At 51.4% G+C, this 142,377-nt stretch overlaps 2 protein-coding genes across 8 annotated transcripts in view; one reads left to right on the forward strand and one right to left on the reverse strand.

Annotated features, from left to right (window-relative positions):
* Nucleotides 1-3,864: 3,864 nt before the first annotated feature.
* EPN2 (epsin 2) lies at nucleotides 3,865-89,968 on the reverse strand. 7 transcript variants are annotated; one of them, XM_060647137.3, is made up of 11 exons: nucleotides 89,456-89,619; nucleotides 48,860-49,624; nucleotides 46,886-47,056; nucleotides 27,906-28,018; nucleotides 25,736-25,828; nucleotides 24,597-24,771; nucleotides 11,575-11,748; nucleotides 10,916-11,002; nucleotides 8,656-8,871; nucleotides 6,668-6,705; nucleotides 3,865-6,406 (listed from the first exon to the last, which is right to left on the reverse strand). In XM_060647137.3, the coding sequence occupies exons 2-11, from the start codon at nucleotides 49,452-49,454 to the stop codon at nucleotides 6,188-6,190; spliced, it is 1,881 nt and encodes a 626-aa protein (XP_060503120.3). In that variant the 5' UTR covers nucleotides 49,455-49,624; nucleotides 89,456-89,619; the 3' UTR covers nucleotides 3,865-6,187. The 7 variants fall into 7 exon arrangements, with proteins under 7 accessions (XP_060503120.3, XP_060503117.2, XP_060503119.2 ...); XM_060647134.3 differs by adding an exon at nucleotides 54,908-55,123 and having other exon boundaries at nucleotides 6,292-6,705; XM_060647136.3 differs by lacking the exon at nucleotides 89,456-89,619 and adding an exon at nucleotides 89,950-89,968 and having other exon boundaries at nucleotides 6,292-6,705.
* A 51,784-nt stretch (nucleotides 89,969-141,752) lies between these two features.
* The window catches only part of GRAP (GRB2 related adaptor protein), a 25,790-nt gene continuing 25,165 nt past the window's right edge, over nucleotides 141,753-142,377 (forward strand). The window contains exon 1 of the mRNA XM_060647131.3: nucleotides 141,753-141,944. Coding sequence (XP_060503114.1) covers nucleotides 141,867-141,944 — 78 coding nt within the window. The 5' untranslated portion in view covers nucleotides 141,753-141,866. The remainder of the gene's footprint in view (nucleotides 141,945-142,377) is intronic.

A 142,377-nucleotide genomic window follows, 5' to 3' on the forward strand; every position in this document is an offset into this window, starting at 1 on the left:
CTTAAGTTTATTTTGAGAGAGAGAGAGAGCAATCACAAGTGGGGAAGGGGCAGAGAGAGAGAGAAATTCCCATCAGGCTCCATCCTACCAGAGCAAAGCCCGACGTTGGGCCCCATCCCTTGACGGTGTGGTCACAACCTGAGCCGAAATCAAGAGTTGGGACGCTCAACCGACTGAGCCACCCAGGCGCCCCTCCAGCTAATCGTGACAACTTCACCACCTACGCAGATGACCCTTCCCGCGACTTGGCCTCTTCCTCAGCCTCCTCCCTTGCCGTGACCTTGGCCTTGCCCCTCAGCAGCCGCCCATCCCACCACCTGTTTCTTGTTACCAGTGCCTCCAAGAGAGCCACCCAGGCTTCCCCCTCCCAGCCCACTCCCTCCCCACCTTGTGGTTCCTTTCCTGCGGTCCCCCCTCAACAGTCCATTGCATCCGGGTCCTCCAAGCTGCCCACCACCCCCTTCGTGCCGGCCATCAGCCCCTCCTCTCCTTTCCTCCCTGCCCAGTTTAGAACTCACAGTTGTCTGGGAATGAGAACTGGTGCAGCCGCTCTGGAAAACAGTATGGAGGTTCCTCAAGAAACTAAAAACAGAACTACCCTAGGACCCAGCAACTGTACTTCTAGGCATTTCTCCACGGGATACAGCTGTGCTGTTTCGAAGGGACACATGCACCCCCATGTTTCTAGCAGCGCTATCGACAATAGGCAAAGTATGGAAAGAGCCCAGATGTCAATGGATGAATGGATAAAGAAGATGTGGTCTATATTTACAATGGAGTATTACTCGGCAATCAAAAAGAATGACATCTTGCCATTTGCAACTACGTGGGTGGAACTGGAGGGTATTGTGCTAAGTGAAATGAGTCAGAGAAAGACAAATATCGTATGACTTCACTCATACGAGGACTTTAAGAGACAAAACAGATGAACGTAAGGGAAGGGAAGCAAAAATAATACAAAAACAGGAAGGGGGACAAAACAGAAGAGACTCATAAATATGGAGAACAAACGGAGGGTTACGGGAGGGGTGGTGGGAGGGGGGATGGGCTCAATGGGGGAGGGGCGCTAAGGAATCTACTCCTGAAATCGTTGCGCTAGATGCGAACTGATTTGGATGTAAGTTAAAGAAAAAAAAAAAAAAAAAGTCACAGTTGTCACTACAGGCACGTTCATCCGATGCCCTCAACTGCTGTGCCCGTGTCCCCTCCCGTGTCCTCACCCGGCCATCCTGGGCCCTACGAAAGCTAGCCCTGGGCCCGCGCGGTGCTGCGGGGCCGGGGCATGGTCACAGAGGCCAGGCCAGGACTGCCAGGCTCGGTCCGCGGCCAGGGATGCCTCGTGGCTGCAGGCGGACCCCGCTCTCCCCAGCCAGCTCTGCCGGCATCTCAGAGAAAACTCCTCCACGTCTTTGTCCCTCTTCCAGCCTCCAGGAGCCCTCACTCTCAGCTGCAGGGCTCACGAGGAGAAGGAAATGATCCAAGACGGCGCCTGGGTGGCTCAGTCAGAGCATGGGACTCCTCATCTCGGGGTTTGTGAGTTCGAGCTCCACGTGGCTCTTGGCTTGCGAACAGCTGCACCCAGCGAAACCCGGGCCCTCCACATGCCTCTCCTCTCTCCTCCTCACCTTCCTGCAGCTCTGAGGGGCCGAACCCCTCCCATCAGGCCCAGCGTGCCAGCACCGATGACGTAGCGTGCTTCACCCTCCTCTCGTCCTCTTCCATTTTGCAGTTAAAAAAATTTTTTTAATGTTTATTTTTGAGAGAGAGAGAGAGCATGAGCAGGGGAGGGGCAGAGAGAGAGGGAGACACAGAATCCGAAGCAGGCTCCAGAGTCCGAGCTGTCAGCACAGAGCCCGACGCGGGGCTCGAACTCACGAGCTGTGAGATCGTGACCTGAGCTGAAGTCAGATGCTCAACCGACTGAGCCACCCAGGTGCCTCTGTTTTGCAGTTTTTTAATTTATCAACATTTTCTTATTAACATGTTTAAACATGGAAAAAGCTGGAATGTCCCAGTGAATGGCCGGCTGCATATTAGCCGCCTAGACTCCTGTCGCCATCTCCCCACCCTTGCGTTTGCCTTCCCCCTTCCATCCGTCCAAGTTTTAGTGCAAAATAGACCTCAGACATCACTACACCTCCTTCTGCAACATGTCAGCACGCCTCTCCTTAACTAGGGTTCGGTACTTGTTTTTCAGGTGCCATTTCTTTTGAGGGGACATTTACGTGCAATGAAATGCAGAAATCTTAATTTTCACGCACGCGCTGAGTTTCCACCAATGCGTACCCTTCATCCTCCTTGTCAAGGTGTAGAATGTGACCATCTCCTCAGAAAGCTGCCTCGTGCCTCTTCCCAGTCAGGAGGATGCTAGAAACTTCAGAAGCTGAGGGTATTCTGTGCCTGGGAACTGGGGAAGCAGGGTGGAGATCTGTGACCATCCACACAAAGAACAGTCAAAGGGGATGGCCCCGAGGTCACCCCTCACTGTTCCCTCTGTCCTCCACCGTGAGAAAGCTGTGTGCTCACTAGAACATCTCCTTTTTCTCCTCGGCTCACAAGAAGACTGCGTTTTCCCAGGGCCCCGTGGTACACAGGTGGGTCCCTGTGAGTTGTTCTGGCCAAAGAAACGTAGGTTTGAAAGATGTTCGTTCACCACTCATAGGCCCGACCCATTTCAAACCTCCCTTGAGCGATCCTTGCACTTGGAAAGCTAGCACAGTGAAGCGGTGAGCTCAGGAAAGCTGAATGACAGAAACGGCGAATCCAGAACTTTGGGGGCATGGAGAGGTTGGAAAAGGAATTGGTTTCTAGAAGCCGATGGGACTTGGGGGAACAGATAAGAAACAGACGGGAAGAGGGAAGAAACAAAACTGGTTGGGACACTAAAGTCCTAGTAAAACTTCTCATCGGGACAAGTAGCCTCCCGGGAAGTATCAGGTTTAAGGGGTGACGCTCCTCCCGTTATCCCAAATGGCCTCAACAGGGGCTGCAGGAAGTCAGAACAATATGAGGGTAAGACAGCAAGGAAATAGGGCAGAATTCTGTGTGTGCTTGTTCTCTACTGCCGTGTAACAAATTACCCCCACATACGCTCTCTGGTGGTTCTGTGTGCGACCCTAGGATGCTGCCCTCGGGGGTAGGGGTACACTCTACGTGCAAAAGGATGAAATCTGCATTTGGCGGCCACAAGGCCTGCTGTGACAGAGACCAGCCGCATTAACCCAACTCACATCCCGTCCCCCAGGGCACAAAGGAAGCCTGCATTCCCCCCTTTCCCTGCTCCTAGCTGGAGCCCTGGGGCCGGTGCTGGCGAGGGTTCGGGGAGAAGCCACCGCCAGACTTGGCCCTCGTGAAACCTCACACTCCTCGCTCTGCTCGCTCACTGCCTTCCCCGCAGACCTCAGGGCCACGTGTGTCGAAGGTGGCGGTGTCGCGAGAAGGAGCAGCTGGGGTCCCCGATCACTGCTTGGAGAGCCGCCCGACCAACCAGGCACTGGACTCCGTAAGAAGTAAGCGGGTTGTCATGCCACGGACAGGTGGCTTTCGACGCGGCGTAACCCAGGGCACCCTGGCAGAGGGGCGCTCCCAGCTGCTCTGGACTCAGGCAAACCCTCCCCAGGGTCCCTGCTGAGTCCTGCTCCCGGAGCGGACGCCAGGCCAGGTCTTCGGCCGAGAGGTGCGTGTGCAGGGCTGCCCCGGGGCAGAGCTTGGGGCGAGGGGCCCTCACGGGAGGGAAGCCAAGCCGCATGCCCACCACGGGGCATGCACCTCGCCACCGTTCCCCCTGCTCCTGCCCACCCCTCTCCTGCGTGGCGGGACTGACGTGCAGAGGGGGGTGAGGGAAGGACACAGCCAGAAACCGCATCATGATACAAATGATAAATTATATTTGTACAGTAAATAAGTATCAATAGTCAACACAAGTTCAAAACCAGCCACCGGCCCCTGGGACTGAGAAAAGGGCTGGGTGACACCCCTACCACGGTGCCCATCGGGAGGGGGCGTGAGGGCATGTGTGTTACACGTGTGGCAGCGGCCGGTGGCTTCATGATCAGTGCAGCAGGCAACAGGGACGAGGCGCCTGGGACGGGCCTGGGCCGGGAGGCGGGGAGGGACGGGGGTCTCCTGGGGCCTCGGTGGCCCAGTGGCTACCATGTGGGGGCCTCAAAGTCACGTCAGGAAGGGGTCTTGACTGACCAAGAATCACTGGCCAAGTAGTCAGGTTTGGTCTGCTGGCCTGTGACGGGGTCCGGGCTCGCACCATACGAGTGAAAGCACCTCCCTGGGGAAGCGGCCTGCAGAGGCCCCTCCCCCAGGTCGGAAGAGGCCAGACGCCGCCGGGGCCCGTGGTCCAGCCCCCGGGCCTCCGGCTCTGGCCGAGGTGTGGCCGGTTAGGAGCTCCGGCGGTGGCTCCTGGGGCCGGAGGACGGCCTCTCAGAGCAGCAGGGTGAGCTTGTAAAAATAGCAAACAGGAGTGGCCTGAGAAGGCAATTCTGACTCCGCCCGCTCGCCACCGGGCATCTTACGGCTCTCAGGGCGGTGCTCAGGGTCACATCTCCTCCTGGAACCAGCGAGGAGGCGGAGGATGGCCGGGGGCGGGGTCCGCTGCCCTTGGGGTCGGGGTCGAAAAGTCCAGGGCGGAAAGGAAGACCGGAACGCCCGCCAGGCAGGCTGACCAGACGCAGGATTGGGGGGTTGGGGGGGGGGGGGGTCCCTTCCCTGGGGAGAAGCACATCCTTTCTGGTCTTTATTTCATGACTTCATACTTTTCTTACAGTGGTGGGGGGCGGGGGGAAGCAGGAGGGGGGGGGTGAGATTAGTGCATGTTTGTTAAAAGTCTATTGTGTGAGAAGGACTTTTTTTTCCCCCTCCTCTCCAAAATAAGAGATGATTACTTTTAAGTCTGCAGTGTGTGTGTCTGGGGTTCGCAGCCGGGTGGGTCAGGGCCAGCCCCGGTCCCTCACCCCTCTGGGCCCGGAGGCTGTCCCCAGGGAGCCACGGGCACCCCCAGACACCCGCCATCTCCACGCCGTCCCCATCTTCACCCTGAGTGCGGATTAAGACAGAGGAGATCACAGACACAAGGTTCAAGACGCCTCTTCCGTTTCAGATTTCCACTGCCAACGGAAGTCCTTTGTCGATCTGCGCGTGCCTTCAGTTACAAAAGGGAATTAGCCGATACAAACTGGTGAGTCACATTCATACATTGGATTTTTTTTTTTTTCTTTAACTTTCTTGACGGTGGTGTATGGGTAAGAAAAATAGCCTCTCTCAGGATCTAGCCCAAAAGGCTACAAATCAATCAGTTTGGGAAGTCACCAAAAAAAGGGAGTGAAAGAAAGGAAAAGGCAACTGGAGGCTGGGATGTTGTCGTTGTTGCTGTTGTACGTTTTGTTTTTTTTAAATAAACATCATCTTTTATGTGTAATCAAATTCCCATATTTTTCCCTATAAAGAATCTGCTTTAGTTTTTCCATAAGGCATTTTTTTTGTCTCTTCCTATTTAAATTTTCTTAGAGTTAAAACCATAAATAAGAGCATTTAAACCACTAACATGACACGTGCCAATATCTTAATTGAGCCAGACCTGGTAAATTCTATCAAAACTAGACAGTTAAATAAGAACCACGTTATAAAAATATTAGCCAAAAAAAGACTATTAGATAATTCTGCAAACTCAAATATGAAACTGTACTAAACAAAATATGTGCAAACGTATACAAGCATAGAGCCACGTGGCGGGGTTATGCTCAGATTAGTTTAAAGCTTGCTCTAGTGGATTTAATTCGAGTTGTTCCACGGTGGTGGTGGTTACTTTGAACTCACACACGAGTCAAAGGAAAATAAAATATGCACAACCACGTCCCCAAAAGGTGAGCGTCTCATGGAGCTGGTGCTTCATTCCGTCCACACCTGGGACTGCCTGGGTCCTGCTAGGGCTGGAGGTCAGGGGCAAAGACACGGTGGCTGTCCCAAGGCCCGGGCCAGGCAGCGTCCCAGAGGCCCTCGGGCTGAGGTTCAGGGCAAGGGTGACACGGACAATTCCCGCCCCCTCGTCCAAGGCCCCAGAGAGCTGGCCAATCTCCACAGGAGCCGGGACCTCACGCTCGGGGTGGGGGGTGGGGGGGACGCGGGGAGGCGACCGGGCAGGGTCGGGCTACAGGCCAGGGACGGGCGAGCGGCGGCCTCAGAAGGCGCGGAGACCCGCGTGCCAGGTCTGACGTCTAGCAGGCCGGCCGCCGCTCGAGTCTGAGGATCGGGGCCGTAGAGGCAACCCTTTTATCAGGAAGCCGGAAGTGGAAAGCCCTAACACCCACCCCCCCCTTCTGCAATCGAGTCCCTGCTGGGCGTCCTCAGGCACAGGTGCTCTGGGCATTCGCTCTGTGGTGGGTCCCAGGCCCGGGCACTAGAGGAGGAAAGGGTTGGTTGTGCCGGCGGCCTGAGCTGCCGACGGGGGGATGCCCACACTGCCCCCCATGTTCATCGTGGCGGGGCCCAGTGGCATCAGGGAGGAACCGCTGCCCCCCAGGGCTGGGTGCGGGGCTGTGGAGGTCATGGAGGCCACAGCCACGGGCTCCACCCCCGGGCTCGACCCAAAGGACGTGCTGGTCCCCAGGACTGGGCTCCCCCGCAGCTGGTTCAGCGTCAGCGGCTGGGGCTGGTTCACCTGGAAGGGGTTGACAGGGGCCGAGGCTGCAGCTGCACCTGAGGAGAGAGCAGGAGGGACAGCGGCCCTCGTCAGGACAACATCCATCCCCAGGTCCAAGGGCCGGAAGCTGGCGGCCACCGGGAGCACGTGCTCTCCGCAGTCCACCCCTCTGGGAACAGCCCTTCCCGGCGCCCGCTGTTTCGCACACGCTATTCTGCACGCGCACACGCATCTGCCGGCTGGGTCTCCGGTGTCCGCGTGAGGAGACCGAGGCTGTGAGAGGCCAAGGGACTCATCCAGAGTCCCAAAGCCTGAATGGGGCAGTGCCAGCAACGTGCCCAGCTCGTGGGGCTCCCTCACGACGAACAGCCGGCACTGCTCCCATGTTCCGCGTGCCACGCTCCGTGACCACGGGGGGCTGGGAATGAGGAGGGCAGAGGGGGAGCTGGGAACTGCTGCTGGAGGGTGGCAGTCTCCATGCTGGGCCCTGGGACCCAAGGGCTGGCATGATAAAGGCTCTGAGAAGCCCCGCAGTCAAGAAGTGCATGCAGCCATGTCTTACCCAGCATGTCCAGAATTTATCATACGTCATAAAACCTTTCCCCAGCTTTCAGCAAAAATGTCCGTTGATGTTCTGCCAAAAACGCGAGAGCTGCCAGCACTGAGTCTCCAAAGCAGCCCAGCCCCAGAGCACGAAGGCTGCCTGCTGAGGGCACCCCCACAGGTCACCACCAGGAGACGCTGCCCTGCCCGCTCTCTGCCCCACCCTGGGGAGACACACGCCCTGCTGAGGGCACAGCCAGCGTCCCCGCACCAGCCCCTGGTAACCCTGCAGATCAGCCCTGCTGGAGCAGGGCCACCTTAGAGGTAGCAGAAGCCCCTGAGGAGGGATGGCGGGGCGCCGCCGGGTGACTGGTGGGGGGAGGGATGGCGGGCCACCGGGGGGAGGGGGGGGAAGGCCAGCCTGGCTTAGACACTGGGTTCTCATCCTGCACAGGGAGCAAGGAGCAACCACGTCCTTGCCCATCACAGGGTTGGGCAGGACCAGGCCCTCCACACACCCCACTTCTGCCCCAGGGTCCCCACCCTCAACTCTTCTAAGGCCTGGGGTCCCTCTTTTCTGCAGGGTTCTATGAGGGGCCGTGGCCCAGGGCTTCAGATCTGTCTTGCGGTGCGCTTCAGACTGAACGCCCTGAATGTGATAACATCCCGGCCCTTGGGGCTCCCAAGGCCTTGCTGGGAAATCTCGGGGGCGTCGGTCCCCGGAGGGAGAGGGTTATCTGGGCTGGGTGCCGAGAAGGACTGTGATCTCCCACTGGAGGGAGGGCGCTCCGGGCAGGGAAAGCAGAGGGGCTCGGGGCAGCTGAGGGTGTGAGTGCAGGGGCAGAGAAGGCAGGGCCAAGCCGGCCACAGCAGCCCTGGACGCTAAAGCAAGGGCTGGGGGCTTGTCCACACGGAGCCTTTGAGGGTGGAGAGCGGGCCTTTAGAAGGAGCCTGCCGGCAGGGAGGACGCACACAGGGATGGGAAGGTGGGGTTCCGAGCCCTGGAAAGGCAGAATCCAGCCCCTCGTGGGGCTGAAGTGAGGGTCCATGGGTCCCTGGAAAGTGGCCCCCAGAGAGTGGAAAGCTGGGCAGCAAACTCCGGCCCCTCCTCACCCCACCACTGCCCTCGCAAGGCCAGGAGGCGGTGCTTGCCGGAGGGTCTCCCTGGCCAAGGGCACCGCGTCAGGGACAGCTTCCGCTCAGGGGTCTCGGTCTACCTGAGGAGAGGGGCTGTCTTCCAGCCCCCACCCCACCACTGCACACTGGCGTTCACACCCCTGCCCGCTGAAGCCCAGCAATTGCGGCCATGCCTCTGAGCATCTGGCACCACCGTGTGGGACACGGCAGGAAGTGCCCCCCGAGGGATGGAGGAGAGGTCAGGGCCCGAGGCCTGCCCCAAACCCGTTCTCAGGAAGGGCGGACGACCGGCTGGGGGGGGGGGGGGGGCCGGGAGGTGCGCATACCTGGTGCCAGGAACGGGTTGAGGGACTGGGCCGGCGGGGCTGGCCTGGTCACCAGCGAGTCCAGGTTCACCAGGGCCGCGTTGGGGCCCAGGAAGGACTCTGGGGTTTTCCGGGAGCTGCTGGGCTTGCTCGAGGCGGCGGTCAGGGGCTGAGACTCAAAGGGGTCGGGGCTTGTAGTTCCGTTGTTTTGGGATGGTGGAGAGGCCACCGCCTCAGCTGCAAGATAGGGACACACGCGGGCACGGTGAGAGCGGAGGGTGGGGCCCCGAGACGCCAACCCCAGGAGAGTCCCAAGCGAGACACAGGCATTCCGGGGGGCACCCCGCGTGCCACGCAGAAGACGGGATGTTCGGTGCAGGGCCGTTTCCAACAGACCCGACCGGGGACAGTCGGCCACAGGGGCAGCTCCCAGGACCCCCGGTTCACGTAACCAAACCCAGAGCGCAGGGACAGAAGACGCGATGATGAGGGAAGAGCCGTATCACAACGTTACGTGAAGACAAGCAGGTGACAAGACAACGCAGACAGCATGATTACCCCCCCCCCCAAAATACCGGGGTGCTCCTTCAGGTTGCTGGCTGGGCACGAGCAGCTTACTTTTTGGTGTGTGTTCACTGTCCATTTTCTACAATGAACGTGAATTTCTTGATGGAGAAGAAAGCAAATTATTTTCAAAAATTCAGCCAACAGAGGGTGTACTGAGACAGGCTGGTGGGAACGCAGTGTGCTTGGCCAAGATGCAACGCGGCAATGGGGTTAAGGGTTCTTAAAAATGGTCATACTCTCCACTCGGTAATCCCATTTCTAGGAATCCAGTCTTGGGAAATAATGCGAAATGTGAACAGGGATGTAAGCACCAGGCTGTTCACAGCAGCATTATTTACTTGAGCGAAACCTGGAATCAACCTAAAATGTCCTCCCAAAAGTTACAGATCAAATAAATTACCGCTGAGCAACGCAAGGAGAATATTACACAGCGATGGAATAGTTGCTGAAGTCTTTTTTTTTTTTTTTTTATGTCCTGAGAAAAATGTTTCCATTTTTCAATCCGTTGTTCTTCTGTAAAGGAGGAGAGGGGGGAGGACCCAACTCCATCGGACAGTATGAGCTGAACAAAAAAGACCGTATACACAGAGCCCAGAAAACATACACAGCGGCTGGGGTGGGTGGAAGGATTACAGATGATTTTCATTTCCTTCCACAAACTTTCCCAAATTTTCTGCAGTGGAAATAGCTTTAGAATTGGGGGTACCTATTTTGCAAGTCCACGGAACGATGTCCACACAAAGAAGCCACACCGCCTTCTCGCTGAGGCACGCGTGGGTGGGCCAGGACAGTTAGGTTGTAAGTTGGCCCGCAGAGGACACGCATGGCATTTTGTTTTTTTAACGCAGCGAAAGAAAGACCCCAAGAAGCAGCACGTTCTATGTGGCCTCTGGTCCCCTGAGCTGAGAGGGGGCCCGAGGGGTGACCCGGGGCACCAGGCTGCTCGTACCTTAGACCAGGGCCAGCCAGGCCTGTAGCTGTAGCTGGGGGAAGGGGTGGGAGGAGGTGGGAGGGAGGAAGGGGGTGGGGGTGGGGGGCAAATGGAGAACGGGGAGGGCACGGGGAGAAGCTGAGAGAGGAAAGAGAAAGGAGAGAAGTTGCTCTATGTAGCTGGGAGGCGTGGCCGGAGACGGACAGAGACAGCCTGGCTCTGTCCCTGGCCTCTGGCCTCGGCCCCCTCCCCCTGGTCAGGTCTCTCTGTACCCTACCTGCCCTGATGCCCCGCCAGCCCCGGGGGCACTGGGCCTGGGCCTCTGACAGGCACTGGGTGGGAGCCACAACGGGGGTGACGAAGTCGGGCAGAGACACCGTGTCCAGGCCCAGAGCTCAGGCTGTCTGCAAAAGGGGCAGCTTGGGGAGTGGGGACTCGGGAGGAAAGTAGACAGTCATAGCGGCTCAGGCTGGACAGCGGGGGGCCCATGCTGGGCTGGGGCTCGTGCAGGCAGCCTCTGGGGTTTGGGGGCAGGGCCGAGGCAGAGAGGTGAATGAGACAGGAAACCCAGGCCCGACACCAGGACGGGGTGAAAGAAAAACCCAACCGCATGACTTTTCACTGCCAATGTGTGAATTCCTGCAATCGGCCACTTACAGCTCCCGAGACCAAAACACAACAAAATGCAGGAAATTGATAGGTCTTGAAAGCCGATTATTTCTGCAACAACTGGGCTGGTCAAAGGCACAGACGTTATGGAAACGACTACCATCTTTCACATACCTGTTCTTTTTGAAGTTCGGAGGTTGTCAAATTCAGAAAAGTCATCTTTAATTGTACCATTCAAATTACTGAAGAGATCAAAGGCCCCTGGGTGAACATAAGAGGCCGGTGACTGTGGGCACGTCAACATGACCCCGCGATTCTGCCGTCCAGTCTACAACCCAGGGGTGTGCTGGGAGCAGGAGGGGAGAGGTCTACCCCATCGCACGGGGCTCAGGGTCACCTGGTGGTCTGGGAGGGGGCCAGGCCGAGGATCCTGGCCTCCCAGGACACGGTGTGGGGGCGCCTGCCTGCGACTGCTCCCGCCTGCCCCAACCCCAGACTGAAGGAGGCGCTAACGTGGGTGGAGGTACTTGGGAGCTAGGTTTCGAGACTTGGATAGAGCCTGTAGGAAGCTACTGGAAGGAGCGCCCAGAGGGTAGCCTGCCCAGACCCCCTCGGGAAGCTCCCTCTGGACAGAGGCACGGTGCCCAGGAGACCTGTGAGCTCACCCTTCACGGTGGGCTTGTGGCATCGGGAGACTGGGGACAAAGACTGCAGGTGATGGGGTAGCAGCAGCAAATGTAGGCAAACCCACAGATCCCACGCCACAGAGCCAGAAGAGGGGAAGGCATGGGGCCCAAAGGGGCCCTCGGAGCCTGGGCAGAGGGAGGTCTCACCAGTGGCCGAAACAGGCTTGGCGGCCGAGGCTGCGGCCCAGGCGTCGGCTGTTTTCCCAGCACTGGGGGCCTGCTGCTGTGGGGCTGCCCAGGGGTCCGAGCCCTTGGAGACGGAGGGTATGCTGGCTCCGGTGGGCACTCCCCACGGGTCGACGGGGGCAGCTGGCTTGGCACCTGTGGAAAGGCAGGGTAGGCTCAGATACATCCTCGGAGAGCACTGGGCGGCTGGGGAGAGAAAGGAGAGGACGCTGGGCCCCATGTCAAGACAGGCAGTCACCCAAAGGGTGCTGTCCCACGCCAGCAAAGCTGGACAGAGCTGAAGGCCAGGGCCGACAGCCATCAGGGGTGCCCACCCCGGGGAGTGCACTGGGCCTGGCCTGCTGAGAAGGGACCAGACAGGAAACCGCGGAGAACCTTTCCAAAGTCCCCGCCATACACGGTCTCGCGAGGAGCCTCCCGAGCTAAGTTCGAGCACGTCTCCCCGGAGTCCACAGGCTTCCTCCAAGGAACAAGCCCTGCCCATCTGCTGCTCCAGCCACAGGCCCTGGCAGCATCCCGTCCCCACTTGCTTTGAGTGGTTTCTGCTTTTGACAGACGGTGAATAAAACAGAGGTGTATGTGAAAAGGAATCAGAAGCAAATGCCTATGTACCTAGGCAATAAAATGTTTTCAAACCGTCAGTGGCAAATCAACTTAGTGGGTCACAACCAGTTTTCAAAAGAGTAAAAGAGAATGCACCTAATATAAGGGGTTGATCCTGTTGTACCAGTCCTTCACCTCGGTCACACACAGATACGGGGTGTTTCTCACGCGTAAGCACGGACACACAACCTGCACCTGTAGCTTCTGATGGAGTCACAACAATGTTTAAAAGCCACAGCTTGGCTGTCAGCCTGGGTGGCCCAATCGGTTAAGTGTCTGGCATCATCAGCTCAGGTCATGATCTCGGGGTCTGTGAGTTCGAGCCCCGCATTAGGCTCTGTGCTGACAACTCGGAGCCTAGAGTCAGCTTCCGATCCTGTCTCTGTCTCTGTCTCTGCCCCTCCCCCGCTTGTGCTCTGTCTCTCCCTCAAAAACAAACATGCGAAAAAGTAAAAACAAACTAAAAGCCACTGCTGCCTTTCAGGGAGAAGTGCCCCCCGCAATGGTGGCCCCACCCCAATCCTCATCAATTTCGTGTTAGCCCTTCCTTCGACTTCCCCTCTACCCATAGAGGCAGCCTTACACAACCTATCGATCAGCTGTGCCTTTCTTACCTATATATAAATGTACACATCCTGTACGGCCTGCTCTATTCACGCACGCCACATTTGGGAGATTTCACCTGCGTTGACGCGCAGTGGAAACGTGTTCCTTTTTATGGTTGTATAATATTCCGCTCCGTGGCGGGGCGGGGGGTGCCCACATGTGATTGGTCCGCTGAAGGCACTGGCTAGGTTTTGCTTTGGTTCTCATCCCCAAGTGCGCTCATACGTGTGAGGCCCTCGGTCGAAGCTCCTTCCCCTTCACCGAGTGATGCCCGTGTGGCCTCCACAGTCATGCCTTATGCTGTGTGGGTGCAAGTCCTGGTGCTCTGGGAACTGCCCCATAATCTCATTAATGTTCCCTGCATTAATGTTCATAATGTTCCATTAATGTTACCTCCCAATTTGTGGCTTTTCTTTTCACTCTCCTTAAGGTATCTTTTTTTTTTTTTTTTTAAATGTTTATTTTTGACAGAGAGAGAGGCAGAGAATGAGCAGGGGAGGGGCAGAGAGAGAGGGAGACACAGAATCTGAAGCAGGCTCCAGGCTCCGAGCTGTCAGCACAGAGCCTGACGTGGGGCTCGAAATCATGGACCGCGAGATCGTGTCCTGAGCAGAAGTCAGACACTCAACCGACTGAGCCACCCAGGCGCCCCCTTAAGGTATCTTTTGATGAACAGAGATGTTCTGAAGTTTAATGGGGAGAAACCTATCGGTATTTTCTTTTGTAATTTGTGCTTTTTGTGATGACTAGGAAAGCCTTCCCTACACCTCAAAGGTCTTTTTTTTCTATGTACACATTTCCTTTTTATTCTGTGTGCACATCTCTTGCAAGTGACGATGGCCTAATTCTTCCCAGCCTTCATCCTTTTTCTTTCCTTTTACCGCCTCACTGTGCTGGTTGGGACCACCAGCGTCAACATAAAGCACGAGTGTGGGCAGCCAGTGTCCCTGTCTTGCTCTTACGGGATCAATTTTCAACGTTTTACATTAAATGGTAGCACTTACCATTTATAGGTTTCTTTCCTTCTAGAAGCCCTTAATCAGGCTCTGGAAGCTCCTCATTGTTCCAAGTTTGCTAAGACTTTCACAGTGAATGGCTGATGAATTTTATCAGTTTTAAAATTAAGATGATAGCATGATTTTCCCCTTCTCGTCTGTGATTTGGTACACGTATGTATACGTTTTCTAAGGACGGGGTCCTTGCAAACTTTCTCCTGATGTACTCTATCATTTTTTATATTTTTCATGTTGGTTTAGCAACTATCTGCTTTTTGCATCTGTATTCCTGAGCGGGAGTGGCCTGACAGGTCTGTTCTCACACTGTATGTCCTGTCTGCTTTTGATGCTAAGGTTATGCTAGTCTCATAAAATAGCAGGGTACTCCCTATTTTCCTACCCTCTGAAGGAGTTTGTATAAAGGTGGAATTGTTTCCAGAGTGGTGTTACAATCTGCCAGGAAAGCCCTCCGGGTGGATTGTGGGGTGGGGAGGATTTTTAAGTCCTGACTCGATGCCTTTAATGATGATATAGCACTACCCCTATTTACAGATTTCCTACTGATCTCCGGTCAGCTCTGCTAAGTTTTCCTTCTAAATTTATCCACTTTAAGTTTTCAGATTGAAAGCACAGAGCTGATCAAACAGCCTCTGACTCCGTGTGAAACCTTGGCAGTGTGGGCAGTTATGTCCCCCTGTTTCATTCCTAATAACGCCTGCGTCTTTCCTCCTTATTTAAAAAAAATTTTTTTTTAAGTTTATTTCTTTAGAGAGAGTGAGCTTGAGCATGGGAGGGTGTCAGAGAGAGAGAGAGAGAGAGAGAGAGAGAGAGAGAGAGAATGGGAATCCCAAGCAGGTGCGCATTGTCAGCATAGAGTCCAGTGTGGGGTTTGAACCCACAAACCACAGATCATGACCTAAGCCGAAATCAAGAGTCAGACGCTTAACTGACTGAGCCACCCAGGCGCCCCTCCTCCTTATTTTTTAAAATTATTCTTGCCAGAGATCTGTTTTATTTGTTGCTCTTTTCGGTCAGCGATGACTGTCCCGTGTGTTTGTTTTCTAATGCACTCATTTCTGTTCTTATCCTTACTTCATTTCTTCCACTTTCGGTGTCACGTTATTCTGTAAACAGTGAAAGCTACCAGTTCCCCCCTCACTATTGCTTTAGTGGCCCCACAAATTCTGGGATAAAAATATTTACCTTACTAGTTGGTTTTAAGTGTTTTGATTCTCATTAGAATTTCTTCTTTGACTCAAGAATTCAGAGGAGTTTTTCAAATGTCAAGCATATGGAGTTTCTCTAGTCTTCCTTTTGTTGCTGAGGATGTTGTAGTCAGAATGTGTGTTCTAGGTGATCCCGGTTTCCAGAAATGTGCTGAGGCAGGCCTTTTTTTTTTTTTTTTTTTTTTTTTTTTGCCTAGCACAGGATCAAGTCTTTGCTAAGTATTCTGAAGGGGACTGAAAATAATGCGTGTGCTCCTGTCACTGAGAACAACAAATCCGCAGGCTTATGAACTGTGCCGCTCAAATCCTGTTACATTTTTACTACTTTTTGTGAAATGATATGAAATATACATATTGGTCTCTGCACCCTCGGCTCCTGGTCCCGAATTCCTGAAACCCTTGGGATCTCTTAAGTGACCACAGCACTGGGAGAATCTCTTGCTCAGCTGAGGCGACTCTGGCCGGGTTCCTTGGAGGGCTCCTGGCTGGAGCCAGAATAACCAGAAAGACCAAGTCACGATGGGAAGCTGGGACATTTCTGCGGCCTGCAAATGTCACTATTTCACCTTTGCTCCTAAGGAATACCTTCAATGAATCCAGAATTCCGGAGGGTAACAGATGTTTCGCTGGTGTCTCAAAATGTATTTTACCATCATTCTGGCAAGAAAGAGGTTTCCCTAGGAAGGGAATTCAAGGTTGATGGTGTTTCTTCCAGCGCACCTAAGACCTTATTCCACTGCTTGCCAGCAATGGCCATCCTCGTTGAGAAGTCAGCCGTCCGCTTGACTGCCGTCTCTTTTCAGTGGTGCAAATGCTCCCTTGGGTTTATTTAAGACGTTCTCTTCCTTAGGGGCGCCCGGGCGGCTCAGTCAGTTGAATGTCCGACTCTCGATTTCAGCTCAGGTCATGAGCTCACGGTTCGGGGGTTCAAGCCCCGTGTTGGACTCCATACTGAGTGGGGAGCCTGCTTGGGATTCTCCCCCACTCTCTGCCCTCCACCACCGGCGTTCTCTCTCTCTCTCTCTCTCTCTCTCTCTCAAAAATAAAACAATGAAACATTAAAATAAAAACTAAAAGATGTTCCCTTCCTGTGGTGTTCTCCAGTCTCCTGCCAATGTGCCCAGGTGGGGATTTCTTTTACTTTATCCTGCTTACGATTCACTAGGCTTCCTGGATCTGAGAAGTAGCACCTTGCCACAAACTTAAAAACCATCAATCATTATCTTTTCAAGCATAAACTCTTCTGGAACTCCAAAGAGATGTGTGTTAGATGTCCTCATTCTGCCTGTGCTTCCCCAGCCACACTGACCTCCCCAGCCCCCCCAGACACACAATAGGGCACGTAAACCGCCTGCTGCCTCTGGGCCTTCGAGTCCCTCCGCCTCTCCCCTCCCCGCTTGCCCTCACTAACTCCTCTGGAATCACTCAGCTTTCCTTTAGAGCACCTATCGTTTAGCACCATAACTACTCCTTTGCCTAAGAGTCTCCCTGGGCTGTGACCCCCGTCACGCTCCTCCCCCCTGCAGGTGTGCGGGTGGCTCCTGCGACAATCTGGCAGAGCTCTGAGGTTCAGAGAGGGCAGCAGGAAGGGTGGTGACTGCCAGTGTCAGAGAAGACCAGGGAATGTCCCCCAGGCCTCCAGAGGACTCGCCTCTGGAGCCCAGAGGACTCGCCTCCCTGGGCCCCATTCCCAGGCCCCTCTTAACAGCCCCAGCAGCAGCGTGCATGGCTGGGCACGGGCCAAGGCAGACGGACCTGCAAGGTTCACTCCCACCACCACTTGGACACCCGAGCCTGTCAACTCCTGTGTGGACCTGGGACCTCTCCTGCTGCTTCCCCCAAACCCACACCCTCCAGAGGCCTCCAGAAACACCCACCTGCCTCCAGAAGCTGCTCTGACCTTTCCTTCCAGGTCTTCCCAGAAGCACACACAGAGCCACCTCCCTGTGACTGTGACAGCTCTCCCCAGGCCCACTTCTGCCAAACGTGACGAGGCGCTTAGCAGGACACTGGTCCTGGCTGGGATCACAGTGGGGATGGGTCCTTGCTCTGTCCCCAACACAGCACCTCACGGGGCCTTGGTTCTCCACCTTGACTAGAGGGGGCCATGTGGTAGAAAGTGTCAGGGAGAGACTGACAGACTGCTCCGGCTCCCTGTGAGCAAGGGAATCTTTTTTTTTTTTTTTAATTTTTTTAATGTTTATTTATTTTTGAGAGACAGAGCACAAGTGGGGAGGGACAGAGAGAGAGGGAGACACAGAATCCGAAGCAGGCTCCAGGCTCTGAGCTGTCGGCACAGAGCCCGATGTGGGGCTCGAACTCACAAACCGTGAGATCATGACCTGAGTCGAAGTCGGACACTTAATGGACTGAGCCACCCAGGAGCCCCAGAGCACGGGAATCTTGACACCCTTTCTTCAGCCTCCCCTTGCTCACCAGCAACCACGAGAACTGCACTTGATCTTAGCCAAAAGGCCGAGAAGCGATTGCAACCACGAGAACTGAACGAGCTCGTCAGGAGACCGGTCTACACCCCCCAGCTCACCTGCGCCAGGAGGACACGGACCGGGAGGCTCACGCTCCTGCCCCTGCAGACCTGACCACCTCGGGCACTGTGTGTGAGAGCTGCTGCCCGTTCCAGCCACTCGCCTCCATCAGGAGACCCCTGGCCACTTTCCAGCACTCCTGCCCTGTTTCCCTGAAGGATACCCTGACTTCCTTGGGAGAATTACCCACCCCCCCCCCCATCCCCGCTTACTCCCAGTCCCAGTCCGAGGCGGATTGACCTTGCTGTGGCAACCGGGGAGGGTTTCCACCAGCTGACGTGAACCTGCAAAGTACCCCGGTCCCAAGCCCCCCACTCCCAAACCCCTGGATGGCAGAGGAGCTACAGAGAAATCCTCCCTATCCCTTGGGCTGTGGACTGAGAACATGAGGTAGCCCCCAAGGCGGCAGGACCCGGGGCTTCTGAGGCCGGAGGCCAGAGGGGAAGGGCCCACAGGCTCGGGCTGCGCAAAGAAGTCCGGGTCTTGGTGATAATGTCTGAGCCACGGTGTCCAGCTGGTGTGAAGACAGAGCCACCCATCTCTACCGGAGCTGTCTGCAAGGTCATCTCCCGCCGCTGTGTGTCTGGAGGGGTGGGAGGTGCTTGCTGAGAAGGCCCGACCCCTACCCTGCAGCCTCCACAACACCTCATCCCTCAGCCACCCACTCTAAGCCCAGCCCCTCACCCCTCACAAGGAACTCACCCCTGCGCTAGCTCACGTGACAATGCGCCTCCCCAGCTGGAGCGCGTGTTCCACAGAACAGCGGCCGGGTCTACCTGGCCCACGCCGCTCCTGCCCCGCGCTCAGAACTGAGCCTCACGCGCAAAAGATGCTCGACAACTAATTGGGGGCTGGAGGGAAGCGGCGAAGGATCAAGGGAGCTATAGAACCCCGGGGCCAGAAGGGACTTTGCAGTTTCCACACTAACTCCCTCCGGTGAGGCATCTTTGAACACTGGAGTTCAGTGACCACTTCTGGACAATTCGGGGTGTTAGAAACACACACAGATAAGAGCTGCCCCTAAGCTCTGACGCGCTGCGCAGAGTTTTCAAACGCCTTAGATTTGGCAAGACTTCACTGGCCGTGCGGCTCAGGGGCCACCAGAGAAGTGGTTTTCAGGTGTTGTTGTCCTTAGGAACCTCGAGGGATGTGAGTAAAACACTAACACTGCCTCTTCCCTTCACACGCACAGACTCTTGGGAGCGCCTGGGCGTCTGGATTCTTAGAAGCTTAGAAGTGACTAGAATAGGCAGCCAGGATGTGTGAGAGCCACCGAGCTCCTGGAGCACTCAGGTGCCTGGCCAAGCCTTCTCGGAAGCAGAGGCCCACCATCTGAGCGCCAGCCAGACACACAGCCTGAATGGACAAACGCCGGGCGGGGACGAGCCTCGCCTCCCACACACAGGCGCTCCTTGGAGTCACCTCGCTCTGAGCACATTTGGTCAGCATTCACCAGGCCCGGGTCCAGGTCCCGCCTCTGAGAAGAAACAAGAACACACCTACTGCAACCAGCATGGCTGGCACGGGCAGTCGGTGACCACGGGATCGGGGCAGGCAGTGCTGTGGACAGGTGACATCTTTCCACGCAGCATATGTGAGCCGCGTATCCAAGAATACACAGGAGTTTGCGAGGCGGACAACTGGACACGATGTAAAAAGGAAGGATCAGGCATTCACGGGAACCCAGGCGGCCCCCACAAAGAGACAATTCTTGGGGTGCTCCGCCACCCCTCCAGCCCTGGGCCCCGGGCCTTCCCCTCCTGGCCTCACACGGGCAAGCCCCTCGGCAACTGCACACCTACCACGCAGGTGCAAAATCAGGCTTTGCTCCTCCATCCAGACCCTAGCTCGGGCAACGAGGGTCGAAACACCAGTTTTCCCTCAAACTGATAAACGGGCAACGGTAAGAGTGAAAACAAAGTGCTTCAATGTCTCCGGAGGAGCTCCTTTTGCACGAACACGGTTAACGTGAGGCTATAAACACCGCGCGCATTCTAATGCCCTCTCCGTGAGCTGGCACCACACTGAGCCCTGTCATCCTGGGCTCACAGGCAAGGCTTCCCACACGGGGCCCCCCCCCGCTGCTGTGCAACTCTACCCTAACGTTGTTCGAGAGCCTCTTATGATCCCCAGTTATTTCCCACGTGCCCTGCGTCCCCTTTAGAATACGCTGAAACAGCACGGCCAAGAACTTTAAAACCCAGCACGCACGATGCTGAAAATCCACAAGCTCCGGTCCAGAAAGAGCTCCCTGCCCCCGCACCGCCGTGCACGCAGACAAAGAACGGTCACAGCCTAGAGAGCTTTGGGCGTGGGATGAAAGATGCCCTCGGTTCAATCCCTGGCCAGTCATCCAGATGACCACGGATGAGCCGCTTAGCCATGGCGGGCTCCTGGCTTTCCAGTCTGCGAGTGGTGCTTGGGGACCTATGTGTGTACCAGGCACCGTGCTGACTTTTGGAGTCACAGGAGGCTACACGCGGTGGCACCTCGCTTTCCTCAAACCTACCTGGGGGACAGAAAACGTGCCCTCTGCTTTCCCATGGGTGCCGACAGCCCACATAAGCTAGCCTGGCGGGGCAGACCCCCCTTTACGCCTGCTGACAGCGCGGCCCCTGGGGACCGGTGCTCCGTCTTCCTCCTCCATGAATGGACAGTAGATTCGCTGCAAGGCTCCTCTGTGCTCTGTCCTCCGTGTAGTCGACGGGGCCCGGGCCACACCACAAACCCAATAAATAAATGCTTGTTGAAAGCACGAGTGAATGAGAGCAAAGGAGGATGGAACTCGGGGTAGAAAGATCAAGCGGCTTCCGCCTCCCGCTCTGTGGGCCCATTCATAGGGAGCAAGTGTCCCTGGGCCCCTCCCCCGCCGGCCTGGCTCATCCGAGGCCTCGCATAGGAATATTCATGTGCGGGGGGGGGGCGGGGTGGGGGGCAGTCACATTGTGGGGGTCACAGAACTGAGTGGCGGGGATCGTCAGGAAACCAGCAGCACCACCTGCTGCCACTGGGGCGGAAGACGGCCTCTGTCCTGGCCCGGGCAGTGAGCGGGCCTGAGCCAGCCAAGGCCTTCTGAATCACCAGGCTGTCTGCCCTTCTCATCCCAGGTGGCTGCTTTGTGTGTCTGGAACAGAGGAGGAAGTGCCCCGCTGACCCGGCGGGCTCCGACCGCCCTCCTCTCAGCCCTCAGCATTTCCTCCCAAGGCCGCTTGGCCAAGCCGCCCCCAGTGCTGCTTGGAGAGAACCGGGAATGGCAGGGCTTTGCTATGAAACAGTGTTCCTTTCATCCGGGGGCGAGGGCGACTACCAGCGCTTGGGTAGGAACTCTCTACATCTTTCAAATTTATGAATGTGTTTCCGGGCAATGGGGTGGCCCAGAAAACACACACTAGCGGATTCTGCCTGAGGCTAATCGGCAAGTCTGACACCGTGTCTTGCTCTGGAGCGGCTCTCGGAAGAGGGAAGCAGAGAGGGGCTGTATCCATGCTCCGGTGCATGGAGGGGCTGGTGTGAGGCCATCTCCTGCAGGGCTGTTGGAAGCGGAGCTTCAGAGCTGCACAACCCACCTCCGGGGACAGCCGGGGGCTGTGTCACGGTGCCACAGCCCTGCACTGTCCCACGGGAGCCGTGCAGTGCAGAGTTTCTGATGCCTGGAAATACCACACAGTGCAGATGGAAATACCTATATACATGTGTAAGGCCGGATATACAATATGGCCTCACCTATGTGAAAACATAAGAGCCAGAAAAAGACAGGAAGCAGATAAGCTAACATTCTAACACTGGTTATCTCCATGCTACGGTCTGAGGTGACTTTTCCGGGACACGCACGGCCACAGAAGGCTTCTGCAGCAGCCCAAGATGGCATATGGCGATTCCAGGAAAGGATTAGGTGCCACATGCACTGAACCTGCCCCTAACTTGCCGTGTGACACCAGAGGAAGGAGGAGCCTCTCTGGGCTTTGAAGTCCCCTTTTCTCCCCAAGTCACTGGTTAAAATGCCAAGTGCGTCAGAACCAAGGACAGGGCCCTGGGTTGGGCGAAGGGCAAGAAAATGGCCGACTAGCAGTCCGCAGACCACACTGGCCACCAGCAGATATATCTGATCAGCCCCAAATCATGTTCTCACTTTAAAATTCCTTGTCGGGGCGCCTGGGTGGCTCGGTCGGTTAAGCGTCCGACTTCGGCTCAGGTCATGACCTCGCGGTCCGTGAGTTCGAGCCCCGCATCAGGCTCTGTGCTGACAGCTCAGAGCCTGGAGCCTGTTTCAGATTCTGTGTCTCCCTCTCTCTGACCCTCCCCCGTTCATGCTCTGTCTCTCTCTGTCTCAAAAATAAATAAACGTTAAAAAAAAAAATTTTAAATTCCTTGTCCACATTTAAAAATTAACAGATTTCAGGGCGACTGGGTGGCTCAGTCGGTTCGGCGTCCAACTTCGGCTCAGGTTGTGATCTCGTGGTTTTTGGGTTTGAGCCCCGCATCGGGCTTGCTGCCAGCAGTGTGGAACCTGCTTCAGACCTTCTGTCCCCCTCTGCCCGTCCCCCGCTTGTGCGCTCTCTCAGAAATGAGCAAAAATGAACAGATTTCAAAAATTTAGGTTTCCATCTTCTCTTTAAAAAACTGGATTCTAGTAGCCAAAAAAGTGGAAACAACCCAAGTGTCCATCGAGTGCTAAGTGATTAAACAAAATGCGGTGGAACTATAAATGGAATGTTCTTCAGCCGTTATAAGGAACGGAGTGAGGACACGTGCCACTACTACAGCGATGAACTCTGAAAACATCACGCCGAGTGACACGAAGCAGTCACAAAGGCCACACGCTGTTTGATTCCATTACACGTAAGAAATATCCAGAACGGGAAGATCCAGAGACAGAACGCAGTAGACTGGTGGTTGCCAGGGGCTGGAGGGAGGGGTCACGGAGGGTGACTGCTTAATGGGAATGGGGTCACTTTCTGGGGTGATGGGAATGTCCTGGGATTAGTAGTGATGGTGGCACCACACCGTGAATGGCTAACAACTGCTGAAGTGCCCACTTTAAAACACCCTATGAGGTCAAGTCCCTGGCTCGATCAAGACACCCAGCTCCAGGGCACAGGGCTATCCCCCAGCCAAAGGAAGGGAGGGGCAAACTCGTTCATTGAAAATTCATAAATTCTGTGTCTCCTGACCTGGTGACACATACCCCTAGTAAGTCAAAGAGCAAAAAAAAAAAAAAAAAAGTAGACAGAAGTAGTCTCCCTCCCAACCCCCAAGCCCCACCCCCACCACTCCCCATCAGCCACAGACTCAGCAGAATTCAATCTTGTTAAACGCACCCGGCTCCTAGCGTGCCGGTTTTCCTTTCTGGGCACTAGAAAACGTCCTGTCTGTTTAATGATCCATTACGCAACTCCAAAAGGGATTGATAGTGTTTCCTGAAGAACATCCTACCCATAACTCAAGGTGGCCATCACGTTACAGAGGAACTATTTCTCAAATTTAAAAAATAAAGTCAAAGCCACTGTCTGGAAGGGGCCCAAGTGGGCATTTCCAGGAGAGCTGCCTTCGCCATCCCTGTGTATGCTCAGTAACACTTTAGCCCACAAGCTCCCCGGGGGCGCAGCGCGCAGGCCATGGGCCATGAGAACTGCCAAACTCCTGGCAACCGTGGTCCTGGCTTTCGGTGACCGAGATCCTGTAGGCCATTTGGCCTGCAGTTTGCCCCAAGGCCCAGAGGGCTCCTGCCAAAGGAAATGTGGGGACCTGCCCGGGTCCCCTGAGGCCAACGGCGTTGCCAAAGGACATCTGGGGCTGATACTGCCTTCTGGACAAGGCTGCCAGGCCCTGAGGGCCCTGACCCCATGCCCTTGCTCCCCACTGCCTGTAACCTGCACCCACTACACCACTGCACGCTCTGGGCCTCTCAAAAGCCACGCCTTCTGCTAGGCACACCCTTGCCTCTTCACAGCCTGGCCACCTCCTGTGTTTCCCTGAAGGTTCCTCCGAGATACCTGTCTCATGCCTGCCCGACTCCTGAGCTAAGCCCTGTCCCAGGATGCTCTTAAAGACCCACCACCAAGGCCCAGCCCACCAGCTGGTGTACCTCTGCCATGCTGGAACCCTCATCTTGCCCCCACCTGCTCAGGACCTTGAAGGCAAGACCACTACCTGTTTGCATCTGGGTCCCTGAGTAGCAGGAAAGAGCCTGGCGTTCGGTACACTTCGGCAAACGTCCAGGGAACCGAGCCGAACACAAAAGATGGTTCCAGCTGGGGGAAACAGAGACCCCAAAGAGACACACGCAAGTTGCCACAAAACCTACCGCCGGAAGTTCCCAGACAGATCAGCCATGGCCGGCAGGGCTCAGAGCACCGAGTGGGGGGAACCTCCCGGAGCAGCAGGCTGGGTTGGAAGCCATTACAAAGGCTTCAGGCCAGGCCCTGTGTCCAGCCATCAGGAAACCCACAGGCCCAAGATCTCTCCCCAGATTAAAGCATCTGCGCCACACTCGTGTTTCAAATCTCCTATCACAGACTCTCCGACATTTGGCATTAAAAAGAACTTTAAAATATTCACTTAGCCTAGTAAACTATTGCTTTATGTAACAGGTAGGAAGAATTACAGCAAACACATCCTCTTTTCATTAGCAACCACAGCAAGCACATCATAATTTCCAGTTATGTATTAGTTTCTTAACCTGGGGTGCTGGGTGCAATTCTGAGGCTCAGAGAGTTGACACACGTCCCAGAAAGGGGACCAGCCATTTCTACTGCGTGTGGGAAGCAGAGGAAGTCAGCTTTCCCTCTACCAAAGCAGAAAACCATTCAAAACAGAAAGCCCTGTGTTGCAGTCCTCGGGAGGACTTTACTGGACATTACGGTTGAGGACTGGAGAAGCCCCAACCCGCCACCAAAGGCCTGCCTCACTCCCACCTCCAGAAGGGGGGAGAGAGCAAGAGGCTGTGCCCTATTGCCCTTCACACATCCAACAGGAAGGCACGGGAGACGAAGGGGGCAGGTATTTACCGAACGATGGCCAGGGGTCTGAAGAGCTGGCTGGGGCTGCCGGCCCGCCCCAGGGGTTCGTCTGGTTGGCTGAGGCTGACCGGCCCCAAGGCTCTGCTTTCTGGGCAGCAGGGCCCGAGCTGGGGAGGGCGTCCATTAAATCCAACAGAGTGGTCTGCTGTGGGTGGGAGCCATGCTTTGAGACAAAGAGAAGGGGACAGGTTTTACTTGGCTACAGTCACAGCAAATATCCACGTGTTAACCATAAATACTGTCTGCCTCCTAGGAAGAGAAGCCCTCTGGGAGGTGCCAAGAGGAAACTGAGCTGCCCACCCCGCCCACCTCCTCACAAAACCAAGTCTCAGTGCGGCCCAGGCTCCACCCACACCAAGCTATATACTTTGTGCCCAATGCCCCGCCCACCTTCAAAGGCCCTCAGGGCTTTCCAGAAGGACTCGAGCTTTTGCCCAGACTGCAGCCTCCCTCCTGAACGCTGTCCCCACCACCAACCCACCGTGCTGCCCCCAGCTGCCAGCCATCATCCAGGGCCCTCCTTCCTGGGGGGCGGCCCCGCCCACCCGCTCGCATGCCCCCCGCCCCAGCTACTGCCAGGGACCCCGTGGTGCTGTACCACAGGAGATCACTGGAACCGCCGGCCCTGTGTCTTCTGACTGGATGAGCCTGACGGGAGCAGACCCGCGTCCTAGTCACCTTAAGCTCCTAGCAGGCAGCCTGGCGCAGAGTAAGGCTGATGACGGCAGTGGAGACCGGCACTAGTGAGGGCTTACCCTGTGCCAGGAATTTGTTCCAAAGCACTTGACGCTTGGCTTATGTAAGGGCCGCCAAGACCGCCTGGCTATTATCGTGCTCGTTTACACGGGAGGAAAGGGAGGCCCTGGTCAACAGAAGCCCCTCGCCCATGCCCGTCTCCTCTGGGGCCGGTCTCAGAAGAGCCTTGGGAGTAATGTCTGGGGCGGATGTGTTTTCTAGTACGTCCTCGGCTCACTCATGCTCAGCACGGGCCCGAGGAGTATTTGTTGAGCCAAGGGAGAAAAGAGCACCTTCTGAGAAGGCAGGGTACTCTGCACGCTAGGTTTGGGACATTCCCCCAGCGACTACGGGACCGTCTCAAACGTTTACCTTCCCCGTGAAGCGCTTACCTCTTTCTTTTTGGGAACTTTAACTGTGTCTCTTCGGCTCTCTTCTAGGGCCATCTGTAATCTGAGGTCATCACCCCGCCGGAGGCGCTCTTCCTGTAGAGGACAATGGGACTTGGAGCTGACCGTGACTGTAATAACATCACGGTAGAGAACAAAGCAGCGCTGGCCAGGAACAGGATGCGCAAAACTGTAGTACGCATTATTTCAAAGGAAGATTGGAAAAGGACTCGTGAAACACAGTCTTCTATCCCGAAGGTACAGCCCACAGGGCTCCGCCCCACCTACTTCGTGTGGCTTCCCTGATTTTGGGGTCCCAGCAGGGAGACGGGCGCAGGCACAGCCAAGTGAGGGAAAGGGAACACTTTTTCTCAAAATGAAAATGGCTTTATAACTGTAATTATAGAAGCAACACGTCTCCATATAAAATACAAAAGTCTGACAGCCCAGAAAGGAATTAGAAAAGAGGATGAAAATCACTTATTGCACCTCGCACAGCATATGCTTACAGAAAATGGCTGTATGTTTATTTCTATGATTTCAAACAGAAATGATTCATTATACAGCTGAGCCTCCAACAACATGCGCATTAGGGGCACCAACCCCCGCCCCTGCACAGTCAAAAATCAACATATATATCTGACTCCTCAAAAATTTAACTACTCTACGCACACTCTCTCTCAAAAACAGTAAACTTAAAAAAATTTTAACTACTAATAGCCAACTGTTGACTGGAACATAGTCACTTAATGCATATTCTGTATATGTATCATATGCTGTGTTACTATAATACAGCTAGAGAAGATAAAACGTTATTAAGAAAATAAGAGGCAGTATCTTTACACTATTTATTGGAAAGAATCCACACATAAGTGGACCAGCACAGTCCAAACCTGTGTTGCTCAAAGGTCACCTGTATTTAATTTATATTTATCTTTTTATTAAAAAAATTTTTTTTAATGTTTATTTTTGAGAGAGTGGGGGGTGGGGGGTGCAGAGAGAGAGGGAGACACAGAATCCGAAGTAGGCTCTAGGCTCTGAGCTCCAGGATCCGAAGCAGGGTCCAGCACAGAGCCCAATGCACGGCTTGAACCACAAGCCATGAGATCATGACCTGAGCCGAAGGTGGACGCTTAACCGACTGAGCTACCCAGGAGCCCTTAATTTATATTTATTTAAGGTGAAGTCACCCTATGCAAAAGACTGGGTTGTCCTAGGCTTTTGCATAATAATGAAATAAAAAAATCGTTATATTTCATTTATATTAAATGTGATAAATCACAGAGATGAGTTCTTTACTAAAATGGGCTCCGACTGTCCATCTGTCCCTGTATTCCTACACCTTCTTCCCGGGCTGTCAGTGACAGAGCCAGGCATCCACAGGGACAGATTTAATGGCTGTGTTTTTCCTGCTGTGAACAGAGGGACCGAGCAAAGCTGTCCACTACTGCTGGACTTTAGGTTTCCAGTTACAGCGACACAAGTCAGGCTGGGACAGCCACCGCCGCACTCCCGTCGCACTCCCTAATATCTGTCCCTACACATCACCTCTGGGCGAGACGGAGCCTCGCGCTACCTGACTCAGTCTACCCTCCCTAACCCAAGGTCAGCAGGGACGGACCTCATCACTGGGGCCCACGGGATGGCTGCTCTGAAAGGTCATTTCCATCACGTCTTTCCCTCCTTCTCCGTGTTAAAGTAATGCATATTAGAGAAAAACAGGAACTGAAAAAAATTAAAACTGCACACACTTCCGTCATCTAAACGCAATGAGCACTCTATTACCTGCAGCTCTTCTCGCCTTTTCGGCGCTCAGATGCTTTCGATCCATCTCACCAAACCTCCCTCCCAAGGGGCTAAGCCCCACTGCGCACCCACAGGCCTTTCGCTGAGGGGCTGTGGACGCCCAGAGGCCATGACACTTGCTGTGTGTGCGAAAGTGTTTCTGGGGCGCACTTCCGATCACTCCATCCCTTGGCAACAAGAGGCTTCCCTACCTGGAACAGCACAGGCCCCCCTTCCTGACAGGGGACGGTGGGCGGCAAGAACACGGTCCTGGCACCTCGAAGCCCCATCTCAGGAAACACACCCGAAACACCGAGGGCAGGGCCTGCTCCGCGCCCCGCCCGGCCCCCGCCCCCGCCGCGCAACCCGCCCCCGTCCAGGCACCCACCTGCTCCGCTACCTCTCTGCTCATGGCAAGTGCCAGCTGTAGCTGCAACTCTTCTTCTCCACTTGTCTGGGGCCGGGCCTGCTCCAGCTCAGAGGACACCCTCGGGGAGGTGGCTGCAGGGGAAAGGCAGAGTCACTACCGGCAAGGGACAGGCTCACGATCAACAGCCACCGGGTCGAACCACACCCCGTCCCCACCTCACACCCGCAGGGTCGGCCGTGCACGGAAGGGTTGTGACTATTGCAAGGTTAAAATCTAGTAACATCAAACACAGACTCTCAATTACAGGAGCCACGTGGCCCCAGTCAAGGAAAGAGGCCTTCAGGCGCCAGCCCCATGGTCAGGCCTCGCCAGGATTAGAACCTCAGTCTTCGCTTCCAGGCTGCCCTCCTTCAGAGAGAGAAACTAAGTTGTTTGCTTGTTTGTTGGTTGGTTTGTTTTGAGAAGATGAAAAGTATTGTTCTTGAAAAGCTGGATCAAAGACTGTCACTCAAACAAGCACAGGGCTATCTGTGGACCAAGAACTTCACTTGAGACTCCTCAACATTGAAGAATCTCACTGTGCATCTCATGGGGGTAAAGACCATGGGAAATGAAGCCAAATGTTTCTGCGGCAACCCTGAAAAATTGGGTTTTCTAAGTAAAACGGAGCACCGACTTGGGAAAAACACATTTTTGCTGTCAGCAGTTAGCTAGTGTAAACACTTGAAAGCAGCTCCTGGAAAGACAGTTCTTACTGAAGGGATGGGATGTGGACTCCTAGCGGATGCAGTGAGCCTCCAGGAAAGGAGTCTTGACGCATTCACACACTTAAACCAGGCTGGGCCTCCCCGTATGGAAAACGACACGGCCATCAGATGTTCTGTGCATCGGGGAGTGTAGAGTTCTCCAGAAACAGGGCATAAAGCTTGGGTGCACGTGCCCGCCTCTGCCTCTGCCTCGAGAGAAGGTCCACAGCTTCTCCGAAACCCTCAAAGCCGAGCCCCACTGCCTGAAAGGTCTGGAACCACACTCCATCCTCCCTCTGGGCCTTTGTGCATGCCATGCCCTCCTGGCATGTCCTCGGCAAGTCCTCAGTTCTCGGAGCTCGGCTCCCCTGCCCTGGTCCTCCCGGACTGCCCTCCCGGCTGGGGCTGGGTCAGCACTCCCCTCTAGTCTGCAGTTTGGTGGATTATGCCAGAAGGTACGCTCCTTGAGGAGGGTCCAGGCCTGTCTTCTCACCAGCACATCCATCCTCAAAGGTTGGCAGAGCACCTGGCAAACACCCACTGGATAGATGGATGCGTGGAAGCATGCACAGATGGACAGACGGACAGATGGAGAATTCAATCTCATGGCGGACGGGTAGCTGTTTGAAAATGCTCTAATCGTGTATCAGTTTTCTTCCTTTTTTCATTATGTCCGTTCCAGCAAGCCCCACCATCAGGGCCCACGCACCCAACGCTGCTTCTGCCTAAAATCCCAATGTAAACTTGCTCCTTAGGACCTGCCTCTTTGGGAGAAAGTAAAAGGTCAGGAATGATTCCTGACAGATGAGGTTTCTAGTTGGCTCGGCTCTGGCCACCATGAATAAAAACAGGAAGAAGAGGGCTAGACACAGAGTCACGGACGTGATCACAGAAGAACCAGGCAAGGTTGCAAGGGCAGGAGGCTGCAAAAGGCAATGCTCTGTCACACAATTTTGTAAAAGCGCACAAAACACGCGGCAGTAAGGGTTCATTTCTGAAGGGAACAATTCTGTGTTGTGAAGCAGTGTGTCTGCTATGATTTACTGTCAACCAGAAGAACAGCCCCCACCCCCCAACAAAAAATAAAGAAATAAAAGGAAAAAGAAACAAATCAGGTTGAATCCCAGCCTAGTAAATCACAGTTGCATTTTCCAAAGTGTTTGTTTTAAAAATAAAGCTAGAAGGTAACAAAATGGAACGTCCAGTCCATCTTAATAATCTGATTTATTAATAATATACCAAATAAAAGCATATATATATATATATATATATATATATATATATATTTTTTTTTTTTTTTTTTTTTTTTATGGTGGTGGTGCTCTTGTTCCCAAACCTCACCTATGCCAATAACAGGGCTCAGGTTTGGGCTTTCCTGTACTCTAGAAGCAAAGATGTCACCATCCAGACTGCTGGATACAAACGAAGCCGCACGGTTTTGGGGAACGGCTCTGGAAGATTCTGCTCGACAGAATGTGTGTGGCTCTCCCATGCTTAACCACTCAGGCCTGCCTGTTCCCAGCCTCTTTCCGGGAATCTCTGAAGCTTGCTTCACAGAACTCTGTTCATAACAAACACAGCACACTCGATGTCCTTCATTCACTACCAAATGGAAATGGGGAGTCGATAAAGAAGACCTGTATCCCACCCCACACCCCAAAAAAGTGCTAAGCGCTCTGAAAAATGAGCCCCGTCCTGGCAGGGAATGCTGCTACTTGGCCGCACGGCCACAGCGCCCGAGTCAGCCCGGCCAGGGACGAATGGGAAGGGGCCCTGAACAGGGACCTTCGAGAGAAATGAGGCCTCCCTTGTCCTCTGAGCCTTTCAGCACATCTGCAAGGCCAGACTGGCTTCCAATGCAAATGTACATGTGAGTGCCTACCACGACTGACTGTTAGAATAACACACAGCCGGCACGTAGGGAAATGGCTTACCACATCAATGTGGAAATTAAAGACAAAGGGTATTCCCCTAAACGCTGTGGTTTTTATGAACGGATGTACAGCTCTCAGTTCTGCAGATGGCAGAATTCACAGCCGCCAGCCCCAAGTATCAGCTGAGCTGCACACAGCGGCCTCCGCTGTGAGGGAGGATTCCAACGGAGACATTCTGCCTTAGTGACAGCATCCCCGCCCCACAAAGGGCCTCTTGTACCCGCGCACGTGACCGTGAACACAGATGTGCTTGTGAGATGAGCCCGGACGGACCCTCCTGACCACCTGAGCCTGGCCCTGCTCGGCGGCTCTGGAGGTCCGCGGTTCCCAGAGACCTCTGGAAAACGCAAGTGCCCGAGAGACGCTTTCTCAGCCCGCCACCTTCTGGAGGGACGAACAGGGGCCGTTAGTGGAGGCTGACCACTGATGGAGCATCAAGGGCGCAGCATCATGGCCCTGCTCCCGGGTCCCACCTGGAAGAGTTCAAAGTCCTCGCTCGCTGGGGCCAAGAATTATAAACAGGGCTAGGCCTCGACTTGATCCTCTCGGGCCTATTATGCCGGCTGAGAAAGCCAAGGGGAAAGGCTGAAGAGGAAGCCTATACAGCCAACTTTTCCTTCAAGATACAGGCTAAGAGGAAGACCAAGAAACACCTCCCACTGCAGGCGGACGAGAGTCTCTGGCAGTCACTCCCCACCCCCCCACGGCTCCGGGGGGCACCAGGCCCAGTGTGGGTGCCCACGCCCTGGGCTTCAGGAAGGATCTGGGTTCCCAAATGTGCTCCTAAAGCAAAGGCTGGCAGAGTTTCTAACACAGAGGCTTCGGCTGGCCGGCCTTGGACCATTTTGAAAGCAGAAACCGAAGCAGTCCAGGTAATAGGAAAACAGGAAATCACTTCTCAGGCCGTGTCACGATTTTCCTAGAAAGTACTTGAGCACGCCTGCAATCGCATCGATGAAAGGGAAGCCACTGTGGGACACGACCTTACCAGGAAAACAGCTCTGCGTGCCGACCAGCGTGACTTCTGGTAAAACTCTCTGGTACGTGAGCCTCACGCAAGGTGACGGCCTGTCTCCACGTGTCTCCCATTGATGCTGGGCAACACAAGGCACGTCGGACAACCTGGGAAGAATCGAAGGGCACCAGGCCTCAGGGGCCCGAGAAGATCCCATCTGGGTCTGAGCACCGCCCCCACCGTTATAATCCTGTGCCTGTTAGCTGGCAGGGAAACCAGGGTTCAAAATCCTGTCCCCACCACCAACTGGCAGTGAGACCACGTGCCAACGGCCTGACCTCTCTGGGCTTCTGTATCCACATCTGTGAGATAGAGGCCAGCGGGGCTTGTGGGAAGGGTCAGGAGCGCCCAACACACAGCTGGCTCTCCCGTGAGAATGCGCCCGGCCCCCAGGTCACTGCTCTCTGCTCCACCCCAAGGCCACCAGACTCCCTAGGGGCTGGAGCTGCCTGGCACTCACACGGAAGCCGTAAGTGGGTATCCCGTTGGACCCTGGTCCCTCCCAGGCTTCCAGGGGAGCAGGACTGGGGCCATGGTCCTTTGAGGGAGGAGCTAGGGAACAGCCTTCCAGCTTCCGCCCTCCAGTGACCGGTGCCCCAGGCCAGTGAAGTTCCTCCCTCATCACTGAACTGCAGGCAAGTGCTTACTGGATCTTTCTCAATGTGGTGACATCTTCCTGTGGTTCCACGGGCCACTTCCTGAATCAGCAATGAAACCGAGGCCACCCCCACTCAGTAGCCTGGCCTGAGCTGAGGCTTCTAAACCTGTTCCCCACAGAAGACCCCCCCCCCCCCAGGGTCTTCCTCTCATCTCCTCACAGGGAGGAGCAAGAAACATTACTTTAGGTCAAATGAGATGAATTATGAGAAAATAAGTTCAGATTACCCCAGGCAACATTAAAACAGAAAAAATATAGATACATGGTTAGAAAAGCCAAAAAAAGGAAAAAAGGGGTGGGGGGGGTGGGACACCTGGGTGGCTCAGTCAGTAGTTAATCATCCGACTTCCGCTCAGGCCATGATCTCACGGCTCATGAGTTCAAGCCCCGCGCCGGGCTCCCTGCTGATAGCTCAGAGCCCGGAACCTGCTTCAGATTCTGTGTCTCCCTCTCTCTCTGCCCCTCCCCCACTCTCTCTCTGTCAAAAGTAAATAAGACATTAAAAAAATTTTTTTTTTTTTTTTTTAAAGTACAAGATGAGAAGAGAAACCAAGTATGACAGTCAGGTCACTCTCAGGGCAAAGCGGGGGGCGGGGGGGGGGGGAGGCTGTGACTTCGTGACAGAGGGATAAGCCATAGCGCCCCACACACACACCCGCCATGCTGTGGGCACCCTCTGCCTGTCACATGACATCACCCACCTCCCATGAAAGTTTGGGCAAAATCTTGGATTTGATTCCAATCTAGACTTGAAATTGATCCCCAGTTCACAGAATGACAGGGCGAGGACTGAGCCAAACACCGCCTAATGCAGTGCAGGGACAGACCCAGACCTAAGGAGTGCTCTAGGGGACAAGTGGCCCAGGCGCTTGGTGTATTCAGGTTAGGGAAAAAAGGGAAATCTGCTGCGATCAGACAGACAGAAGGGACAGGACAATCAGATGCAACATACGGTCCTGGGACGGTCTCAGTTTAGACACATCAGCTGCAAGACACTCTGGGCGCAAGTGACAAAAGCTGAGTGTGGGTGGTACGGGTGCTGCTGTTTTCGGGAGGTGCGGCCAGGGCGCCGTGGCTCACTCTTCAGGAACAGACGCGTACAGAATATTTACGGGTGGAATGTGATGATGCCTGTGACTATTTTTAAACAGTTCATCATAAAAGGAAGTGGGAGCCACGCCTCTCATCCTGCCCCCATTCCGCTCCTCGGAGGAAACAGCTGTTGACATTTTCTTGTGATTCCACCCAGAAAAACGTTTCATGTGCGGATGAATGTGCACATTCATGTGTGGATGTGCGTGGGTGTGCTTTTCTGGCATTTACGTGCAGGGAAGCACATCCATTCCTGAGGTGTGCGCCTCACCTGGGCCGAGTGTTTTCCACATGAGACGCAGCCCGGCGTGGAGGGCGGGGCTCCGATCTGGGCTCTGCCTGCCACTTCTCAGCAGGTGACCTTGGCCTAGGTCGCTAACCCTCTGGGCCCCCGTTTCTCATCTGCAAAATGGAGACAGAGTCCCTGCCTCCTAGAGTAGTTGTGAGAATTCAGTGAGCTCATCTGTGAAGAGCACTGAGACGCTGAGACCAGGGCCTGGCGTGCAGTGCTCGTGTGACTCTTACTAGTATCTCAGCGAAGCCTCAGTCCAACTCGCAGACCCGGGCGGAGGCTGAGAGGTCACCCAGCCGGTGAGGTGAGAGAGACAAAGTGTGGTCCTTAAGGCCTTGTTCTTGGTTATCACTGTTTCCACAGAGGAGGTAGCTGGGGCCCAGAGAGGCTAAATGGCTTGGTCACGGACACCAGAACTCAAAGCCACACCGCAGGGCCGAATGCCATGCTCGCTCCAGCACCCTGAAGGGGCTCCGGGACTCTGTCTTTACACTCAATGTCTACCATGCCCTGCACCCCTCCAGGTAGGAGCAAAGTCCCCGATCTCCCGGAGCTTGTGTGCCAGTAAGGAATAAAGAAGGCAGGGTGGGGCGCCATCGGTTAAGCGTCCCACTCTTGATCTTAGCTCAGGTCTTGATCTCAGGGTTGTGAGTTCAAGCCCAGCATTGGGCTCCCATGGCTCTGCAACAGGCAGGAAGCTTATTTTTGAAAGAAAGGAAGGAAGGGAGGGAGCAGGGGGCGGGGGAATCCCAGGCAGAGGAGAGCTTGCTCTGTGTGTTCAAAGGTCAGGGAAGGCCTTTCTGAGATGCTGGAGCAGAGGCCTGGGTGGTGGAAGGAGGTCAGACAGAGGGTAAGTGGGAGCTTCACTCACTGGGTGGAGGGCACTGGCTGTGAGGCTGGTGAAGGCAGAGGGTGTCCAAAGGGCCACGAGGGAAGAGCCAAGGTGGTTCTTGGGGTCCTTAGAGGGGCTCTGGCATCTAAGTGGAGCCATGATGCAGTGTGACTGGTCTCTGGGAGCAATAGTGGTAGCTTTGCCAGAGGTAAGACGTGGCTGGATTCAGTATTCACTCAACTGAGATTCTATTATACTTGAAGAGGCTCCTGGACCATCCAGCCTGAGGCCACAGGAGAGAATCTGTGGCCCTGGCCAGCCTGGCTGACACCTTGCATCCGAAGCAGTGCTTGCGATCACTCAGAGTGCCTTTTTCTGCCAGGGTGCTGTGGGCAGAACTGGGTCCCTCAAGAAGACACGGGGACGTCCTGACCATCAGCCCCTCGGATCATGACCTTATTTGGAAACAGGGTCACTGCAGATGTAATTAAGGGAAGACGAGGTCATGCTGAAGCAGGGTGGGCACTAAATCCAACATGGCCGGTGTCCTGACAAGACCAAGGGGAAGAGCCCCAGGCACAGACACAGGAAGGGAGGCCACGTAGGACGAGGGGGGACAGGGACTGGAGCGCTTCAGCTGCTGGCCGCCACCAGAAGCTAGGAAGAAGCAAGGAAGGACTCTCCCCTACAGGTTTCAGACGGAGTGTGGGCCTGGCGATGCCTTGATTTTGGACCTGGGGCCTCCTGAAGGACAGACGACCCCTTTCCGTTGTTCTAAGCTGCCTGGGTTGGGGCGCTCGCTTGCAGCAGCTGTGGGAAGCCACCGGGTCAAAGCTTTACCCATGCACAGCTTCAGCGTCTTCCCACCGCCTCCCTGCACACAGCGACATGGGCATCCTCGTCCTGCAGGCAAGGAAGCACCGCCTCCCAGCTCCAGGACAGACTCTTCACTCCCCGGGGCTGCTCACGAGCCCATCTCCTCCCAGGCACCCCAGCTTGCCAGCCTCCACTCAGTTCCTAGAATCCTTCAGCTCCTCCCTGTTTTTGTGCCCATCCCGCTGTTCCGCAAGGGGGAAAGAGAGGCCCCCTCAGCCAAAGTGTCAGCTCCAGCGGCACCTTCTCAAGCACGTCTTCCTCGATCAGGCCAGTAGGATGCTCCTCGGGGCAGGCGTCCTTGCTGGCCTGATTCCCGCCACCCCTGGCGCCTAGAGCAGGGCACCTCGTGGCTTTCGTCTGCCCCTTTGTAATCAGTGCTTATGCACGCGGCACCGCTGACCTGCGTGCAGTCGGGCCATCTCCTCGAACTGATGTGGCCGAAGACTCCACGGGGGCAGGGGCCACGTCGGCTTCCTGACAGGCACAGAGCAGGAGTTCAAACACCTGTTGGCTCATTTTCAAGTTCAGTTCCCATGTCATTCGCTCCTTACCACCAGCCTCAGCTACTGGTGCTGCCCACCTCAGTTTGGGACAGGGATAGGGAAGCCGAAGCCCAGGGAGGAAGGGGGCAGAGCCCGAACGGTGGTCCCGGTCCTCCCCCGAAGGGCTGGAGAGTGGGGGGGGGGGGGGGGGGGGGAGCAGAGACAAAAGGCAGTCCTTTTGTTTGCACGATTCAGAGCCCATGCTCTGCGTGGAATAAAAGAGCAAGTCTGTGCTGTTCTCTTTGGGCCACAGGTGAAACCTTCTCCATTTCAAGATCACCGGCTTGTGAGGTGTGGTAGGGAGGGCTCATCCACAGCATTAAGCAACGTTTTCTCATTACTGTTTTCCCAGGGGCCCCCATCGTTCCTGCCTCGGCACCCCCGGCTTTGTCCCCGGTGAAAGTCGCTCTCTGGGTGGGGCACGGGAGGTGCCCACAGCTCTCCAGGCAGGACCTCAGGAGGGAGGGGCCGGGGCTCGGCAGCCCATCTGGCCCCGTGGAGATGAGTGAACGCTGGCACCCAAACTTGTGAGCAGGCCCAGGGTGAGGCATGAACTTCAGCGGAGATGGAATGTCATTTAAAATCCAATCATAAGTTTGAATTCAAATAAAGAAGTTAAATGCCTATAGCAGTTTCTTAGAGTAATACTTAGAAACTGGGAACTCACTTCTAAAATGAGTATTCTGGGGGCGCGTGGGTGGCTCAGTCGGTTGAGCATCCAACCCGTGATTTCAGCTCAGGTCGTGACAGCACGGTTCGTGAGTTCGAGCCCCGCTTCAGGCCCTGTGCTGACAGTGTGGAGCCTGCCTGGGATTCTCTTCCTCTCTCTCTGCCCCTCCCCCACTTGCACACACTCGTTCCCAAAATAAACAGACGTTAAAGATAAATAAATAAATGTTTAGAACAAACACATAAAATGAGTATTCTGATAGTAACTTCCATCTGTTAGTAACAATCTTTACAAAAAAATTATAGTACCCCTTTTGGGTTCCGTGGCTATCAACCGAGCACTGTCTCCACAGCTGGGGGCCCGGCAAGGGGACACAACCTGTTTGGAAAGCATCTGCCACGTTTCCGGAGACAGAATGATGTCCACACGCTTCTCCATTAATGCCACTTCTGGGAACTCCACACCGAAGGCCACACTGAACCTAAGGAATCCTTTGAAAAGCAAGTCTTCTGCACAAAGAAGTTTACCACAGCATTATTTACACTGGTGAGAAGCTGAAAACAACTCTGATCATAACAATCCACTTATGGCACGCCTCCTTTGTGTAAGGCCGTATGTGCACAGCATATATTAGCATACGTAATTTACGCCATAATCCAGGAGAGACTACCCTTATCCCTAGTTTACCAATTAAAAGACTTACACTGGCCAGAGTGAAGTAGCCTGCCCAAGGCTTTAAAACTAGCAGCAATCACAGGTCATGATCTCAAGGTTCAGGAGTTGGAATCCCAAATCAGGCTCCGCCCTTGGGATTCACTCTCCCTCCCTCTCTCTGCCCCTCCTGCTTGCTCCCTCTTTCTCAAAATAAATAAAATAAAAAAAGAAAGAAAGAAACTAAGAGTAACTTTGTGGCGACATGGAAAATGCACATAGAAAGTTAGGTGAAAAGATCAGACCGCTTAACTGTATTATTTCTCGTGGGAATGCAGCCTAAGGAGTCAGCTGAAGGGCAACCCTCTGTAGCCACTGCACAGGGATCCCCGAGGCCTGCGCTGACAGCCCCGCCCCTCCCTCCCCCCCTCCCCCCCGCTAGCTCGCCCCATTACACCACACACAGCATTGGAACAGCTAGATGGCCACGAAGCTCTGAAACCGCCTGCCCAGGCCCCTTCCAGGCCCTATACTAGGTGCCCCATAGATGTGTCTGCCTCTCCTACACCGGAAGCCCAAGAGGGACAAGGCTTCGGCTGCTATATGGGCCCCTCACCACTCAGCGCCGGCCCTGGCCCACAGGACTTACGAAATGAGCAAGCGAACAAACTTAATGCTTTGAAAACTGTGTTCTGCAAATGTCATGTGGTTATGAATGACGCTTGTATACCGGGCTATTATCTGCAGAACACAAAACGCTAGATTTGTCCTGTTTTCGCGGAGCGGTCTTCAGACCTGCGGTCCAGATATGTCAGCACAGCCGCCTTTGGGGGATGTGGGTCTTGATCTGGCCTGCAATTCCTTTCCCGATTAGGAACCTGTTTGCTTTGCCCACAGGAAGATGGTCATAACAAAACCGCACAACCGGGGGGCTCGAAGCCTCCGTGCTCACGGTCCAGGGAGTGGGACCCTGGCACTGAAAATGGCCGGGCTGTCTGGCGTTAGCCAGAAGAGTTAACGCAGGTCCAGCATCGGGCGGGATGAGCGAGGAAGCTCCACCCAGTGGAATGTTGCGTGCAGCTGGTAGAATGTTCACAGGGTGGGAGGAAGGGAGACAGCGCTTCTGTTACAATGTTATGAGACAAAACCCAGAGACACAAACTTGCATTTACCATGTATGCACTCGTGGAACAAAAAATGTTGAGGAAAAAGTCCGAAAGGAAATGTACCAACGTGTAAAGGAAGGCTGTGTCTTTCTGTAATAAGATTAGGGGATATTTGTCTTCTTCGTGTTGCACTTTCTACACGAACACGAATGGACACGTTACTTTTATAACGAAATGGCCACAGGTCCTCAGCTCAGGTCCACCCTGCGCTTACCAGTTCGTACTGGAGAAGTGGGCCACCAGGGATCTGGGCTGAAGGGTGCAGGTTATTCCCCACAGCTGGACTAAGCTGTCGGCAGGAGGAGACTAACTCATTCGGCACCATCAATTTCCAGCTGCTGAAAGTTCTGCCTGCCGACTGTAACTTTCTGAAAGGGCACCGCTACTGGGCATCGGCTGGAGAGAGGGGACAACAGAAGGCTTCTGCTGAACAAAAGCTGACCCGGAATGGACCACTGGAGGCGCAGTGCCCGGCCCTGGGCGCACGCTGTGAAGCCTGGGCCCAGCCCAGAGGTTCTGACTTCACTGGTCAGACGTGCAGCCCAGGCTTTGGGATGTTTTGGAACATTTAAAAGTTTCTCGGCAGCCGGCCTGAGGGCAAGTGGCTTAGAGGAAAAAAAAAAAAAGGCAGCCAGCAAGACGAGGAACAGCTTTTTATTAATAGACAAAACCCAGCATCTATGAATTACACTGTTGCTAACTAAACTCAACCTTAAAGCACCAAGAAACTGCACAGATATGTAAAGTGTCTCTTTATTTCTGGAAAAGCCTATAAAATATATTTCCAAGAGACTAATGCTTATGCCTGGGGCAGAACACCAAGAGAGATGAGCATAACACAGAAATACCAAGAAAGGATGGATGGACGGGTGGATGGATGGATGGATGGACGGAAGGATGGATAGGAGGAAGGTAGGAAGGAAGGAACAAACGATGGAAGGAAAAGAAAAGAAAAGAAAAGAAAAGAAAGGAAAAGAAAAGAAAAGAGAAAGAAGAGAGGAAGGGAGGAAAGGAAAGAGAGAGAAAGGAAGGGAGGGAGGGAGGGAGGAAGACAGATTAAGGTTTATTTAGCATCTGTTCATTCAGTAAGTGTTTACTGAACACCTTCCCCCGGGTCAGGCACTGTGCACTGAGCACAGACCAGGCTTCTGCTCTCGGAGTGTGTTTTAGTGCAGGGAGACAGAAAGAAAATGAAATAAATGATAACTCAAATAGTAAAAAGTACTGTGAACACAATAAAAGAGAGGAACATGATATACAGGGGTTATAAGTAAATCATACAGTCTCTTTCGCCATACCAAAAAAAAAAAAAAAAAATCTATCTTTACACCTTCCTTCTTATTTTTACTTAAGTTTTAAATGCCCTCTTGAAGTGGACTATTTGAAGCCAGCCACTATGGAACTGGGCAGCCATGACCCAGGCACTGTCACAGCTGTGTAACTGTTGTCGACCTTGACTTAAAGCTCCTTTTCCCTGTTTCATACTCCACTTACTATGAGCTTATAAACAACACTGTTTACCTATACTACAAAGTCTGCTTTAAAGACAAACAGAGGGGTGCCTGGATGGCCCAGTCGGGTAAGCACCTGACTCTTGGTTTTGGCTCAGGTCATGATCTCACAGTTTTGTGGATTTAAGCCCTGCGTCGGGATCTGTGCTGACAGCGTGGAGCCAGCCTGCGATTCTCTCTCCCTCTCTCTGCTCCTGCTGTCTGTCTGTCTGTCTCTCTCTCTCTCCAAATAAATAAATTAAAAAAAACATTTTTTTAAAAGACAAACGGACAGATACAAATTTTGTATTCAAAATTCAACTTTCTATGGCACAAGACAACACTGGTCCTTAGCTGATAATCCCCAATCAGCAATTCGGATGGCTGTGTTTCAATGTTACACTCTCTGACAATCACAGGAACTCCTTAAAATCTGGGTCCCCGTTATGTAACAGTTGAAATAGGTACCCCTGCTTTTAAAAGCCATAATAGAAGGGGGCACCTGGATGGCTCAGTTGGTTGGGCGTCCAACTTCGGCTCGGGTCCTGATCTCACGGCTCGTGGGTTTGGGACCTGCATTGGGCTCTGTGCTGACAGCTCAGGGCCTGGAGCCTGCTTCAGATTCTGTGTCTCCCTCTCTCTCTGCCCCTCCCCAGCTCACACTGTGTCTCTCCCTGTCTCTCAAAAATAAATAAATGTTAAAAAAAAAAAAAACACTTTTTTTTAAACCATAAAAGAAAAAAGCATTACATGGGATGAGCCATACGATCTTATGATTGGAACAAGTGCAGCTGTATGTTCGTTCGTCTACTCGGTGGAACCCCAGCTTTACTACTTATGACACAGTGGGTTCCGCTCAGGCCATCTCGGTGTCCTTACTGAGGAGCACCCGCCCACCTCCTCAGGCAGGTCGAAGCGGCAGATGGACCAGTCACGGGGAAAGCAGACGGGTGGGAAGTTCACCCTGCGGCTGTCTCTCGCAACGGCCCGCTCGGGGGACAGCCTCACCCGGCACATTCAGACCCACTTGGGACCCAGCCCCTGTGGCAAGCAGCAGCATCTCCGGGGTCGTGTGTCAGCAACACGGCCGCCCCCGTGGGTCTGCCGACGTTACTGACCAGCCTCCTCTGAGATTCTACCTCCACCTGAAGGGATTAACTCCAGAGCACGCTAAGGCTGCCAGCCTGGCACCGGCCTCTGCCGTGGGGCTTCCTGCCTGCCTGCCTGCCTGCCTAAGATCAGGGGTCCCGTGACTTACAGGGCATATTCGCCCCAGCAAAAGGGAAGTCCCGTGGATCCCATCTCCCACCAGATTCCTAGTCCATCCCTCTTGAAAAACACTCTGCCGCTGAGGGCTGGGACCCCTGAGGGCCGGGAACTTTCTTCACCGGGTGACTGGCCCTGGCCTCCCCGACACTGGGGAATTACCTGGCTGGCAGCCAGCAATCGCCTCTCGGCCCTTGCACGTCCCCCCCACCCCGTGCCTGGGCAGCACCACTCAGTCCTGCACCTCAGAGCTCCCCTCCCCCTCCCCCCCCCTCAGGGGGCCTGGGCTGACCCAGGCTCCTTCCGAGTCCACACCCCCCGAGGGCTTCTGAGGGGCATGCTGGCTGGGTTTGTAGCTTTTTAAAAACAATAACGTATTATTATTATTATATATTCGCACATCTTCAAGTTTTCAGAAACAGACCTGTGTAGGACTCCTCCCTTCCTCAGATGCCTAACCCTTATTAAAATGTCCTCTTGTGCGCATGCACGTGTTTACCTGCTCCCGCTCGGCTCCCATAGTCTGGCTGGCAGGGCAGGGGCCGCAGGGGCTCTGGTTCACCCCTGAGGCTCCCTGCTGTGGAGAACCAGCTTCCCTGGAGAGTTCTGGGAAGGCCCGTGCCCCTGGGCTCCTCCCAAACACGCATGCTTTCAGATTCTCCCTAATGGGCTTAAGAATGGCTGAGCACCGTGGAGGGAGATAACCACACGGACCCTCCAGTCCCGGGGACACCTCAAGCTCCCCCGGATTCACACCAGGCCAGCGGGGTAGGGCTCAGGACAGACTCGGGTGATCCGGCCGTGGGGATGCAGTCAGGATCAAGTGCTCCCCGTGAAGGCCTGTGCAGGCTGCTCTTAGGCCCCGCTCCCCCCGCTGCACGGTGGGTACCTGGCCTCCCTGGACGTCATCCGGATCCTAGACTCTTGTCCAGAAACTAAAGGGAAATCGCCCTCTTTGGTGCTGGCGGCTGAGAAGTTCAAAGCCGATTTTGGATCCGTCTCCAGCACTTATGTGTGACTCTGGCCTTATTTTATTTTCCTTTTGCCCCTATTTAATCCTCTGGTATCGAATGTGTTTTGTAAGCCAACTCCAATCCTTTCTAGACCGAAGCAGAGCAAATAAATGGAATGCTCATAATCTCTGGTAATCACTTGGTGAGTCGCTGTCCACAGGGTCTGGGGGGCGCAGCCCTGCCGTGAGGAGCTCCCAGCCCAAAAGAAGGGCCGGCCTGAGGCAAGCCCCGAAGCTCTCCTGGGAGCAGAGCCCAGCCACATCGCAGGGGGGCTGCTCCACCAGATCCAAGCGTCCAAGGGGTCACCAAGACAGTGGACCCATCGGGTCAGCCCGAGACCTGGCCCCATTTGGCGCGTGCGAACACAGAACTGCCCACTCTGGTTCTGATGCATCCGAGGGAATCAGAGGGCAACAAGCATTTCTACTCTGCTTCCTTCCTTCTTCCTTCCTTTGTCTAAGGACCGGAACGCTGGATGGGCCTGGGTGGCTCCGTTGGTTAAGTGTCCCGACTGCTGATTTCAGCTCAGGTCATGATCTCACGGTTCGTGAGCCTGCTTGGGATTCTCTCCCTCTCTTTCTGCCCCTCCCCAGCTTGTGTGCATGCTCTCTTTCAAAAGAGATTTACTTTAAAATTAATAAGAAAAGAAAAGAAAAGAAAAGAAAAGAAAAGAAAAGAAAAGAAAAGAAAAGAAAAGAAAAATGGGAATGCTGGTGGTTGGCCTCGCACCCAGAAACGCAAGGTACCAAACACAGGACGCCCTCATGCCGCAGCAAGGCAAGCGTGGCCCGGGCTCTGGGGGTGTACGGGCTGGGCGTTCCTTCCTTCCCTCACCAGCCTCCATCCACAGGACAGATGAGCGAGGTGGCAGGTCCTGCCCTGAGTTTGGGTGTGCCTGCTGGAGGACAGTGGCAGTCTTACATTCAGGTCTCCACCCGGACTCACGGGACGATTCCCCCCGCACTACCCCCCCCCCCCGCCACGCCACCTTTCATGTGGTTTCCCAACCACCCCAAGAACTTCTGCAGTTTCTCCCCTGCCTGCTGAAGGGTGGAGGGTGGACAGAGCGGGGGTGGGGGGGGGGGGTGAGGGAGGGTAACAACAGGCAGGTGGCTCACCCCTGCTCCGCCCAAGCCAGCTGCCCTGTCTGGGTGCTCTCTGGCAAACCCCAACCTCTCAGCCTGGAAAGGCTCCCCTGGGCCCCACAGCCTCCCCTGCACACGGCAGTCCTGAGCACTGGCTACGTGCCAAAATCACATACACGGCCAAAGCGCGCCAGCCCAGGGCCCAGCCTTGGGCGGGGAGGGCAGCGGGGCACCAGGGATGACCACAATTGTGAAGGAAACATGAATGCCAGGTGAGGCCAAAGAGCTGAAGCCATTGGCAGCCCGAATTCTCCCCCAAGCCCTCGGCTTCTCAGACCTTCCCCACACCTCCACCTGTATGTCTAGTAGACATTTCGCCATGGCCAGAGGATAACCCCACCTCCGCTCGCAGCCCCGCGGCTCACAGCCACCCTCACGGCGGCCGGATGATGGCAGCGGCATCCCCCCACCCCCCCTCCCCGGGCTGCTCAGCCGGCAGTCCTCAACTCCTCTCCCCATGCCCTCCCCCTCCCCCGCCACGCCCAGTCCTCCAGCAAGCCTGCTGGCTCTCCTGTAAGACATCCCCGGGCCTCCACAGCCTGTCACCCCCCACCTGGATAAGGACCGTGGTTTCCCGACAGAGCCAGAGGAGCAAGCGCGGTGAGAGAAAGTGGCTAGAAACCTTTAGGGCACTCTGAGATAGCTACAACATCCACAGGCTGATACAAAAGTATGGGTCTGAGACTGATCCGGAATTGAAAGAACTGCTCCCTGCCAGAGGCAGTTTGAGAAGGGCCCTCCACCTTCGCCAGCCTCGGGGCGGGCCTCACCCGCCACTCCACCACTCGGCCTCACTCGGCTCTAGCCCCACCGGCCCTGCCCTTCGGGTCTGCAAACAACCCCCTCCCCGCCCCCCAGCACACTCCACCTGAGGGCATTTGCACTGCCTCTTCCGAGCCTTCACGCGAGCACTCCTCATCCCCCTTTGACCCTGGCTCCAACATCACTTTCTCAATCAGGCTTACCCCGACACCCTCCTTAACACTTGCAGACCACCCTCCCCACTCCTCAGGCTCGGCTGGGCATGCTCATGCTTGTTTGGTTTTTCTCTGCCGTTCTCTAAAGCACTCACCGCGTAATATCCCGTATGGTGTCTTATTGTCTCTCTTCCCCTGAGTAGGGGCGGAGGGCTCTGCTTTGCGCTTGGGCACACGACAGGAACTCGATACTTGCTGAGCGAAGGAGGGAATGTGGGAGCCAGAGGGCAGCTGGGGCAGGCTTCGCAGAGACAACCTGGAGTGCTGCCTCCAGGTGGACATCCGCACACCTAGGCTGACAGAGGGCAGCCAAGGACCCCCAGGGGAGTCGTCTGCCGTGTCAAAGGCTCTGGCCTGGACCCTGGAATCTAGAGGATCTCTCCCAAGACCCAGGGTCAGGGTATCATTTCTCAAGATGGAAGGTGGACAAGAGTGGGGGGGAGGGCGGCTAACCGCAAGGAAACCAGTGAGAAAGCAGACACTGAATTGAGGTCATGGAACTAGAGAGGAAGGACAGAATTTGAGAGGTTTCCAAGGTCAGACCTGCCGACGTATGCGGGAGGCAAAAGGGAGGAAGGAGGCACAGAGAGGATCAGGCGGGTACGGCGCGTGGAAGGACGGTCTCCTCAAACACCGGCATGATGACTGTGGGTCAGAACAGCCACCCAGCAGTGAAAGCCTCCCCACAGTGCGTGCTCTCCCACGAAGGGGCTTTCTCAGCCGTCTGCCTCCCCTGCCCCACACTGAGTCTGCACCCGTGCCCACAGGGCCTCCTCTGCGGGGTCTGGGGTCCTAAGTGTGCCCCGCCCACACGTCTCCTCCAGGATCACGGCCTGCGTTTCAGGAGACCACTTCCTGAACGGCCGGTGTCCGTCTGACTCCTCCACTGCCGGATTCCAAGCCGGCGTGTTCAAAGCAAACCCACCGACGTGCGTACGTCGTGACCTACGCTAAGTGCTAAGTGAAGCACTTACCTTGCACTGAACACCGTTAGGTGCTAAGAACGGACAGAAAGTCGTCGTGGGCGGGGGTCCTGCTCTCCAGCAGCCTAAGGATGGGCAGCGTGTGAGATACAGAGAGGGACGCACACACTGACCAGTTGAAGGACGGAACGTGGCACCGTGTGACACTCGTTTGCCCCAAACTCTTCTGGGACACGAGAAGCCGCCAAAAAGACCTGCTCATTTTGACCCCCAATTTCTACCAGAGCTGCAGGAGAAGAGAAATCCACATGGACCGGGCACCTCGAGCAACCTGCCAGATGTGTGCGTGCAGGGGAGGCGCCCGGGCGGAAGGAACCAGAGGGGACAAGACTGGCCTGGTGGCGCAGGGTGTGGTCCGGACCACAGCGGGGGAGGTGGGCAGCAGGGCGGCCTAATTTTAATATGCACACGTCCCAGCAGAGCCAACCTGCCACCAGGAGAGCTGGTGCAAGACTCCACAAACACACCTTCCCGGTTACTGAATGAAATCTGGGAAGAACAAAGGGGGACCCCGGAGTCCTGGGGGGAACACTGGGAACCTGTAGGAACGGCCGCCAAAGATCTGGTGGAAGAAACGGTGTGCAACCCAAGGGCCTTTGGATGATCCTTCAAAACACACTTCGACCTTTTCATCCTGCAGAGTGCAAAGCCGGTCCTCCTCACAAAATCCTGCATGCGCTGTTAGGGGAAGACAGGAGCACAAAGGAAACTATCCCAGAGCTAAATCTAGTGACCACACAAATACCCAAGTCAAACGAGCTGTAATATTGATGAGGCATGAATGAACAGTAACTGTCTCCAGGGCTGAATAAAGGCGGGCCACCTTATCGGGGAGGTCACACAGGGGCTCTCCGTCGGTGCCCCTTCTAGTAAGGACAGGCGAGAACAGCTCTCTTCTCTGTGTGTGGGGGGCGGGCGGCGGGGGCGGGGCGCTCGGGCCGAAGGTTGATCAGACTGAGAACGTTTTCTTGGAGGCGACAGAAAAAATCTGCTTTCGGTTTAACCTGCAATAGTTGCAGCCTCTGACCGGGACACATTGTTAATTAGTCCAAAGAGAAGCCCCGCTTTTAGTTACCCATTGAATTAGGTGTCTTCAAACACTGTGACCTAGAATCGACAGTACAGCTAACTCTCTGTTTACCACGGTAATGGGGATTTCTGGAAGGGCAGCAGTTAATTGAGAAGCAGAAACAATCTCATTTTGTCCTCATCAAGGCACGTATCACTGCATCAAGGCTGATGGCTTCTAACGAGCGTCCACCGAGGCCCTCGGGTCTGCCCACCATTGCGAGATCTAAGCTGCACCCTTCTGGCTCAACAAGCCGAAGGGCGTCTGGCCCCCACCACACCTGGGTCTGGCAGACAGCGGGGCCCCGTCCAAATTTTCGGGGCGTGGGGACAGCGGGAAAGCACGGACAGTCACCCCATGCCTCACCCAAATCGCAACAGGACTTCTGGCGAGTGACATGTGGTGGTGCGAGGGGGGCTCTCAGGGAGACAGGAAAAAGGGGGCCCTGGGTCCGCGGGAGGGTGGACCGAGAGGCCGGGGAGGAGACAGGGAGAGAGTTGGCTGTACTGACACACAACAAGCACACCCCCAGCAAGCCGCCCAGCGTTTCCAGGAAGGAGAAAAGCAAACCGCCGTCCCACCTCGGGCTGCGCGGTCACAAGTGAGGCAGGGCTGGGACCAGTCGCCATTTGGGCGGGAGGCCAGCCCCAGGTGCGGCAGGAAGGGGTGGCGCTGGCTCAGCGGCTGCAGCTCCTCGCTCTGACCCAGCGGGGCCCCTGCGCGGTGCTGGGGGCACAGCGAGGCCTCGGGCGCTGTCGGGCAGGGACACACACACACACACACAGAGAGAGACACGCCGTTAGAGGGAGTGGGAGGCGCGTCCACTTCCCAGGCAGGAAGCCGAGGCAGCCTGGGACCAGCTCAACCCGCAGCCCGCACTTTTGGGGGGTGGGGCGGCTCCATGAGAGCAACAAACGAGCTCTCCCTTTAAAGGGCAATCGTCACCACTTTGGTGATGAACCTGGCCCAGACGGAGACTTCTGGGGACGCAGGTCGCCTTCCTTCTCGTGCGGTCTCACGAGGGTCACAACCTATGCTTCGGCAGAGCAGCTCAAACTGAGAGGGAAACAGCCACGACTAGAAACAGGGACAAGAAAAATGCTAACCTCTCCAAGCTCGGTCATAATTTGGAATTCCTAGGGAAGTCAGGAAGTCTGGCTTTGGTACACAAGTCTCCCGTTTGACACATTTCTTAAAATGCTGCTGGTGGCAGGACGTCAAATTGACACCTGCAGGCGGGAGCCGTTAGTAGGTGGTCGGCCAGCAGAACCAATGACCACACAAAGACCGACAGGCGTTCGTCAGGCTACAAACAATTTCCTTTAAAAAAAAAAAAAAAATGGGGTGGCTGGGTGGCTCAGTCAGTTAAGTGTCCAACTTCGGCTCAGGTCATGATCTCACGGTTTGTGGGTTCGAGCCCCGCGTCGGGCTCTGTGCTGACGGCTCGGAGCCTGGAGCCTGCTTCGGATTCTGGGCCTCGCTCCCTGCCCCTCCCCCACTGGTGATCTGTCTCTGTCTCTGTCTCTCTCTCTGTCTCTCTTTCTCTCTCTCGTTGAAAAATAAACATTAAAAAAAATTTGTAAGAAAAAAAAGGCTGGTGTTATGCTGACACGGTGTTACCGATACCAAAACGAAAGGCTGTGTAGGGGCATGCACTTTTGTTTTTACAGCCATAAGACACAAGTTCTGCGTCCCCACAGGCCACCAGGGCCACCTGTCTTGACACAGCATCGGGGAAAGCAGCAGGGTGCCCGTTCCCGGGGCCACTGTTAGTGAATGCCCAGGACACCAACGTGGCTCACAGAGACCAGCTGCCGTCAGGCCCTGAACTCCACTTCTGTTCCCTGAAATCTCGTCCGAATGTTGGGCAAAGGCCCAGCATAATCCGACATGCAAAATGAGAAAACAGAGCAGCCCCACCCAGCACAGACCCAGCCATGCAAAAGCAAATCACCAAGATGTCCAAAGCAAATCACCACATGTCCAAAGAGGGGCCTCGCTCACACTGGCACCTGCAGAGGCCTCTGCCTTCTCCCTCCCTCTTTAAGGGAGACAGAGACATGCCATCTCTCTCCCCTGGGACGCTGAGGTAGAATAACACGCTGAGCCGGTCGGGAGACCCGCAGCCCAGTGGTTAGACAAACATTTAATGAGATTAAAGAAACGAGATGATCATCGAGAAAGAACGTTCGTTTCCTCCTACCTACCAAACACAGTCAACTTCCCACCGTCTGTGGGGCAGGCCAGTCGCTTCACTCCGGCCCTTCCCTGTGGGGGAAAGGGGCAGACCGTCTCCCCGAGGGCCGGCCGGCCCTGCCCGGATGTACCGAATCACACCATGGAGCAGCAGAGGGTCTTGAGACCCCGGAGGCAGAGCAGCCAAGGGACCAAGCCCCCGTGTCGCCGTGGCCCGGTGCAGACCACCGGCGGTGCTGCGCAGGCTGCAGGGAGCTGAGAATGAAGGACAGACACAAGCTCTCGCTCAGCCCCAGGGCGCCCACCCCACCTGAGGCCCAGCGCGCTGGCAAGGGGTGGGGGGCGCTTCCATTACTCACAGCCATGGTAGGAGGCGGGCGAGCCCCCGGCCTTGCCGTACTCCTGCTCCGAGTAGCTGGTGGAGAGGTTGGGCTGGCTGGAGCCGCGGCCGAAGGTGATCTGGTTGCTCCCCATGCCGGTGGCGACCTGGGCCATGCGCTCTTTGGTTTTGAGAGCCTGGGCCCTCTCGGCCTTCAGCCGCTCCTCGTCCTTGAGCAGGGCCACCAGCTGCTTCGACTTCTCGCGCACGTTGATGCCCTGGTCCTTGCCATCGCGGTCCACGTACTGGAAGTCCTTCAGGGTCTGGATGGCGAAGATGTTCTCGCGGCACTGCTGGGCCACCCGCTCGGAGCCCGTCTTGATGAGGTAGTCCAGCAGCGTCAGCGCCTTGTACACGTGCCGCCAGTTCTTGCCGTGGTCGTTGAGCCGCTTCCACACCATGCTCATGATCTCGGAGAAGGCCACCACGTTGTAGGTCAGGTCCGCGATCTCCGTCATCAGGGAGCTGGACGGGCCCCACGGGTCATTGGAGGTGGCTTCCCGGACCTTTATTTCCGCTTCCGAGTAATTGTTCACGATGTTTTTCATTTGCCGTCTGATAGACGAAGTCGCCATTGTTACTTTTCTTGGCGACACTCGTAGAGCCCTTCAGAGAGAGAGATTCTCCTGTCCTGGGCGAGTTCGTGCCCTGCGAAGGTTCAGTCTCCGCAACAGATCTGGAGTAGGATCCCTGAGAGTCATGTCCTCCGCTGGAGCCTCAGGTCCGAGAAGCCAGAAGCCATGACCTGGAGGAAGAAAGAAACACGCTCACTGTAGCACGCACGCCTCGGAGAGAGTAGGGGGCTCTGGCCTTTTCTGGAAAGGGCAGGTACTGAGGTCTGGTGGGGGGGGGGGGGGTGGCGGTCAGGAGGGTTGGGGGAGGTGTGGACATACTCCAGCCTCCCTAGGAGGAGACAGAGCCACCTTTAAAAAAAACATTGCGACAAGATCAATACTACAAGTTAATAATGAATACAATCTAAACTCAAGTTTAAGCCTTGGGAAGATAGGAAGTAAACACTGTAACAGTTGTTCTATTTTCAAAACATTTCCACTGGCATGGCTCTTCTGTGGGTTGTATTTTCACTGACTGGCGAAAGAAGAGAACAGTCATAACGCTGGGGGAAGTTGGTCCTGACAAATTTTAAATTACCTATGTACGGGAGCAAGAAAAGACTTATTTCAGGTATATGTTACCCCCCCCCCCCCAAAATGTCTGTCTATGCCTTTTTTTAAAGTAATCTCTATACCCAATGTGGGGCTCAAACTCACAACCCTGAGATCAAGAGTCACACACTGTGCTGAGTCGGTCAGGTGCTGTCTACGCCTTTAAAAATCACTCAACATTTGGCTTTGGTCCAATGTGCTTCTAAATTCCGGGGAATTTTCTGTGAGCACCGCTTTTCTCCTGATTTCTTATAAAGGTTTCCAACTACTCTTCTAAAGCACAGTCAGGACCCTCCAGTGGACTTTCAGAGTCTCCAGCATCTGGCCTGAGCTAATACAACCTGATTCTAGCCGAATCCCCTCATTTCACAGAGGACAGAACTGAGGCCCAAGGTTACACATTAATGGGTCCACCCAGCCCTGTGGCACGGACACACGTGTCCCCCCTCTCCAGAGAAGAAACATCTACTGGGCTAGAGTGAGGCCCACATCTCTGACAATGGGCTTTGGTCAGTGAGTGTGGTCTTTTCATCAACAACCACCCAGCTTCCCACACTGTGCCTGACGTGGATATAAATACTGTTGAATAAATCTACAGAACAGATTAAAAACAGTGTCCCTCTCCTCAGGAAGGCCAGTCTGGCAGGGGTTGGAGGTGAGCACAGAGAATCTGAGGATGCAAAACCAGAACGACCAACTCAGCTGGCTGCTGGGGGCTGCAAAGGCAGGCAGGAGAAGGAATTTCCGAGAGAAAGAACTCCCAGTGTGTCTTCAAAGCTGAGGAGACCTGAGAGGGTGGGAGGAAGTGATAATGTAAATTACTCCTCCTCGGTAAAATGAGGAAACTGGGGTCCAGTAGACTCCAGGGACTGCCAAAGACAGAGCAGCACAGCTGGAGCCTGGACACGAACCAAGTGCCCTCCCTCTGCCCACCCCCCATGACCACCTACGGGGCTCATTTCAGGCTCTTCCGGCTGTGAAGCAGCCCAGGCAGCCTTGGGCCAGGCTCTATCTCCCTGAATGCTCACGAAAAGCCTCCAGGTAAGGTAGGTGAGGAACCCGAGGACCTGAAGTCATGGGGTCAGCTAACCAAGGTCACCTCCACCAAAGCAGCCTGGTGCGGCCGGGACCTGCTCCCTACCCACCTCCTCCTGCAGTGGCCCGTCCTCCCCGTCCTCCCCACCATCCTCCCCACGAGCTGCTGCAGCTGTTGTGCTGCTTCGCCAGAGAAACAACGGATGGCCCTCACCTTCCTCATTTAAAGCCTCACATGGGCAATGGGCACATCAAAAAAATAAAGAAACAAACAAGAGATGTGGTAGGGGCGAGGGGAAGGGAAGAACCACAGGAAACACAATGATCACTTATCACATGTAACCATACAAATAAGGGACAGCTCATAAAATTTTATCCTGGGGACAGCCGATATATCTGCTATGGCTAACAAGGCCTTCTCTCCAGCCTCAGATATGCCAAGAATTCTGTCCCCATCTGAAGCCACAGAACGGGGCTTCAGCAGAAGGCAGGCATATTCTGCCTCTCCACTGATCTGGCCAGCTCTCATAAATCCTCTAAAGCCTGTCAAAGGACCAGGGATAAAAATTTTCACGGTGACCTGCACATTTGATTTAGTTAGGCTTTTTCATTCACAGCAACATTCACTGCTGCCAGGGATGGGGCAGGCCTCAAAAGCAAAAAGGAACACTTTGATTTTTAATGAGCATCCCTCAGCTTAAAGTACAAACACTCGTCAAAATCAGTAGTAACATTCAGCTGGACTTAATGCCCAGGGGCCCGGCGACGTGCCAGGGACCACCGGGCCCCGCCGTTTGTCACTCCATCTGGTGCGCGGCAGGTACGACCTTCCCACTGTCAGGGAGGCAGGAGGCGTGGGAATCCGCTGCTGAAGAGGTCCTCGGCCACCTTCCTCCTGGTCAGGAAGCAGCTCTGATTAAGCATGAGAGCAAATGGTCTTGGTAAGAAGGCCTCAAATGGTTGGAAACATAACGAGAAACAAAACAAAACAATTTCCTGAGGAAGAAATGACGCCCCGGCTCTGCTCCCTTCTTCTAGTCCAGCCACCTTGGACCCAGTGTCCTCCTAGGGAGAGGCCAAGGAGAGGCCAGGAGGCCTGGCCAGGGCACCCACCAAGCCTCCTAGGCCTTTGGTGGCAAAGAAAAGGCTGCACTTCCTCCGATCAAGGGCGGGGAGTGTTCCTGCCCTGCCAGACAGAGGCTGGCAAAGGAGCTGAGAAACCGGGGCTGCAGACCAAGGCAGGGGTTTTCTCTAATAGGCTCAACTTGCAAAGACATCTGTTAGCAGTCTCTTTGAAATATTTAGGCTCTAAGAAGGGCAAAGCTAATAAAACATTTTTTACAGTCAGAGAAATATAGAAAGCCCATATAATTTGAATGGCTGCCTGCCTTTTTTGTAAAGCCGTAGATAAGAGGTGCTTTCAGGATGGGCACGCGGTGAGAATGAGGAGACCTGGGGATACAAAATTCCTTATAGGAGAAAGGACACCAGAGGCGTCTCCGAGAAACCATCTTCAAGGCCAGCTGGGTGGCACGCCTCACCAGAGACTCTGTAGACCGACCCTTCCAATTCCTGCCGTGAGAGAAGCCAGCGACACTCGAGTGGGCTGCAGGACCACAGCCCCGGATCTCCCAGGAGGCCCCAACTGGGGACGGGGACCTGGGGGGCCCTATCGCACTTGTCCACGTGGACCTCAGACCTCACTCTCCCCATTCCAAAACTTCTCCCCCTCAACCTCAGGATTGGACAGTCAACACCTAAACATCTCCTCTCCAGGCAAACATCTGCCAGGCACTCCCTCCCCAAAACCGGCCCCGAACACAGCACATCTTCAAATATACACCCTGCAGTGTTTCCAGAACCTAAGTTTTGTTTTGTTCTTGCTTTTTTGAACAGTACGCATGGTCCACCTTCCAAACCTTCCCTCTTCATCTGCTAGTTTTCTTCCGTTTCCAGCTTGCTGAGCCTGAACTAACTAGTACAGGATAATCTGTGACCTCGTGGGACTCTTCAATCAAGCCTAGGAAGCCGTGGTCAGTTCATATACCCCCATTTATTAAGGAGCTTGAGCTCAGATATGGGGAAGGCAGGAGGTAGGAGGCGATGGGGATTGTCAAAACAAGAAGGAAAAATAAACTTTGTTAAAGGTTTAGACCAAGATGGCAAAAAGGGGGGAGGGCTTATTTCCATAAACTACATACCAACAACTCAAGGGACAAATGCCATCAGAATATCAGTAATTAGATGGGGCACCTGGGTGGCTCAGTCATGACATCATGGCTTAGGTTGAGCCCCGCCTCAGGCTCTGTGCTGACAGCTCAGAGCCTGGAGCCTGATTCGGATTCTGTATCCTTGTCTGTCTCTCCCCCACTTGTCCTCTCTCTGTCTCTCTGTCTTTCTCTCTCTCAAACGTAAATAAACATTTAAAAAAATCAGTAATCAGAAAGAGCTTCAGAAATCGAGTTCTGTTATCAGACACGACTTAAACTATTGCATTATAAGTGGTAAAGTTTGTACAACTGTTAGGACTTTCAATATTTTCTGAATGGAGCCAAGTTGAGATTTCTATTCAAAGTAAACAAATTTTTAGGGTGCCTGGGTGTTTCAGTCGGTTGAGCGTCCAACTCTCCATTTGGGTTCAGATCCTGATCTCACGGTTCGTGGGATCGAGCCCCACATTGGGCTCTGTGCAGACAACAGGGAGCCTGCTTGGGATTCTCTCTCTCCCCCTCTCTCTCTGCCCCTCCCCAGCTCGTTCTCTCTCTATCAAAATAAATAAACTTAAAAAAAAAAAAAAGCAAACAAATTTTTCTGCATCTACAGAACAGCTGACCAGGAGCCAAAGGATGTCCATTTGTTACCCTGGATGAGATCACACGGGGCTCCCACCACACCTCCCCACTCCGGCCCCAGCCCTGACTAGCCTATTTTGAAAATGTATTAATTTGTTTTATTAAGAATCAAGGCTTCTGGTGCACAAGAGGTAAACCTCACTGAGTTGATCAAATCCAACAAACGGCAAAGAAACTGAACATTTCAGCTGCCCTGGGGAAGTCTCATCGTGGGCAATGCGCATTTCTGTCAGGCCTTCCAAAAGGCCTTTGAGAGTTCTGGAGAACCCCCCCCCCCCCATCAAAAGCCAACAGTCTATCCAGTATAGAAGGGGACACTCATTTTTCTACAGTTAGGCCCCAGTATCAGAGAAGATTCTTTAAGCCAAAGATCTCTTTCATTTCTGTCCTGGAAATGGAATCTACTGTTTCTGCTTATGCAACATCCACTTCCTCTTGTCTTAGAAAGATCCTGGGTCTTCCAAGGGGGAAGCGGCCAGGAGCAGGTCCAGCCCAGGCTCTGCCGGTCAGAGCGCCACAGGCCCTCAACCACAGTGGCTGCATCACGGCAGGTGGGCCATCCAGACTGGGCCGTCCGGAGACCCTTCTGGGTGGCTCTAAAGTGCTAGGAAACCAGAAGGTGGCTGAGCTGCCGGAAGCCACCACAGGGCCAGGGGTTCCCTAAACCTAAAGGGACAGTGAAGAAAGCAAAGAGCAAAGGGAGGGAGGGCAGCAAGACAACACGGGTGGAGCCTCTGGGTCCACCTGTGCTTGAAGCCATCTCTCCTCCACGCAGGTGCCTGCGTGGTCACTTGTAACCTACAGCAACGTGTGCCGTCACCTGTAACAGCGGGCCCAGCGCGAGGAGCGCCCTGAGAGCAGGAAAGCCGGCAACGGGCAAACACCAGATGCACAGTGAGTGCCCCCCACCCCGACTCCCCCACGGGGCTTCAAGTAGACGTGAGGGGACACCAACCAGACTCTCCCCAGGCACACCTGACCCACGACCTCAGGCGGACTGAGGAGCCGCGTCCCTCCCAGGGAGGCTCGTCACTCCTCAAAACGCAGGCGGCCACCAGTCAAGGTCTCTTCCAGAGTGACGGCAAAGTAAGAGAGCCCGACGGTCACACTCGCTGGGGACAAGCTGGGCAAGACAAACCGTGGCGTTCTTGAAAACACAAAACACAACCAGAATCCAAGAGGCACCGGAGACTGGAATAGCCAAAGAACAAGACTAAATAAACAAACAAACATTCCGAGGCCAGAGCGGTGCCCCTGGAGGCAAGAAGAATTCCATAAAAATGTGCTCCAAGGGCTTGTGCAACTGGGTGGGGAAATTCCTTCCAAACCTAGCGTTCCCAGTCGCTGAAAGAAAGAAGAGGCTCTCTCCGCTACCCAAAGCAGCTACCCAGAGCAGCCCGGGTGGGTCCGCGGTCAGAGCCTGGAGGTCCCTGGGCCGCTCTTGCGTTGCTGCGTCACGGAGGCGGGCGTGGCTGGCCGGCTACGAGAAGACACACGCCCTGCCCACTGAGGTCCCCGCCACATCCCTAAGGAGATCTGGCAGTGGCTTCGCAGGGACCAGGGATCATCATCAGAAGGCAAGACCAGCTATGAGGGAATAGCCCCAAGGGTCTCTCCCTGCTCCCCAAAACCTAACAGCCGCAGGTCAACCAACGCCAATTGTGATGACCCAGTCTCGATCGACAGACACGGCTGGGTGAACTGATCCGAAAACCATCATCTCAGATGAGAGCTCAAACTATCTGTGTGTGGCAGCCTCCTGTGACTTCACGTGCACTTTGTTTTTCTCGAGGCAGAGGACAGGGAGAGCTGTGGGAAGGGGGTACGGCCACCGTTCCTGCTGTGGCACACCGGTGTGGCCTGCCGTCGGCCGTCTTCCAGAAGCCCCTGCGGAGACTGGTCAAAAAACTCCAGACACACAATAACTGGGGGCAGCGCCGAGGGGAGGCGACACCCTGACCAAGCTCCCGGGGTGATTTCTGAGTATCCTGGAGTGAGTGCCCTGGTGTCACCTCATGACACTCATAGACACCAAAAGTTTGTGAAACACATTGCAAGCCTTGACTAGTTGGCTTTAATTCTCCTCTGCGTGCAATCCACGAGTGAGGAAACATCTCCACCTTCCTACTGGGGAAAAGGGTACCACGACCATCACAAGGAGGCTCAGTCAGGGGGTGGCTGAGACTACGGCTCACATGACCAAACTGAGCCGGCTTTCCAGAAGACAACGGTCCAGTTAGGACAATATGGACAGTGCCACATTCTTTTCCACAGTAATCATTTCAGCCTAAAGAGAAAGGACTATTATGACCCTGCATCAGCCAAGCTAGCAATAACTCGGAGCCTAATGACTACTGCTCATGCACAGGGGAGAAAGGAAAAGGGGGTGGGGGGAGAAACACCCTTTACGTTCACCAGAAAAACGGTGAGATTCAGCCAAAAAAGAAGTGTTCTCTTCACTAAGTGGAGAAATCAAATTTTATATCACCATCCAAAAAGGAGGATTATTATAAACATGAAAAAAAAAATTTTTATGTTTATTCATTCTGAGAGAGAGAGAGAGAGAGAGAGAGACAGAGAGAGAGAGAATACAGCAGGGGCGGGGCAGAGGAGTGGGAGAGAGAGAATCCCAAGCAGGCTCCACAATGCCAGTGCAGAGCCCGATGTGAGGCTCGAACTCACCAACTGTGAGATCGTGACCTGAGCCAAAACCAAGAGTCAGACACTTACCCGACCGAATCACCCAGGTGCCCCAAAAACAAACATTTTAGACTTGACTTCTAGATGATAAAGCAGGTCAGGTTAAACTGCCCACGCACCTCTCCGCTCTCACTTCTAGGGGAGGAAGAGCCCCACTGGGGTGTCAGCTAACCTACCACCAGGTGGAAATGAAGGACTCCCGCCCCAATGCTGGGCAGTGCCCCTCCTCCCACCAGGCAGCCAGTCCTCCACCGGAGAACATCCTGGGCGGCCTCTGCCAGGATCTGACAGTCACTGAAGCAAGTCAGATAGCCTTCTATGACTTTACCTGTTCTAAAGTTTTCTGAAGTACTGAAAACACCCATGATGAATTCTCTTTTTCTTTGCCAGTGTGCCCCGACCACTTAGTCTCTGAGAAGAGCAGCCTGTGGGTGCAGATTATATGCGTGTTGAAATGCGGTCATTTTTAAAGATCACGTGAGCCAGGGTCAGAGCTGCTCTGGCCATTCTGGCTACACTCTGGCCATCGGACACAGCCACTTAGTTTCACTCCCCGATTTAGGAGACGGGGTATGTTGAGCTGTGGCTCTCTCACCGGGAGGGTCAAGGATCAAAATCTTGACAACTGGACCAAGGCAAGGCATAAATATGCCATTTTAAAAGAAAAAAGAACTCCTTAATGCTCCCCACCTCTCTTCTACTCTTCAAAGTCGTTTTGCAAATGACCAATCATTGACAGCATTCTTAAAAAAATCACACCAAGGGGCGCCTGGGCGGCTCAATCGGTTGGGCGTCTGACTTCATGATCTCACGGTTCGTGGGTTCGAGTCCTGTATCAGGCGGTGTGCTGACAGCTCGGAGCCTGGAGCCTGCTTCCGATTCTGTGTCTCCCTCTCTCTGTGTTCCTCCCCTGCTCATGCTTTCTCTCTCTCTCTCTCTCTCTCTCTCTCAAAAACAAATAAATATTTTTTTAAAAAGAATCATGCCAAAAAGTAAACACTGTGGTGCTGTCAATGCACAGAATCAGGAGACAGGAAACTGAGAATCTTAAGTCCAGAGTTGTGACCCCTCTGAGGCACCAGGCAAGCCAGTGACCAGGATCCTCGCTTCTGAAATGAAGTTGGTTAAGCATCCAACTTCAGCCCAGGTCATGATCTCATGGCTCATGAGTTTGAGCCCTGCGTCAGACTCTGTGCTGACAGCTCAGAGCCTGGAGCCTGCTTCCGATTCTGTGTCTCCCTCTCTCTCTGCCCCTCCCCTGCTCGCTCTCTCTCTCTCTCTCTCTCTCTCTGAAAACTAAATAAATATTAAAAAAAATTTTTTAAATGATGGGGTAGACCGGATGCTCTCCCTAAACCCTTCAATTCCCAAGACCCTCTTTCTGACAAACGGCTCAATTCCCTGCCACCTCCGTGGTTGTCACGGGGAGCCCTGACCAGCTCAGCCACAGGTCACTGACTGTGAGGTGAGAACTCTGGCTACGAGCCTAGTGGCAGATGCTTCTGTCGGCCTATGGGGCTCAATGGGGGGCAAAACGGTAGGGCTTCCTTTGAGGGCATGAATAGCCCCGAGAACCCTTCCCTCCTCCCAGGAAGGCAGCTTGTGTGTGACCCCTGGGCCAGAGCGTCTCTCTATCTCTAACACACTGTGACTGTGCTACTAGAAATACCCACAAATAACTGGCTGCAATGCCACCCAGAGACTGGGAACCACGGCATGGGGGCATCTGATGGCTCCACACACCCATCCCACCCCCATGGGGCAGGCCCAGCTATGGATTAGACTTTGATCAGTACAATTTTCCAGCTTGAGACATCTGAAAAAAATGCAGAGCTGCATGGGAAAATTTAGAATTCCCATGATTTTGTGCTTAATTTAGCCCTGGCTGGCCGCTGTGATGGCACTAAGTCCCGGGCTGTCGCCGTCTCCCGAGGAGCCAGCGAGAGAGCGGGAGCGGCGTGAGGGTGAACTATGGGCCCCCTGGGCCAGGACCCCACAGACCTGGTTCCGGGCACAGCAGAGAGCTAACGCTTTTCTCAAATGGAGCTCGAGATGCTTGCCAAGAGGAACCCTGCAGGAAAGGAACACGTATTTCCACACTTGTAAGAGCAAACCCAAAGCCAGGAGGAGAAGAACAACTGGTTTGCTCACCTCTCTCTGCCCTTAAAGCAGGAGTTCCAGGAGTCGGGACTCCCCTCGCAGAGGCTGTGAAGGAACGAGGCCAATTTCCGTGGGCGGCTGGGGAGTTACTTCCGCGGACTGTCAGGGAGTGATGGCTGATGTCCGCTGACCCTCAAGGCTGGGCCTGGGTCCCCATCCCCCACCCCAGGCAGCGGGCCGGAGGGGGGTGGTCGAGCCAGGGCCCCAGAGACCAGAGGACAGGCTCACCTCGGCAAACGGGCAATCGGAAAGAAAGGATAGGCCAGATTCTCCGAAATCAGGGCCCGGGGCTACCCCGAGGAAGGACAGGACTCGAAGGTTAACTCTTTCTGTGTCACCATGTGCTGCCCCCTCTTCTCCAATCACTGTCCTATTACTGGGACAGTCTGCTCACTGTCACTTCACAGAAGCCCATGTGCCACAAACAGGCCCCAGCCCCTCTACCCACCTGTTGCCTCGTCTGCCTGCCGTTCTTCCCACGACTGTCACTTGGACGGCCTTTCTGGTTCATTTTTATCCCAGTTTAAGTATCGCCTCCTCAGACCCACCAGTCACCCTGCCACGTCACCACCTCGGATGCTCAGCAAAGCCCCGCTCTGCACGGCGTTTTCTCGCTTGTGAACCTGTTTCTCCCCTGTGCCCCCTCCACCCCCCCGCCCTCCCGCCCCTGACCTCTGTGAGAGCACATCCTGGCTGTGTTCACCGCCGTCTCCTCTGGGCCAAGAGCAGAGCCCGGCGCGCAGTGAGCGCTGAGCGAACACAGGGGCGGCAAGTAAGACCGTGTTTAAAGTTCTCACAGTCCCGTCTATCTAGAGACCAGCAGTGTTAACGCCGTCTCCCTTTCCGCTCAGCTCACCATCACGGGAGTTAGGCGGCTGCCGTACTGACTGCCCAGGGATGAACTGCCCGAGGACAGGACTGCCAGGCCCCCGGCTTCACGAGCGCCACCACAGGAGTGGAGAGAGTCGCCAGGGCCCGGACCCCACAGGGCGGCGTCCGAGTCGCAGAGCAGAGACCACTCGATGCCCCCGACAGCCTAGGCTCGGGAGCAAAGCCGGCCAGCGTCAGGCCGCATGTGAGGGCTAACACGGGGATTTCTTACCGAGGTGCCTGGAGAGACACTGGCAAATAACAGGTGTCCAAATATCTGCGTCCTCTTCCCGGCACCACCAAGGGGAGGACGTCGGTAAGGATGTTACTCGGCACGTCCCCGAGGGCGACTCAGAAAGAACTTCCAAAGCAGGAGACAAAAGCCCACGGGAGCTTCTCCGTGAAAACCGTGCTGGGTGGATATCGTCTACCAGTCTGTTGGTCCACAAGCGCCCATTTCCTGACCACACGGCAACCTGGTAAACAGGGTCACCGGCTCCGGCTTTTCTCTGTGGCTGGCATTTCCAAGAAAGGTCTCCGTGTGCTAATTCTTTGTTACTAGTAACTGTGATAGAATAGCCTTAGAACAGCAGGAGAAAGAGAAGACGCTCTTTAATAGAAACTAGCAAATACTAATTGAGCCCCAACTATATGCCAGGCATGTTCTGAGAACACACGCGTTTCCTTATTAAATCTCCATAACAGTCCTAGAGGGAGCTATTATTATTACCCTCCTTTTACAGAGGAGGAAGCTAAGGCACAGAGAGGTTCAGGAACCAGCCCAGGCCGCACTGCCAGCAGGGGTTAGGACCAGGATTTGATCCCAGACCTCTGCCCTCTGGTCCTATTCTGTACTTCGTATATATTCCTTCTGGCTTCAGTCCCATCCAGGGCTCAAAGTCACGAGAACAATGAATTTGTCCCTGCTGACGCTGCAGCCGGGAAAGGCGCCTCTTGCCTCTGTGTTTGAGAGGCCAGAAAATGGTGGGGGAGAAACTCTTTTCCTACCCCTGTTCAGCTGGCCACCGGATGGAGGTCCCGTCCCCAGCCAGCTCACCAAGCCACGTGAGCAGGGGCAAAGATGCTGGAGCCGGGAGGGCCTGAGGACTCACCTACGTGCAGACACCAAGGCCCAGAGCAATTTATTTATTTATTTTTTTTAACGTTTATTTATTTTTGAGACAGAGAGAGACAGAGCATGAACGGGGGAGGGCCAGAGAGAGAGGGAGACAGAGAATCCTAAAAGGACTCCGTGCTGACGGCAGAGAGCCCAAGGTGGGGCTCGAACTCACAAACCGTGAGATCATTACCTGAGCCGAAGTCAGACGCTTAACCTACTGAGCCACCCAGGCGCCCCCTTGTATTATTCCTTTCAAATAGCTGTGGTCATCTGAAATTCCACTCAGAAAAAACTGGGTCTCCATGTTGAAAGGTAAACCTTCTTTTTTGGTACAGAATAAAAATATTATTTCCCTCCTTCCTCTTCTGCTGGAGACGGTCCCAGTGCTTTATTTACTCTGCAATACCGACTGGATATGTCAGGAGGAAATGTTCCTTCTAACTCTTAAATGTCAGAGTCTCTGCCCCAGAAAAGACGGGAGCTGGCCCTAACGTCTTCTTGCTGTTCCTCTGTTTGCTTAAGTTTTTATTATGTGTTATTGGATGCACATAAAAGAATTAAGTGCAAACCACATGTGAGGCACAAACAAAAGGGACCCCTGTGATCCCCCACGCTCTCAAGGCCTAGGGCACGACCACAGTGCCCACCCCAGGGGGTCCTTCCCCTCCCTACTTCCTCTGCCCCAGGCAAACAGCTCCGGTTCTGGATTCTTCAGTACCTTGATTCTTTTTTTTTTTTTTTATGTTTATTTGAGAGAGAGAGAAGAGGGGAGGGGCAGAGAGAGAGAGGGACACACAGAATCTGAAGCAGGATCCAGGCTCTGAGCTGTCAGCACAGAGCCCGATGCAGAGCTGGGCCCCACGAATGCGAGATCGTGACCTCAGCCAAAGTCAGATGCTTAACCGACGGAGCCACCCCGGAGCCCCGTCCCTTGCTGTTTAAAGCAGAAAATTATTTTACCGCCAGTGCCGTAAAACCAAATAATGTGTGGTCTTCCACGAGTCGCTTCTGTCATTTCATACCATCTACGTTCCTGAGGCAAATCCACGTTGCGCCATAAGGCTAGCTGTGGCCCGCCTGCCTTATGTTCGCATGCAACACTTTATACACACTCTCTTGCCAATGGACACTTAAACTATTTCCAAACTTTTGCCATCGTGAATAATTCCGGTCCGTGCAGGCACGGCTCCCAGGACACAGGGGCAGGGTGTTTCCAAGTACGTTCCTAAGGGTAGAACTGCTCATTTACAGGGTGTGCAAAAGCTCTCCACAGATTTTGAGAACGCTTTTGCTGTCCTTTAATGACATCGTTGTATCATTACAGAGCAGACGTATTAATGGTTTAGTCGATACCAGGTTCAACAATTACTCTTCACTCGCTCAGTGTGAAAAGAACGGCTCCAACAGGCACGAGGGTTTAGGGAGGCACAAGACGTGGCTTCGGTCTCGGCTGGGGGGACAACAGAGCAGATTACAAGCTGCGGGCCCTGGGGCAGCTCACAGGAAGATCAGGACAGGCTGTGAGATGCCAAGTGCATCTGAGGCAATGCTGTTGAAGAACGAGGGGCACGAGCAAGTGTTCGTTCAGGCAGAGCGCAGAGACAGCGAGGGGTGTGGGAGTGGGGTCTCCAGGGGGCCGGCGGGGAGAGGCTGTGCTGCCGGGGCCCCACTCAGCACACTACGAAATCTGGACTTGCGTGGTTACTCACTTGCAAGATTTTGCCATTTCCTCCCAAAAATGATAATGCTAGTGGCTGACACAGAGCGCTTGCTAAGCGCCAGGTGCTGCCTTAGGAACGGCCTCATTTAGTTGTTCCTCTAAGTGGTACTATTGTTCGCTTACTACGTTTCTTTAAATCCATTTCCTTTTAAATTCAAATACCCACTCTAAGTAACCACATACACGAAATCAGGCATCACTGCTGTGACATTTGGGAAGTGGGGGGCCTGTTTGTTGTTTTTTTTTTAATTTTTTTAATGTTTTTATTTATTTTTGAGACAGAGAGAGACAGAGCGTGAGCAGGGGAGGGGCAGAGAGAGGGGGAGACACAGAATCCGAAGCGGGCTCCAGGCTGTCAGCACAGAGCCCGACGCGGGGCTCGAACCCACGAACCGTGAGATCATGACCTGAGCCGAAGTCGGATGCTTCACCGACGGAGCCCCCCAGGCGCCCCTGTTTGTTTTGTTTTTGAGACAGAATTCATAGAGCATAAAATTCACCATTTTTCGGTGCACAAATCACACTTCCCGTTTAGTATATCCACAGTGCCTGTGCTAGGGTCATCCCAAGAAGGGGCCGTGCATCTGTTAGTCCCCACCCGAGCCCCTTCCCGCTCCCCACCCCCGCCCCTGTCCACGTTCCGTCTTGCTGGATTTGCCTTTCCCAGACGTATCATATGAACAGAATCACCCAACCTCTGGCCTTTCGTGTCTCCTTTCTTTTACCTAACACATCTTAAACACTGATCCACGGTGCAGTATAAATCAGGACTTCGTTCCTTTTTAGGGCTGAGGAATTTTCCACTGTATGGAGATACTACCTCTATCTACCGACTTCGTTGGAGGACAGCTGGGTTGTTTCCCCCTTATTTTGGCCGGTGACTAGTGCCGCTGTGAACATTTGCGTACGAGTGTCTGCACGGACTACGCCTTCAGCTCTCCTCTCCTGGGTCTGCACCGAAGACTGGACTCGCCAGCTCATGTGGTAACTCAGCGTTGAACTTTTTCAACTGCCAAAGTACCAGGGCATTTTTAAGATAAAGAACTACTGCAATTCAACATTCGACTGTGTACCACTCAAAATTATTTTAGGAAATACTGCTGGAGCAAAGCTACAGAGCCTGGTTTTTGTTTTGTTTGGGAGCAGGGCAATGACGCTGTCCCAACAGTATTTCTGGAATCCTGACCAAGCAGCACAGGGTGAGAGGGCCAGGGTGGGGAGGAGGGAGGACGAGGAAGACAGGAAGGCCACTCAGAACCCACACGAGGGGCGATGAGAAGAACCGAGGCCCGAATGCGGGGGCAGCAGGGGAGCAGAAAGGCGGGAGGCCTCGGACATAAACGCAGAGCAGAACGAACCCCCGACAGCCGAAGGTCAGCGCGGGGTGCGACAGGTGGAGTGGCGGTAGCCAGGAGGACAGAGGCGCCCTTCACAGAACACAGAGGTGGGAAGAGTGTGCAGGTTTCAGGAGAAGGAAAGAGGCCGAATCCGTGGTTTTCCTTCAAACAAACGTAGCTGGAGGTGACGGCAAAGCGGGAGCGAAGGGCGAAAAAGGCCAAGTGGCAGCGGGCACGGAGGGCTGGGGAGGGGCATCAGGGTCCACACGTTCCTCTGGGGGGGAGCGGTGAGACGACCGGGGGAGAACAGGGACGGAGGCTAGCAGTCACCGGGCCAAGTCCAAGAAGTGCCAGGAAGGGGGCCGGAGACCCCGGAGAACCATCCGGCGCAGGCGAGGGGAGAGGCCAGGGAGTGATGCTAACGAACCGGGACAGAGAAGAGTCCAGAGGACGCGGCAAGAAGCCTGCCCGTGGGTGCCGTGAGCAGCATGCCTTCTCATGACACCAATGAGTGGCTCAGACATCCTCGCGGGGGAGGCCACTTCCCAGACCTGTGGCACCGTGGCCCGCACCTCCGGGGCGACTACCTCCTCCCCGGTTTCAGGATAAAACCGAATCCAAATCACCCCCAATTCCCTCCCCTTCTGCTGGAGGATCCGCCACCTGCTGCCTGCCTGGGCTTCCGGCTCTCCCTCCGCTCTCCCTCCTTCCTCCCACGACCTCTGGACTGCAGCTCTCGGGGGGACAGAGGCCCCGACTGTCTCCACACTGCCGCCCGCCTCACAGGGCCTGGCACGGCGCCTGGCACACATCTGCCGCGGGAATGAATGACTCCACAGGCCCCGAGTCCGGCCCCACCTGCTCCCACGCTCCCCCCCCAACGTCTCTGAGCTCCTCTCCGCGCCCCAACCAAACCTCCAGATGCTCTGACAGAATGTAAAACGCGACCTCTCGGTACTGTTTGTGGGGGGTTAGAAATGACAGCCCGACAGAGTGGAAAGATGGCTGCCTCTCCTCCCCACCCCCCGCCCCCCCACTGTTCAGGCACGTCCCTGAACCTCCGTTTTCTCATCTGGAAAATGGACGCGGCGGCCTGCCAGGCACCACAAGACAATGGACGCGCACAAGCTGTGAGAACGGAGGTGAAAGCTTTTGCTTCTACCAGTTTCCATGCTCGCCCACACGCTTTGCAGGCCACTGGCCCCTCACCTCCCCCCTCCCCGCCCCCGACCCCAACCCGAAAGAGGAAAACAAGACCAAGCTGACATGGGGGGGGATTTCTGAGGCAATTTCACACTAAATTTAACAAGCAGAAACAAACAGCAGTCTGCAAACCGTGTAATTTTTTTAATTCTTAAAAGATTAAAGTATGCTGGCAAATGTCAAAACACGAAAGCCAAAAAGAAATTAAAATTGTTATTTTCCTCTTGGTTTTATCTCCATTAGCCAAATGCCTTTGTTCAAACAATGTTTACATTGCCATTGTCCTGCTTTGTTTAGAAAAATAATACAAGGGTGTAGGACTGAGTGTGCACACAGATCTGCCCAGTTTCTCCGGGGCTCAGAAAACACTCGAGTTGAGAAATCTGTTGCGCCAGAGGCTGAGGAAGAACTGTTTACTCGCCTTGGAATATTCATCGGCCACGTCAATACCACCGACCTCCTCCTCTTTCGGCCACCCTGGGGATAACCAGGCCCCGAGAAGAGGACAGTCCTTCAGCACGTGTATGCTTCGCAAGGAAAACATGAACCAGAGGCCTGGGGATGGCCGCTTGGTGACCGCAGGCTTGGCTGCAGTGAGCCAAATGCATCAGGGTGACGGCTGTACCTTACTCAGTGCCTACTGTGTGCCAGAATTCTGCAAGGGAGGCATTTTACAGGTAAGAAGCAAGGGGTGGGTGACACCGCGCATGAGTGGGGTGAGGTCTGCGTCCCCTGCACGGAGCCACAACACCTGCCGTGAAAACTTGGACGAGCCCGGTCCCAAACCTCGGCCAATTCAAGGTTACTTGCACGAGACTGCCTTGCTCCTCTCCGATACCATCGCCCACTTCTAAAGCTGCCGCTTGAAAGATCCGAGGTCTTCTCACCGACCGGCTTTCAAGGCTGCCCCATTTATTCAGTTCCAGGTAGTTTCTACCCGGGGACTCCCCACCTTACTACTGAACGCTTCCCAGACTGGCCTGTCCACACGGACTCGCTCTCCTGGGTCCCACGAAGGCCCGTTTCTCTTCTCTGTAGAAATTAGTTACATGCACCAAGTACTCTGGGAACTGCACGTCCCCAGGTCAGTCACGGCCCCTGGCCAATAAAATCTGCTAGAAGTGAAATGTGTCATTTTTCCGTCAAACACTTTAAAAGCCAGGGTGTAATTCTCTAAACTCCCTTCCCAAGGTGGTGGTGATGGTGGCGGCCTGGGTCAACACAGAGCTTGCCTATCTACCTGAGACCGGAAAATACATCCACACGCAAATTTGTGCACCCGTGTTAACAGCAGCATTGCTTACAATAGCCAAAAGGTGAAAACAGCTTTGCCCATCAACAGATGACCGGGTAAATAAAATGTGGTGCAAAACGGAGTGTTATTCAGCCTTAAAAAGGAATGAAGTACAGATATACGCTACAACGTGATGAACTTTGAAAATATGCTGAAAGAGCAATCCCTATTCAAACAACACCAGCATTCTTCACAGAGCTAGAACAGACAATCCTAAAATGTGTATGGAACCAGAAAAGACCCCAAATTGCCAAAGCAATCCTGAGAAAGAAAACCAAAGCCGGAGGTATCACAATCCTGGACTTCAAGCTTATCACAAAGCTGTAATCATCAAGACAGTATGGTACTGGCACAAAAACAGACACATAGATCATGGAAACAAACAAAAGAAAAAAATCCAGAAATGGACCCACAGACGTATGAGCAACTAATCTTTGACAAAGCGGGAAAGAATATTCAATGGAACAAAGACAGTCTCTTCAGCAAATGATGTTGGGAAAACTGGACAGCGACGTGCAGAAGAACGAACCTGGACCACTTTCTTACACCACACACAAAAATAAACTCAAAATGGATGAGAGACCTAAACGTAAGACAGGAAGGCAACAAAATCCCAGAGGAGAAAGCAGGCAACAACCTCTTTGACCCTGGCCACGGCAACTTCTTCTTACTTGACATGTCTCCAGAGGCAAGGGAAGCAAAAGCAAAAATGAACTCCTGGGACCTCATCAAGATAAAAAGCTTCTGCACAGCAAAGGAAACAATCAGCAAAACTAAAAGGCAACTGATGGAATGGGAGAAGATATTTGCAAGTGACATACCAGATAAAGGGTTAGTATCCAAAATCTATAAAGAACTTACCAAACTCAACACCCAAAAAACAAATAAGCCAGTGAAGATATGGGCAGAAGACATGAATAGACACTTTTCCAAAGAAGACATCCAGATGGCTAACAGACACGTGAAAAGATGCTCAACATCACTCATCATCAGGGAAATACAAATCAAAACCACACTGAGATATCACCTCACACCTGTCAGAATGGCTAACATTAATAACTCGGGCAACAACAGATGTTGGCGAGGATGCGGAGAGAGAGGATCTCTTTTGCCTTGCTGGTGGAAATGCAAACTGGTGCGGCCACTCTGGAAAACAGTATGGAGGTTCCTCAAAAAATTAAAAATAGAACTACCCTACGACCCAGCAATTGCACTGCTAGGTATTTATCCAAAGGATACAAAAATGCTGATTCTAAGGGACACAGGCACCCCGATGTTTATAGCAGCTCTATCAACAATAGCCAAAGTATGGAAAGAGCCCAAATGTCCACTGATGGATGATTGGATAAAGAAGACATGGTGTATATATATATATATATAGAGAGAGAGAGAGAGAGAGAGAGAGAGAGAATGGAGTATTACTCGGCAATCAAAAAGAATGAAATCCTGCCATTTGCAACAATGTGGATGGAACTAGAGTGTATTATGCGAAGCGAAATTAGTCAGAGAAAGACAAATATCATATGACTTCACTCATATGTGGAATAAGATATAAAACAGATGAACATAAGGGGATGGAAGCAAAAATGATATAAAAATAGAGGGAGAGCAATCATAAGAGACTCTCAAATACAGACAACAAACGGAGGGTTGCTGGCGGGGTGTTGGGTGGGGGAAGGGCTAGTGGCATGAGGGGCATTAAGGAGGATGCTGGTTGGGATGAGCACTGGGTGTTGTATGTAAGTGATGAATCACAATTCTATCCCTGAAAACATATATATTTTGTTATTAAAAAATAATAAAGAAAAGAAAAAAGAAAAGAACCGCATGCTTAAAGAAAGGAGCCAGGCACAAAAGGCTATCTACTGTATACATAACTCCGTTTATATGTCCAGAACAGGCAAATCCAGAGGACAGAAAGTAGACTGACAGTTGCCAGAAGGTAAAGGAAGGCTGGGGTTGGGGGTGGCGTGGGGGGACTGCTTAATGGGTATGAGTATGAGGTGTCTGGGGGAGTGATGAAATGTTAAGATTACGCTGATTGTTGCACAACTGTAAATATACTAAAAAGTACTGAACTGTGTATTTCAAACAAGTGAACTTTAATGCGTGGGACACAAATTGTGAATCGATAAAGCCATTAATAACGACCACCACCAACAAAAAAAGGTGCCTCCATCAGCCTGGGCCCGTGAATGACGACGATGACCGCACACACTGGACACGCAGCACGAGGAGAGAGAGAAGTCTCTGCTGCGTCGGGCCACGGAAACATGAGGGGCTGGTTGTTTTCACAACACCACGTAGCCCACCCCCATGCAGACTCAAAACGTGTCTGTGGTCAATTAATTTGAAATCCTGGAAGGAAGCCAAGGCTGTGGTTCTGTCCCAATAGAGACCAGACTCTGTCCCAAGGCCACAGTCTGAATCTTTAAATACAGGAGATGGGGGTGGGAGGGAGGTACTTAAAGAACCTGGCTAGATCGAAACAATTCCTAGCCTGAGAAATTTTTACAACTCCTAACTTAAGGAACTAAACTCCCCAAAACATAAAGAGCTCACAGCGATTGAGAAATAAACAACCAATAACCCAAGAAAAAAAAATGAGAAAAGAACCGTCCACCCAAAAATATAAATGGTGCCGGAGCACCTGGGTAGCTTAGTCAGTTGAGCATCCGACTTCAGCTCAAGTCGTGATCTCATGTTTCGTGAGTTCAAGCCCCACAGTGGCTCACTGCTGTCAGCACAGAGCCCACTTTGGATCCTCTGCCCGCCTTTCCTTACCACCCCCCCACACGCACTCTGCCAACAATAAATAAATATTCTTAAATAAATAAGTAGTCCTTAAACATATGACACGATCGGCTCACACTTCAGAAAAATGCAAACTGAAGGTTACACTGAGATGCCTTTTACACCTGTCAGGTTGGCAAAAATCCAAACATCTGACTCTGCCTTCTCTCGGCAAGGCTGTGGGGATCCAGGCACTTGGAACAACCCCTGCCGAGGACAATTTCGCAAAATCTACCCACATTGCAAATGTGTTCGCCCTCTGACCCAGCGGTGTCCCTGGGGGACGCTACCCTCAGGGCCCCCTGCACACGCGGGAAAGATGCACAGATAAGACTACTGGATGCAGGCGAGGTATGCTGGAAACAACCCGAATGCCTTTGTTTAGGGGATGGGATTTAAAAGAAAACAAACAAAGGAACAACTTCACAATATCAAATAGCTGAAAGAGAGTGATGATTCTCCAAGTATGAAAATAGAAAACTCTCTAGGCTACAGTGGTAGTGTAAAGCAAGGTGTAGAATGATTATGCGTAGTGTGCTCTTCTCTCTAATAAAAAGGGAGAAATAAGGATATAAATTTGTGTTTGCTTTATTTGAGTAAAGAAACACTAGAAGGATATCCTAACTGCTAAAAGGGGCTCTCTATTCAGGAGAAGGCGGAGGCACCTGGGTGGTCCAGTTGGTTGAACATCTGACTCTTGATTTTGGCTCAGGTCATGATCTCCCGGTTCATGAGCTCAAGCCCCACGTCAAGATCTGTGCTGACAGCACGGAGCCTACTTGGGATTCCCTGTCTCCCTCTCTCTGCTCCTCCCCAGCAACACTCTCGCTCACGCTCTCTCTCTCTCAAAAATAAACGCTAAAAAAGAAAAAGTGGGGGAGGGTGCCTGGGTGGCTCAGCTTGGTTAAGCTTCCAACTTCAGCTCAGGTTATGACCTCATGGTTTGTGAGTTCGAGCCCCGCGTTGGGCTCTGTGCTGACAGCTCAGAGCCTGGAGCCTGTTTCAGATTTTGTGTCTCCCTCTGTCTCTCTGCCCCTACCCTGCTTGTGCTCTCTCTGTCTCAAAAATAAACATTTAAAAAAAAAAAAAAGAAGAAGAAGGGGGGACAAGGCAGATGAGATCAGAGGTGAAGGGCAAGATCTCTCAAAGTATACTTTAATAATCTTTTATTTCAAACCTATGTCAATGTGTTGTCTATTCAAAAAAAAAAAAACATTAAAAAAAAAAAGTCCCATCCTCATTTAAAAAAATATTGGGGCGTATGGGTGCTTAACTCAGTCAGTTAAGCGGCTGACTCTCAATTTCCACTCGGGTCATGATCTCGCCGTTCATGAGTTCGAGCCCCACATCTGGCTCTGCACTCAGCGAGGAGCCTGCTTAGGATCCTGTCTCCCTCTTTCTGCCCCTCCCCCATTCTCACTTTCTCTCTCTCAAAAATAAATAAACATTAAAAAAAATTTTTTTTAAATATCAAAGCCCCTGGCCAACGTGCCGGTGCCATGAGCAGCCAGGCGTAAGCCTCCGCCCAGCCCTGTGTCCTTCAGCCTGTCAATCTGTTAGAGCCCACCTCCACCTCCACAGCTGGGAAGCTAAGGGCAAGGACTAGAAGACAGTCTGCATCCGTGTTGACCAGGCTCCTCAGGTTTCACACCTGGAAGGCCGCAAATGGCCTGTGGTGGCCTTTCCCAGCTGTCCATACCCCGTTCCAACCTGCACTCTCCCCTGTGCTGCCCACAGGTCCACGCACCCCCACCCACCCTGCCACCCTGCTACTCTCACCTCCTACCCCTCACCCCCACCCCACCCCTGCATGGCCCTGAGCAGGTGCCTCTCTGACCACGAGGGGCAGGGGCAAGGAAGGGAGGAACAAGAGGCTACGAGCCCCCACTTGTGTAGCAAGTGTGTCGTCAACACCTGCCCCCCCCCCCCCCCCCGTCAGGTGGCAGCAGAGTGCTGGGGGACGCAGGTGAGTCAGATGCAAACCCTGTCTGCAAAGGGCTCACACGACACAGCCCATGGGAAGCAGGGAAGCACAGACAGCCGACACCCTACTATGGAAGCCCAAGGGGTACGGGCCAGCGGTGGAGCGGGCAAGGGGAAGGTCAAGGTGGCTGAGCGGCAGGCAGAGTGCATTCCAAGCAAAATGACGGGCTCAGGCCCCAGCCAGTCCAGTGGGGAGGGGACAGCAGTGAGAAGGAGGCCAGAAGAGAGGGCGCAGGCCAAACAGGGATGGGCCCTGGATGCCAGCAACAGAGAACACGGACTCTTCCTCCAGGCGTTCCGTTCCGGGGGGAGGGGAGTCTCAGCCTCCTCAAGACCCATCAGAGACCGCAAGCTCCCAGCAGGTAGCCTGGGCCTTTCCGAGGAAGGCAGCCCTCCTCACCACCCAGCAGCCAGCCGGGGGGGGGGGGGGGGGGGGGGGGGGGGGGGGGGAACAGGGCAAGTGTGAAGAGGGCGAAAAGAAGTGCCAAGTGAGAAGGACAGGCTGTTGGCCCTCAAAGGGACGTGATCCTTGTCTGGAAATTTCCCTCTGAAGTGACTCAGTGCTCAAAACATGCCAAGTCAACGAGGCACTGTGCTCATATTCAACAACAACAGCAAAACCGTATTTCCACATTACCTACTGAAAGGAGACAAACTTTAGGCTGACCAATTCCAAATTCGATTTCCATGAGCCTCACAGGACAGTTTTGTTTTTTTTTTTTTAATGTTTATTTGTTTGAGAGAGTGAGCGAGCAAGCATGAGCAGGGGAGGGCAGAGGTGGGGGGGGGGGGGGAGAATCCCAAGCAGTCTCAGTGTTGTCAGCACAGATCACAGGGCAGTTTGTTTGTTTTTTTAATCTCATTTCTGAGTCTCGATTCAGAAGCCGGTAAGTTACAGAATGAGGGTTTTTTTTTTTCTCTTAAAGAAGACAACATTGTTTCCCCTTTCTGAGTTTTAAATGGATTTCCTTCTTCTAAACTGGGGCGGGGAGGGGGGGGGGGAGCCTCCATAATAGCTTTTAAATTTCTGTCAAAAAGACTTCTTAAATATCCACCCGGCTGGTAGTGTGATGTAGCACACAAATGAAAACCTCAAAGTGACAAGTCTGTGCTAAGCCATCCGCCACCACCAGGCCCTGGGCGGAACGCGGCACCCGTCAGGGTCTGCTCTCCTCCCGGGATGTGCAGTCTTGTGGGAAAGCTAACAGCTTGTCGCTGGGGTTGGCTCAGTAACCAGCCAGGCGTGCCTGACACCGCCGGACAGAGATGCGGGGACCTGTCCCCGGCGTGGGACACCCACTCACAGGGACCCACAAATGACCCCTCTGCCTGTCCCCGTGCGGCAGCAATGCTGAGGGCCCCAGAAGGAAATGACCGCACGTGGACATGTCATGGGTGCCCCTGAAGCGAGCCAGTTGACCTACAACCTGGACCAGCTCTCCGGGTTGGATCAGAAGTGAGCTGCTGAGCCCCAGGCACACACATTTCCTAAGGAACTGGCCTGTTTCCTCCTCCGACGGGGACTTCTGAGAAGAGGCAATAAACTGCGGTAAGAACATGCCGACACCCACATCACCGACACCTCATCAGCAGCTCACCAAAGGGAAAAGACACATTCAGAAGACAAAAACAACGGCCAGCCCGACTGCCGCTCTTACTGAGGATGGAAGAAAGCATTTGGGAGTCAGGACGGACCTGGGTATCGCTTAGTCCCACTCTCTCATTTATACCATCGAGGGGGAAACTGAGGCCCAGAGACCAGTAGGTAACTTTGCCCAAGGGGCCAGCCTGCCCCTCTCTGGAAGCCTCTGTCAGTCTTTGGCTCCATGGTCCGGCCCTGAAGCCCTCCTCCCCCTCGACCGGTTCCCCCTCTACACTTCCCATCTCCGCACCAGTACCAACAGCTTCCACAGTCAGGGTCCCCCCTCCCTCACCCACATCCAACTGGTTAATAAGCCCCTAGCAATCCCGCAAAGCAGAGAGTTCCTGAGCGCCCTCCCAGAGCCTCTGGAGGCTGAAGACCGGAGCCACCCCCAGCAAGGGAGGAGGGGACAAACTGCAGGAGGCACTGACCTCTTCCCACTGTGGCTGTTCAAGGGAAAGCTCTGGACCATCCTGGCAATGGTCACACAGAACACAAGGACCCCTGGGTACTAAACGAACAAACAACTTAGAGAAAACAAACCAAACTATTAACAGTGACTACAGGGGCAAGGCCATAGGTCAAGTTCCAGTTTGGTTCTTCCTACTTAGGTGAACTTTCCAAATTTTCTTTGATGACCATTCAAACGGGCACCCTAACCATTCTCTGAGACTTAGCGCAAAAAGAAAATCAGCCTGGAAATACCATACTGCAGATAATCTATTTTGGTAGAGTGGACTTAAACATAATCAGAAGAGAAAAAGAGCGAACAAGATTTTTGTTAAAAAGTGAAAGAAGTAAATAAAAACAATGATGGGGTGGGATGAAGGAAGAAATAATGGGTTTGGTTTTGTTTCGATAATCATTTGTTTCTCTTTCTTCAAATGTTAACATCTATCCAACACCTTGCATTCAGATTACAGTGATTTCTTGTGCTATTTACCATTTTCTTCTACCAATAAAATATAGTTTTTTTAATCAATAAAGAATGTCTTTTCTTTCATAATTTCTTGTTTCTCTTTAAAGCAGGGAAAGTGCTAGGGGCACCTGGGTGGCTCAGTTGGTTGAGCTTTTGACTTTGGTTCAGGTCATGATCTCACGATTCATGAGTTTGAGTCTGGAATCAGGCTCACTGCTGTGTGCATAGAACCCACTTCAGATCCTCTGTCCCCCTCTCTCTGCCCCTTCCCTGCTTGTGCTCTCGCCAAAATAAGTAAATTTAAAAAAAGGAAAAAAAAGGCAGAGACAGTGCTTTTTCTTTTTTTTTTAACTTTTTTTTTAACGTTTTTATTTATTTTTGAGACAGAGAGAGACAGAGCATGAACAGGGGAGGGGCAGAGAGAGAGGGAGACACAGAATCGGAAGCAGGCTCCAGGCTCTGAGCCATCAACCCAGAGCCCAACTCGGGGCTCGAACTCACGGACCGTGAGATCGTGACCTGAGCTGAAGTCGGACGCTTAACCGACTGAGCCACCCAGGCGCCCCTAGACAGTGCTTTTTCAAAGTGCAGGAGGAATCGGATTAGTTGCAAAGACCATGTTTTAAATTTTCTCTTTATACACTGGGTCTTCTCTATGATTACTTTTTATAACAAATGGAATTAAAGCACAAACTAGGTCCCAAGTATGGGACGTGGGTCCTGAATGGGCCAGAAGACCTGGTTACAAAGCTGTACTACCACTAAGCAGGCTTGAGATATTCAGAGCAAAATCCCAGCCACTCCCCCCCCCACCTCCCAACCCTGGTCCCAGGAGTTAAGCCTTCTGCAGTTCTGGCCACAGAGAGGATCCCCTCAGAGCTTTCCCACTGGTTCCACTGGCAGGAAAACCACTGGAAGCTACATAATCCCTTTTACTTGGCTCCTCTGAGCTTAAACCACCATACTTTAGGGTCAGCTGTCCTCCCAGACTCCATCCTTTTCTTCTGTTTATCCCTGTCTTATTTGCTAAACGAATGTGAAATGGCCTAAAACAGCAGCTCCCAACCCTGGCCACACAGGTAAATATCTGGGGAACTTTGGAAAATACTTAGGCTCAGGCCACTTTCCCTGAACGATTAAAACAGAAGGTGGTGGGGACCCAACATCGGCATTTAAAAAAATTTTTTTAATATTTATTTATTTTTGAGAGAAAGAGAAAGAGAGAGAGAGAGAGCAAGTGAGCAGGGGATGGGCAGAGAGAAGAGACACAGACTCTGAAACAGGCTCCAGGCTCTGAGCTGTCAACATAGGGCCCAATGCGGGCTCAAACGCACAGACGGTGAGATCATGACCTGAGCCAAAGTCAGAGGCTTAACCGATGGAGCCACCCAGGTGTCCCAAGCATCGGCATTTAAAAAAAAAGAAGCTCCCCAGGTTATCCTGACAAACTACATTGAGCCCAGTTGAGAATCACTGGCTTAGAGAAACCCATGTAACAATGAAAAGCAAGCAAACAAAGAAACTCAAGCAACAGGGAAAGAGAAGGAAAAAAGAAAACAAAACAAAACAAAACAAAACAAAAGGCTGGGCCAAAAAGCAAGGTTAGAACCCCAAGGGCAGGCCGCACTAGAGCGGGCCCAAATGATCGACTTTGCGCTGAGCTTCCAGATGGCCAAGGCAAAGATGATTCACGCTGCCCACGAGACAGAAATAGAGCTAATTCACAGAAGAGTTCTTCCTTGTCCTGGGACCTGAGATGAACACCTCTCTGGACCCTCCAAAAGAGGACACACGGCATGATGCGAGAGAGCATCTCGCCCCACAAGGCAGCCCCTGCGACGGGCACCCCACGAGTCAGCAGTTGACTTATTCAAGCCTGTTCGCTAACTCCTTACTAGAAATAAAATCTAACAGAAATCAATGTCTACATATAAAACATGTTACCAAACCCACTTCATTTTGCACACTGATAACAACATACCTAACCTAACCCCCTGACCTCCGGGACCTGACAACACAAGGGCAGACACTGTTTACTGAGGCATGGAAATAAAGGCAATGACTCACGAAAACACCAAGTCTGCCCCTATAACTCTGGAGTCAAAGTCAAGCATTTCCCTCAATGCCAGTGCTAAAAAAAAAAAAAAAAAAAAAAAAAAAAGCCACTGCCCACCCTCAGACCCATAGCTGTGGTCTCTCAGGTCTAAGAAGAGGAGGGTGTCTCTCAGATGGCAGCCTCTTAAGCAGGCCTCATGGCCACCGAAAAAAAGCAACAGGCCTGAGATCCTGATGTGGAGTATGCTTTTCCGTTACATACGATGTACTTCAGTAATAAGTTCTTTTTTTTTTTAATTTTTTTTTATTTTATTTATTTTTGCGACAGAGAGAGACAGAGCATGAGCAGGGGAGGGACAGAGAGAGAGGGAGACACAGAATCGGAAGCAGGCTCCAGGCTCTGAGCTGTCAGCACAGAGCCCGATGCGGGGCTTGAACCCACAGACTGTGAGATCATGACCTGAGCCGAAGTCGGATGCTTAACCGACTGAGCCACCCAGGCGCCCCAATAAGTTCTTTTTAAATGGGTTACAAATCAACGGATTATGGAAGTAGCCACCCCACCCCACCCCTGTATGACGACATTTTCTTTTTGATCCACGTATCACATCACCCATTTCAAAGTAAGCACGGACAAGTTAAAGTAGCAACCACTCACAATTGCCAAAGGTGGAAACAACCCAGATGTCCATCAACAGATGAACAGATAGACAAACTGTGGTCTGTCCACACGATGGAATATTATTTAGCCACAAAAAGGAATGACACACGTGACTCCAGGGCTGAACCTGGAAAACACCATACTCTGTGAAAGAAGCCAGACACAGAGGATCACACCCATATGACTCCATGCATATGAAATGCCCAGCACAGGCCGAGCACCCTAGAGAGAGAAAGCAGGTTAGTGGTTTTCAGGGGCTGGGGATGGGAGGGATAGGGAATAACTGCTTAACGGGTACAGGTTTCCTTCTGGGGTGATGAAAAAAGTCTGTAACTACATTGTGGTGATGATTGCACAACAGTGTATATATACTCTTTTTGAGAGAGACAGGCAGGGGGGAGCGGAGGGAGAGGGAGAATCTTAAGTACGCCCAGTACAGAGCTGACATGGGCTCGGATCTCATGACCCTGGGATCATGACCTGAGCTAAAATCAAGAGTCGGACGCTCAACTAACTGAGCCATCCACATGCCCCAGTGTAAATATACTTAATGCCACTGAATTTTTTTTTAATTTTTTAATGTTTATTTATTTTTGAGAGAGAAAGAGACAGAGATGAGTTGGGGAGGGGCAGAGAGAGAGGGAGACACCGAATCTGAAGCAGGCTCCAGGCTCCTGAGCTGTCAGCACAGAGCCCGACGCGGGGCTCGAACCCACGGACCGTGGGATCATGACCTGAGCTGAAGCCAAACACTTAACCGACTAAGCCACCCAGGCGCCCCTTAATGCCACTGAATTCTTAACACTTTGAAATGGTTACCATGGTAAATTTTGTGTTACATGTATTTTGCAATTAAAAAAATTAATAGCAAAATTCTCGTTGTGCTAATAAAATTCAACCCACATCAAGATTTTGTATAAAGATTATCACCCACAAGTACAGAAAGTCAGCTTCGACTCCAGAGCACACGAAATCAAAATTAGGATGCCTGGTGTTTAGTCTCCAGTTAAAAGCAAGCTTCCAGGGGCATCTGGACGGCTCAGTCAGTTAAGCATCCAACTTCAGCTCAGATCATGATCTCGCGGTTCGTGAGTTTGAGCCCTGTGCTGACAGCTTGGAGCCTGGAGCCTGCTTCAGATTCTGTATCTCCCTCTCTCTGCCCCTTCCCTGCTTGCACACACACATGCGCACTCTCTCTCAAAAACAAAGATTAAAAAAAAAAAAGATTACAAAAACAAGTTTCCAAAGAGTGTGTATCTGCTAGTGATAGATACCGAAGCACTGATCAATGAAGTAAGTCTGGGATTTGCTTTGAAATAATCGAAGAGGGGGAAAAAAAAAAAAAGGAAAGAAAGAATCGAAGAGGGGTAGGGGGAAGGATCCTAGATTAAAACTGCTGAAGCAGGGCGCCTGGGTGGCTCAATCAGTTAAGCGTCCAACTTTGGCTCAACTCATGATCTCACAATTCATGAGTTTGAGCCCCGCGTCCAGGCTCTGAGAGCTCAGAGCCTGGAGCCTGCTCTGGATTCTGTGTCTCCCTCTCTCTCTGCCCCTCCCCTGCTTGTGCTCTGTCTCTCTCTCTCTCTCAAAAATAAATAAACATTAAAAACGGAAAAAACAACTCCTGAAGCTCAGTGCTGGGAGTTCACTGAACTAGTCTATTTTTCTATGTTTGAAATTCCCCATAATGAAAAGTTTTACTTTGCTTTCAAGCAAGTTCCCCGATACCCTTAATATGCTAGATAATGCTCCGCGCAGGTTAAAGAACTAGATGCCCTTAAGCTGTCAAGTTCTGGGGGCTCTACCCAGTGTCCTCCACCTGAGTCCTACAGCTCAGGGTCACTGTGGAGGCCTGTCCACGAGAGGCCACACAAGGGGCTCCTCAGAAAAGAACCAGAGCCCCAGGTGAGACCGCCAGGCAGCCACAGAGTCCTCTGACCTGGTCCTTCACACTGTAAACCAATACATCACGTAGGCCTCGAGATGCCTCCCCCAAATTCAGCGAGGGTCTGGAAACAAGGAAACCTTTCACTGAACTGCCTTTAACAGAGCCAGGGGACCCCCTACCACTGCAAACGGAGCTCGCCTCCCAGCCCCAGGGAAGCAGGAGGCTGCCAGGCGCTTCCCAGATGCAACAGGTGGTTAAACCTGCAATCACCTACCCGCTTGTTTCTCCTCCTCCCCCTTGGAGAACCACATGGAGGTGGGAGGCAAGGCCAGCATCCCTACCACCCTTCCCACTGAATGCCCAGCAGGTAGGAAAGTACACGGCATAGAGCAGAGGCTCAGCTAAATGTTTGCTGTGTGATCCTGACTTCTGATGGACACTACTCTCAAGGTGCATCGTAAAGACTTGCTTCTCACAAATGCCAATGCAAGATACCAAATGGAAGGCACCAGAATGTACCGGTGTTGGGTGCCAGGAAAGGAGAGGACAGGAGGCAAGGAGTTATCGTGCAAATAACGCCCACCTAAAATAGCATCAGAGATGCTCTGGAATGTAGAGGCCTGGGTCAGGGAGAGGGGGGAACGAGAGGAGGGTGGGAGACAAGTGTCTAAGCAGAGAGGGTGGAGCGTGAGGGCAAGGAGGAGGGCATCGAACAGGGTGGTTGGCAAGCCCCACCACCCTGAACAGGAGACACTGCCGTGACGAACTGTGTAGGGTCCTGGGTCTCCAGAGCAGGGCCCAGGCCACGAAGGGAAGTGAGCAGGCGTCACGGGAGGGGTGGGGGCTGCAGAGAACTGGCACACGAAGCCCCATCCAGAGATGGCGCCGACACTGGCACTGACCCACTGTTGCCAGGCAACAGTGCAGGCCCCTGGCTGCCAAGTGTTCTGATTTGTCAATGAAGCTGCAAGTCCAGATTGCTATGTAAGATCTCCTGATTTTCATGTTGGCAACTGCGGTAGACAGAATAATGGCTTCCCAGAGATGTCCACATCCTAATCCCAGTTACACGGCGAAGGGGAATTAAGGCAGCAGATGAGATTAAGGTTTCTGAACAGCTGACCTCAAAATAGGGAAGATCCTGAATTACCCCTGTAATGGCAAGGATCCTTAAAAGTGGCAGTGGGACGCAGAAAAGTCCCTGTCAGAATGATGCGGCATAAAGACACAGCCTAACTGTGGCTGGCTTTGAAGACAGAAGGGGCCACCAATCAAGGGATGAGGGCAGCCTCCAGAAGCCGGAAAACACGAGGAAACAGATCTTCTCCTAAGGCCTCCAGAAAGGAGCACCGTCCTGGCTACACCATGATTTTAGCCCACTGAGACCTGTGTTAGAATTCTAACCTACACAACTGTTGTTTTAAGCCACTGCATTTGTGGTCATTTGTTACATCAGCCAGAGGAAACTAATAGGGCAACCAACTTTAATTCCTTAAAAAGGCCCAGCACAGCCCAGATAAAATACATCTGTGGGCCGCATGGGGCCTGTGGACCACTCTTGTCTAGTCTAAGAAGAGTTGAGGGCCGGGCCACCTCCTAGGTACCCAGCACAAGAGCCTGGCACGTGATCTCTCGGACATGCATCCCAGGGTGAACTGCTAGGTCCCTTACCTTTATGACCTGGTCATAAAATTCTCCAGGGATTTCTGGAAAATACAGCTGCTGGGGGCACCCAGCTGGCTCGGTCGGTAGAACGTGCAACTCTTGCTCCTAGAGTCATGAGTTCAAGCCCCATTTGGGCACACAGCTTATTTACAAAAGAGAAAAAGACAAAAACAGAGCTATTTGGCCGTAAAGAGCTCCATTCCCAAAGGACCTGTTAGCCATAGCAGGCACATGGCCCAGACCTCACCCTGGGACCTGGGAGAGTGGCCTAGAGCAGAGGGTGGAAGAGGTGAGAACCCCTCTCAGCCCCGCCTTCTCCTGCAGAAAGAAAGAAGTGGGGGCTTCTCAGCTCCCTGGGGAAGCCTCCAGGCCCTCTCTCCCGGCCACCCACAGGGCGCTCTCTTGCTGTCAGTGACTCCCCTGCACCTACAGCAATGAGATCACTTTGGGTTTTTTTTTTTTTTTTTTTTTGAAACAGCAGAGGAACACTTTTCAAATGAGCTCTTTTTAGTTTCCCACGTGCAGAGCAGAGCAGAACTGCTCCAATCAGAGGCAGCGTGGAGGACCCAGGGCGCTGCCCACTCGCCACCAAAAGACTGTGTAAAAGCCACGTCCCGACTCAGAGCGCGCTAAGCAGCCCGCCTGTTCCGCCTCACGTCCGGCCCTTCCTCCTCCACACCCTCGCTCAGCTCGAGCTCACACCTTCGCCTTCAGCCCTTGGCCCGGCCCTGTTCTCTGGCCCGGAGGCCTCTCCTCTGCGTCCCCCAGAGCTCCCCCTCTCCCTGCAAGACTCTACCTCCCTACCCTTTCCCCTGAAGCCTTCAGCCTCACTCTCGGTATCTGACACCACTTTTTACCCTCCCTCCCAGGCTGCCAACACTTATCCTTCCGTCAGGAGCCACTCTCTGTGCACCATAAGCTACGTGAGCCCAGGAACTTACACCTCTCCATCCGTGTATTTCCAACCTATAGAGCACAGTACATATGTGCTCAATAAACATTATAGAATTGGACCGCAAACTAATTTCTTTCTGAAAATATAATAAATTATGATGTTGTGATATACATGAAATGCACCAGGTAAAACCTCTCTTCCAGACATCTTCCGCTAAAAGCGAATCTACCTCAGTTAGGTACTCTAAATTACAACTACCTTTGATGGAACTTCTGTGAACAAATGTAGTTTTAAGTTTTACAAGCGGCGTTTGCTGCAGTCATTACAATCAGGGGTGTAGGAAGGAATCTGGCTCGTAGGCTTGAACGGCCAGATAAGAACCCGCCGTGCCTGCTCCCTACTCCTGGCTGAAAATCAGGGGGGAGGAACATTGCCAAACAGGTGGGGCACAATCTTTTCTCCGGCCCTCACCCAGCTGACACTCTCTGCTGGGCCAGCCCCCTTTTGCAAAGTGGCTCAAGGCAAACCTCAGCAGCCCGGGGCGGGGGGTGATCTCTCCCTGGCACGATTCCACCTGACATGCTGCCCCCTCCCTCTTTCCTCAAGCTGGTTCCTCGGTGACTCTACAGTAGCTCAGAGCCCAGCACCTCATATCTCATCACTGCAAAGGCTTCTTGCTCTCCTCGTGCTCCAATTGGCTCCCACCTTCTAATCCCTGACACGCCCAGAGGCTCCCCTGAGCACACAGTTCATCTTGCTGGCCCACACAAACCATGAAAATCATCTGGGGGTACTTCTAAAAAAAAAACGACTGGCTTTTCCTCCATGGTCTGGGGTGGGGCCCCATCACAGGCATTTTTAAAAAGCTTTCCAGGCCATGTGACCTACAGGTGCAGCCAAGGGTAAAAACTGCAGGCTCTCAGGGTGTCACATCCACTCTCCCCAGCCAGCACGGAGGCCCCCGGGGCACCTGCCTCTCCCCAAACAGAACCGGACCCCAGGACCTCCCTTCACTCTGACGCGCACCCTCGTGCTGTTGCTGGAACTGTGACCTATCTCGTCTCACCGATCTGCCGGGTCAGGCCCTGCCAGAGGGCCCCACCCCAAACACTTGAGCGCCCTACTGCCCACACCACCAAATCCCAAGGCCGCTGCCCCATCAGAGCCAGTGGCCATCGGGCCACCTCTGTCCTCACTGTTCCCAGCATCCTCCGGGCAGAGCTGTTTCTGTGTACGTGGGGTGCCACGCACACCCCACACGCAGGCCCCAGCCCACGCCCACCCCAAGCTTCACCCCCTGATGTTCCCTCGACCTGAAAGGCCTTCCCATCTGTCCTCTATACCCGGATACTGGTCCCTGTCCTTTGAGGTCTACCTCAAATCCTACCTTCTCCCTGACGTCTTCCCTGACTCTTCTAGATTTGTCTGCGTTCTTGATGTCCTAACAAAGAATCAAAATCACAGCTTAGCAAACCACCAGCTTCTATTGTCTCACAAATATTAACTGACTTCTCGATCGGTGGCAAGACACATAGCATTTCCCCGACACGCATCATCTTGACAAGAGACCACATGTCGCAGATTTTCCAGGTCGACGGTGACCTCAAATATTCTGCCCTAATGTCATAGAATGGTCCTCGGTTTGATCCTCATGCTTTTGCATCAGCTGAACTGCCTCTCATGAAGTGGCATAAAAGTTATTCCCCTCATCATGTGTTTCCCAAACGTTGGGATCCCAGGTACAGTCATTATACCCCAGGACAGCACTGGATATCACCAGGCACTCGCAGAGAAGTCACTTTCAAGTAAATATGTGATTTTTTAGCCTGTCAGTATTCCTCCACTGCTATGACTTTTCTGGGGAGGGAGGAAGGACAGGTCCGGGGGCGGACTCTGCAGAACCAACTTCCAGCTCTGATGATTTATTCACCTCGGCCTGAAAGCGTTTACAGAACAACAAATTTGAGTCCAAACCTCCAGGGCCTCCCAAGAGTGCAGGGCAGGTACTGACACATAGCTGTTTACCACTCCTTGGCTTGGGAGCTGCAGGCAATTTTTAAACCTTGGGAAAGTGATCACACCCCAACCTCCACATACACTGTTAAGACCAGAAAAATGACCCATTTGCTACAAGTCATATGTTAATTGCCTACTGAGGAAGGAGACACTTTATATTTTTATTTACATAACTGTTTAAGACTAACAAGTTCCTCTGCGTGAATTTGATCACGTTTTAACAACACCATTAACCAGAGGATTTTTTTTTTTTTGAGTCCTTAATTCTCATGTGTCATGTTTACAGAACCAATGTGCAGAGCTTCAGGATTACAGAGTAAAAAAGAAATGAGCCCTTTCCTCAGAGCAATTTGGGCAATTATTTTAACACAGTTTTGCAAACACAAAAACCTTTACCAGCCCACACAGACTTCCTCCCAGCCAACCCAGCTGGGGTCCTCCCAGGCCCCCGCTGTAAGCATCCAGGCAGATGTACGTCTTAGAATTTACTTCTGTGGCCCTGGACAGGGAGGTGAGGTCTTGCCACAGAAACAGCTTCACGAGGCTCCAAAACCAGACAGGTATGGGACTGGGTGGGTACACAGAACCAGCCTGACCCCCCCCCCCCCCAAGCTGGTCTACTCATCTGTGAAACGTGTACTTCCCAGGGTTGCTACGAGGGTTTAGCAAAGCAATGGAAGCACCTGGCACGGCTACAGAGTGAGGCAGTGAAAATAATGTGGTTTTGAATCTGACACAGGTGGCAGCAAAAACTAGGTGGGGTACTTACTGGCTGTGTGGCCTGGGGCAGGGTGCTGAACCCCTCTGAGCCTTAGTTTTTGCATATGCAAAAAAGGGAAATCGTGACAGGCCTTGGAGGAACAGAATGAAATTAAATATTGTGCGTAGATGGCGTAGCATAGGGCCTGGCACACAGGAGACATCAGAAAACCATCAGGGCTCTCTCTCTCTCTCTCTCTCTCTCATACACACACACTCACACAGACCGTGTTTGGTTTTGATGGACAAGACGATAATTACTATTGGTGGAAAATGAATTTTTCCCCCCAAACCCTAAACACCAAAGAATATTAAATCAATCTGAACCATGGGGAAGGAGGAGGAGTGACTTCCATTAACACCAGTGGCCATCCCTAATGGCCCCGTGGGAGTCTGTCTGGTGCCCTGCCCTTTCTCAGCTGCATTTCTAAAAAGCCTTGACCGTGAACATCTTGTTTGATGTGTGGGAATGATGAACCGGCTTTTCTAACAGAATCCTAGATTTAGCGCCTCTTTGAAGGGCACTGATGTCTTACATTCCCTTCATTAAGGAAAACACCCCAACTAACTCCCATAGTGATGACGCCTGTGACCACGGTCCAAGTTATCATCACATAAGAACGAAGTGAAAACATCTGACACACCAAAGTCCCTTCCCAAGTGTCATTGCCATCACCTTCCGAGCAATCCAGAAGCATTTCAGAGGCAGAAAACCACTGCTGTGTATGAGCGCCCTCAGCACAGTCGCCCAGTGCTGACACCTTCACACGCCTTCTTTATTCGGTCCTCTGGGCCAGGGTTCCCGAACCTGGTTCCTGGACCAGGAGCATCAGGAACACCTGGAAACTGGCTGAAAACGCACCGTCTCAGGCCTCACCTCAGACCTACTGACTCAGACACTCTGGGGCGGAGCCCGGCAACGTGTCTAATGGGCCACGGGGTGATGCCAATGCACGCCTGGAGTCTGAGAAGCACTAGTCTGTTCTGCAAGGTGGTTACTATTAGCCCACTTCAGAGATACAGAAGATGAAGCTCCGTGAGTACAGCGCTCAACGCTACCCAGCCAGGAGACCAATTTGTACCCACGTCTGATTCCACAGCTATTTCTCACACGGACTTTGTAGCCAAACTGTCTGGACCATGCGGTGCTCTCAGCTACTGAGCCACCAGGATGCGACGATGACATTAGCTTAAGAGGGGTGGGAAAGAGGAAGGATGGAGCCTGCACTCAGAACTGATTAATTATAGATGCTTTTAAACCCACATCATGCATCAGCCCTAGATGGTCGGCCATCCCTCAGGACGAGCCTGCTTCTCCCTGCTCCATTTATCAGCGGGGTTGCCACGAAGGGAAGGCGGAGGGGGGGAGTCCTCTGCACAGCCCTCTGTGCACCCACTTCCTGGCACTGCTTTGAACAGAAAGAGAAGTTACCTGTTCTGTCTCCAGAACGCTTGAGAGTGCAGCCTTGACACCCACAGGAAGGCTTTTCTGGGCCCAGGCACAAAGCAGGTTCCAGTACCTGGGGATGCTGGGAATGAGTCACCACAAAGAATCCGATGCATGGACACGGAACATTTTAACAATGTTGCAGATCTGGTTCAAAGGAGGCAAGCCTCTTTCTTTCTTTCTCTTTCTTTTTTTTTAATCTAACCCTAAATCTAGCGTCCGTCAGTTCAATTGGTTCATTAAACTCTTGACATTCAACTTACAGTGGTTTCATTGATCCTAAGGTCAGGAAAAAGAAATCTCATTCACAATTTCCAACTTTCTACAGAAACTCGGTGGTGATTTTCAGATCACAGGTTTATCCTCTATAATAAATTAAATGAGCACACATAACACTGAGGGGCTTTATACAGGAGCTGGTGGAGTACGAGGCACCAAGGTTTGGGAATCACACAGACCCTGGTTTGACTGCTGGCTGTGTGAATTCCTTATAGGTTACCTAACATCTCTGGGCCTCCATTCTTCCACTCACAGATGGGTGGTGATCCCTGTGTCATAGGTCGATGTGAAGACAAAATGAAAGGACATTAAAAAAAAAAGTCTGCTGAAACAACTTTGCATTTCAAGACATGAAAAACTTAACCATCTGACAGTACAATTGATGGAACCAAACAAGTCGTCCATAGATGGACGGGACACACTCACTCAACGGCACGTACACTTATTTCACTGTATCTGTTTTCCCAAGTTTCTATTTTTAGACCCCTTCAGACCAAGGAAAATACCATTGACGAAGTTATCAGAAAGCTTGTCAATGTTCAAAAACTCAACGGATGGCCATAGTCGTTTCACAAGGCCAAACAAAATGTGCTCTCTCCCACCCTCGACGACCTTAGTGACATCACTCAGTCCCTTGACAACTTGCAGGAGGGCTTCATACAAGTCTCTTCGTCTGAGACTTGGTTTCTCCAGTGAGGTAAAAGGCATAAGAATATTTTGGAACCCCAACAAACCCGCTGGAATCCCAGCCCCATCACTTAGTGGCTGTGTGGCCTTGAGCACATGACTTCAGCACCTGGGTCTCAGTTCTCACAACTGCAGGTGGGGGATAACACGCATGTGGCTGAACACGCCCATGTGCCATGTGACGTGACACACCCATATGACAGATGACTGCGGGACCAACAGTAGTGGTTTTTGCAAGAGCAAGGCGAAATAGTGGAGCCTGTAGCAGGGGACCAATCAAAGTTTGTTCCTCTGCCCCCATGAGTTATTCACATCCTAGACCTGTTCTGAGCACCTACCATGTGTCAGAGCCTGAGCTGGGTACTGGAGAAGTAAGCAAAGACAGGGAAGGCGGTCGCTGGCCTCAAAGATGTCACAGTGCCGCAAAAGCCCGATACTGAGACAACACGACTAAGTGCCCCAAAAGGCTGTTGGGAGTGGTGAGGCTTGAAGAGAAGGGTTTGAGGGACCCAAACACTGGTGGAGGTGGCCGGCAAAGGCCTGACAGAAGAGGGCTGTTTAAACTGAACACATGAATAGAAAGCCCAGCAGACAAACAGGGGAGGAGAACTAGAAAATTCCTCATATCCTCCCCAACCTCAAGTTCCCCAAATGCAAGCCCTGTCATTTCTCCAAGGCTCAGGGTCACCAGGTACTCATGCCATAAAGCGACGACCACCGCAGTCATCCAGGCCCCATCGCTCTGACAGGAAGGTTCTGGGGAACAACAGTAAGACCAACTGCCAAGAAGCTTTAACAACTTTAATGCGCTTCCCAAGAGGATGAAAAGGACAATTCCTGCATGAAAATTTCTTGGCACTTTAGTCCACAAAGAACTGGAAGTTGCCCTCTTCCTAATGAAATCTTCAAAAAGAAATGAATAAAAATCCCACTCTTTAAGTTCAGCAAGAGCCCAGCCATTACAACAAATCAAAGCCCTAAAAACGCATCTACTTTTGCAGGACTCCTATCAGAATGCCAAGTCTCAGGCAATCCACACCTTATCATGGAAGGCAGTTACATGAAGAGGCATCCACTGTATTTCTTTTTTTTTTTTTTAAACTACTCATGTCCCAAGTAATTTTTTTTTTAATTTTTTTTTTTAACGTTTATTTATTTTTGAGACAGAGAGAGACTGAGCATGAATGGGGGAGGGTCAGAGAGAGGGAGACACAGAATCCGAAACAGGCTCCAGGCTCTGAGCTGTCAGCACAGAGCCCGACGCGGGGCTCGAACTCACGGACCGAGAGATCATGACCTGAGCCGAAGTCGGCCGCTTAACCGACTGAGCCACCCAGGCGCCCCGGCATCCACTGTATTTCTACAAAGCCTTTTTTACAAGGGATGGGTCATTTCTAAGGCTGCATGTACCAAACGAAGTATTCTCATTTGAAAGTTTTACCTTACTTCACACGCACCACGGTGTTTGGTACAGCACATCTTGCTGGGAGAAGAGTTCTCCACCGAACTCCCCATCTGCCAGACTCAAGGTTCAAGGAGGCAAAAAGCCTGTGGAAACCAGGAGAGATCAGTACATCCCACAGGACAATCCAAACTTGCTCCTGTTCCAGGACCTCGTGGGAAACGATCTGCACTCTACCCAACTCTACTAGCCGGTATCTCATTCAGCGCTTACAAAAGAAAAGCCCAGTGCGACGGGTAACATGACTAACCGAATATGAGAACTAAAGAAACTAGTAAGCTTTAAAATATGAAAGGGAAAATACAAGATACATAAAAGATCAGATCTTGATGGCTTCCCCAACACCATCACTTACCCCAAATACACTCACTGGCACAAGAACAATCCGGAAACAAACTGTAGTCCCTCCCGATGTTCATTTAAATACAGACGAAAACTTAATTATCAGCGCAAACTCAATCACTGCTGTGCAGGACTCAGTATCTGCTATTGCCAGCACCTATCATCTGGTATCTAGAGCTACAAGATGTACGTGTTTTCGGCCAAATCTTCATTATCTTACGTAATTGGGGGGGTGGGGGGAGAGAGTAATTAAAATTCACCTTTTTCTATCCCTTTAACCTCCTGTTGCAATCTCTTCTTTCACGGGGCATTTTCTGGAGGTGGAAAGCAAGAACTCATACTTCACATCTTTTCCTGCCTGTTATCTCGTGTGAATGTTAAAAATAAAAGGGGGAGGGGGAGGGGGATAATATCCTGAACATCTCTCTAAAAAAAAAAAAAAAAAAAAAAAAATTCTAAAATGTCCTGGAAAGCAAGCCCCGGAGACCAACCTTCTAGTTCTGGCGGTGACACGGTACCAGTGCATGACCTTGAGCAAATCACTACATCTCTGGACCTCAGTTTCCCCCATCTGAACCCCAATGATGGTCAGGCCCGGTCCTCCCTTAAAGCACAGATTTCAGATGCATCCCCAGGACGAAACAGCGAAGGGACCCCCGGCCGATGTCCCAGGGCGGAGGAATGGGCTTTCACAGGCCCCTTCTGGGGTTTCAGGGGACAACAAGCTGTCCCCACTCTCCCCCGCCCCCCCGCAAAGCCACTGGGCCAACTTCAGGTCGCAAACAAAAACCTGTTGGCACAGACTCCTCTAGGAAGGGCCAGCCTCTCCCAACACGCTCTGCTCAGGGGGAGCCGCCCCACGGGCAGAGAGAGGGTCTCCTTGAAGAGGCCGGCCCCCACGCACCCATAAACCCACCCGGATCAGCCGAACGGGACCGCCGGGCGGGGTCTCTGCCATCCCACGCGGAACAAAAGGCAGCTGGAGCCCGGCTCTGCCGCCCCCGTCCCCGCTGTGCTGTGGGGGTCGGGGGTGGGGAGGGAGAACCTGGTCCCTGGGGAGGGAAAGGGGCCCCGCTCCAGCCCGAAGGAGAGGGGCGACGGGATGGGATCCCGGACAGCGGGGACCCCTCCCCCGATTCCTGGAGGAAACGGGGGGCTGGGCTGTGCACGGGGGCGGGAGGGAGGAAAGGGGTGCCTGGCCCGAGGTGGGGAGGAAAGTGATCTGGGGAGGAGGGGCGGGGTGGTTCCAAGCCGAAAGGCAAGAGGATGGGGGCCCGGAGAGGGCTCCCAGATCTGGGGTGGGAGTAAGAGGAGCCTCAGACTCAGAGAATATAAAAGCAAAAGCTCCCCGATAGGGAAACGGGGTGGGGGGAGGTGGGGGTCTTTGCAGCGGAAAGAGGGATCCAGGTGGGGAGGGGGGCCATGCCCCAGCCCGTGGGGACGGGCCTGGCTGGAAAGAAAAGGGTCCCACGCGAGGCAGGGACCCAGCTGGGGCAGCTGGGGTGCATGCTCTGGGGGGCGGGCTGGAGGGGAGCCGCTCTGCGAGGGCGTCCGCGCCCCAGGGAGGGGAGGGTCCGCGCCCTGGGGCCCCGCTCCCGCCCCCCGAGGCGCGTGGGCCCCGCTCACCTCCGCTCCTCCGAGCCCGCCCGGGTGCGCGGCTGCGGCCGCCGCCAGCGCTGAGGAGGCGGGAGCGACCGGAGCCTGCGGAGCCGCCGCCGCAGCCGCCGCCGCGTCTAGCTCCGTTTGACACCCACACACCAGCCAACATGGCGGCCGGGAGGGGGCGCGCCGGCTGCGTGCGCGCGCCCGCCGGCCCCGCCCCGAGGCCCCGCCCCCGCCCCGAGGCCCCGCCTCCGCGACCTCCCCCCACCCACCTACAGACCCGCGACCCCTAGCGGAACGCCCGGCCCTCCTGCAGCGCCGGGGGCTTACGCCCGAATCCCCCAGACCTCCCCCCAAGTCCCACACACGCGTCTCGACGACCCCCCCCAACCGCCTACAAGCCCTGGCGAACTCATACCCGAACCCACGCGCTCGGCAACCTTCCCTGAGATCCGCCCCCCACCCAGTCCCCCCACACCCCATACTCCACAAGCATCTCACCAGCCTCAGGCACGCACCCCGAGCCCTCATCGGACGTGAAATTCCGTTCTTGCACTCGCAGTATGCACTTGAAAACATTGTTCCTGTAGGGGCTTCTCTCAGGAGGTGGAGCCTGGAGGGCGCCAGGGGCTGCTGGGGCACCGGTCACTTTCGGTTTCTTGAGCTTGGTGCTAGGGTCACAAGTGCGTTCACTTTGTGAAAATTTACCGATGTACACGTTAGACGTGTGCACTTTTCCGTATGTGTGTTAATACTTCAATAAAACACACTCAAACATCATTCCGAGAGAGGGGTGCATCGCCTTGGCTAGACTGCCAAAGGGATCTATCTAGAAGGTGGATCCCTTGGCTCACCGTCATCCTCACATGAGGAATTCACAGACTCACCCCTTCACACGGCCTGGAACTCTCAAAAGAGCAGCCGGAACCGCTCCTTCCATGTGGTTCAACCAGTGCCCATGAGGCACCTGCTATGTGCCAAGCTCTGTGCAAGGCTCAAAGGGAGACAAAGACAAAGCTGGAGAAGAGGCAGACCCTGCAGAGGTTCCTGGGACCTCACGGCATTAACCTACTCCAGACAGGGTGGGGTGAGCAGAAACCCCTCACCGCGGAGTATGGGGTATGGTTCAGGGTTTGCTGGGTTGTGGACAGCACCATCCCTGTTCCCAGGTGGCCCAGGTGACATCAACACTATGCCAAGCTCCGTTTTCAGGGTCCCATTCTGCTCTCCTAAGATACCTGAGGCAAAAGTCACTGCACTTCTTTGAGCCTTATATTCCTCCTCCCTATGAAGAAACCAGTTGGATAAAGACATCCCTTCTGTTCTTACAAGTTGGGATCTAGACTTCCCTTCTCAGGGAAAATAGAAGAGTGAAAGGAAAGGGTTTTCAAAAGAGAGACTGAAAGAGAAGGAAGGAAAGAAAAGATAGGGGAGGGAGGGAGGAGAGGGAGAGGGGAGGAGAGCAACAAGGAAGACGGAGAGAGAAACTAACACATTGGTAAACCCACCCGGTCATTTTTCCTTTGAAAAGTCCAACACTGGTAGTTCTAGATGCTAGAAACTCCTCCCCATGGTTTGCAGCCCCCTCCCACTGCTCAGTGTCCGTTCTGCACCAGGAGAGTGAATTAAACCTTGTGGCAGGAACCTGAGCTCCCTGTTTTGAACTTGGCCCACTCCCCTCCTGGAGAGGGTCCTCAACCAGTTCAACACTCCCCGTAAACTGCAGCTCACTCTTGGCGGGGCCTTCCTGGGCCTTGTGGGAGAGGAGAGCTTTACATGAACCATGGCCCCTGCCCTCAAAGAACTTAATCCATTAGAATATTTGAGGTCAAAATGGAGGTAAAGTTCACTTTCACTAGGATTTGCAACCTCAGATGAATTATGCCAATACACTGTGGGTGCTCAGTGCAGGCTGGAGTGCGTTAGATAGATTGTCTGAACCAGTGCTGCCCGAGAGAACTTTCTGCAATGATCGAAATGTTCTCTAACTGTGCCATCCACATGTAAGCACGTGAGATGCAGTTAGTGTGAGCAAGGAGCTGAGTTTTTAAGACCTTATTTAACTTTAATTAATGAATTTATTTATTTATTTTAATTAATGAATTTAAACAGCCACATGTGGCTGGATGCTACCACGTTGAACAGCGCTGGCCTGAAACCTCACCAGAGCCTCACAAGGTGAGCGGTCTTACTGTCCACATTTTACAGACAAGAATCAGAGGTTTGGAGAGATGCCAGGGCTTGGTCATCCAGACCAGTTTTTCTGCACATGGGACCCATTCCCTTCCCCACCCAACTAGCGTGTCGCCACAGAGATAAGACGCAAGTTTTGGAAAGAGAAATTGATACAGACAGAAAGATCACGATGGGGCACCTGGCTGGCTCAGTCAGAGAAGCCTGCAACTCTTGATCTCGGAGTCCTGAGTTCGAGTGCCAGGTTGGGTGCAGAGATTATTTAGATAAACAAACAAACAAACTTAAAAAAAAAAAAAAAAAAAAAAGATACGATGAGCTAAGTACAGCCCAGAAAGTAAGTTGGAGATTGAGCCAGGCTGGGGGGTGGGGGAGGGCCTCCTGAGGCCCCAAACCCCACCCATGTGCAGGGTCAGAGGGGACATTCCTGCATTCCTTCAAGTGATTTCTCCTTCCTGCACTGCTTTGAAATATAGCATCTTCTTTCATGGTCCCTCTCTCAATTCACCCTCGCGATGAGCACTTAAGGTCAGCAGTCCTATCCCCATTTTGCAGATGAGGAGACAGAGGCAGCACACAGCAGTGCTGGGATTCACACCCACGCTCTGGTCCAGAGCACGAAAGCAGTCTTGCAGAGGAGGCTGAAGGACAAGCCAGACCCTGTGCCCACGCCCAAAGCAGTCCCAGGGCACAGGGCTGGCGCAGACATCTTCATCAGCCCTTCCTAGTGTAGCCGGGGCTCAGGCGTACAAGAGCACCTGACTCCAGGGGTCCCAAACAGACCAGGTTCTGCCGCTCACTGCTGACAAAATCCAAAGGCAGAGAGAGAAGGAGAGGTGAAATCAGAAAAGGATTTACTGCAGTGAGGCCAGCCCCGGGGAAGACAGTGGACTCAAAGACAGTCTCCAAAGACAGTCTCCAAAGTGCTGAAAATACTTCCAGGTTTACATTAGGCAAATATGGGACAGAGATCGGTGGGGGCCTGCAGGTGGGCAGTAAAGGTCAGGCCCACGGTCACCTTGGAGTCAGTCACCTGCGGGCGGGGTCTGGCTGGCTCAGGTCAGTCCTTATTGCTTGAGGGGGTAGTTTTGGTTCCTCAGGGGATGCTTTGCCCGAAGGGCCTTTTGCCTAAATTAAGAGATAAGCCAGGGGCGCCTGGGTGGCTCGTCGGTTAAGCGTCAGACTTCGGCTCAGGTCAAGATCTCACGGTCCGTGAGTTCGAGTCCCGCGTCAGGCTCTGTGCTGACAGCTCAGAGCCTGGAGCCTGTTTCAGATTCTGTGTCTCCCTCTCTCTCTGCTCCTCCCCTGTTCATGCTCTGTCTCTCTCTGCCTCAAAAATAAATAAACATTTAAAAAAAAAAATTAAAAAAAAAAAAAAAAGAGATAAGCCAGAAAGAACTTACTCCATTAGAATATTTGAAGTCAAAATGGAGGTAAAGTCCGCTTTCACTAAGATTTGGAAGTTGGTTCCAGATGCATAATGAGGCGGTGACTGGGGCTGGTCTGAGTGGTGTTTCAGAAGCACAAACAGATGGCTGTGCAGAGCAGGCAGGGATGTCTTGGGTTAAGGAAGGTGGGCATGCTGAGTGAAAAGAATCACCTAGGGGCGCCTGGGTGGCTCAGTCCGTTGAGCGTTGAGCGCTGAGCATTGAGGTCTGACCCCGGCTCAGGTCATGATCTCCCAGTCTGTGAGTTCGAGCCCCACGTCGGGCTCTGTGCTGACAGCTTAGAGCCTGGAGCCTGTTTCGGATTCTGTGTGTGTGTCTCTCTCTGCCCCTCTCCCGCTCATGCTCTGTCTCTCTCTCTCTCTGTCAAAAATAAAATTTAAAAAAATTTAAAAATTTTTTAAAAATTAAAAAAAAAAAAAAAAAAAGAATCACCTAGTAAAAGGTTCAGAAGGAGGTCTCAGGGATCTTCACCAAAGATTGAACTTTAGATTCAAAACCATTTGTCCAGCAGAAAGAATCCTGTGCTGGGGATCCAGAAACACCAAACTTCTTATCCACTGATTTGCTGTTTGACCTTGGCCATGTCACTGGTCCCCCCAGGCCTCAGTTTCCTGATCTGTGAAGTGGGAATAATCCATCACCCTCAATGGGATTGCACCAATGAGGTGGGCCCTCTCCCTACCCACCCCTACCACCACCTAAGGAAGGTGAAGTAACCTGTATAATAAGACCCTCCAGTTTTTCCCCTAAGGAAAGGTGGTCTCGCCTAGAACAATCCTTTCTTTTCTTTTGTTCATAACTTCCTTGGCTCACCTTCCTTCCTATGAAAGGTTTCCATTTTTTATAGGCAGTCCTTCTTCTTGCTAGATGGGGTGCTACTCAACTTATGAATCATTTAATAAAGTCAATGAGATCTTCAACGTTTTCTTGGTTGAATTTTGTTTTTTTAACAAGCCCTGGATGGGTGTTAGCAGTGGTTCTTATTAAGATACAGTGATGGGGCGCCTGGGTGGTTCAGTCGGTTGAGCGTCCGACTTCAGCTCAGGTCACGATCTCGCGGTCCGTGAGTTCGAGCCCCGCGTCGGGCTCTGGTCTGACGGCTCAGAGCCTGGAGCCTGCTTCCAATTATGTGTCTCCCTCTCTCTCTGCCCCTCCCCCGTTCATGCTTTGTCTCTCTCTGTCTCAAAAATAAATAAACGTTAAAAAAAAATTTAAAAAAAAAAGATACAGTGATGAACCTACTGTAGCCCCTCTAGGGGCTGGAAGTTGAAAAGGGCAGAAAGGAATCATGAACATGAGCAGAAACTGTAATAACACATAGAGAATCATGAAAGAAAGGGCTGTGAAAGCTCACGGAGAAAATTTTCTTCTAGTTTCTGGAGGGGGAGTAATCAGACAGGCTTCCTGGAAGTGGAGGTAGTAGATTTAGGAAATAGTAATAATAACAATAACAATGCTTGGCTTGGATGATCTCATTTCCTCTTAATAACAACCTTGGGGCGCCTGGATGGCGCAGTCGGTTAAGCGTCCGACTTCAGCTCAGGTCACGATCTCGCGGTCCGTGAGTTCGAGCCCCGCGTCGGGCTCTGGGCTGATGGCTCGGAGCCTGGAGCCTGTTTCCGATTCTGTGTCTCCCTCTCTCTCTGCCCCTCCCCTGTTCATGCTCTGTCTCTCTCTGTCCCAAAAATAAAAAAAAAAAAAAAAAAAAAAAAAAAAAATAACAACCCTGAGTTTGAGACCATCTTTACTCCCACTTTACAGATGAGATTCAATTATCCGTCCACGATCACAATGCTAAAAAGGGCAACAATACTGGAAACCCCGAGGCTTATCTGATTTCCAAGCTGATCTCCTTGAAATAGGAATTTGAATAGGCTGAGGGGAGAGATTGCCCCTTCCCTCCAGCCCCAGGGGTGGGTGTATAACAAAGGCTAAGCCTATCAGAGCATCTCTCCTGGTCTTAGTGGTTCGTTTCGAACTGGCGCACGACCCAGAACCGGCCAAGACTCAAGCCCAGGATTTTCGCAGAAACCGTTGAGAGACAGGAAGCTTCTCCTCCCATTAGGTTGCTGAGCTAGTGGGATGTAAGGCTGGGGCAGCTCTACAGTAGGAGAACCAGCCTGAGAATGAAAGTAACACAGAGATGTGGGCGCCTGGGTGGCTCAGTCGGTTAAGCGTCCAACTTCGGCTCAGGTCATGATCTCGTGGTCTGTGGATTCAAGCCCCACATCCGGCTCTGTGCTGACAGCTCAAGCCTGGAGCCTGCTTTAAATTCTGCGTCTCCCTCTCTCTCTGCCCCTCCTCTGCTTGAACTCTCGCTCTCTCCCTCTCTCTCAAAAATAAATAAACATTGGGGCGCCTGGGTGGCTCAGTCGGTTAAGCGGCCGACTTGGGCTCAGGTCATGATCTCGCGGTCCGTGAGTTCGAGCCCCGCGTCGGGCTCTGGGCTGACAGCTCGGAGCCTGGAGCCTGTTTCCGATTCTGTGTCTCCCTCTCTCTGACCCTCCCCCGTTCATGCTCTGTCTCTCTGTGTCTCAAAAATAAATAAACGTTAAAAAAAATTAATTAAAAAAAATAAATAAATAAACATTTAAGACAAGAAAAAAGGACGAAAAAAGAAAACCAAACTCAAAGTGGCTTAAATAATATTTGGAATCAATTAGCTCATTTAATTAAAATTTCCAGAGCTAGGGCTTCAGGTGCAGTATGATCAAGGTTCTGGCTCCATTTCTTTGACATAAGCCATATGCCTCATAGACACGTCATCATTTTTCCTTGGCTGGTTTCTCAACTTGCCGTAAACTGGTTGTAGCAGATCCGTGTGTCACGTCTGTAGCCACAACACCCAGAAGCAAACAATATCTCTTTTTCCCAACCATCCACGGCTTGCTGTGATTGAAAGAATTTGGATTGCCTGCTCATCCCCGAGCCAGCTGTGGGGAACTTGGGGCAAGGAATTGAGGTGGTTGGCTTAGACCAATCAGGACTCATCCCTGGAGCTGGGGAGGGTGGGGGGCGGTGAATTTATGGGAGGCGAACAGGTACTGGGGTGGTATGCAACAACCTGTTCCTCCTTCAACTGGTTGACTTGGGTTTTCATCACTCAGTACCCTGATTCCTAACGATAATGGTCACCAACCCCACCTCCAGTTTACATTTAAATTTTTGATAGCTCCACGCTTTTATACTTGTACTAGTCACTAAATCAACGAACAAACTGACCGTTCTGCTTGGGATTACACAATGCCTTTCTTCCAAAGCCCTTATCACACCTCATAAACAAGTTTCAATACCCTGCATCAGTTTTCCTCTCTAGGGCATTATGTGCAACTATAAAAACATAGCATCCATTTAAATATAGCTTCTGATCTTATGACACAACATTTCTGTTTCTTATTGTCTTTTAATCTTTCGGCTTCTTTCCCTATAGTGAAGATTCTAAACAAGCCAGTCCATTTTTTTAAACGTTTTCTTGCACAGGTGTGGAGAGCAACCCTCCTCACTATCAGACCAGGGGCAGGTATATCCCTGGCTGGCCAATGAGAGTGCTGCATCTCCCTGGCCACAACGATTGGTTCGGGGATGGCATGTGACCCAAGCTCAGCCAATAACTGCTTTCTCCAGGATTTTTACCTAAAATTAGCAACAAAGTAGCCCTCTCTGCTTCTGAGATTGTGGGCACCAATGACTCGGGAAGCCTAGAGCTGCTAGGAGCCCTCTTTGTCACAGCAGAGAGAAAAAAAATTTTTAATTGAATTATAATTGACATACACTATTATATTCATTTCAGGTATACAAGACCCATGATTCAATGTCTTTATACATTACAAAATGTTCACCAGGGTAGGTCTAGTTGCCATCTGCCACCATACAAAGTTATTACAAGATTATTGGCTGTATTCCCTATGGTGTACATTACATTCCTGTGACTTATTTTTGTTATAGTCCTATGGAAAAAACTGCCATTGGTATTTTGATAGGGATTGCATTGAATCCATAGATTGCTTTGGGTAGTATGGACATTTTAACAATATTAGTTCTTCCAATCCATGAGCATAGTATATCTTTCCATTTGTTTGTTTTGTCTTTGGTTTCTTCTATCACTGTCTTATAGTTCTCAAAACACAGGTCTTTCGCCTCCTTGGTTAAATTTATTCCCAGGTATTTTATTCCTTTTGATGCAATTGTTAATGGAGTTATTTTCTTAATTGCTCTTTCTGATAGTTCATTATTAATGTATAGAAAAACAACAGATTTCTCTATTTGTATCCTGATACTTTACTGGATTCATTTATTAGTGCTAATAGTTTTTTGGTGGAGTCTCTAGAGTTTTCTTTTTTTAATTAATTAATTTATTTATTTATTTAGAGTGAAAGCACATGCATGCATGTGAGCAGGGGAGGGGCAGAGAGAGAGGGAGAGAGAGAATCTCAAGCAGGCTCCGCACTGACAGCACAGAGCATGACATGGGGCTTGAACTCACAAACCGTGATATCATGACCTAAGCCAAAATGAAGAGTATGATGCTCAACCAACTGAGCCACTCAGGTGCCTCTCTAGGGTTTTCTATATATAATACCATGTTTTCTGCAAATAGTGAGTTTTACTTCCCCACAAATTTGAAAAATTTTTAATGTTTTATTTTATCTTTGAGAGCGAGAGAATGCACGGGGAGGGACAGAGAGCAAGGGGGACAGAAGATCCAAAGCAGGCCCCGCGATGAGGGCAGCAAGCCTGATATGGGGCTCAGACTCACGAACTGAGAGATAGTGACCTGAGCCAAAGTCGGAGGCTCAACTGACTGAGCCACCCAGGCACCCCATACTTCCCTACAAATTTGGATGCCTTTTATTTCTTTTTCTTACCTAATTGCTATGGCTAGGACTTCTAATACTATGGTGAATAAATATGGTGAGGGTGAACGTCCTTGTCTTATTCCTTATTTTTGAGGGAAAGCTTCCAGCTTTTCACCATTGAGTATGATATTACTGTGGGTTTGTCACATATGGCCTTTATTGCGTTGAGATATGTTTCCTGTATACTCACTTTGTTGAGAGTTTTTACCATACATGGCTGTTGAATTTTGTCAAATGCTTTTTATTCATCTATGGAGATGTTCACATGATTCTTATCCTTTGTTCTGTTGATGTGCTGTATCACAGTAATTGATTTGTGGATATTAAACCATGCTTGCATCCCTGAAATGATATATCTCACTTGGTCATGATGTATGATCTTTTCAGTGCATTGTTGAGTTTGACTTACTAATATTTTATTCAAGATTTTTGACTCTATGATCATCAGCAATATCACAGAGACGATTCTTAACACTTCCAGTTCAGACCAGCCCAGGAACCAGGTGATCAAAGCTGTTAGGTCAGGTCGGCATCATTATAGTTTTCTTGAAGGCCACATTCACTGTTGTCTCAGGAAACGCTCTCTTTTGAGAAACCCCAAAGTCTTTTTATCCTTGTTCTCTCCTTTGCTTCATTTAATCATTCTTTCTCTCTCCCTTCCCTTCTTTCCATATTTCTTTTTCTCTGATTCTCTCTCTTCTTATTTTTTGTGTATTTAGTAAATATCTTTAAAAATAATCCTAAAAATATATGTGCACAAGTCTTACAAATATCTAACCAGTTCTCTTCAAAACTATCAAGATCATGAAACACAAGAAAGACTAGTAGTGAACTGTGACCAACTAAGGGAGACTGAAAAGACAAGACAACTCAATGCAACCTGGTGTCCTGGATGGAATTCTGGTACAGAAAAGAGAGATTGGTGGAAAACCGGTGAAATCCACATAATTTCTGTGACCTAGTTAATGGTATGGCACCGATGTTAATTTGTTAGTTTTGACAAATGGACAATGGAAATGTATGGTAACTGGGGGGAAACTGAGTGAACGGTATAGGGAAACCCTCTGTGCTATATTTTGCAACTTTTCCATAAATCAGTCCAAGTAAAAAGCTTTATTTATTATTATATTTTAAAGTTGTATTTAAATAATCTCTACACCCAATGTGAGGTTCAAATTTACAATCCCAAGACCACGAGTCACATGTCCACAGACTGAGCCAGCCAAGTGCCACATACAAGTTTTGTTTTGTTTTGTCTTTAACACGCACAGAAAATTTTCAGACAGTACATCAGGCTAGGCAGTGAAAACTAAGTGCATTGGGCTCTTTTCACCTAACAGCATATATCTTGGTGATTCTTCCATATAAACATAAAAAGAACTGCCTCATTCATGATGGCTTAGTGTAGGTAACCAGTCTCCAGCAAATGGAGGACATTATCCCTGCATTCTGTTTCTAGAAACGATGCTCCATGCAATGTGTGTCCTTGGCCATATAGGTCTTTGCACTCCTGTGCCACGCTCCTTATATAAAGGCCCTCAAAGAGCAATTCGAGAGTCTTGTCTATAGGTTACTGTGATGTCACGTATCCCCAACCTATATTGGGTTCTCAAGCCGAAAGTAACATTTGAGGGACGCCTGGGTGGCTCAGTCAGTTGAGCATCTGACTCTTGATTTCAGCTCAGGTCATGATCTCACGGTTTGTGGGATAGAGCCCCGTGCTGGGCTCTGAGCTGGCAGAGCAGAGCCTGCTTGGGATTCTCTCTGCGCCCTACCCACCCCACCCCCACCCCATTCTCCCTCCCCCTCTCTCTCTTTCTCAAAATAAATAAAAAAGTAAAAAAATTTTCAAAAATTTACAAAAAGGTAAGATTTGAGGTCAACCGTAGCAAAATTCTTGTTCACTCAGATCCCACCTGTCAGCTGCAGGTCATACCTCTGGGAATTTGGATGATATTAGCCAACATCCTAGCCACCTGGAGGGGTCCTCCATTGGATTAACTGCCCAGCGTCTGTCCTTCCTTCAGGGACCACCCTAGAGCAGTGTCGTTCTCAGAAACATGCCCATCAATTGTCACTTCTGAGATCCTGGAGCTGCTTTAGGTGGCAGCCTTTCCAAGACTTGCCTTTGATCCGCTGAGCCACTCCAATTCCTTCCACTTTTTTTTAAATGTTTATTTATTCTTGAGAGAGAGAGAGAGAGAGAGAGAGAGACAGAGCGTGAGTGGGGGAAGGGCAGAGAGAGAGGGAGACAGAATCTGAAGCAGGCTCCAGGCTCTGAACTGTCAGCACAGAACCCAAGGCGGGTCTCAAACTCAGAATGGGGAGATCCTGAGCTGAGCCAAAGTCCCACGCTTAACCGACTGAGCCACCCAAACGCCCCTCCTTCCACTTTTTTAAAAATGTCCTTTCACTTTTTTCTTTAGTTAACCAGGATCCATTTTTTTTTGCTCGTGACCAAAGACCTCTATGTGATACCTTGTCTATCCCAGGTCAATAAATGGCTGTCCCCCCCACCCCCAGCCCCCGTGCCTCTGTTCAAGTCACTAATAAGGGAATGTAGCAAGTCTCTTGTGGCAATACTTACCCCATTCGGAGCACTTCTCCATTAGTTCCTGATATCAATTCAGATCTGAATAAATATTTGTTAAAGTCGCACTTAAATCTTAGTTTTATTCACCTAGTTCCCTCCCAACCACATTTTAGGTGTAATAGCAAGCCATTTGCTGCTTGTATTCCTAAAATGCTTCTGTCTTTGATACAAAGAGGTGGAAATAGACGACATCATCGTGCTGGGGACCATGCCCTGCCCTTGATCACTCCTGTCCCGCATCATCCTCTTCTGTGAGCATCGGCTAATCGTTTCGGGCAAAAAGTCCAAATCAAGACTGAGATGACGGTCAGCTCTCTAGGTACGGCCCCTCCAATGCCAAGGGCATGACATTGGGAGTCAGCAAGCCAGGCTTCAGATCCTAGCTCCTTCATTCATCAAGCCATTTCACCTTTTTGCGGACCTAAGTCTTCCAACCTGTCATGTGGGTTTTGTCACCCCGACGTTGCACCCATCATGAGACCTCTGCCAGAGCCACGTGAGGGCAACGGGGGCAGGTGCTCAGGGTGACTGTCGCTCTGCTCCTTGCTTTCCTCTCCATTTTTAGAGTCCTGATCCCCTTCCTTCCTCCCCAGAAGAAAAACAGATGGGTTTGAGTTGAGAGCCTGCAGCCTGGAGGATTCCAGGGGAGGCCAGAGGGACCTGGGCAGGCTGAGAAGCCTGCGGAAGAATTCACGTGATAGGGCTGGGTGCAAAGCCACAGGGATTTGGAATACCCTGGGTGCAAGGGATTCAGCAGCCGTGTGACCTCAGGCATATCGCTCTGCCTTTCTGAGCTGCGGTTTTCTGGACTATAAAATGGACAGGGCAGTGATAATGCCTGCCTGGTCTACTTTAAATGAGTCCCAGATTACAGAAGCTATGAAAGTTCTGTGCAACAAGGAAACGTGTATGCATGTGCGTTGGGCTGAGCAAAGCCGCGGAGAGCTGCTCCCAGAAACCCCAAGCCTGGCTGATTTCCCAGGGAACCAGGAAGGAACCATCATGCTAATGAGGCTGGGCCCTGCCCGCAGTACTCTCACATTAGATGAGGAGGAGGCCAGGCAAGGTTACTGGCCCATTTCACAGAGGAAAATATTGAAGCCCTGAGAGAATCCAGAAATGTTTAGAAGTGGAGAGGAACAAACTCTTGTGACAATGTTGGGGAAATTGCTTAACTTCTACAGCTTTTCCACTTGGATGCTCTTCTCTTTGCAAAGACATGCCCATAATCCAGCCCCTTACAGGGGGCATATCAATGGTTGAAAATAGGGGTCCTGGGGACAGAGAGGCCTGGATTTGAATCCAGACCCCATCACTTCCCAGCTAGGTGATCTCGGACAACTCACTGCTCCTCTCGGAGCCTCGAGCTTTCTTACCTGTAAAAGGGGGCCATGAATAACACCTGCTTGTCGGTACTCAGATGGAAGACGGAAAGTTTGCAGTCTAAGGCCTAGCACAGAGCCGGCACTCATAAACCTGTAATTCAGTGTTGCTGGAAGAACGCCAACAGGGCAGGCCTCAGTGCTGGAAGGGCCCTAGGCCAAGGCTACTAGGTTGGACTATCAGGACGGACCAGTCTATCCTGAGACCGTGGAACACATCTCCAGACTGGTTCTCCCTGCCACCTTCTCCTCCTACTCACCCCCACTCATCCATACAGACTTCCTTTTCTGCGCCCAAACCGTGTGTTACTGAAAACTGGGGCTGAAGCACGACTGTCCCAGGGGCCGTCAAGCTGTGGGGGAGGCTCGTACAGATACAGCAGTTTAAAAGCCAAGACAGGGGAACCAAAGGGGGCAGGAAGCCAGCGACTCAACAGGTGATGGAATGCAAAGGTTGGGGCCATGATAGCCCCGAAAAAGGCAAAAAAAAAATTAAAAAACAAAACAAAACCCTTCAAATCTTTTTTTTTTTCCCTGCCTCTTTCTCTCCTTCCTTATTTCCTTCCTCTCTTCTTTTCTTCTCCCCACTCCTTTCTTCAACCCAAAGGAAATACAAGTTAAGAACATGAAGCAATATTGTTATTAGTTTTTGTAAATGTGCGTGGCTGAGAAGGCCCCGAGCAGAAAGATGAGAACAAAATTGTACCTCCGTACTGTCTCCCGCTCCGGCCCTCAGGTCCCTTCTAGCAGCTGACCTGGCTGAAGATTTTAGGATTCAGTAGGCATCCCGCCTTGAAGGCCGTGCTCAGGGCCTTCTCTGGCTGCAGACTCTCCCAAGCACCTGTTCCCTGGATGATGACGCACCGTTTCGTTTCTGTCCCCCTGTGGTCTGGTAGCTTCTTGAGGGCGGGCTGGGACAGGCCCCTGCAGGCCCCTGGCCACAGGCGTCATGTCTGTCTGCTGAGGGGTGGAGGCCCGTCTGGGAGGCCCAGGTTGACGGAATGTGGCCCCCTGGGGAAGGGCTTGGATTGCACCAAGAGCCTTGCCTCGCATAAACAGTGGATTTGGGAGCCTGGGACAAAGACCTCACACTTGCTCAGTGGTGCTCTCAGAGCTCAGCTTCCTCACTGCAATTCAGGGGCGACGTCCCTTGCTGGCAGAGGGTTGCTGGGAAGACTGAATGAGACCCTGTCACCTCCTTCAAACCCTCCAAGGACTTTGCAGGGCCCTTAGAATCAAATCCACAGCGCCTCCCATGGCTAAAAGGTCCTGCCCGCCCTACCCCATCCCCAAGCCTTCTTCTGCACGTGGAGCCTCCCCCACATTGTCCCTGGCTGTTCCCTCTGCCTGGAATGCCCTCCCCCAGACATCCAGATGCCCTGTCCTCATTTTCCTCCAGTCCAATGCTCCGTCAGTCTTCCCGGGCCACTATGATGGTGCCCTCTTTCCCCCTGCCCCCACACCTCTCTCGACCGCTCTCTGCTTGGTATGGATTTCACAGCTTTGATCACTATTTGACTTATGTTATGCATGGATTTGTTTATTGTCTCCTTCCCCTCCGAACGGCGGGGCTTTATATCTGTCTTGTTTATGGTAGAATCCCCAGAACCCAGATCACAGCCTGGCACGCAGTGGGCACCCAACAAAGATCTGGTGAATCAACGGGTAGATGCACAGCCCAGAGAAGTGCTCTCCAACCTTGTATCCAGGCTGCAGTTGCTGGGAGTCTGGGTTCTTCCTGATGGGTGGGGCCCAGGGCCCAGCTGGAAACTATCACCCCCAGGACAGCTGGCCCAGCTACTCAGGGTGCACAGACCCTGGAGAAGGATGAGCCACCAGCTCCACTGTGGGCTGTGTGCCTCGCCTTGCCCGGCTTATTGCTAGAGGGTGCTCTGTTCACCAGCCACCAGCCCAGGGGGTCCAGGACCTCCCCAGCCCCGGCTCTGGCTTTACCTTGAGGCCCTCCAAATTCTGAGTCGGCTGACTCACAGCCCTCTACGCAGGGTGGCCGGGGGCTCACTTATCCTAGCCACTTGCCTCCCTTCTAGCCCTCGAGGAGCCCGAGAGGTCTTGCCTGGGCCTGAAGTCACACAGCAGGTTAGGGCAGAGCCAGAGAGAGGACTGGGGACTCCCGTGCCAGCCTGATGCCTCCTACACTGCTAGGGGCTGGGCCCAGGTTGTAGCCACGGCCAGGCCCAGGCCTCAGAGTCCCAGGTTGAAATCCAGCCGCCCCTGAAGAGATCACACATTTCCCCACAACCCCGTCAAGCCGCCTGTGTTGATGAACTCCCGGGCCCCTTACTGGCTCATTCTCAGCCCCGACCGCCTCAACCATACCGTATGCAGACGTCACCAAATGCACTTCTATTTCTGAGAAAACAGAGGTCTTGGATTCCCCTCGGTACCCCTTACCCCACCCTCCTCCCCCTCTTCCTGCAAACTTGAGTCACAGCCGCCCTGCTGGCAGGAGGGGCGGGGGGGGGGGGGGGGCGCCCGGGGATGTCTGAGTCAGCTTGGCCTGGGTTTCCATCCTGACACCATGTTTTACCAGCTGTGAGACTCTGGGCAACCTTCACCTCCCATCAAATCTCTGTCTCCCATCTGTGAAGCGGAGGGTGTGAAACTATCTGCCTCACCTGTGGCTGTGAGGCTTGTGCCGGGTCACAGCATACAGCAGGTGCCTAATAATAAGAGCAAAGCCCACACAGACACCCCCTAGCAGCCCCTCTCCTAAGCACTTCCCTATATTATCTCATTGAACCTTCATACCAACCCGATGAGGAAGGCATTGTCACGATCCCATTTCGCCCTCGAGGAAACTGAGGCACAGGAAGGTGAAGCAGCATAGCTAGCAGGTGGCAGGAGGTATTTGAACCCAGAGCCTGTGCCCTTATGCAGTCCCTCTACAAACTGAAGCCACGGGTAACAAACACCCTTAGAGCCTGTCCTATGAGCACGGGCGCTGGGCTCAGGGTAGGTCACGTTTGAAGACTGATGGAATGTGTTCTCTCAGCACCCCCGGAAACCCACCTAGAACAAGGATTGGAGTGCGAGTCCCGTGTTTGGATGGGATCCCGGGAATCGCCTTTATTTTTCTTTTTAAGTTTCCTTTTTTAAGTATATTTATTTATTTTGAGAGCGAGCATGCGCGCAGGTGGGGGAGGGGCAGAGAGAGAGAGAGAGAGAGAGAAAGAGGAAGAGAGGGAATCGCAAGCAGGCTCCGCACAGTCAGCGTGGAGCCTGATGTGGGGCTCGAACTCACAAACCGTGAGAGCGTGACCTGTGCAGAGGTCGGACGCCTTACCGGCTGAGCCACGCAGGCGCCCCTCAGGAATCGCCTTGAGGAGCGTGGGAAAAGGAGACAGGGATAGCTGCGGGCTCCTGGTGCAGCTCCTCTGCTGTGTGGCTTGGGACCAGCCACTGTCCCTCTCTGAACCCAAGTTTCCTGCTCTACAAAACAGGGATGCCCACTCCGGCCCCCCAGCAGAGAAAGAGAGGGAGGTCTCCAGGGACGGAGGAGGGTCCCTTCCGGACTCCCAGCCCAAGCTCTGGGAAACAGAACAGGCCCCAGTGAGGACTCTGTGGGTGAAGAAGCCACAGGAGGCAGGCACAGGGCCCAGGCTGTTACCACAGGGGCCCTGGAGAAACCACATCATGGCCACCACAGCCTCCAGCATCCCACGGTGATTTCTGCTACCGCCTGTCCCAGGGCAGTGTCTCCTACCAACAGCTGGCCGCCCCCTCCCTCAGCGCCAGCCCTCGGTGGTGGCTGTGCCTGGCAGGGGAGGCTGGCCGCTGTTCCTGGAGGGGTTTGCGGCACTGGGTCGGCTTCGAGGAGCCAGGAAGCCCCCCTGTGGCTAGCAGTTCCTGTCCCTGAACTCCAGGCTCAAATCCCAGCTCTAACCCCTGTGACCCTGGGCGAGTCCCTTCACTGGCCTGACTCACTGGCCTCGTTGGCCTGTGAATATCGTGCCACCTGGAGGTCTCAGCTCCAGCAGCAGGGCCTCCCACGTCCTCCCAACTTCCAGCCTTGCACTTGCCGTCTCCCCATCCGGAACCCCCCCCCCCAACCCCATCTTTGCTTAAGTAAGCCTTGCTCAGGGCATTGGACTGTTCCACAGTCATTCCAATGCCCTTTCCCCAGGGAAGGGAAGCCTTTCTGCCCACCTGCCCGCCTCAGACTAGCACAAGGCCCCTTTCGCCTCCCCTCATGTCTCTTCCTCAGTAGCTCTGTGCCCCATTTGTCAGTTTGCCTCCTCCTCTGACTCCCCCGCTGCAATATTCGAGGGCACGCAAACCTATGTTGCCTCCTGCCTGAATCCCAGGGCCTCACGCTGGGACCGGCACCAAGTAGGTGCTCAGTAAAGGCTTGTTGACTAAATGAATTAGTCTGAAACACTTGTCCTTGGTTAACGCCTTGCTCTTCCAGTCCAGACGTAAACGTCACCTTCTTCAGGCAGCCTTCCCCGATTGCTTCTCTGATTCCTCTTCGGGGTTTCCAGAATGTCCCCAACTCCCCCCCCCCCCCATCACAGCAGCCATGCCTCCCGGGTGCAACAGCCCAGTTCCCAGGGCCCCAGCCCCGCCCCAGCCCTGCCCTCAACCTGCCTTCTCCCAGCGGGAGTAAAGAGCTGGAGGAAGAGGAAGGAGGAGGTGCAGACCATCTGGAAGGCTCTGGTGGCTGCCGGCGAGTCTCGAAGGTCCGGCCCAAGAGGGCACTCCCGGGGGTGGGGGTGGGGGGGTGGAGATGTGAGCAAAGGCCCGCTGGCTGCCGGAAGGAGGTGGAGGAGGGGCGGGTGAGGAGCTGGAGGAGCTGGAGGGCAGCTCCCTCGCCTGCGGGTGATGTGAGGCCCATGGGGACCGCGGGGCGGGGGGGGGGGGGGGCGGTCTGGTATTTCCTGAGACCAGCCCGCCGGAAATGCTTGGGGCGGGAAGTGGGGCAGACCGGAGTGAGGTCGGCCTAGGAGGGACCCACACACCGCGGGGCCCGCACACGCCTCCCCAGCGGCCACCCTGAGGCTCCCCGCGCGTCCCCGCGCGTCCCCGCGCGTCCCCGCACCTCGCTGTGGCTTTGCGGTCGTCTCTGTGAACCGTCTCAGTAGGCGGCGGAGGTGCTATTCAAGCCCCATTTTACAGAGGAGGAAATCGAGGCACAGAGAGGGCCAGTGGGGTCACAGAGCCTCCAGCATTTCAGCTGCTCCCTCCAGGTCCCCTGCCCCCAGCTGCCATCATCCACAAACTCCTTCTGTCCCTGCAGGTAGCCCCTGGTCCTGGCAGGATTCCTGGCAGGGCATAGGGACACAGAGATGGAGCGGGAAGGGGAGGTGTCACATGACTGACCCCAAGCACCAGGCAGCGACCCCCCCCCCCACCCCTGTCCTGCTGGCCCCGCAGAGACCAGTTCACCCTGCTGGCACATCTCAGGACCCACCCCCCACTCCAGTGCCATCCCCTCTTGCCTCAGCCCTCACAAGGGCCACCCACAGATGACAGGCTCCTGGTGCCCCATCACTGCGGTGAGGCAATCAGCCCCATTTCACACAGTGAGAGATTGAGGCCCTAAGAGGGGCACATGCTTCTTCATTCACTCCACTGACTGAGGACTCAAAGATTCCATTTTTGCGGGGACTCCATCCGCTTGAGTTCCCATCCTGCCTGCACTGCCTAGTGGCTACAGGACCTTTGGACAAGTTGCTTTGCATCTCTGGGCCAGAGTCTCCCATCATAGGGGGACAAAGCCAGTCCTGGCTCAGAAGATTGTGGGGACAAATAAGTTGATCCGTGAAGATCCCTGTGCCCCACACATCATGTGTGCTCAATAAATGTTGGTTATTATGACGGAAACATCCTCAGACGTCCCCTACCTTCCAACAAAAAGTCTCTGCCCTGGATCCTTAACCTTCCACTGACTCCTGTCCAGCCTCCCGTTTTCCCTCATCTTCTGAATTCCATCAAATACCCATCTTCTGTAAAGTTCAGAATGTTTGACTACAAAAAATACAAAACAGATCACAATGGCTTAGACAAAGAGGAGTTAATTTCCCCCTAGCACAGTGAGCTTGGAGACCAGCTCTGGCTGGTACGGCTTTATCAGGCCAGTGATGTCAAGGGCCCGTGTGCAATTCACTTGAGTTTTCCCTCTTGTTTACAAAATAACTGCTGCTGCTCCCGGCATTTCATCTGCATTCACATTTAAGATGGGAAGGCAGAAGAATGGTTAAGTTCAGGGTTAATTGAAAGCATTTGTCCCTTTTATCATGAAAAACTCACCTCCACCCTCAACGAGACTCCTTAAATGAATTGGCCTGAACTGTGTCACATAACCGCTCCTAATTGCAAAGGAGACTGGGAAAGTGAGTCATTTGTCTCTTCTATCCTCTAAGGTGGAAGGCAGCAGCGGAGGGGGGGGATTAGGAATGGCAGTGTCTACCACTCCTTCCGTCCCACCTCTCTCTAGCTCTGCCACTCCCAGGCCGTGCTCCCTGTAGTCACCTTGACCTCCTCCCTCACCCACCGGCCACCCCATTTCCATTTCTTCTTAGAAGGACGACTCTGGGCCTGCCCTTCCGTAAGGCAGCAACCTGCTGACACTGAGTAAGGCTGCCCCTTTGGGTAGAACATGACTCAGTTTGCCTCAGTCTCCACTGAGGGGGTTTGAAGTGTTGGGGTTCGGAGCTGATGGCCAGGAAAGAATTCTCGAGACATCTTCGGTGCCAAAAGGCAGCCTGATGGGGGCGCCTGAGTGACTCAGTTGGTTAAGCCGCCCCACGTCGGGCTCTGTGCTGACAGCTCAGAGCCTGGAGCCTGATTCGGATTCTGTGTCTCCCTCTTTCTCTGCCCCTCCCCCACTCATGCTGTGTCTCTCAAACATGAATCCAGGTTTAAACATTTTTTTTCTTAAAAAGGTGGCTTTATTAAAGCACAGGGATAGGACCCATGGGCAGAAAGAGCTGCACTGGGGTTTGTGACAGGTGACTGATTATATACCTTCAGGTTGAGAGGGTGTTAGGGATAATGGAAGTCTCTAAGATATTCTGGAAGCAAGTTTGCTAGGACCTTGAGGGGCTAGCCGATGCTAGGAAAAGGCCATTCATTACTGTTTAGTAAAAGCTCAGTCATGAGATCCCTCAGATGTCTATCGGGGGGCCGTAAGTGTGGAGTATGGTTGCCCACATGTATCTTGGGGGGGTTAGAGATAAAGGAAGTTTCCAAAGGAATTTGTATATGTTAAAGTAGACTTACAGGACCCTGGGGGGTCGGGCTAAGATTGTCTTTTGCCCTGAGCAGCGTGTCATCATCCAGGCAGCTGAGCTCCCGGAGGGAGGTCACTCTGCCTGTCTCAGGGACATGTCAACGGGCTGTAAGTTGTAAGGAAATTTAATTTTTAATTTTATCTATTCATGTATTTATTTTGAGAGAGAGAGAGAGAGAGAGCAAGGAAGCGGTCTACAGAATCTTAAGCAGTCTCCATATTCAGCACACAGCCCGACACGGGGCTCAATCCCGCCACCCTGGGAAAGATTCGGACATTCAACCCACTGAGCCACCCGGGCGCCCCGGGAGATTTAATGTTTCATTTGCCTTTGTTTCCTATTTCACTCACCACTTCCTTACGTTGACTGTTTCACTCATCGACCTTTCTTGCCTGGCCCTTGTTGGTGTTGGAGTGTGAACCTCCGAATTAATGTATCTATTTCCCACTCCCTGCCGTCGTTCAGGGAGTTAACACACAAAGTATCCCTTTTAGATATTGTATACGTGTGCAGCAAAAAATTTCCTTTTGACCTCAGACCCGAGGACCCAGTTCCCCTCCCTAGGGATAGATAATGTAATCAGTCCATTGTTAAAAACTTTAGAGCTGTTTTATGCACATATAGGCAAATCCACTTATGTAATTTTTAAGTTAATTTTCTTTTATTTATATTTACTTGTTTCGAGAGAAAGAGAAAGCACGAGGCAGGGAAGGGGCAGAGAGAGTGAGAAAGAGAATTCCAGGCAGGCTCTGCACTGTCGTAACAGAGCCCCACGTGGGGCTCAAACCCACGAACTGTGAGATCATGACCTGAGCTGAAGTCGGACGCTTAACCGACTGAGCCGCCCAGGTGCCCCTTATTTATTTTATTTTTTTTTAATTTTAGAGAGGGAGAGAGAAACAGCACGCATGAGTCGGGGAGAGGGGCAGAGGGAGAGAGAGAGAGAATTCTAATCAGGCTCCGTAACCCTGGGATCATGACCTGAGCCAAAATCAAGAGTTAACATCAACCCCGGAGGACCGGTGAGAGGCTTATGATGTCACTTAGTCTTGGCCACTCTGCTGCACGTGGGGCGAGTTTCCAGAACCAGGAGAGACAGAGTCACCCAAGGAGAGCCCATGGAACAATAGTAGGCAAACGCTGCCCCTGGGTTGTTTTATCCTCATCACAGTCTTCTAAAAAGGAGACGCTTTTCTTATTCGCCATTTACAGAAAGGGAAACTGAGGCACAGAGCCGCTAAGTGACTTGCCTGGAATCACACAGCAGAGAGTGGTACAGTTGGGATTGTACCCTCCAGCTGCTGCTCCAAAGCCAGTATCAGCCAGCCAGGCACCATCCCCCCCAGCCCAGGGCCGACTGCCCCCCCTGCGCCCCCACCCCCATCCCATCCAGCTAAGCTCTGTGGTTTGGCCATCCCCAGACTGAAGGGGGCCTCTCCTTGTGGGGAGACCTCCAGAGCCACATATATCTTTGTGCTCAGAGAAGGGCTGAGGTTTGGGGTCTCTGTCCTCACTCAAGTGACCTTAGGGACCCAGAGGCTCTGGAGCCAAACTACTCATTCCCCGCTGTGTGGCTTTGGACAAGTCCTTTCCCTCTCTGAGTCTCTTTCTTCCTTTGTAAAAGGGAATTGGTAGTTGTTCCTTGCTCATGGTATTGCTGGGGGATTAACTGATCTCATAAATATATACATCACTTAGAAAGGTTCCTGGGGGCGCCTGGGTGGCTCAGTCAGTGAAGCGTCTGGCTTCGGGCTCAGGACGAGATCTAGAGGTTCGTGGGTTCGAGCTCCCCCATCAGGCTCTGCGCTGACAGTGCAGAGCCTGCTTGGGACTCTTTCTCTGCCCCTCCCCTCCCCACACTTTCTCTAAATAAATGAATGAACTTTAAAAGAAGAAAAAAGAAAAGTTCCCGAAATAGGGAAACACACACACACACACACACACACACACACACACACACACAGAGTCATTATTATTATCGCCAACATTTTCCCTGGAAACTTGCAGTAGGAACCAGGAGGGACAGTTTGCTGGGAGTGGGCCCCTAGGAGCTAATCCTTCCTGCTGATCTTGGCCCCAGGACCTGGAAGCGGCCTCAGACCATACAGTGGAACCCCATTCTACAGATGATGAGCCTGAGGCCTGGGGAGAGGCAGCCCCGGGGTCCTGGCCACTCAGTGAAGTAGTCCGGGGTGTCTGCCCCCTACGGGGCCCGCTGCCGCACACCCAAGTTGTACTCAAGTTGTACTTGACCTCCCCTCCCCACCAGCACCCCCCTGCCCTTCTCAAACTCCACCCCCCACTATTTTTCAGGATAGAGTTAAAAACTCATCTCCTGGGAAGCCTGTCCTCATTCTGCTTCCCTCCCCAGGCTGGTAAAGGTCCCTAGGAAGGGACTCGCATAGCCTCTCTCTGGCCTCCGTCTCCCCATCGCGCCCCACCCGCACCCCCTGTGCAGACCCTCTGCTCCCTTTTCCTCAATTGAGTTAAACCGGCCCGGTTCCTCCCTCGGCGCGTCGGCAGCGCCCTCTACCGGCGGCTCCCAGATCGCGCCGCAGTCTCAGCCCGCCTGGAACCCAGTCCTGTCCCGGGCTCGGGTCCAAGGTCGTGGGTCCAGAGGACCAATCGAGGCCAGAAGTCGGGGGGCGGGGGGAGAGCGACAAGAGGATCTCGGCCTTGGGGCCACCAACCTTGCCCAAATCCCTGTCCTGCCTTCTCCATGTAACCTCTGGCAAATCGCCTTCCCTCTCTGTTTCCCCCTCCTGCAAAATGTATTCCCCAATGATTTCCTGAGTATCTACTGTGTTGCTCTAGATACTGAACTGGGAATACAGCAGTGACAAGGCTGAGTAGAGTCACGGCCTCAGGAAGCAGACACGGAGGGGACAGGCAATAGACAAATACAGAGCATAACGTCAGCTGTATTCCAGGTGAGTAAAGCTCATCAGAAGTGATCTGGGAGGTGGACCGAGCACAGAGGAGGTGATGCTTCGGGAGCGAGGCTGGGGGTGGCCTCACGGGTGAAGCCATCAGTGGCCGGCCACCAGGCTGTGGTGGGGTGGCGTGGGTGTGCAGCGTGCTGGCTTTCTGCACAGCGGTCTCTTCACCCAGTTCTCCGGGCTCTCCTCCTCTCTCTGGAAATGTTGGACCACCCCTGGGCACATCCTGGGCCTTGTTTTTCCTGTCGTCACTAACTCCCAGGATGGCTTCCACCCAGAGACTCTAAACACCAGCCAAGCCCTGACAATTCCCAAGATGCTGTCCTCGGACCCGCCCTCACCCCTCAACGCCAGACGCGTGAATCCAACGTCGGAAAACCAACTTTCCCCCAGACCCATTCCACCTTCTGTCTTCTCCTTCTCTATAAAACTTCATCCTGCCAACTGCTCAGGGCAAGACATCTCTCGTTCCCTCAATCCTTGGGTCTGATCCCCCAGCAAATCCCGTTGGCTCCCTCCGGAATGTACCCGGCATCTGACCCACAGCCCCCACCTTCCTCCAGGTCCCGACGCTGTTCACCTGGACTAGCGCAGGGCCTCCCTCACCACCCGTGCCCCCAGTCGGATTGCCCCCACCTAACTCAGACCCCATCCCTCCTGTGCTCAGGGCCCTCGCTGGGCTCCCGGCTCACTCAGAACCTTCCCATGGTCTACAAAGCCACACCCTCGGGGCAGAGCGAGGTTTGGGGGAGGACTGAAGTTTTCAAAACGTAGGAGGCCCTCCTTGACAGAAAGAACAGAACCTTACAAGCGCAAAATGGGAGAATCTGGGATGAAGGGGGAGTTAGAACGGAAGAGGGTGGTGATCGGTATTGCTTGCCTGGCCGGGCAGGAGCCCTTTGGAAAACAGCTTGGCGGTGACTGATAAAGCAGGACACGTGGCCACCCTGAGAGTCAGCAGTTCCCCTGTGTCAGCACCAACAGAAACGTGCAAGCGTGTTACCAAGCACCAAGAGACAGGTTCTAGAGTGTTCGTGACGCTGGTCATCACAGCTCCGTGCTGGAAACGGCCGCAGTGCCCGTCGCAGTCAACAGAGGGCAGAAGGCGAACGGCGGCCTCTTTCTACCACTGAGAGCAATGCAGCAAGAACGGGTGACACCCACTCATGTGAAGTTCAAAACCAGACAAACGAATGCTTCTGTGTTGTGAGAAGGCAGGATAAGCGGTCACCCCTGAGGGGCATCAGGGAGCCGGTCATATTCTGGTTTTTGATCTGGTGTTGGCCTCTCTGTGGAAATGCATTGAGGCCCACACTTACGATGTGTGTCCTTTTCTGTATATATATTATGTATATTCTACTTCAGTAGAAAAATCTCCGGGGGCGCCTGGGTGGCTCAGTCAGTTGAGCATCTGACCCTTGATTTCAGCTCAGGTCATGAGCTCACCGCCGTGGGATTGAGCCCCATGTTGGGCTCTGTGCTAAGTGTGGAGCCTGCTTAAGATTCTCTCTCGGGGCACCTGAGTGGCTCAGTCGGTTGAGTGTCCGACTTCGGCTCAGGTCACGATCTCACAGTTCGTGGGTTCGAGCCCCACGTCGGGCTCTGTGCTGACGGCTGGGAGCCTGGAGTCCGCTTTGGATTCTGTGTCTCCCTCTCTCTCTGCCCCTCCCCCACTCATCCTTTGTCTCCCTCTGTTTCCCAAAAATAAATAAATGTAAAAAAATAAAAATAAAAAAAAAGATTTTCTCTCTCCACCTCTGCCCCTCCCCCACTCACACATTCTTTCTCGCTCTTAAAAAAGAAAAGAAAAGAAAAGAAAAGAAAAGAAAAGAAAAGAAAAGAAATTTCCTAAGAGGATAAAATGAATTAAATACAGTAAATTAACTGAACATTATGAATGGAGTGACATTCTCAATAACTGACCTATGTTTCTTGGAAAATGTTTAAATTGGCTTTTTTTTTTTTTAACACATAGGGTTTCAGAAAAGGCATTTAATTTACTTTGGCAGATTTTACAGAAGCGTGGGACTGGTGTGCCTGGCTGGCTCAGTCAGAGGAGGGCGTGACTCCTGAGCTCAGGGTCAAGAGTTTGAGCCCCATGTGGGGTGTAGAGATTACTTAAATAAAGAAAACGTTAAAAAAAAAAAAAAAAAAAAAAAGCATGTGACCCCTGCCAGTGCCTTGGATGGCCTGGCAGATGAGGAGACAGTGGCTTTGGCTGTTTTGGCTTCTCGGTGAATATGCCCCTGTCCTGCCTCCCTGTGACCTCCCACCCTCTCTCCCTCACCCCGCTCCAGCCCCACTGGCCTCCTCGCTGCTCCTCAACCCCCCAGGCACGCTCCCACCTCAGGGCCTTTGTACCTGCTGTATCCTTTGCCTGGAATGCTCTTCCCCCAGATCTCCATAGGGCTCCCTTACACCCTTCAGGTTTCTGTTCAAATTAGCCTTGAGACAGAAGACAGAAGGCAGAGGAGGACAGAGCAGATGAGACGAAGCCTTCCCTCCTTGCCCTATTTAAGATCATACCCTTCCCTTCTTATCTCCTTTCCCTGCTTGACTTTGCTCTAGAGAACTTTACTAGTACGTGCCAAGCTCCACATCTGACTTACCATGTTATTGTCTGTCTGTCCCATGAGAAGATAGCCCTGTGAGTGCAGGGAGTCAGTCAGTCTCCTTCATTAGAGCAGTGCTGTGCAGACAGTAGGTGCCCAATGAACGCAGATTTGTAGATTTCTGAGCTGGGCAGGACGGCGCCTCTCACTCAGCCATCCACTCGTCCAGCCACACGTCTGAGTGTTTGCTCTATCCCTCGTGTATGCCCGTCCTCACGCCAGCCCCCAGCTGGGCAGTGCTGGGACTCAGCGGATGGGGACCCCACCTTCTGAAACGGAAGCAGCCTGGGCACCATGGAGCCGAGAGGAGCCTGACCAAGCCTGGGGTGGGCGCAGGGAAAGCTTTCTGGAATCGCTTACCAGCACTGAGATGTTGAGTCATCACTTGGCTGCTCCGTGCCTCCGTTTCCCCATCTGTAAAGTCAACTTAATGACACCTCAGAGGGCTATTGGTGAGGAAACACACCTAGAGCGTGTATCCAGTAAGTGTGCAATAAATGATAGCTGTTCCCTCTGATGTTCCTCCACTGCGAGAGAAAATATGGCTGAATCATCAGAGATATTATTATTATAGGCCAGGGTGGGTAGGGTCAGTCCTTCTCTTGGGTTAACCTTTACGGACTTCTTACTGTCTCAATTTAAGTTCTCCTAAAACCGACCCTGAGACAAGAATTTGGGTGCAAGGGGTCTTTGGGAGGTGACCCTCGGGAGCACCAGGCACACACGGGGGAGGGGAAGTGACGTTGCGGACAGGAGGAGAGCAGGGAAGGAATAGGGTCCTGCTGCTGGCAGCTGCTTCTCAGGGCCACTGGGAGCTTCAAAAAATGGGTAGGGCACATCTCAGAATTGCCCCCTCAAGGACAATTGGGAAGGGTAGCACCTGCCCTAAGTGGTTGAACTTTGCCCCTTTGCCTTTCACCTGGGCGGAGCGTTCCCCTGCAGCTAGAGAAAGCCCCCCCCCCCCCCCCCCCGGGGTCCTTGAGGTGTTGGTTTGTGACTTCAGCACATGAAATACAGGACTCCCGGTTCAATTTGACCCTACCGGTTAATAATGAATGATTTTTTTTGGAATAAGTATATCCCATGCAATATCTGAGACACACTTATACTAAAGAATGGCTACATTGTCTATCTGAAAATCACCCTTCTCTGCATGTCCTGTGTTTTATCTGGCCACCTGTTCAGGTGCGTCAGAGCTGGTAGCTGGTGCTGCCTGGGGCTGTTAGAAGCCACAACAGTAGCCCCCCAAATGGATCTTTCTTATTGGGTTTCCCCACAACGTGATGGCTCATTCCAAGAAGGGGCATTCCAAGGGGAAGGAGCCAGAAGCTCTTAGTTCTCTTGAGGTCTTGACTCAGAAGTCCCAGGGCATTACTTCCAGTGCATTCCATTGGTCTGGGCTAGCCCAGATTCAAGGGGAGAGGACACAGGCTTTCCTCCTTGATGTGGGAATGACACATGTGTATGGGGAGGAAAAATTGGTGATGTCCTCTTGGGAGATAATCAGCTGCAGTGGGAAAGCATTTCCCTCTTAATTCTCTTTCAGTCTGTTATGTGCAGGTGAGATTTCTGCACGGTGTTAGGGAGACTTTATTTTATTTTTTATTTTTTAATTTTTTAATTTTTAAAAAAATTTTTTTAACGTTTATTTATTTTTGAGACAGAGAGAGACCGAGCATGAACGGGGGAGGGTCAGAGAGAGGGAGACACAGAATCTGAAACAGGCTCCAGGCTCTGAGCTGTCAGCACAGAGCCCGACGCGGGGCTCGAACTCACAGACCGCGAGATCATGACCTGAGCCAAAGTTGGCCGCTCAACCGACTGAGCCACCCAGGCGCCCCCTAGGGAGATTTTAAATGTTCTCAAAGGTTTTCCGATTATGGGTTGTGACCCCTTAGTTATACAATCAGAGTAGTGAATACAAACCAATAGTGTTTAAATTCTTTTTTTTTAATTTTTTTAAACAAATTTTTTTTAATGTTTATTTATTTTTGGGACAGAGAGAGACAGAGCATGAACGGGGGAGGGGCAGAGAGAGAGGAAGACACAGAATTGGAAGCAGGCTCCAGGCTCTGAGCCATCAGCCCAGAGCCCGATGCAGAGCTCGAACTCACGAACCGCGAGATCGTGACCTGAGCCGAAGTCGGATGCTCAACCGACTGAGCCACCCAGGCGCCCCTGTTTAAATTCTTTAAAAAAGAAAAAAAAAATTTTTTAAGAGAGAGGGAGAGGGAGGGCATGAGCAGGGGAGGGGCAGCGAAGGAGACAGGATCTGAAGCAGGCCCTGTGCTGACAGAGGGAGACAGGATCCCATGCAGGGCTCCAACCCATGAACTGTGAGATCATGACATGAACCACAGCCAGACGCTTAACCAACTGAGCCACCCAGGTGCCCCTAGTGTTTACATGTTTAATCTTTTTAATTTGCAACTTCGAGCACGCACAGAAGTAGAAAGCATGAAACCCCCATCATTCAGCTTCAATCCCCACCAACAGTTAAAAAAATTTTTTTTAACCTTTATTTATTTTTGAGAGACAGAGTGTGAGTGGGGAAGGGGCAGAGAGTGAGAAAAAGACACAGAATCTGAAAAGGCTCCAGGCTCTGAGCTGTCAGCACAGAGCCCGATGCGGGGCTCGAACCCACAGACCATGAGATCATGACCTGAGCTGAAGTCAGACGCTTAACCGACTGAGCCACCCAGGTGCCCCGCCACCAATAGCTTTTATACTCATTTATCTACCTGCCTTTGAGCATTTAAAAAAAAAATTAAACAAGATAGATTGCACCAAACAGAATATAAAATATCAGAAAAATAAGGGTATTACTTTGTGAAATTTTTACTTGTCTCCTGGGTTGGAAGGTAAAATGTGTTTGAAAATCCCTTCTCTGATACTTGACTAATCTTCCCTTTGAGCAAAGAATGAGCCCCACTTGGCTTTTGTGAGGAACAGTATCAAGTAGAGGTTAATAACATTGTCTCGTTTTCATCATGGTTTCATTGTTATTATGTATAAAGTGGTTAATAACATTGTCGTCTTTATCATAGTTTCATTGTTATTATGTACAAAGTGACCCTCGTGTTCCACTTAAGAGTAGCAATAGGCAAGTTCTCCCTTTAAAAACATTTACTGACGTTTTAAAAGACGTCCTTGTAGGGGCGCTGGGTTAAGCATCCGACTTCAGCTCAGGTCACGATCTCACAATTCGTGGGTTCGAGCCCCGCATCCGGCTCCGGGCTGACCGCTCACAGCCTGGAGCCTGCTTCGGATTCTGTGTCTCCCTCTCTCTCTGCCCCTCCCCTGCTTGCACTGCACTCTGTCTCTCTCTTCTTCAAAAACAAATAGACATTAAGAAAAATCAAATTAGAAAAATAAAAGATGTCCTTGTAGAATAAGATTAAGTTCAATTACAGTAATAGTTCGGGGGGGGGGGGGGCGAGAGGAAGAGAGAGGAAGGTTGAGGAAGGTTGCAGGCCTCCCCTGGCTCAGGCCCCTGTCTGGGAGCCCCCCGGGTCTGGTGGTCGTCAGGGAAGCAGGGTTCTGGAGACGGGGTGCCAGGCCTGGCTCCGCGTGCAGCCTGGGCCTAGGCACATCCCTCTGCCTCCGTCTCTGCATCTGCGGGAAGCGGAAAGCGGGTAGGGTCAGTCCTTCCCTTGGGTTCTGTGTCTGTGTGGACTGGGCCCTGAGGAGTCCCTTCGTTCCAGCTCAGCCCCCACCCCCCTCCCCTCACTGAGCCCTCGCTTCTCAGACAGGAAGACCACCTGTAGTTCCGAGAGATGCCGCAAGGGGGCAGAGGCGGCCCTCGGCTGAGGGGCCGGCTGCCTGCAGGCACGGGGCTCGGGATGTGGATAAACCATGGGGCCCTGGAAACAACCTATTTCCCTGCGCCCCTGTGACCGAGGTGCAAACCGGTGTCCCTCCAATTCTTGGGCTGTCTATCCCCTCCTCCCCCCCAGTAAAATGGGTTACTGTAAGGATTAATTAATGGGAATATAACGTACCTAGGACATGAACCTGACTTTCACATGGGAACTGTGGACCTCCCACAAGGGCTGTGGGCCACTTAATAAGCTGGAAGAATTTAAGGCATTTTTATTTCCCTGTGCATGATGGGGGAAGCTTGTGAGCACTGAAATGGCGTGATTAAAAATTGTGAGGTTTGGCAGGGGGCGCCTGGGTGGCTCAGTCAGTTAAGCTCCCCACTCTTGATTTTGGCTCAGGTCATGATCTCACGGTTAATGAGTTCGAGCCCTGGCATCAGGCTCTGCGCTGACAGTGTGGAACCTACTTGAGATTCTCTCTCCCCACCCCGCCCCCCAACTTGCGCTGCCTCTCTAAATAAATAAGTAAATAAATAAACTTTAAATTTTTTTAAGAATAAAAATTGCAGAAAAACAGAAAAAAATGCACTTAAAAAAAGCTATCTATTATCCTATCATCTTGGTATAAAAGCTTTGCCGTCTTTTTTTCACCGCAAACATAAATATATGATCCCCTGCCTATAAACTCAGGTATGCAAGAAATGTCCCCTTCGTTCATGAATTTTTTTTTAACTTTAAATTGTGATAGTTGTTGTTGTTGTTTTCCCCAAGGGAGCAACTTCTTTATGTATTTATATTAAGTAGGCCCCATGCCCAAGATAGGGCTCAAACTCACGACCTTGAGATCAAGAGGCACATGCTGGTGGGAGGGGGATGTGTGTGCCTGCGTGTCTCAGTTGGTTAAGTGTCTGACTCTTGATTTTGGCTCAGGTCATGATCCCAGGGTCGTCAGCCTGTTGTCAGTTCTGTCCTGGTCGTGGATGCTCTCCCTCCCTCTCCCTCTGCCCCTCCCGACCCCCAGATTAAAAAGTTGCATAATTTACTGACTGAGCCAGCCAGGTGCTGCATAAAGGGTGATAGTTTGTTTTATTTGTTTTTTTGTTTGTTGTTTGTTTTTTTAGAATTTATTTAGTTGAGAGAGAGAGAGAGAGAGAGAGAGAGAGAGAGCATGAGCTGGGGAGGGGCAGAGAGAATGGGAGACAGAAGTTTTGAAGTTGGATACTTAACCAACTGAGCTACTCAGGCGCCCCCTCTGGATGGTTTTATTAAAAGAATATATGCTTGGAGGGCCTGGGTGGCTCAGTCGGTTAAGCGCCAGAGTCTTGATTTCAGCTCAGGTCACGATCTCATGGTTTGTGAGTTCGAGCCCCGTGTCAGGCTCCACACTGATGGCAGAACCTGCTTGAGATTCTCCCTCTCTCTGCCCCTCCCCTGCTCGTATTCTCTCTCTCTCTCTCAAATAAATAAATAAATAAATAAATAAATAAATAAATAAAATATATGCTCAACAGAAACGAATCCAAGCAGTTTTGAAAGTATGAAGAAAATAGGCAATAAATCATCATCATAAGTGGGATTTTCTCTTTCGTGAATATAATTTCAGAATTCTGTCTACACCACCTCCTCATGTCTCTACAGGATGATAGGATAGATGGAAAGCTATGATTATGAGATCATAATCCATGCAATTTTTTTCTGTGGACAGCCAGGGACTTGCTTGCCTGTGTGTGTGTGTGTGTGTGTGTGTGTGTGTGTGTGTGTTTAAAATTAATTGGTACATGTTGCAGGGGCAGTTTCAGTTTTACAAAAAAATTGAGCAGAAAATAAAAGAATTCTTACATACCACCTCGCACACACACCTGCACACCCCTATTTTTCTATTGTTTTTAATGTTTATTTATTTATTTTGAGATAGAGAGCACAAGCAGGGGAGGGGCAGAGCGAGAGAGGGAGAGAGAGAATCCCAAGCAGGCTCCTGATGTAAGCACAGAGCCCCAGGCAGGACTCAATCTCACAAACATAAATCTCAGATCTTATTACCTGAGCCAAAATCAAGAGTTGAACACTTAACCAACTGAGCCACACCCAGGTGCCCTCTGTTCTTAATTTTTCGAGAAACCTCCAGACTGTCTTCCAAGTGGCTGCACCTGTTTGCATTCACACCAACAGTGCGTGAGGGTTCCATTTTCTCCACATCCTCACCAACATGTGTTGTTTCTTGTGTTTTTGATTTTGGCCATTTGGACAGGTGTGAAGTGTTACCTTATTGTGGTTTCGATTGCAAGTCCCTGACAATGAGTGATATTGAGCATATTTTCATGGGTCGGTTGGCCATTTCTGTGTCTTTGGAGAAATAGTCTGTTCACGTCTTCTGCCCGTTTTTAATTGAATTATTTGTGTTTTTGGTGTTGAGTTGTATAAGTTCTTTATGTATTTGGGATACTAATCCTTTATCAGATATGTCACTGGCAAATATCTTCTTCCATTCAGTAGATTGCCTTTTAGTTTTGTTGATTATTTCCTTTGTTGTGCAGAAGTTTGTTTTTTTTTTTCTTTTTTTGATGTAGTTCATGTTTCCTTTTTTCCCCCTTCCCTTAGGAGACATATCTAGAAAAACATTGCTATGGCTGATGACAGATTACTGGCTGTGCTCTCTTCTAGGATTTTTATGGGTTCGGGTCTCACATTCAGGTCTTTAATCCATTTTGAGTTTATTTTTTATGTATGGTGTAAGAACGTGGCCCAGTTTCATTGTTTTGCATGTCGCTGGTCAGTTTCCCCAGCACCATTATTGCAGAGACTTTTTCCCATTGCATATTTTTGCCTCCTTTGTTAAAGATTAACTGACCACATAATTGTGGGTTTATTTCTGGGCTTTCTACTCTGTCCCATTGATCTTTGTTCTATTTTAGTACTGCACTGTTTTTTGTTTTGTAATGTTTATTTTTATTTTTAAAAATTATTTAATGTTTATTGTATTATTATTATTAAATGTTTATGTATTTTTGAGAGAGAGAGCGAGAGAGCATGAGTGGGGAAGGGGCAGAGAGAGATGGAGACACAGAATCCAAAGCAGGCTTCAGTCTCTGAGCTGTCAGCACAGAGCCCCACATGGGGCTCGAACCCACGAACTGCGAGATCATGACCTGAGCTGAAGTTGGACGCTTAACCCACTGAGCCACCCAGGCGCCCCTTTCTTTAAATGTTTGGTAGAATTCACCTGTGAAGCCCTCTGGTCCTGTACTTCTGTTTGTTGGGAGTTATTTGATTACAGATCCAATTTCATTGCTGGTAGTCAATCTGTTCAAATTTTCCATTTCTTCCTTATTCAGTTCTGGGAGATTATATGTTTCTAGAAATTTATCCATTTCTTCTAGGTTGTCCAGTTTATTTTTCATAATATTTTCTTACAATCCTTTATTTTTCTGTAGTGTTGGCTGTCATTTCTCCTCTTTCATTTCTGATTTGAGTCCTCTCTCTCTCTCTCTCTCTCTCTCTCTGATAAGTCTGGCTAAATGTTTATTAACTTTGTTGATCTTTTCAAAGATCTAGTTTCATTTATCTGTTCTTTTTTAAAGTTTATTTATTTTGAGAGAGAGAGAGAGAGAGAGAGAGAGAGAGAAAGAGAGTGTGTGTGTGTGAGTTGGGGAGGGACTGAGAGAGAGGGAGAGAGAGTCCCAAGCAGGCTCAGTGATGTCAGCACAGAGCCCAATTGTGGGGCTCAATCCCACAAACTGCGAGATCATGACCTGAGCTGAAATCAAGAGTTGGACGCTTAACCAACCAGCCACCCAGGTGCCCCTCATTGATCTGTACTATTGGCTTTTTTTGTTGTTTGTTTTGTTTTTAGTTTCTATTTTGTTTATTTCTGCTCTAATCTTTATTGTTTCCTTCCTTCTACTAGTTTTGGGTTTTGCTTATTCTTGTTTTTCTAGCTTCTTTTTCTTACTCAATTACAATGGCTAGTCCCTCCAGTACAATGTTGAACAGAAGTAGTGAGTGTGAACACTTTTGTTACTGATCTTAGGGGGAAAGCAGTCAGTCTTTCACCATTAAATACGATGTTAGCTGTGGGTTTTTCATAGATACCTTTTATCACGTTGAGGAAATTCTCTTGTATTCCTAGTTTAAGTGTTCTTATCAAAAGGAGTGTTGGATTTTGCCAATTTTTTTTTTTTCTGAGTCTATTGAAATGACCTGTGATTTTGTTTTTTGTTCTATTTGTATGGTATACTACATTAATTGATTCTGGGTGTTGAGCCAGCCTTGCATTCCTGTGCTAAATCCCACTTGGTCATGGCGTATCACTCTTGTAGTGTATTTTTGGATTTGGTGTGCTAGTATTTTGTTCAGGATTTGCATCCATATTCATAAGAGATATTGGTCTGTAGTTTTCTTTGGTGGCTTTGGTTTTGGTATCAGGTTAATACTGACCTCATAGGAGTGTTGTGTTTCTTCCTCTTCTATTTTTCGGAAGAGTTTGTGAAGAATCGGTATTAATTCTTCCTTAAATATTTGGTAGAGTTCAGCAATGAAGCCATCTAAGCCTGGACATTTCGTGGTGGATAGTTTTTTTCTTTACTTACTACTACTCGAAACACTTCATTTATTATGGATCTCTCAGATTGTCTATTTTCCATTGATTCAGTTTGGTAGTTCATGCCTTTCCAGGAATTGTTCCATTTCATCTAAGTTATCTAACTTGTTGGTGGACAATTGTTCATATATTCCTTCATATTCCTTTTTATTTCTGTACGGTAAGTAGTAATAACCCCTCCCCCCCCCTCGCCCTTCATTTCTGATTCTGGTAATTTGAGTCTTTTCTTTTTTTCTTGGTTTGACCTAGCTAAATGTTTGTCAATTTTGTTGATATTTTTAAATAACTAGCTTTTTGTTTCAATTATGTTCTTTATTTTCTCTGTTCCCTACTTCTTTAATTTCTTTTCCAATCTTTATTATTTGCTTGCTTCTACTGATGTTTTAAGTTTCGTTTGCTCTTCTTTTTCCAGTGTCTTTTATTATTTATTTTATTCTATTTATTTTATTTTATTTCTATTTTTATTCTATTTTTATTCATTTATTTTTTGTGTGGGTGAGAGACAGAGTGCAATCAGGGGAGGGGCAGAGAGAGAGAGAGAGAGACAGAATTTGAAGCAGGCTCCAGGCTCTGAGCTGTCAGCACAGAGCCTGATATGGGGCTCAAACCCACAAATCCCAAGGTTATGACCTGAGCCAAAAATCAGACACTCAACAAACTGAGTCACCCAGGTACCCCTCCAGTGTCTTTTTGTTTTTTATTTATTTTGTTTTTTTATTTTGAGAGAGTGTGCTCATGTGAATGGGGGGGGGGGGCATAGACAGAGGGAGAGAGAATCCCAAGCAGGCTCCATGCTGTCAGCCCAGAGCCCAAAGAAAGGCTTGATCTTATGAACCATGAGATCATGACCTGAGCCAAAATTAAGAGTCAGATGCTTAACCAAATGAGGCACCCAGGTGCCCTGACCTCTTTTTCCAGTGTCTTAGGTGGAAGGCTAGGTTATTGATTTGAGAGCTTTCTTTCTCTTTTTTAAAATTTTTGTTATTTTTAAGTGTTTTTTAAAAACTTGCTTATTTATTTTTGAGAGAGAGACAGAGCGCCAGCGAGGGATGGGCAGAGAGACAGGGAGACACAGAATCCAAAGCAGGCTCCAGGCTCTGAGCTGTCAGCACAGAGCCCGATGTGGGACTCAAACCCACGAACCTTGCAATCATGACCTGAGCCAAAGTCGAATGCTAAACCAACTGAGCCACCCAAGTGCCCCTCTTTCTGTTTCTTTTTTTAAAGTTCACCCATTTATTTTTGAGAGAGAGAGTGCAAGCAGAGGACGGGCAGAGACAGGTGGAGGGGGAGAGAGAATCTCAAGCCGGCTCAGCACTTGTCAGTGCGGAACCTAATGCAGGGCTCAAACCCATGAACCATGAGATCATGACCTGAACAGAAATTAAGAGTTGGATGCCTAACCAACTGAGCCACGCAGGTGCTCCATATCTTTCTTTCCTACTATAAGCATTTGTAGCTCTAAGTTTTCCTTTAAGCACTATTTTTAGTGTAAATTTTGGTATCACATTTCTTCATTTCATTCACCTCAAAGTATTTTATGATTTCTCTTTTGACTTCTTCTATGATCCATTGATTATTTAGGATGTGTTGTTAACTTTCCTCATATTTGTGAGTTTTTTAATATTTTCTGCTGTTGAGTTCTTATTTAATTCCACTTTGTGGGGCACCTGGGTGGCTCAGTCAGTTGAACGTCTGACTTTGGCTCAGGTCACGATCTCCCGGTTCGTGAGTTCGACTCCCACGTTGGGTTCTGTGCTGACAGCTCAGAGCCTGGAGCCTACTTCAGGTTCTGTGTGTCTCTCTCTGCCCCTCCCCTGCTTGCACTCTGTCTCTTTCTCTCTCAAAAAGAAATAAGCATTAAAAACATTTTCTTAAAATTTTTTTATTTACATTTATTTATTTTTGAGAAACAGAGAGAGACAGAGCATGAATGAGGGAGGGTCAGAGAGAGGGAGACACAGAATCCGAAACAGGCTTCAGGTTCCGAGCTGTCAGCACAAAGCCCGATGCAGGGCTCGAACCCACGAACTGTGATTCATCCTGTTTGTGTCCTGTCATGATTGACCTGAGCCGAAGTCGGACGCTCAACCCACTGAGCCACCCAGGCACCCCTAAAAACATTTTCTAAAATTCCACTTTATATTGTTTTTATCCTTTTAAGCTTGTTATGGTTTATTTTATGGCCTAGCATGTGGTTTATCCTGGAGAAATTTCTATGTGCACTTAAGTAGAATGTGTATTCTGCTGACGTTGGTGGGGGGTTCCACAGATGTCTGTTAAATTTTGTTAGTTTAGGGGCACCTGGGTGGCTCAGTCGGTTGGGCGGCCGACTTCGGCTCAGGTCATGATCTTGCGGTCCGTGAGTTCTAGCCCCGCGTCAGGCTCTGTGCTGACAGCTCAGAGCCTGGAGCCTGCTTCATATTCTGTGTCTCCCTCTCTCTGACCCTCCCCTGTTCATGCTCTGTCTCTCCCTGTCTCAAAAATAAATAAACGTTTAAAAAAAAATTTAAAAAAAATAAATTTTGTTAGTTTATAGTTTTACTTAAGTCTTCTATTTCTTAGTTGACTTGTGGTCTAATTGTTTCATTCTTTTTGAAAATGGGTTATTGAAGTCTCCAAATATTTTTTTCATTTTCTATATTCCCCTTCATTTTGGTCAGTTTTCTTTTGTGTATTTTGGTGATGTGCTACTTGGTAACTATTGTTTCAAATTGTTATACATTCCTAATGGATGGATCCTTTTATCATTATGAAAATGTCCTTCTTTGGAGAGCCTGGCTGGCTTAGTCAGTAGAGTATGCGAGTCTTGATCTTGGGGTCATGAGTTCAAGCCCCACATTGGGCATAGAGCTTCTTTTTTTAAAAAATGTCCCTCTTGGAGTGCCTGGGTGGCTCAGTCGGTTAAGCGGCCGACTGCGGCTCAGGTCATGATCTCGTGGTCCGTGAGTTCAAGCCCCGCGTCGGGCTCTGTGCTGACAGCTCAGAGCTCGAACTCACAAACCGCGAGATCATGACCTGGGCCGAAGTCGGACGCTCAACCGACTGAGTCACCCAGGCGCCCCATAGACAGCATGCAGTTTGATCTTGTTTCTTAATCCCGTATGACAATCTCTGCCTTATTTAATCCATTTATATTTAATGTTATTACTGACATAGTTGGACTTATGTCTGCCATGGAACTTGTTGTTTTCTATATTTCATGCCTTTTTTGTTCCTGTATTCCTCCTTTATGGCTTTTTTTTTTTTTTTTTTTGCATTAAGAGAATATTTTCTAATGTGGAATTTTAATTCCTTTAATTATTTTCCCTTTTTTTTTTTTTTAGTATTTTAGCAGTTACTCTAAGATTTACCACATACAGCTTAACTTATCTGAATAAGCTTCTGATTTATATTAGCTTAATTCCAGTAATGTATATAGAAATCATACTCCTATATGGCTCTATTCTCCCCCCTTCTTGCGGTGTTACTGTGTATGTTGTTATATTACATCCATTACTGTTACAAACCCAATAATACATTGTTATAATTATCACCTTACCATCTATAGTTATTTCCTTAGCCCAACACAGTTTTGCTCCTACCAACTTCCTTTGTGCTGTCATTGACAAATATATTGCACATATTACATTTTTACATGTTACAGCCCCAACTATACATTGTATACACATTACTTTTTTTTTTTTTAATTTTTTTTAACATTTATTTATTTTTGAGACAGAGAGAGACAGAGCATGAATGGGGGAGGGTCAGAGAGAGAGGGAGACACAGAATCGGAAGCAGGCTCCAGGCTCCGAGCTGTCAGCACAGAGCCTGACGCGGGGCTCGGACTCACGGACCGTGAGATCATGACCTGAGCCGAAGTCGGACGCTCAACCGACTGAGCCACCCAGGCGCCCCTACACATTACTTTTTAAAATTGCTTTATAAATCGGTTAGAAGTAGGAGAAATCCACTTCCATTTTCTTTTATAATTACATAGTTGCCTTTTCGTTTGTTTGGTGGACTCAGATTATCATTTGGAGTCACTTGCTTTCAGCCTGAAGAGCTTCCTTTAATATTTTTCTTTCTTTCTTTTTTTTTTTAGTACAATTTATTGTCAAGTTAGCTAACATACAGTGTACCCAGCATGCTCTTGGCTTCAGGAGTAGATTCCCATGACTCATCGCTTACATACAACACCCAGTGCTCATTCCAACAAGTGCCCTCCTCAATGCCCATCACCTATTTTCCCCACTCCCCATCCCCCCATTCCCCTATCAACCCTCAGTTTGTTCTCTGTATTTAAGAGTCTCTTATGGTTTTCCTCCCTCACTGTTTGAAACTAATTTACCCCCCGTCTCTTCCCCCATGGGCATCTGTTAATTTTCTCAAATTCCACTATGAGTGAAAATATGTGATATCTGTCTTTCTTTGACTGACTTACTTCACTTAGCAAAATAGCCTTCAGTTCCATCCATGTTGTTTCAAATGGCAGGATTTCATTCTTTCTCACTGCCAGCTAGTATTGCATTGTCTATGCAAACCACATCTTCTTAAAAAAAATTTTTTTTAATGTTTATTCATTTTTGAGAGACAGAGACAGAGCACGAGTGGGGAAGGAGCAGAGAGAGAGGGAGACACAGAATCGGAAGCAGGCTCCAGGCTCTAAGCTGTCAGCACAGAGAATGACATGGGGCTCTAACTCACGAACCGCGAGATCATGACTTGAGCCGAAGTCGGCGCTTAACCGACTGAGGCACCCAGGCGCCCCTAAACCGTATCTTCTATACCCATTTGTCAGTTGGAGAACATTTGGGCTCTTTCCATAATTGGCTATTGTTGATAGTGCTGCTATAAACATTGGGGTATATGTGCCCCTATGAATCAGCACATGTCCCTATGAAACAGGAACCTCCACACTGTTTTCCAGAGTGGCTGTACCATTTTGCATTCCCACCAACAGTGCAAGAGGGTTCCCGTTCCTCCACATCCTCGCCGACATCTGTTGCTTCCTGGGTTGTTGATTTTAGCCACTCTGACAGCCACTCATTGTGGTTTTGATTTGTATTTCCCTGATGATGAGCAGTGTTGAGCATCTTTTCATGTGTCTGTTGGCCATTTGGATGTCTTCTTTGGAAAAGTGTCTCTTCATGTCTTCTGTCCATTTGTTTCACTGGATTGTTTGTTTTTAAGGTATTGATTTCGGTAAGTTCTTTATAGATTTTGGATACTAACCCTTTGTCTGATGGGTCATTTGCAAATATCTTCTCACATTCCATCAGTTGCCTTTTAGTTTTGTTGATTGTTTCCTTTGCTGTGCAGAAGCTTTTTATCTTGATGAGGTCCCAATAGTTCATTTTTGCTTTTATCTCTCTTGCCTTCAGAGACGTGTCAAGTAAGAAGTTGCTGTGGCCAGGGTCCAAGAGGTTGTTGCCTGTTTTCTCCTCTAGGGTTTTGATGGCTCACATTTAGGTCTCTCATCCATTTTGAGTTTATTTTTGTGTATGCTGTAAGAAAGTGGTCCGGTTTTACTCTTCGGCTTGTTGCTGTCCAGTTCTCCCAGCGCCATTTGTTAAAGACACTGTCTTTTTTCCATTGGATACTCTTTCCTGCTTTCGCCATACATTTGTGGGTCCAGTTCTGGGTTATCTATTCTATATCATTGGCCTATGTGTCTGTTTTTGAGCCAATACCGTACTGTCTTGATGATTACAGCTTTGTAGTACCGGCTAAAGTCCAGGATTGTGAGGTCTATCACTTTAGTTTGTTTTTTTTTTTTTCAACATTACTTTGGCTATTTGGGGTCTTTCGTGGTTCCACACAAATTTTTGGATTGTTTGTTCTAGCTCTGAGAAGAATGCTGGTGCAATTTTGATTGGGATTGCATCGAATGGGTATATGGCTTTGGGTAGCACCAACATTTTACCAATATTTGTTCTTCCAGTCCATGAGCATGGAACGTCTTTCCATTTCTTTGTGTCTTATTCCATTTTTTTCATAAGTTTTCTATAGTTTTCAGCCTACAAATCTTTTACATCTTTGGTTAGGTTTACTCATAGGTAGTTTATGATTCTTGGTGCATTTGTACTTGGGGTCAATTTCTGGATTTCTCTTTCTGTTGTTTCATTATTGCTGTATAGAAATGCAACCGATTTCTGCACATTGATTTTATACCCTGCGACTTTGCTGAATTCATGTGTCAGCTCTAGTGGCGTCTTGGTGGAGTCTTTCAGGTTTTCCATGTAGAGCATCATGTCTTGTGCAAAAAGTGAAAGTTTGACTACTTCTTTGCCAATTTAGATGCCTTCTATGTCATTTTCTTGTCTTTTCTTGCTGAAGCTAGGACTTCTGACACTATGTTAAACAACAGTGGTGAGAGTGGACATCCCTCTCGTGTTCCTGATCTCAGGGGGCAGCTCTCAGTTTCTTCCACATTGAGGATGATGTTAGCTGTGGGCCTCTCATACATGGCCTTTATGATGCTAAGTTATGTTTCTTCTATCCTGACTTTCTTAAGGGTTTTTGTTAAGAAATGATGCTGTATTTTGTCAAATGCTTTTTCTGCATCCATTGACAGGATCATATGGTTCTTACCCTTTTTTCTATTAAGTGATGTATCACACTGATTGATTTGTGAATATTGAACCAGCCCTGCAGCCCAGGAGTGAATCCCACTTGATCATGGTGAATAATTCTTTTAATATACTGTTAAGTTCGATTTGCTAGTATCTTGCTGAGAATTTTTGCATACGTGTTCATCAGGGATATTGGCCTGTAAGTCTCCTTCTTAGTGGGGTCTCTGTCTGATTTGGGAATCAAGGTAATGCTGGTTTCATAGATTGAGTCTGGAAGCTTTCCTTCCATTTCTACTTTTTGGAACAGGTTGAGAAGAATAGGCATTAACTCTGCTTTAAATGTCTGGAATAGGGGCGCCTGGGTGTCTCAGTCGGTTAAGCGTCCGACTTCAGCTCAGGTCACGATCTCGCGGTCCGTGAGTTCGAGCCCCACGTCGGGCTCTGGGCTGATGGCTCAGAGCCTGGAGCCTGCTTCCGATTCTGTGTCTCCCTCTCTCTCTGCCCCTCCCCCGTTCATGCTCTGTCTCTCTCTGTCTCAAAAATAAATAAACGTTAAAAAAAATTAAAAAAAAAAAAATGTCTGGTATAATTTCCCTGGGAAGACACCTGGCCCAGGACTCTTATTTGTTGGGAGATTTTTGATAACCGGTTCAATTTCTTTGCTAGTTATGGGTCTGTTCAAATTTTTTATCTGTTCCTGTTTGAGTTTTGATAGTGTGTGGGTGTCTAGGAATTTGTCCATTTTTTTTTCAGGTTATCCAGTTTGTTGGCATATAATTTTCCATAGTATTCTCTAATAACTGTTTGTATTTCTGAATCTATTTCATTGATTCTCCCCTCTGCTTCCCCCATCCTTGCTGTCACTGCATCTAGCTTATTTTGCACCTCATTTACAACATTTCTTAATTCATCGGGACTGTTTCTTAGTTCCTTGATCTCTGCAGCAATAGGTTCTTTCCTGTCTTCTGTGCTTTTTTTCAAGCCCAGCTATTAATCTTATGACTATTATTCTGAATTCCTGATCAGATATACCGTTTATATCTATTTCTTTTTAAAAAAATTTTTTTAACGTTTATTTATTTTTGAGACAGAGAGAGACAGAGCATGAACGGGGGAGGGGCAGAGAGAGAGGGGGACACAGAATCGGAAGCAGGCTCCAGGCTCTGAGCCATCAGCCCAGAGCCCGACGCGGGGCTCGAACTCACGGACCGCGAGATTGTGACCTGAGCTGAAGTCGGATGCTTAACCGACTGAGCCACCCAGGCGCCCCTGTTTATATCTATTTCGAGCAATTCTCTAGCTGTCATCTCTTCCTGGAATTTCTCTTGAGAATCCTTCTGTTTCATCATTTGGGCTAGTTTTCTATCCTTTACATGTTTTTATAGTTAGTTAGGTGTCCTGCACCTGCAAGCACGACTCTATTGAAAAGGGTCCTATGCTGTCTAGGGCCTGGCCCTTCAGGAGGTGTTTTTGGAGTATGTTGCGTATTCTCTGTTGTGACTCTGGCTGCTTTATCTCCCTACTCATAGTGGTGGCTTGAACCTTCCACCAGGTGTGCTTTGATTTGTTCGTTGAAGTAACCCTGGAAAAAAGTTTAAAGGGGGTGGTGGGGGTGGAAGAAGCCTTATCCCATACAAAGAGAGAAATAATAGGGGCAGGGAAAAAGAAAAGAAGAAAAAAAAAACTGACTAGGCAGAGAGTCAGAGATACTATACGGCTTAATCCAGAGAGAGAGGAGAAAGTAAAGAAGGAGATACCGAAAAGGTGTCAAAAAATAGATTAAAAATATCTGCTTAAACAAACAAACAACCAGCAGAGAGAAGGGAAGAAATAAGAGGAAGAAAAGAAATATAGAAAAAAAAAAAAAAAAAGGAAAAAAATATATATAATAAGAATTGACCGGGGTGCCTGGGTGGCTTGATCAGTTAAGCATCCGACTTCAGCTCAGGTCATGATCTCACGGTCCCTGAGTTCGAGCCCCGCGTCGGGCTCTGTGCTGACCGCTCAGAGCCTGGAGCCTATTTCAGATTCTGTGTCTCCTTCTCTCTCTGCCCTCCCCTGTTTATGCTCTGTCTCTCTCTGTCTCAAAAATAAATAAACGTTAAAAAATTAAAAAAAAAAAAAAAAAGAATTGACCAAGAATCAAATCAAGAAATGCAAAGCTGCTGGACAATATCTGACGGTGCCTTGCAACAGGTGGCTGTGCTGGTCTGGAAGCTGGTGGAGGGGCCGTCTGGTCTGGTCAGTGTCAATTTCACTCCCATAGGAAGTTACCAGGCATGGAGGGGCGGGGTTTGGTGTAAGTGGGTCCCGCCTCTACCGTGAGCCCACCGTCCAGTTCCTTGGAGCCCCACCATGTTGGGGATGAAAAGAAAAATGGTGACACCCCAGTTTCTCCTCCCCCCAAGCGGGTGTCCCAGACCACTCTGCTCAGGCCGTTTGTCCTGCTCCACAGTCTCCTGAGCCCCCGGGCGCTCGCTCTCCACCACGTTGACCTCTGATGTCTTAAAGGATCCAGCTCTGTGCCCCAGTTCCCGAGTAGTGCCACTGTGCCCAGCTGACAAAGGGCCTCTGGCTGGCAGGTGCCTGCGGGGTCTTTTGTCCCACTGCACTCAAGGGAGGGGACTACTCTCTCCAACTGCACCTCTGAGCTCCCTACTGAGCCTGGGGCTGGCTCCCTTCCCCACCAGGAGCGTGCACAGGGTGGCAGGCCCCAGTCCGGAGGAAGTCCTGCAATCCTGGATCGTCACTCCCAAGGCTGTTTGCAAGTTAGAAACGGGCTCTCTTTCCGTTTTTTCCATTTCCCTGTCTGGGGTCCACAGAGGTTTTTCTCCTGGCCAAATACAATCCCACAATTCCACAACCTCTCTTTCTCTTCCTTTTGTCTCTCCACAGAAGGGGATCCCTCCCCTCCCTCCCTATGCCCCCCATTTTATCTCTCCCAATTTGCAATCACGCACCTATGGCCCGCCAAGCTGTCCCCGGGGGCCCCTGGAGATGCCTCTGTCACTCTGTAGCCCGGATTCCTGGAATTCCAAATCTTCTGGCCTCAATACTGCTGTGTTTGAGAGATGAGGGAACTTTGGGCCCCCCTACTTCTCCGCCACGTCGACCTCTCTTCCTTTAGTATTTCTTATAGGGGGGGTCTGCCAACGACACGTTCTCTCACCTCTGTTTCCTGGGAAGATCTTTATTTCACCCTCATTTTTGAAAAGATAGCTTTGCTAGAGACAGGATTCTTGGTCGACAGCTGTTTCTTTGCCTGCTTCGAGGATGTTATCTCACTGCCTTTTGTACTCTGGTTTTTGCAGAGAAGTTAGGTGCTCCTATCTGTTAGGTTCTCTTGTAAGAACTTGGATTTTTCTTGTTGCTTTCAAGATTTTCTCCCTGGCCTTTGACTTTCAGCATTTGTGCCATATAATGTCTATTTGTGGTTTTATTTGTATGTATTTTGCTTGGAGTTTGTTGAGCTTCCTGGATGTATAGGTTACTGTTTTTCAATATATTTGGGAAGATTTCTGCCATTGTTTCTTTGAATGCGAATTTTTTTTGGCAAGGGTGCGGAGAAAGGAGAACCCTCTTGAACTGTTGGTGGGAATGCAAACTCGTGCAGTCACTTTGGAAAAAAAAAACAGTATGGAGGTTCTTCAAAAAGTTAAAAAGAACCCCAAAATCCAGCAATTGCACTACTGGGTATTTACCCAAAGGATACAAAAATACAAATTCTAAGGAGTACATGTACCCCCAATGTTTATGGCAGCCTATCAACAATAGCCAAAGTATGGAAAGAGCCCAAATGTCCATCGAGTGATAAATGGATAAAGAAGATGTTATGTGTGTGTATATAACACACACACACGCACACACACACACACATGCACACGCACTGGAATGTTACCCAGCCATCAAAAAGAATGAAATCTTGGGGCGCCTGGGTGGCTCAGTCGGTTGAGCGTCCGACTTCGGCTCAGGTCACGATCTCGCGGTCCGTGAGTTCGAGCCCCGCATCGGGCTCTGGGCTGATGGCTCAGAGCCTGGAGCCTCCTTCCGATTCTGTGTCTCCCTCTCTCTCTGACCCTCCCCCGTTCCTGCTCTGTCTCTCTCTGTCTCAAAAATAAATAAACTTAAAAAAAATTAAAAAAAATAAAAATAAAAATAAAAGAATGAAATCTTGCCATTTGCAACGTTGTGGATGGAACTAGAATGTATTATGCTAAGTGAAATAAGTCAGAGAAAGACAAACATCATATGATTTCACTCATGTGTGGAACTTAAGAAACAAAGCAGATGAACATAGGGGAGGGAGGAAAAAGAGAGGGAAATAAACCATAAGAGACTCTTAACAATAGAGAACAAACTGAGGGTTGATGGAGGGAGGTGGGTGGGGGAAGGGGCTCGATGGGGGTGGGTCCTAAGGGAGGCACTTGTTGGGATGAGCACTGGGTGTTGTGCTAAGTGATGAATCACTGCATTCTACTCCTGAAAGCCGTATCACACTGTATGTTTAACTAGAATTTAAATAAAAATTTGAGAAGAAAAAAAAAAAGGACCTTCTAGTGAATTTTTCATTTTTGTTATTGTACTTTCCACCTCTCTAACTTCCCTTTGGTTCCTTTCACAATTTCAGTCTCTTTAGAATTATTCTATTTGATGAGACGTGACATCATGCCTTCCTTTTACTTCCTTGATCATGGTTTCCTTTAGTTCCGTAAACATGTTTAAAAGGACTACTTTAAAGTCTTTTTCTGGTCAAGCTAACATCTGGTCTCTCTCACAGGCAGTTTGTGTTGCCTGTTTGTTTGTTTGTTTGTTTTTTTCCTGTGTATGGTCATGCTTTCTTGGTTTTTTGTTTTGTTTCATTATTGTTGTTATTTTCTTATTTGCTCAGTGACAACCAGATAATTTTGGTGAAGTCTCTTTCCTTCTCACAGGGTTAAGGCTCTGATAGTCTTTTCAGGGAGGCACAGGGAATTCAGGGAATGCTCCTAGCCACCCTAGAATGACAGAGGTTTGGGCAGGTCTCCTGACCCCACCCAGCTGTTAAGCTGCCCTAATTTCCAACTGATTTTTCTATTGTTTTCAACAATACCCTGGGGCATACATTGTTCTAGGAAAGAATCGTAGAACAGTAAGAATCCCATCAACTGTCTCCTTTGAAGGAATACTGTATAGTTCATAATTAAATTTTTTTTTTAATATTTATTTTTGAGAGAGAGAGAGAGAGAACGTGTGAGCAAGGGAGGGAGGGCAGAGAGAGAGAGAGGAGACAGAATCCAAAACAGGCTCCAGGCTCTGAGCTGCCCCAATGCGGGGCTCAAACCCACACACTGTGAGATCATGACCTAAGCCGAAGTCGGACGCTTAACCGACTGAGCCACCCGGGCGCCCCAGAACCTCCACTATCCTTGAGAACACCTTTAGGTCTGAACTTCTTCGCTCTCTGCTATAAATGAGGTCAGCTCCTGCGGGAAGAGAGTAGGAGCTGTTTTATGGCCAGTTTCTAGCCCCAGGCAAACCTCTGAGCCAGGGTTCTGGAGGCGGGGGTGGGGACCAGGCAAGCTTCTCTCTGAAAAACACTCCTGCTTTAGGAGCTGAGCCCTGGTGAGGAGCTAGGGAGGGATCAGCCCGAGGTCCTTTCCGCTTGCCCCTCCTGGTGTGCCATCACCACCTCGGGAGCCCAGGCCAGAGTAAGAGGGCCCCGGGGTTCCCAGTACACTGGGCTCAAAGCACTGGCTCTGTTCCAGGCACGGAGGCTGGGCAGAAAGGGGCGGCCACCTCTCAACTGTGGTCATGCACTTAGGTGGCTGGAACAAGTCGAGAAATGCCGACGTCCTGCGCCTCCCAGGAAGAAGGCCCTCTTAGTAGGAGCTAGGGCTAGAGGGGCCCTGTGTTACTGGTCTGGGGGAAGAGGGGCGCTGTGTTGTTGGTTTGAGTGGGAAGGGTGTAGGGGACACTTTTAGGCAACAGGCTTGGGCGCAATGGAAAGCTGGCACCCACAGTGACCCAGTAGGGATTACTATTGTTGTTTGCCGTGACCCTCTCCTAGGTGGGAGGCCCCTTTGGGAATTGGTGACCGGCCTTTTCCACTATGGGACAAACCCTTTCTATTCCTTCAGACTCCCCCTTGGGCTGTGTTCTTAAAAACTGGAAGGAATTTGACCTCAAGGCCTGAGGAGAAAATGTCTCCTCTCTTTATGTAATGTTTCCTGGCCTCGGGAAAAACTGGCCCAGATCAAGAGGTAAGGCCCCTCACAGAGCTCTTTCTTAGAATACTGTTTTCCCGCTTGACCTCTTTTGCCAGAATTCCTCCAAATGGTCAGAAGTCTCACATGTGCAAACCTTCATGGCCTTGTCCCCAATCCCGGCCCCCAGAAAAACTGTAGAAGTTGCCTTTCTGGGTTTCATGGCCCATCTAACCCCGTGGACATTCTAGATTACCCCTCTTTTATTCCACCTGGTCATTTTTCCCCTCCCCCTGAAGGTCCAGAGGCTCCCCTGGATCCTATTAGTGCCCTAGGGGCCCCTGCCATTGCCACTACCCTGCCACCACCCTACCAAGGCCCCCTCTCTTACATCCCAAACCCGTCTGGCACTAATTATGAGCCTAAGGACCTGACTTTTGTTTCTCCACAAAATGCCCATCAGTGAGGGAGTGAACAGGGGTGCAGGGACCATTAGGGTCCACATTTCCTTTCCAATGTCTGATTTGTCTCAGATAGAAACAAAATTGGTTTGTTTGTTTTTTTAGCCAAGATTAAGGTCATGTATCACCCCCAAATCCCACAACCCATCTCAGTACCTTCGAGGTTCTTTATGGGAGATCTTTCCTCCAGACAAATCTTATATTAGGCCCTGAAAGCCACTGTCTCACACATTATATTATACCCTGAGGGCAAACTGTCTCCACCATTAATGACCACCCAAACCAGTACAGTCCAAAACCTGGCCCCTTTTTCTCAGGAAACGACATCCAAAACTTACATCCGGGGATTGGGCGTACCTCAAGACTCTTTCGCAGAACAAAAAGCCATGTGAACCTGTCTGAACTGGGTCCTATCAAGTTCTCCCCACCACTCCAACAGTGGTAACCCTTCACGGCTTCCCCAGAAGCCATCTTTCCAGAATCAAGACTCCTCCTGCCCCACATGAGGAGACCTCCTGCCAAGTCCAGCTGTGAGCCATTGGAGATCTAAGCATTGTTCCAATGAGACTCAGGGGGTACACACCCCGAGGCCTAGAGACCCATGAATCTGGCCCATACCCGGTCCCCATTCTCTCCCATGCAAGCATTCGATTATATTATCTTAGAAAAACTCCCTACTTTCCTCCCCAAACGCTCAGGATCTCTCCTTCCCTATTGCAAGACTTCATTCTCGACCTTTTCCTTCAGGGTGACCCCTCCGAATTTACCTGGTCAGACATCATAACTTTCCTGGAGCTGTTCCCCCCCTTGACGTCCTGCTCTCACAGTATAATCGTCACCCCTTTTGGGGTTAACCTTTTTCTTTGTCATCGTCACCTTTTGGTGCATATACAGTCTCTCCTTCACTGTCCTGCCCGCTGCTCTCTTGCGGTGTATTCAATAAACCGCCATTTCCTTTGTTCTACCTTAGGTGAATTCTTTTTGTTTTTTTATATATTTTTTTTACTGTCTATTTATTATTGAGTGACAGAGACAGAGCATGAGCAGAGAAGGGGCAGAGAAAGAAGAGACACAGAACCTGAAGCAGGCTCCAGGCTCCGAGCTGTCAGCACAGAGCCCGACGCGGGGCTCGAACTCATGCACCGGGAGATTGTGACGTGAGCCGAAGCAGGACGCTTAACCTGCTGAGCCACCCAGGCACCTCTACCTTGGGTGAATTCTTTCACCACCCTTGCAGCCGGCTTCCGTCAGCTTGTCACCACAGGGAGGGGTCTTGTGTTGTTGGTCTGGGGGAAGGAGACCCCTGTGTTGTTGGTCTGGGGAGAGAGGGTCCCTGTGTTGTTGGTGGGGGAAGGGGGTCCCGGTTCTCTTGGTCTGGGGGAGGGGGAGCCTGTGCTGTTGGCTGAAGTGGTCCAGAATCGAGTCTGCACCTCACTGAGCCGGAAGGAGGGTGGAGGGAGGGAGTGTTCTTGGTTCCAATACCACAGACCCTCACCTATCTTACCAAATCTTCCTAAATGTTCTTGCACGGCTTTTCATTTTCTGTTCACCCTTTGGACCATCTCCAGAAGCGTTCAGTATTGTTTCGGTTCTGTTTACTGGTTTTCACCGGCTTTATGGGAAGGCAGGTCTGTGGCACCCCCTTGTGCTGGTTCTGCCGATGTCTATGTCTGAAGGCAGAGATCTGTTTTGTTTTGACTTTTTTTCTCCACCTCATGGGAGAAAATGCACAAAACCTTACGTGGAGCTCGGCACAGAGTAGAGGCTCAAGAAACAGTTCTTAAGCGAACGAGCCCCAGAAAACAACGTGATCCTTTCTCTCCACTGTTTTGTTGAACTTTCCCTGACAAGTGCTTACCCTCCCTGCCCAGGATGAAAACTCAGGGAGACCCTTCAGATGTCTCAGTCAATATCTGAAAATAAGAAGGTCCCCATCCTCCCTCCTTGGGGTGTTAATGGTATAGTCCAGTCTATAATTACAGGACTCTGACTTTCACTGAAACTGCACTTCCCCGACCCCCTGCCCCAGATCCAGACCGGGAACGGGGTCGGGGGGGGGGGGGGGTCGTGATCAATTTCTCTGTCTTCCTCTCTAGGTCGCAAGCTGCCATTTCTTTCTCTTTTTTTTTAAATTATTTAAATTTTTTTAATTTCTTTTTGAAAGAGAGAGAGAGCGTAAGCAGGGAGGGGCCGAGAGAGAGGGAGGCACAGAATCCGAAGCAGGCTCCAGGCTCCAGCTGTCAGCACAGAGCCCGACGTGGGGCTTGAACTTGTGAACCATGAGATCATGACCTGAGCCCGTGACCTGAGCCGAAGTCGGACGCTTAATTGACTGAACCACCCAGGTGCCCCTCAAGCTGCCGTTTCTGTCTCTCGTCCCTGCTGGATCAGCCCCGAGGGTGATGGGTGTATTTGTCTCCTACGGCTTCCGTACCAAGTTACCACAAGCTCTAGTGGCTTTAACGACACACGGTTATTCTGTATAGTTTTGGAGGCCAGAAGTCCAAAACCAGTCTCGCTGGGCTAACGTCAAGGCAGGGGTAGGCTGGCTCCTTCTGGAGCCTCCAGGGGAGAATCCACACATGGCCGCTCTCAGCTTCCAGAGCTGTGGTCCCAGAGTCCCTTGGCTAACGGCCCCTCCCTCCATCTCCAAAGCCAGGAGCCTCGGTAGCATCAGACTTTGGTCACATTCCTGCTTCTTCTCCATCAGCCCTCCCTCCGCCTCCCTCTCATAGGACTCTTGAGGTTACCCTGAGGGTCCCCCCCACCCCCCACTCCCCGATCATCCAGGATCCTCTCCCCGGCTCAAGATCCTTAGTCACATCTGTGAAGTCCCTTTGTCAGATGAGGGAACATTCATTCGCAGGGTCCTGGGATTAGGACCTGGATGTCTTCGGGCCATTAATCAGCCTGCCACATGGGATCAGGGTCTAAGGACTGAGAGTCTTTCGTGGCTGGTTCTGCTGTGGCCTGTTAGTGACCAATGCTGACTGACTTTTGCCTCCTGTGGGCAGCTTTTGAGGGACCTCCGTGGGAACCCCAGCTGCAGTCCCCCTGGTATGCTTGATGCTCGTCCCAACCTGCAGATCTGATGTCCCTTCCTCCCAGGCCCTGCCATCCACCCTCAGCTGGGGTGCCCAAAGCCCCCAAGGGCCGTCTCAGTCAAGTCCCTTTCGGGGGGTCCTGTTTGGTCTCTGGGAATTTGGTGCATTTATGCTGCTAAGATTTGCCGCCCACCCCCGGCACGACTCCCTTGACTCGCCGTGTATGTGGCCCAGGCTCCAGGCTGAGGTCACGTGGCACAGGGGTTATGGCACGGGCCTGGTTCAGGTTTGCCTGGGCTTGAACCCCAGGCCTGCCACTTGCTAGCCATAGGCCCTTAGGAGAGCTACTAGCCTTTTTTGTGCGTGACCTGGCACAGAATAAGCCCTTTGAAAAGCATAAACTAAACCAGCCACCTGGCCCCCCGAGCCCCAGGGGACACATGGTCTGCTTCATAAGGAGTCCCCTCCCACCTCTGCCTCTAGGCACCTCAGATTTGGGGTGGGGGTGGATCCCAACCCCGTGACTGCACCATTCTGAGGCTTTGAAGCCTCAGCTGAAACTGAGCCGGAAAGAGGAACCTTATGACATCCTGTCACACCAGGGTCTGGGGCAGGCGGAGGACAGGGAGGGGCCGTGGGGCGCTAGCCAAGGCCTGGCCAGCTAGGGCTCCGGGGTAGGCAACGGCTTCTGCCACGTTCCTCTTCTGGATCCACAACTTTTTTTTTTTTTTTTTTAAACGAAAACTTTTATTTTGAGATGACTGTAGATTCACATACATCCTATCAACTTTCTACATAGTAAAATTTCAAACCTTCCGGAAAGCCGTAAGAAGGGCATAATGACACCCATATACCCCTCACCTGCGTTCACCAATTCATATCTGGTTGAGTTCATGGTTTTTAATCTATTATCCGCAACTCTATAGACACTCATAGAAATGTAGAAATATGGACATGCTCGGTCCACTAGGCATTATATTTCTTTTTTTTAAATTTTTATGTTTTATTCATTTTGAGAGGGGAGGAGGAAGGGGCAGAGAAGAGAGAGAGAGAGAGAATCTCTCTGCGCTGTCTGCAGGGAGCCTGACACGGGGTTCAAACTCACAAACCTCATGACCATGACCCGAGCCAAAATCAAGAGGCAGATGCTCAACTGACCGAGCCACCCAGGTAGCCCTAGGAATTATACTTCTAAAGACTCATATATAATGAACTTCTTTCTCTCTCTCTCTCTCTCTCCCTCTCTCTCTCTCTCTCTCTCTCTCTATATATATATATATATATATATATATGTGTATATATATGTGTATCCCGAGGCAACTGATTCCAGGGCTGGGGCAGGAGAAGTCTTAGACGAGCCTGAAACATACTGGTAGAAAGGAAGTGCTCAGAGAATGATGGGGACTTGTCATCATTCTGGGGAGTCCTGCGAGGCAAGAGGACAAGGAGGCAGCTGGAAAGGGGTCCCCCTGGTCAAATCTGGGATACTCTGAGCATTCCAAATAATTCGTTGTAGTAACGGATTGTCATCCATTGACGAAAACACCTAAGCGTGTCCCATCCCGCACCCCAGGGCCCTTCCTCACTGTCTTCTTCTGGGTTTGTGTCTCCTGTCTTTCCTGGAGAGAACCTGGGTACTAAACAATACCATCGTATTTATCCATTTATGCTCCTTCCCACAATACTCACTCACTTGTTCCGGAATTGCTGCACTGGTGCCACAGCCCATAGCACACCTACTAAGGGAAGGCCAAGACTTATTTGCAGTTCTCTTTGACCTTAGGATCTCAATCGCACAGCCCGGCATTTGAACCGGAAGGGGCACCTTCCGGATTGGGCTTTGACGTACGTGTAGGAGTCTCCCGGGGAGACAAAGTGGAAGAGAGGACCCTGCAAAGGGACATGCATGTGCAAAAGGCCTGGGGAATGGAAGAGGGGTGTGTACCCCCCTACTAGGGCAGGGGCCCAGTGTTTGTTTACGGGGAAAGGAGATAACAAAGGGTGGGTCTGGAGAGGAGTGTGGTGGGGGATGGGGGTCGTGGCTTGGAAGGGCCTTGAATATCAGGCAAGGAGCTTGGGGTTGACGTAGCAGGCACTGGGGAGTCCTGAGGGGCACTGGGCTTTACAAAATGTGCAGGGCAGATCGGCAAGTTGGTGGGGGTGATTGGGACCTTGAGATGTGATGCCCGAGCTGCCGGGGCGGCTTTGGGGTCACTTCTCTGGAAACCTCCGTATCTCGTCTGTGACTTGGGCCAAAGAGAGGATCCACTCCCGGGGCTCCCCGGGGACTCCCCAAGAGCCCTACCTGGCCTTTGGGGCCTGAGGCAGAGGCTCTCTGTGTTCTGTGACATGTCTGCTTCCTGTTTCTCCTCCCTCAGGGGAAGCCGCAAAGAAAAACGCGCTCTCAAAACAAAGGAAGACGGGTCCTCGACTGCAGAGGAAGCAGGAAGCTCTGACCCTGCTCTGAGCCCAGCTGCCGGGGCCTGGGGACAGTGGGATGGAGTCCGTGGCCCTGTACAGCTTCCAGGCCACGGAGAGTGATGAGCTGGCCTTCAACAAGGGGGACACGCTCAAGGTAGGGTGGCCGGGATGTGCCGAGTTGGTCACACATGGAATGGGGGGGTGGTTAAGAATGAGGGCCCGGGACAGCCCCCCAAACAGAGTCCAGCTTCTACAGGAGGACGGGCCCGGCTTCCCCAGTTATTGTGATTCTGGACAAGCCACTTGCTTCCTCTGAGCCTCAGTTTCCTCATCTAGGAAATGGGGGGATAATTAATTAGGACCCGTCCTTTGGGGGCTGTTGTGAGGGTTCAAGGAGACGTTACCATAGTGCCTGGCAGGGGTTGGTTCAACACCCAGTTTTCCGGGCGAAGAATTTGAAAAGACAGCTGAAAGGAGGGAGGGAGGGAGGGAAGGACAGAAAAGCTCTTAGGAAAGGATCGCGTGGGCACACTAACCTCCTGGGGCTGAAAGAAATGTGCCCGAAGTGTAAGAATGAGCTTCCCAGC

Source organism: Panthera onca, chromosome E1 (assembly GCF_046562875.1).
Source record: "Panthera onca isolate mPanOnc1 chromosome E1, mPanOnc1 haplotype 2, whole genome shotgun sequence".
In the NCBI taxonomy this organism is placed as follows: domain Eukaryota; kingdom Metazoa; phylum Chordata; class Mammalia; order Carnivora; family Felidae; genus Panthera; species Panthera onca.

Coding starts and splice junctions, on each gene's coding strand:
- EPN2 (XM_060647136.3), bottom strand. CDS start 49,454: ATGGCGACTTCGTCTATCAGACGGCAAATGAAAAACATCGTGAACAAT. Junction 25,829..27,905: donor GCAGAGAGGTAGCGGAGCAG/GTGGGTGCCTGG, acceptor TGTCCTCTACAG/GAAGAGCGCCTCCGGCGGGG. Junction 24,772..25,735: donor AAGTTCCCAAAAAGAAAGAG/GTAAGCGCTTCA, acceptor TTTGTCTCAAAG/CATGGCTCCCACCCACAGCA.